Source organism: Myotis nattereri, assembly GCF_964212035.1.
Source record: "Myotis nattereri genome assembly, chromosome: Y".
Lineage (NCBI taxonomy): Eukaryota > Metazoa > Chordata > Mammalia > Chiroptera > Vespertilionidae > Myotis > Myotis nattereri.
Window position 1 is genome coordinate 43,901,611 of NC_138094.1, and position 143,494 is coordinate 44,045,104.

A 143,494-nucleotide genomic window follows, 5' to 3' on the forward strand; every position below is an offset into this window, starting at 1 on the left:
CCCTGGGCATCCGAAGTTCTAACCAGCGAACAACACTGGCCAGGGATATTCCTTACGCTTAGCTGATGAGAACACATGTCACTCTTTCTTCTGGCAGAAGGCAGCCAATCTAGGATGATCACTGATCACTGATCTTTCTCTCTGAAATAGTAGAAATGTATCTTTCTAAAAAAACCAACTGTGGCCCTGGCCAGTGTGCCTTAGTGGGGAGAATGTCAGCCTGCAAATTGAAGGGTCCCTGGTTCGGTTCCAGGGCAGGGCACATGCCGGGGTTTTTGTCTCAATACACAGTGGGGATGGGGGGGATACAGGAGGTAGCGGATCCATGATTCTCTCTCATCATTGATGTTTCCATCTCTTTCCCTCTCCCTTCATCTCTGAAATCAATAAAAATATATTTTTTAAAAACACACTGGGTTTCAACACAAAGGTTTAAGATGAATTTTTTTCTCGTGGTACTACCATGTTCCCATGATAACCTGCATCTGGAGCTGCCATCAACAACAGCCTCCCTGGTACTGACAGCATCAATAATGGCCGCCTACAGGGAAAGGACTGCCTCAGGAATGCCCTACAGAGGCCGCTGAGTCTAGTGGGAATAACACCTTCTCCCGATACCCCTGCACCTCACTGCACAGACTGGCTGCCTCCATAATGGTGTCATCCAAGGCACTGGCTGCCGCAATCACAATGGCCGCGGCTGACTGGCTGCCTCAGGAAAGGAGACCGGTGCGGTACTGGCTGCCTTGTTAACGGCGGCCTCCCCAGGACTGACTGCTCCAATCATGGCAGCCTCTAGGTTACGGACTGAATTAGTGAACGCACAGCTTCCCCATGTCAGTGAAGCAGCCAAGGCTTCCCTTGGCAGGGCTGGGACAGGAAGGGGTGCAAAAGCCAGACCCGTGACCTCAGTCCATCCAGGGAAGGAATAATTGCACCCTGGACAGCCTCGGTGATTTTGTAGGGTTTTCTGTAGGTTTTGTTTTTTGTTTGTTTGTTTGTGGTTTTTTGGGTAGAATTTTTCATCAAATTCACAGGACATTAGCTAACATTTCAGCACCACGGACAGAAGCACAAGGTGTTATTCTTTAAAAGGAAAAATGAGGGGAGCAGAGGTTCGTTTTTGCAAAGGAATTGGCTGACAGCTTCCTTTATTTATTTTATTTATTTATTTATTTATTTATTTATTTATTTATTTAATTTATTGCTTAAAGTATTACAAAGGATATTACATATGTGTCCATTTTATCCCGCCGCCCTAGACAGTCCCCTACCCTCCCCTATCCCCCAATGTCTTATGTCCACTGGTTATGCTTATATGCATGCATACAAGTCCTTTGGTTGATCTCTTACCCCCCTACCTCCTGCCCCCCAACCTTCCCCGGCCTTCCTGATGCAGTTTGACAATCTGTTTGAGGCAGCTCTGCCTCTGTATCTATTATTGTTCAAAATTTTATAATGGTCTCTATTATCCATGAATGAGTGAGATCATGTGGTATTTTTCCTTCATCGACTGGCTTATTTCACTTAGCATAATGCTCTCCAGTTCCATCCATGACGTTGCAAATGGTAAGAGTTCCTTCCTTTTTAGAGCAGCATAGTATTCCTTGGTGTAGATGTACCACAGTTTTCTAATCCATTCATCAACTGATGGACACCTAGGCTGTTTCCAGAACTTAGCTATGGTGAATTGTGCTGCTATGAACATAGGGGTGCATATATCCTTTCTGATTCGTGTTTCTGGTTTCTTGGGATATATTCCTAGAAGTGGGATCACAGGGTCAAATGGGAGTTCCATTTTCAGTTTTTTGAGGAAACTCCATACTGTCTTCCATAGTGGCTGCACCAGTCTGCATTCCCACCAGCAGTGCACAAGTGTTCCTTTTTCTCCACATACTCTCCAGCACTTGTCGTTTGTTAATTTGTTGATCATAGCCAATCTGACAGGTGTGAGGTGGTACCTCATTGCTCTTTTGATTTGCATCTCTCGGATGATTAGTGACTTTGAGCATGTTTTCATATGTCTCTTGGCTTTCTGAATGTCCTCTTTTGAAAGGTGTCTATTTAGGTCCTTTGCCCATTTTTTGATTGGATTGTTTATCTTCCTTTTGTTAAGTTGGATGAGTTCCCTATAGATTTTGGAGATTAGGCCCTTATCAGATATGACATTGGCAAATATGTTTTCCCACACAGTGGGTTTTCTCGTTGTTTTGTTGATGGTTTCTTTTGTTGTGCAGAAGCTTTTTATTTTGATGTAGTCCCATTTGTTCATTTTCTCTTTAGTTTCAAGTGCCCTAGGAGCAGTATCAGTGACAAAATTGCTTCGGCATATGTCTGAGATTTTGTTGCCTTTGGATTCTTCTAGAATTTTTATGGTTTCCTGTCGTACATTCAAGTCCTTTATCCATTTTGAGTTTATTTTTTGTGAATGGTGTAAGTTGGTGGTCTAGTTTCATTTTCTTGCATATATCTGTCGAATTTTCCCAACACCATTTATTGAAGAGACTATCTTGGCTCCATTGTATGTTCTTGCCTCCTTTGTCAAATATTAATTGAGCATATTGTTTCGGGCCGATTTCTGGGCTCTCTATTCTATTCCATTGATCTATATGCCTATTCTTGTGCCAGTACCACACAGTTGTGAGAACAGTGGCTTTGTAATACAACTTGATATCTGGAATTGAGATCCCACCTACTTTGGTCTTTTTCAGGATTGCTGTAGCTATTCGGGTTCTTTTTTTATTCCAGATGAATTTTTGGAGAGTTCGTTCTAGATCTCTGAAGTATGCCGTTGGTATTTTAATGGGAAGTGCGTTGAATTTATAGATTGCTTTGGGTAGTATGGACATTTTAACGATGTTGATTCTACCAATCCATGAACACGGTATGTTCTTCCATCTGTTAATGTCTTCCTCTATATCTTTTTTCAACGTCCTGTACTTTTCTGAGTAGAGGTCTTTTACCACTTTAGTTAAGTTTATTCCTAGGTAGCTTAATTTTTTTGGTGCGATGATAACGGGATTGTTTTTATAATCTCTCTTTCTGAAAGTTCACTATTGGTGTATAGAAATGACTCAGATTTCTTGGGGTTAATTTTGTATCCTGCTACATTGCCAAATTCATGTATTAAGTCTAGTAGCTTTTTGATGGAGTCTCTAGGGTTTTGTATGTATAATATCATGTCGTCTGCAAATAAGGACAGTTTTACTTCCTCTTTTCCAATTTGGATGCCTTTTATTTCTTCTTCTTGCCGAATTGCAATGGCTAACACTTCCAGTACTATGTTGAACAGGAGTGGTGAGAGGGGACATCCCTGCCTTGTTCCTGTTCTTAGGGGAAATGGTGTTAGTTTTTGTCCATTGAGTATGATGTTGGCTGTGGGCCTGTCATATACGGCTTTTATTATGTTGAGGTATGATACTACTACTCCCACCTTGCTGAGAGCTTTTATTAAAAATGGGTGTTGAATTTTGTCAAATGCTTTTTCTGCATCGATTGATATGACCATGTGGTTTTTTTCTTTCAATTTGTTTATGTGATGTATCACGTTTATTGATTTGCGGATATTGTACCATCCTTGCATCCCTGGGATAAATCCTACTTGGTCATGGTGTATGATCTTTCTGATGTACTGCTGGATCCGATTTGCTAAGATTTTGTTGAGGATTTTGGCATCAAGGTTCATGAGGGATATTGGCCTGTAATTCTCTTTCATTGTGTTGTCTTTACCTGGTTTTGGTATTAGGGTGATGCTGGCTTCATAGAATGAGCTTGGAAGTGTTCCTTCCTCTTGAATTTTTTGTAGTAGTCTGAGGAGGATAGGTTTTAGTTCTTCCTTGAATGTTTGGTAAAACTCCCCTGTGAAGCCGTCTGGTGCTGGGCTTTTGTTTGCTGGAAGCCTTTTGATGACTGCTTCAATTTCTTCCATAGTTATTGGCCTGTTGAGATTTTTAGATTCTTCCTGATTGAGTTTTGGAATGTTGTATTTTTCTAGGAATTTGTCCATTTCCTCCAGGCTGTCTAGTTTGTTGGAGTAGAGCTGTCCATAGTATTTTTTTAACAATCATTAGTATTTCTGTGGGGTCTGTGGTTATTTCGCCTCTATCGTTTCTGGTTTTGTTTATTTGGGTCCTCTCTCTTTGCTTCTTGGTGAGTCTGGCTAGAGGTTTGTCAATCTTGTTTATCCTTTCAAAGAACCAGCTCTTGTTTTCATTGATTTTCGGTATTGTTTTTTTGGTCTCTATGTCATTTATTTCTGCTCTAATCTTTATTATCTCCTTCCTTCTGCTCACTCTGGGGTTTTCTTGTTGCTCTCTTTCTAATTCTTTGAGTTGTAGAGTTAGCTGATTTACTACCATTTTTTCTTGTTTTTTTTTGTGATAGGCCTGTAGAGCTATAAACTTCCCTCTCAGGACTGCTTTCATTGTGTCCCATAGGTTTTGGATTGTTGTGTTTTCATTATCATTAGTTTCCAGGATGTTTCGAATTTCTTCTTTGATTTCATTGGTAACCCAATCAATATGTAATGGCATGCTATTCAGTTTCCAGGTGTTTGAGTACTTTGGGTTGTTTTTATTGTAGTTTATTTCTAATATTATGCCATCGTGGTCTGCGAAGACGCTTTTTATGATTTCAATGTTCTTGAATTTGGGGATACTTTGCTTGTGACCCAATATATGGTCTATTTTTGAATATGTCTTATGAGCATTTGAGTAGAATGTATATTCCCTGGCTTTGGTGTGAAGTATTCTGAAGATGTCTATTAAGTCCATCTGATCTAGTGAGTCATTTAGGATTGCTGTATCTTTGCTGATTGTTTGTCTAGAGGGCTTATCCAGTGTTGTCAGTGGTGTATTAAAGTCCCCTACTATGATTGTATTGTTGTGGATCTCTCCTTTGATATCTTCCAGGAGTTTTTTTTATGAATTTGGGTGCTCCTGCATTGGGTGCATATATGTTTACCAGAGTTATATCTTCTTGTTGTATTGATCCCTTTAGTATTAGGAAGTGGCCTTCCTTATCTCTTGTTATGGCCTTCACTTTGAGGTCTATTTTGTCCGATATAAGTATTGCTACCCCAGCTTTCTTTTCCTTTCCATTTGCCTGAAAGATATTTTTCCATCCTTTCACTTTCAGGCTGTGTGAGTCCCTTCTAAGGAGGTGGGTTTCTTGTAGACAGCAGATGTATGGGTCATGTTTTTTTTATCCATTCAGCCACTCGATATCTTTTGTTTGGAGCATTTAGTCCGTTTACATTTAAAGTTATTATTGAAAGGTACTTTTTTGTAGCCATTTCTGTTTTTGTGTGGCTGTTTTCTTTCTGAGCTTTTTATTTCTTATTTTTATACCAGTCCCTTTAGCATTCCTTGCATTGCTGGCTGGGTGGTAATAAACTCCCTTAGCCTTTTTTTGTCTGTGAAGCTTCTTATTTCCCCTTCAAGTTTGAATGATAGCCTTGCTGGATAGAGTATTCTTGGATTCAGTCCTTTGCTTTGCATCACTTTGTAAATTTCTGTCCATTCTTTTCTGGCCTGATGTGTTTCTGTTGAGAAATCATTTGACAATCTAATGGGAGATCCCTTGTATGTAACTTTCCGTCTCTCTTTTGCAGCCTGTAGGATTCTCTCTTTGTCCTGAACATTTGCCATGGTAATTATGATGTGTCTTGGTGTGGGTTTTTTTTTGGTTCACCTTGTTTGGGACTCTCTGGGCTTGCGTGACTTTTTTCTTCCCCACCTCAGGGAAGTTTTCTGATATTATTTCTTCTAATAGGTTTTCTAATCCTTGTTCATCCTTCTGTTGTTCTGGTACCCCTATTATTCGTATGTTGTTTCGTTTCATGTTGTCCCAAAGCACCCTTAGGCTCTCCTCCTGACTTTTCATTTTTTTTCTCCAATTGCAGTTCAGTTTGGGTGTGTTTTGCTTCCTTTTCTTCTAATTCACTAATTCGGTCCTCCGCTTCTCCTAGTCTACTGTTGATACTTTCAATGGAGTTTTTCATTTCAGCTATATCACTCTTCATTTCTTCTTGGGTCTTACTTAAGTTGTTGATTTTTTCATCTGTTTCTTCTAGCTTCTTGCAGAGGTTGTCGATTTTTTCCTCCATCCGGTTTGTGCACTCTAGGACCCTTATTCTGAATTCTTTTTCTGTCATGTTGCCTGCCTCTGTATTACTTAGCTGCTTTTCTGGAGAGTCCTCCTACTCTTTCCTTTGGGGGTTTCTTTGTCTACGCATGTTTGATCTCACTGACATATCTAGACATTGAGTCGTTCAGTGGTTGCTCCCTTGGTGGCAGTGACTCCTTGGTCTGTGGTTGCTCTTCGGGCAGTTGCGGTAGCAGCTGCTCTTCAGTTGGCAGCAGCTCCTCTGGTGGGTGCTGTTCACAGCTGTGGTGGCTCTTCGGGCTGGTGGGGCGAGGTTTCACGTACAGCTGCTGTTCCTCAGCAGAGGGTGTTGTTGCTCAGGAGGTTGCTGTTGCTTGGATCTGCTGCGTTGATTTAAAGGCACAAAATACAACACAACAAGGCACCACGTACCAGGCACTATACACAAATATATTCACGATATTAATAACCCCAAATAAAGGTGACCACCTGAATTAAGAGAATTAGGGGATAAGGAAGAAGGAAGAGAAAAAGATAAAAGAGGAAAAAGAAAAGTAGGGACCAAAAAAAGGAGTGCAAAAATGAAATTGGGAAAAAGGAGGGGGGAAAATTAAAGCGAGAAAAGAAAAGAAAAGAAAAAGAAAGAGCGAAAAGAGAGAATGAAGTGGAAGAGGGGAGGAGACTTATTTTATACGAGGAGAATACTCCTACAGAACAGCCATTAATCCCAACAAATTCCAGCAACAGCTCCCTGGAGATGAATGCAAACTAGAAACAACCAATAATATAACGATGAAAATAGAATGGAGAACACTAATCCCAAAATAAAATAAAGAGAAAATAAAATGGCACTTTAAAAAAAATGGTAAAATGGTAGCAGTAATAATACTGGTTAAAAGTAAGAAGGTAGTAAATAAAAGGGTAAAATCAGGTGATGGAAAAAAGAAGAAAGAAAAAAAAAAGGAAAAAAAGGAGAAAAAAAAACAAAGAAAAAAAAATTTGGTTCCGTAGTTAAAAGGTGAAAAAAGAAAAAAAAAATTGCAGTAGTGAAGGTCCTTCGGTTCTTCTATTCTTCAGTGTGGCTCGCCTTAGACCTGCCAGGAATTCAGTAGAGTGTTGAGTTTCCCTGCGATACACTGTTCCTCTGTGTTGTCAACCACAGTCCTTTTTTTAAAGCAAGCCGCATTTGTTTCCCAGACTGCCTTATTTTGTGTTTAGCAACGAGTCAGTTTGTGGGTCAGCCTCTGGGTGGGAGTGTTCTGGGGTTGGCCTCTGAGGCTATAGGGCCTCTCTGTCCAGTGGAGGTTCACTGCCCAGAGCTGGCTGCGTAATAGTTAGTTACCGGGGCTGTGTTGTTGCTGGGATTGAAAATCCCTCTATAGGCCAGACCCTGTTAACTCCCAGGTACTGATCAGGTTATTTTAATCCTTGATCTCCTACAGGGTGGAATCTGGGTGTGGCTGTGCTCCTTGCCTGGGGGCTAGGGGGAGGAGTCTCACTCTAAAGAGAGAATGTCTGCCCCAGACCTGGGCTCGGGGGTGTCTCAGCACTCAATTCGCTGCCACCTCTCCCGGCCCCCCTTCTCTCCTCAGTCTCTCCCCAGATTCCACTCCTCCGCACACTCTCCCTCTCTTCAGCACAGGTGAGTGTCTGTATCCGAAATGTCCCATGAACAGGATTCAGTAAAACCAAACAAACAAACGCTGGCCGCGGAAACGGGAAAGGCTTGGTTTCTGTAGGCTTCTTCTCTTACCGGGACTGCATGGTCTGGTCAGCTCTTCAGGCTGCCCCCTTTAGGCTCAGTCCTCTGTGATCACAGAACCCAGCTCTCAGTTCCCCTGGCGGTTCTCCTTTCCCCTGTCAGGGGCTGTGCCTGTCCCAAGGGACGCGGCTGTCTGCCACGCGGTCTCCCTCCGACTCTCTGGGTTCAGAGGTCTGGCAAACTTTCCTGCCCAAATCCCTGGGCTTTTACCTTTCCAGGGGAGTTCTGGTCTTCCCGGCTGCAAACCGTCTCACCAGCTGAGCGATTTTGCCAATTTGGGGTGGATGTTACTAGTTTCAGCTGCTCACTTCATTTGCTCCAGGACACGACCTGGGACACGTCTGCCTATACCGCCACCATCTTGCTCTTCCACTCGACAGCTTCCTTTAAGGCAGTGGTTCTCAACCTTCCTAATGCCGCCACCCTTGAATACAGTTCTTCATGTTGTGCTGACCCCCAACCATGAAATTTTTTCGTTGCTACTTCATCACTGTAATGTTACCACTGTTATGAATCGTCATGTAAATATCAGATATGCAGGATGTATTTTCATTGTTACACACTGAACATAATTAAAGCGTAGTGATTCATCACAAAAACAATATATAATTATACATGTGTTTTCCAATGGTCTTAAGCGACCCCTGTGAGAGGGTCGTTTGACCCCCAAAGGGGTCGCGACCCACAGGTTCAGAACCGCTGGTCTAGTGGGAATCCCTGTTTCCCAGAACGCAACTCCCCACCTACCATCTGGTCCTCTCGCTAAGGAAGCCAACAAATGCGCCTGGAAGACAGTCCGGGACCTAAACACCGTCGGGTGGAAGAGAGATTCGGTCAGGCGGCAGGAAGGCCGCCTCAGCCCAACACCTGTCCTGGCTGGGGGCTCCCGGCTCCCCGGGTCCCGCCCATACGCAGCGGGAATCCAAGCCCTGGACACCTCCCAGTGGCTGAAGGCTTCTTGACGGACACTCGCAGGACCCAGGGCAGCCAATCACCATGGGGGGTTGGGAGCGCAGGGCGGGCTCTTTCCACAGGATTCTCTCCTTGACTGGCAGGAAGGCTCCACCTCCATGGCCCGCCCTTTTCGCGTTTCTGACCGCCCATTGGCAGGCCGGGCCCCGTGACCACAGCACTCATTGGCGGCTGGCGCTGACGCTCTGGAGGCAGGAAGCTCCCCCTCAGCCGGCCGCACACCGCCTGAGGGCGGGAGCACGCGGCCAGGAGCGCGGGTTTGAGGGGACCTCGGCCAGGTTCGCAGTGCGGCCTGGAGACAGACAGGAAAACGGGAGCCTTGCGTGGGAACCCCTTTGCCGCTGGCCTTCAAACCCCCAGCCGAAGACCCAGGGTGTCCTCCCGAGAGGCTCCCACTCTGTCAGCCTCCAGGGACCCCAAGTGCGCTAACCCGGAGGACCCCCGGTCTCAGCGCCCAGAGGAACGCTCAATCCCCCAAAGGTCAGACACACCACACCCCGAGCCTGGGCTCCCTAACCACGGCACCCAGGAAGACCAAATCCCCAACTCCGAGACAGAAACCATGGAGGCTGTCCCTGAGACCCCAAATCTCTTCACAGGAGTCCCAAATCCTCTGACCCGAGCACCCAACTTTCCTGGCAAGAAAGACCCGGATTCTGTCCAGCGGGCCCATCTCCTAAGCCGGAGACGTCTCTGCCCCTTGAGGCGCCTCCTCCCGCGTGCATTGCTCCTGAATCGTGGGTGCCATTCCCGAACCCGGTTCCTCTCGGCACAGCCCCCCCGCCCCATTGTAAAGGCGAACCACCTCCACCCCCAAGGGCCCTCAACGCCCCCACCGCGCCCCTCAGACCCCTCTGACCGCGCCCCTCAGATCCCTCTGAGCACGCCAATCAGACCCCCCTGACCGCGCCCCTCAGACCCCCCAGACCGCTCCCCGCAAATCCCCCAGACCGCTCCCCTCAGACCCTCCAGACCCCTCCCCTCAGTCCCACCTGACCGCGCCCCTCAGACCTCCCAGACCGCTCCCCTCAGACCCCCCACCGTGCCCCTCAGACCCCCCAGAACGCGCCCCTCAGTTCCCCCTGACTGCGCCTCTCAGTCCCTGGAACGCGCCCCTCAGACCCCCCTGACCGGGCCCCTCAGTACCCCCTGGGACCCCCCAACCGCGGCGGGAAGGAGGCGCCCCCTAGTGGGTCATAATGGCCGCGGCCCCGGTCTGTCTGGGGGTTGGGGGGGTGGGGGGGGGTTTGCCCTGCAAGGTGGGAGCGGTCCCCTCAGCGCCTCCTCCTCCCACAGGCACCGTGTCCTCGGGAGGGGACTCCGCTGGCGGCACCATGGACCCGGACAGGGACCTGCAGGAGCGCCCCGTGGAGGAGGCGGGGAGAGCGGGGCATAGGCCTAAGGTAAGGGGGTCCGAGGGGGTGGAGGTGGGGACGGGGGTGGGGACGGGGTGGAGGCGGGGCGCCGCCCCTCGGGCCGGGGAGGACGGATGGACGGACGGACGGTCTCTCCCCCAGTCCAGGGCCGCCTGCAGGGACGTGTCCATCTACTTCTCCCGGGAGGAGTGGGCGCAGATGGCCGCCTGGGAGCGAGCGCGGCACCGCAACGTGAAGAGCAACTACGAGGCGCTGCTCAGCATGGGTGAGCGAGGGGGGACGGGGCCGCGGGGTGGGCGGGGCGGGGGTGCTCCGTCCAGGGCCCCGGGCTCTGCCCCCGCCAAGCGCTGGCTCTGCTGTTTGTCCCTCAGCTCTTCGCCTGCAGGACAGACTCTTTCTTTCTCTCCTTCCAGGTCTCAGGGCCCCTCGACCCGCGTTCATGTGTCGCCGCGGGAGGACGGCCAGGCCCCGGGTGGAGGACTCCGAGGACTCCGATGACGAGTGGACCCCGAGGCCACGAGGTGCGGGCGGAGGGCGCGCAGCTGCCTGACCCTGACCTGGTGTAGGTCGGGCGGCCTCTCGGGAGTTACCGGGGAGGAGCAAGAGGCAGAACAGTTACACAGCCAGGGGCTGTTCACATAAACCCCTTTCTATGAATAATTTATTTTACAGAGAGAGAGAGAGACAGAGAGAGACAGAGAGAGAGAGAGAGAAACAGGTGAGAGAGAAACCTCCATGGCTGCCTCCTGCCGGCCCCCCACCTCACGGTTCATAGGTCGTGGCTCAACCACTGGGCCACACTGGCCAGGGTCATAAAACCTCTTTCAATGTGTAACAATAATTATATACAGATTTAGTGTTGACACTATCACAGAGGTCCCCCATTTCTCCCCCTTTTCTCACCTTCACCCAGACCCACCCCCCAAATCTACAATAATGAAACCATAATATGCAAATCCAGGGCGGACCAGCTGAAGGACCCACCAGATGACCAGGCTATGACACCCACTGGCGCCAGGCCAGCCAAGGCCTGTGAAACGCAATTGGTCCGGCCCCCCAATCCCCCATGATGCCCTGCAGAGAGAGGCCCAGGCCACTAGCCACTGGGTCATTAATGGGGGCTCCCCGTCACCCCAAAGAGGGAGGCCCAGGCCACCAATGCAGAGCTGGGGCTACTGAACGGGACCTCCCTCTGCAGGCGATGGATCGCAGGACTTCCAGACTGTCAGAGGCACAGAGGGCACAGGCCGGGCTCAGGAATTCCCCCCGCCCACCACCACCACCGCCATTCCCACGGTGCAGAAATTTATAAATTTCGTGCAATGGTGCTCTAATATATATATATTTTAAGCTGTTCTCTCTCCGGGAGCACACACACCCCTCACCCTTTCCCCTCTCCTCCCCCCAACCCCCACTCGGTGTGCATCTCCTAAACTAAGGGACCCAGGAGACTTGCACCAGGGAGTACGGGCAGGGGCAGCTCATTCAGGCTAACCCCCTGAACCTGGCTCCAAGGCCCCTTTTCTATGACTTTCCAATGAGCCAAAGCCGCCCGCCTAGGCTGAACTCTTTCCTTTAACCTTTCTAGAGCAACACAGCAGCCCAGCCTAAGCTCTCTCCTGCTGCTGCTTCTATCCTTGTTTCACTGTCCCTAGTTTTAATAAACATTCTCTCAAAATAAAAATAATTGAATAGCCATGTCTCGGTGGCTCCGTTGGTTGGAGCATCCTCCCATACACCAAAAAGGTTTCGTGATCCATCCCCAGTCGGGGTGTGTATGGGATACAACTCATCGATGTTTCTCTCTCACATCCATGTTTCCCTCTCTTTCTTCCTCTTCTTCTCTCTCTAAAATCAATAAGCATATATTCTCAGGTGAGGATGAAAAAATAATAATACAGGAGTATAAATGGTGGTGGAAAAAATAAAATAGAATAATAATATAATTGTATACTTATAGAACATTAACAAGTAAGTATACAAAAATATAACAGTGAGTAAAAAATAACTAATTCAGAAGAGTTGTGATCACATAGAAGGAGGAAGTTTTGACAGGTGAGCAGTGCTCTAAGACCTGCATGGGGACATATGGGAAAATTATTACTCATGGTAGTTAGGGGGTTGGGTTGTGGGCCAGGGTAGGAAGTAGTTCATCATTGTATCAGGTTCCATGGCAGCCATGGCATCATCTGCCAGGTTTCATGAAAGTCTGATTGGTAGGGTCTGTAGTTCCATGGGTCTGAGGTTGAAACATAGCTGAAGTCACGACGTTATGTCCAGCTTGCCCGAAACTCTGTTTATGTGGTGACTAGACCTGAGTCTTTGTCCCTAAGACTGTGTGATGCTGATCAGAATCTAGTGATTAGAGAAGGTGGTCACAATCCAAATGTGCAAAGGAGGAAGGATAAGAAAGAAAGGAGCCAAGGTGGTCCTGGTGCCTTGTCCAAGGTGGACTGGACAAGGCCAGTGTGAAGACAGAAGACAGAGAGGAGAAAGCGCTGGGTTACAGAGTAGAGATTCTTTGCAGTTACATGACCTTTATTATACTTGTGTCATGAAAGGCCAATTTTTTATTTTTGCTTTTTAGGGCAATTTTATTTTTTAAATCCTCACCCAAGGATATTCATTGAATTTAGAGAGAGGAAGGGAGGGAGACAGAAAGGGAGACAGAAACATCAATGTGAGAGAGGAACATCCATCAGTTGCCTCCTGTGTAGGCCCCAATAAGGATCAAACCGGAAACCTTTTGGTGTAAAACATGGTACTCCAACCAACTGAGATGCCCAGCCAGGGATAGGCCACTCTACACAAATAAAAGAGAAACATGCAAATTGGTGTCACTCTGCCAGGCCCGCCAGCCAATCAGGATACACATGCAAATTAACCCAACAAAGATGGCAGTTAATTTGCCTAACCAGGGCAGCGGCTGAGAGAAGACTGAAGGCTCTGGCTGGAGTGAAGACTGAAGACGGAAGAGGCTTGGCTTCTCCTCAGTGGCTGGAGCAAAGGCCTGGGACCCCGGTGCCAGAGGAAATCTAGTGCAGGCAGCCAGGGGAAGGAAGGCCTATTGCGTGAATCTTTGTGCAACGGGCTTCTACTTTAAATATATATATTGAACAGAGGATGAAGTACAGATGGGGTTTTGTCTATTTTTTTAAAATATATTTATTGATTTCAGAGAGGAATTCAGAGAGATCAAAACATCAATGATGAGAGAGAGCCATCGATTGGCTGCCTCCTGCACACCTGTGATGAGCCCGCAACCCAGGCATGCACCCTTGGCTGGAATAGAACCCAGGACCATTCCATCCGCAGGTTGACGCTCTATCCACTGAGCCAAGCTGGCTAGGGCTATTTTTTAACATTTTAAGAAAATTAGCTGATGCTCCCAATAAAAGCATAAGCCTAATGAAACCTCAGGAAACATTTTCCAATCATCCTTGGTCTGTCCTGGGATTACTCTATAATTCAGAATTCTGAAAGATAAAAATCTCCAGATTTTGAAACAATTACCAACCAAAACTGATTTCTCACACGGCAGGCGTGGCTCAGAGATTAAGTGTCGACCTATGAACCAGGAGGTCACAGTTCAATTCCCGGTCAGGGCACACGGCCAGTTTGATCCCTGGTGTGGGGTATTCAGGAGGCAGCTAATCCATGATTCTCTATCATCATTGATGTTTCTCTCTCTCTCTCCCTCGCCCTCTCCCTTCCTCTCTGAAATTATATATATTATTGATTTCTCACCATCTTTTAGCTAAACCTTCTTGGGTGGCCCTCAGAGTGGAACAGAATAAACATCAGAAGGTGAGTATTTCCCAAATCCTGTGGAAAAGAAAATCTTCCTCCTGGATGCAAATGCAGGGAAGAGGAGGAAAAATCAGAGTGCCACCTTCCTTTCCTGACCTCTTCAACAAAATGCCCAATATCATCTTAGTCGTTAATAACATCAGCAACAATAGTAGCTACCACGGGTCTTATCTTCACAATGCTTCAGACTCTAAGAATTCTACGTGCATAAACTCACTTAAACCTTACCACAACCCTATGAGGTAGGTACTATAAGTATCACCATTTCTGATGAGGAAACTGAGGTTTCAGACATATACAAGTGTTTGATTGTATGTCTGAAATCACAGTATCGGTGGTCGTGCAATCTAATCCATAGCTTCATCTCTAAACCACTTACAAGCTCATTAAAATTTCCATAGTTTTATGCACTTTCCACTGTCTCATCCATACATGATTACATCTTTCACTGACTGATGATTCCAAACGCAGTTCTGCTCTGCTATGCTCCAGTGAGAAATGCACTAAGACTTCCGACTTGCAGAAGCTCACTGATATATAGGCAGTTTGCACGGTGCATGGTCCCAGATGAAGATGGATATAGCAACCCCAGCATCAGAGCCTCCCAGTCAAATAAAAGAAAGCCTCTCAACTCTGGGGTGCTTCAGGTTTGACGATTCAGAAACAATAAACAATAAATAAAGTGACTTAAGAACTTCATAGAGATGACACACTATTCAATAGAAGCTCATCTGGAACTGGTTTTGAATGCTCATTCCAGTCAGAAGAAGTATGGCTTCTTTCTCTGAGCTCTAATTAGGCCAGTGTTATCTTGTTTGAATCATTGGCTCCGCCTGCCTACCTCTGCATTGTGAGCTCTTTGGTTCACACCAGATTCTTCTCAGAAGTCCCAGGCCCAACTCAGGGTCCCTGAGGGCCCCCTGAATGTTTGCTGAAAGAGTGCTTTCAAATTTACAAATTAAACTAGAGTAGGGTCAAAGAATAATGAAGATAAATTACATGTGATTTCAAATATAGAGATGGCTGAGAGGGACATTGATAGCAGGACTGTAATTTCACATTCATACTGTATCAAAGTGCTCACAGAACACTTTGGTGAACATCATTATATTTCATGTTCATTATAACATTAAGAATTAGCATGTTATAGGTCAGGAAAATGAAGAGAACAGGCTGGTAGCACAACCTTATTCAAACAGAATTGGTGGGAACCAACTAATCTAATTACAACTGTTCTTTCCATGATATAGTAAATTGCACATTTTAGCATAATTTCCTTTATTGTCATGGTAGGTTTCTGCCAGCCATTTCTTTTTAAAAAATATGTTTTTACTGATTTGAGAGAGAGAGGAAGGGAGAGAAGCATCAGTGAGAGAGAAAAACATGGATCAATAACCCGTAACTGGGGCATGTGCCCTGACCGGGAATGGAACCGGCAACCCTTCAGTTCAACCAACTGAGCTACACCAGCCAGGGCTCTGCCAACTATTTCTTTCTTTCTTTTTTTCTTAATCCTCACCCAAGGATATTTTCTCATTGATTTTTAGGGGGAATAGAAAAAAGAGGGAGAGAAAGAGAGAAATATCAATGTGAGAGACACACATAATGACTGGTGGCCTCCTGCATAAGCCCAGACCAAGGTCCAGGCCAGGGAGGAGGGTCCTGCAACCAAGGAACTCGCGCTTGACGAGAATTGAACTCAGGACCCTTCAGTCTGCAGGCCGACACTCTATCAACTGAACTACACTGGTTAGGGCCCAACTATGTCTTATTCTCTTCCCAGTATCCTTCATTCTCAATGTGCTATAAAAGAAAGAGCCTTAAGGCATGGGTTCTAGACTTCGATTCAAAACCCACATTGGCCATTTCTTTTTCCTCTAATTTTCATACTTCCCAGGTATTTCCAAGAGTTGTTGAAGTGTTCATTAAAGTCATGTATATCATAAACCCTACATAATTAAATAAATGTACGTTACATTTATTTCCCTTTGCCTTTCACACTGAAGGCAAAGTCCAGGGCGCCATTAAGTAATGAGTCCAGTTTGAAGGAATTGTCAGGAACAGCAAATTTGTTGACCACAAGTGGCTCAGAGCAGACCCAGAAACCAGTGCCCCCTCCTGGAGAAGCAAGTACCTCCGGACAGCACCCTAGATCAAAATTGGGTAAGTTCAATAATTTGGAGATTTCAGTTCCACTAATTCCTCTAGAAAGGCTGGTCAGTATAGCCTAGGTATGTGGGGTGGACATTCAACACGCCTGGATTTGAAACTGGAGTTAGCACTGAAGCTTTGAGCTAATCTTCCAAACTCTCTGAGCTCCTGAATGCTAATGTATACAGTCAACATAAGGAAACATGGGACACATATAGTTTGAAAGCATTAAATTAAATCTCAAACAATTGACACATGCAAGTTGTCCAATAAATCCATCTGTGATAATAGCACCCATATTCTCTTGGTGTTGTGTGCCCAGATCTTTACTCAGTGCCTAACACATAACGTGCCCTCCATACATACTTTATGAATGACCAAAGCTTGGAAGGTTGAACCTGATAATGGGATCATCTAGAAACTAAAATTGAATCAGCCATCGGTAGTCAGTGTTGCGTACTAGTCTTTTAGTTAATGGAGGAAAATACCAGATACTATAAAGAACAGGTGATCATTTGATGGGAAGACATTGTGTGTTTTCTGACAAGAGAGGGACTCATGTTCCAGACCCCCTTCGTTCACCAGCTCTTCTCTCATGTAGACCTCAGGAGAAAGGAGATCGAAGTGAAGATGTATAGCCTACGAGAGAGAAAGGGCCATGTCTACCAAGAGATCAGCGAGCCCCAGGACGATGACTACCTCTGTAAGCTCACCCTCACAAAGGAGCATGTTATGTCCTTTATGCAATAATTTCACTGGTCTTTGGGTGCCCAAATCATTCCCTTCCTCTCGTGACCGGGAATATAGGATTGAGGCTCACTGATGGGAGCTCTTTCTGAAACTGTTCAAGTGCAGGAACATGCACTGCACCCTGACTAATCCCTGTTGCCCTTGCCTCCAGATTGTGAGAAGTGTCAGAACTTCTTCATTGACAGCTGTGCTGTGCACGGGCCTCCTACGTTTGTAAAAGACAGTGCCGTGGACAAGGGGCATGCCAACCGCTCAGCCCTCACTCTGCCCCCTGGGTTGAGAATCGGACCATCAGGCATCCCTGAGGCTGGGCTTGGAGTGTGGAATGAGGAATGTGATCTGCCGGTGGGCCTGCACTTTGGCCCTTATGAGGGTCAGATCACAGAAGATGAAGCCACAGCCAACAGCGGCTACTCCTGGCTGGTGAGAACTTTACCTCTTCCCTGTCCTCTGGCTTCCCGGCCCTCCTGTGGCTTGGTTGGCCCCACCTTCTACATGCTAGGACATGGATGGGGACCATATGGTTAGTTAGCTCTGTGTACTGGGCGGACTTTGCATGAACATGGAGCTCCTCTCTAAGGATCAGAGGGTAAATGGGAGCAAAGTGGTACAGACTCCTCCCTTGTGGGGCTCCTGCTTAGTGGACAAATTGACTCAGAAGTGTAGATGATGAGTAAGAAAAATATCCTGTGATCACCATTGGCAGTTGAATCACCATGCAGGCTGAAAGAGATTTGATGACACTAGAATAAAGTAATTAATCTATTATATACAAACAAACACACACACACACACACACACAAACACACACACACACACACACACACACACACACACACACACACAGCCTTTAACTTCTTTTCCTGAAATGCAGATCACCAAAGGGAGAAACTGCTATGAGTATGTGGATGGAAAGGATACATCTCAGGCCAACTGGATGAGGTAAGGTCACTAGGCTTCTGGGTGCCGGAGAGGACACTCATGCCTCACAAACCACATGTCTGTCCTTCCCATCATGCCTCCCTAATGGTCTCCCTCAGTACTCTGTTCCCCCTTTTTCTCCATACAGTGATCTTTAACATCTAGAGACATTTAGGAAAAAAAGGAGGTAAAAGTATAGCATATGTCCTCAAAATAGAAGCCTCTAGTTTGGGCACCGGGAAAAACCTTGAGGACCCTGGATTACTCTGTGATTTATCTAACTGACATTAGTTAAACACTTACTATATTCCAGTTTAGAGGAAGGAATTCATTACTTACACAGATCACACAATCCATGTCCCTAGGGAGGACTTACTGCAGACGGACATGAAACATTTTATTTCATAAACATTTAACTCTAATTTTCCTATTTTTCAACAAGTGCCTAGTGCCCACATAGCCTTGAATCAAGGATAGTCTAAAACTGTGAGGGCAGCACATCATCCCAGACTCAGTTCTAACTAGAACTGGATGTTGGAGCCTGCAGAGTCATAGTGCTCATGGCCCTTTCCTGAGGGGCTCTCTTGTGTCAGGGGAGACAGATTATGAATAAACTACTATTGTTCTGTGTTATTTTTCTAAGAAAGAGAGACCTCCACATTACTGTGGAAACCTGGGGGAGGCAACTGAATGATGCCTTCAATAAAGTGTGGGGAGACTCGACAAAGGCCTCTGAAGAGAAGGTAGACTTGGACTGAGTGTTGAATGATGTGAGTCCTAGAGCAAGCCCCGAGTCCTGGGGTGTAACACAGAACCTGACTTACAGCTTAGAGAAGCTAGAGGCCACCGGGTTTGATGGGGAAGTCTGGAATGAGGCTTTGGAAATGGCATTAGGCAGGATGAGCACTGTGAGCAGGACTTAGAGACAGGAATTCACATGACCTTGTGACAGAGGCTTGGACATTGAACAGAAGTTTCCCCAGGAGCATGGGGGTGGGTGCCATCAGTGCTGAGGGCCCTACGCGTCAGTGAGGATCTGGACACGATATGACAGGTAGTGGAAGCTCATCGCCTGTGGTTTTCTTTCCTTTCATCTGCCTCAACGCCAGGTACGTGAACTGCGCCCGGGATGAGGAAGAACAGAACCTGGTGGCCTTTCAATATCACAGGCAGATTTTCTACCGAACCTGCCGGGTCGTGAGGACGGGCTGTGAGCTGCTGGTCTGGTATGGAGAAGAGTATGGCCAAAAGCTGGGCATCAAGTGGGGCAGCAAGTGGAAGACAGAGCTTGTGGCCGGGAGAGGTGGGCACCACTCTTCTTCAACATGGAAAGAAAGAATTCTTAGAAGTTTTCATGCTCCAACTCTCAAGTAGAGTAAAATCCACTCTAGAGTCAGCAAAGCTTCAAATCAGATGCTTCAGAAATTGATGGCTCATCACATAGGTCTTTGATTCTTAAGAATAATTTTAATATTTTTATTTTTGTTCTAATTCTTAAAAATATGCTTTTATTGGTTTTAGAGACAGAGATGAAGGGAGAGGGAGAGAAATATCAATCTGCTGCCTCCTGCATTCTCCTTACTGGGGATCAAGTCCACCACCCTGACATGTGCCCTGACCAGGAATCAAACTGACTACCTCTGGGTGAATGGGACAATGCTCAACCAACTGAGCCACAATGGCCAGGGCCAATTTGTGTTACATTTTTAAAAATACTTCATGCACAAAATGCATGGCATCATATTGTGCTGAAAGGATTAGAGGCAAAAAAAAAAAAAAAAAAAAAAAAAAAAAAAAAAAAAAAAAAAGTTTCAGGCACTTAACCAGCTCTCTCGTCAAGGTGGTTGTTTTGGGGTTGTTGTTTTTTTTTTAACACTTTAGCTGTTTCTTCTTCATTTACTGCATATTTCTAAATGAAATGTGTGTGTTAACATGCATTCATTCATTATTTTGTGACTTGTCATGTGAATTCCTACTCGGTGCCACACAGGGTTCTGGGAGCTGAAAATACAGATTAACACGATGATCAGAATCACTGCTCCTGAGCAGCTGGTTGGTGAAGGAGGGAAGCCCCGGCATACATATGTGCATGTGCTTAATATCACACAGTGGTTAGCGCTTTGGAGAAAACGGGCCCAGGACAAGTGCCTAGGGATCAGTGTGAGGGGAAGGTGGGTGTGTCGGATTGCAAAGGTCAAGGGAAGGCTTTCTCAGGAGACAACATTTACAACAGTTGTGTCACAAGGTCCCAGGCAGAGGGAGTGGCTGGTGCAGGGAAGGAAAGAGGTGGGGTGTTGAGCTGGCTGAGGGCTACTCCCGTCTCAGTCTCAGTACAGAGGGCAAGAACAGAGGTTGGACAGATGCCTAGCAGCCGGGAAATACAGTGCCTATGATCCAAGCTGAGATACTGGGGACTTTCTTGAGTGAGACGGGACAACTGAGCAGTTTTCAGCTGCAGAGTGGCATGTTCTAAAACTATGCTTTGTTAATTTTTTGGGGAAATAAACTTCAGTGGGGAATCCCCTCCGAGATTATTTCAACTCCAAGTGAGAGAGGAAGGCGGACTGGCTGGAGAGAGATGGGAGTCAGGAGTTTAAGAAGCAGGTTGGGGAAATATTTTTGTTGTGGTTGTTAATCCTCACCCAAGGATATTTTTCCACTGATTATTTTTTAAGAGAGAGTAGAAGGGGGAGAGACAGAGGGAGAAACATCAATAGCTTGTCTCCCACAGACACCCCAACCAGGGCTGGGGATTGAGCTAGCAACCAAGGTATGTGCCCTTGACTAGAATCAAATCCAGGACCCTGGAGTCCCCAAGGCGACGCTCTATCTACTGATCCAGACTAGCTAGGGGATGGTTGGAAAGATATTCTGAAACAGGACTTTGTAGTGTATTTGAAGTAGGCTAACACTGAAAGAAACCAAGTAGGAATACTGTGTTAGGAAGGACATATTTCCATTTTGTGATTTGTGGAAAACTGAGAGAGAAGCAATTGCTAGTTGGGGTCTATGGTTTCTCTATTTTTAAATATTTTTAGTGATTTGAGAGAGAGAGGAAGGGAAATGAAGAGAGAGATAGAAATATCAACATGGATCAGCTGCCTTCTGCTGGGATCGAGCACAGAACCTGGGCATGTGCCCTGACCAGGAATCAAACTGGTGACGTCCTGGTTCATGGGTTGATGCTCAACCACTGAGATACCTGGCCAGGCCTGTGGTTTTTCTCTGTAACATGACTTAGAAGATACATGTATATGGAAAGGTCACAATAGTCCAACCCATATAAGGAGTGAAATGCCTTCTGATGGTCCTTGAGCTGTAAGACCTTTTTTTTTTTCAATCCTCATCCGAGGATATTTTTCCATTGATATTCAGAGAGAATGGAAGAGGGAGGAAAGACAAAGAGAAATGTCGATGTGAGAGAAACACATTGACTGGCTGCCTCCTGCACACGCCCAGACCAGGGCCCAGGCTGGGGAGAAGCCTGCAACCAAGGCACATGCTCTTTTTTTTTAATATATTTTATTGATTTTTTACAGAGAGGAAGGGAGAGAGATAGAGAGTTAGAAACATCGATGAGAGAGAATCATCGATCAGCTGCCTCCTGCACATCTCCCACTGGGGATATACCCGCAACCCAGGTACATGCCCTTGACCGGAATCGAACCTGGGACCTCTCAGTCCGCAGGCCGACGCTCTATCCACTGAGCCAAACCGGTTTCGGCAACATGCTCTTGATGGGAATCAAACCCAGGACCTTTCCGTCCACAGGCTGAGGCTCTATCCACTGATCCACACTGGCCAGGGCTGTAGAAAAGACTTTTGATATGGGGTCTCTGGATTTCTGAAGAAGAGTAGTGCAGACAAAGAAAAAGAAAAGTAGACAGTGAAGGAACACTTTGTGGGAGGCAGAGCTTGCACTGTCAACACAGCTAGAATGATTCCGGGGACGGGTCTTACCAGGAGACAGACCGTACGGCACAGGCGGGCTTGCCCACACCTGCCCTGACCAAAACTTTCTTCTCCAGCAGAACCAAAGCCAGAGGTCCACCCATGTCCCTCCTGCTCTGTGGCCTTCTCCAGTCGGACATTCCTCAGCCAACATGTGAAACGCAATCACCCCTCTGAGATTCTGTCAGGAGCATCTGCCGTAAAGCACATCCAGGCGGAGGAAGCTGGCCCAGAGCGTCAGAATCAACAGCAGCAGCAACAGACTGGTCCACATGGCTGGAATGACAAAGCTGAAGGTCAAGAGGTCAAATGGAGGTCCAAACCTTTGCTTAAAAGGATCAGGCACAGGGGAACTTCAAGGGCCTCTTTCAAGCCTCCCAACGGACAAACAGGGAGCTCCAGTGAACCTGAGAGAATAATGGAGGAAGAGCCCAGCACAGGCCAGAATGTTAACGCAAAGAACACAGGCAAATTATTTGTGGAAGTAAGAATGTCAAAAATTGTAACAATCAAGCATGGAGGGTGTGGGCAAGGCTTCAGTGATAAGTCACATATCGACACACACCAGAGGACACACTCAGGGGAGAAGCCATATGTGTGCAGGGAGTGTGGGCGAAGCTTTACAAAGAAGTCACATCTCATCAGACACCAGAGGGCACACTCAGGGGAGAAGCCCCATGTTTGCAGGGAGTGTGGGGGAGGCTTTAGAGATAAGTCAACTCTAATCATACACAAGAGGACACACTCAGGAGAGAAGCCCTATGTGTGTAGTGAGTGTGGGCGAGGCTTTACAGATAAGTCACCTCTCATCAGACACCAGAGGACACACTCAGGGGAGAAGCCCTATGAGTGCAGGGAGTGTGGGCAAGGCTTTACACAGAAGTCACATCTCATCAGACACCAGAGGACACACTCAGGGGAGAAGCCATATGTGTGCAGGGAGTGTGGGCGAGGCTTTACAGTGAAGTCTAATCTCATTAGACACCAGAGGGCACACACAGGGGAGAGGCCATATGTGTGCAGGGAGTGTGGGCGAGGCTTTACACAGAAGTCTGATCTCATCAATCACCAGAGGACACACTCAGGGGAGAAGCCATATGTGTGCAGGGAGTGTGGGCGAGGCTTTACACTTAAGTCCAATCTCATCAAACACCAGAGGACACACTCTGGGGAAAAGCCATATGTTTGCAGGGAGTGTGGGCGAGGCTTTACACTTCAGTACAATCTCATCCGACACCAGAGGACACACTCAGGGAAGAAGCCCGGTGTTTGCATGGAGGATGCATCATGAGCCTTAAATTGCACCTCAGCAGCCACAGGGCAAGTGTAGGCACCACATGCCTCATATCCCAGCTCTGACGGGGTTCAGAGGAAGCCTGCTGGCTCCTTTGCTTCCCCAAGAGTGTACTTAGTACAGAAGAAACTGGTCAAACATCCTCCACTTTCAAGAGGAGAGGCAATAGACAAACAGTTCCTTAAGTGCTATGGGGATGTCAACACCAATGTCCCTCATGGTGTTTTTGGCCTCGTTTCAATAAATTTTGTGTCCAGACAAACCTGAAGCCGACATGCCTCATTCCACTCATCACTGAAAGCAGAGTTCCAGGAGGGCCTCAAAGAATGCTCAGCCACAGACCTGAACCCGGGAAGGTAGGAATCTGGCATCAGTCCAGTGAGGTTCCTGCCAGGGAGAGGGATTAAGACAGACTCACCAGGAACATGAATAGGACCCCAACAACCCCTTGGCTTCTCCTGGCTCCGCCCCTGATTCCTCAGACCTCTGTAGCCTCAGAGGTGAAAGCCAGAGAGGGTGTGTACAGGTGGGTGTGTGTGTGTGCATGTGTGTGTGTGAGTGCCCGTGTGCCTGTGCACACACCTGTGCTGCCTCAGTCTGGGCACTGGTCGCCCTCACCCTTCTTGCTGCCTCAGTAGCATCGGCATCTCACCTGGGGCATAGCATGTGGCCGCCAGGTCTGCCCACAAGGGTTTGAGTCTCAGCTCTGCCCTCACAACTGTGTGTCCTAAGGCAAGACCCCCAAAGTCTCTGTGCCCCTTTCCAAGCTATAAAGCGGGAGGGTGACCCAGGCTTTGGAGTGTCATTCAGAGTGTGGTCAGCACCGGCGCCTCTGGCACAGGTGGCTAAAACGTGCGTCTCTCGGTGAACAGCGTCTGCCCGGCCTTGAGGTGGACAAGGGAGGCAGAGGGCGTGGGGCCCGGGAGCCAGTTTAGAGCTCGCGCAGCCCCACTGTTCTGCGTGGACTCGGCTGCCTGAGCAGGAGGCGTGGGGTCAGGCATGCTCCTCCCGTGGCCACCCCCTCCCACTGAGCCTGGGCTTGCAGCACTGCGAGTTACCAGGACACAGGCCCTCGCCACCCTGCTGAGAGCTGCTAGGTGCACCTCACCTCACAGTGTGTGCGAAGCCCACCTCGCAGCAGCTCCTGGTGCTGGCCTTGTACCTGGGTCCGCGGGTCTAACCCTACCCTGACCCGTCTGAAATCCTTCACTGCACGTTTCTTATGGGGAGTCTGATGGGCCATGGACCCGCGTGAGCAGAGCAGGCAGGCCGTGTCGGTCATTCCTGGCCAACGGTTCACAGGTAATGTCCAGCGAGGCCTGGGGCACTGATGCTCATGGGCCCATGGGTGGGAGTCCAGCGAGGCTCCAGGGAACAGGTAGCCTCTGCTTGGGGAGGCGACGGGGCCACAGCAACCAGAGGCCCCTCTTTTCTTACAACAGAGCAGATGGACATCAATGCAGGGAGCAGGCACACGCGGTGAGGGCCCGTTACCCCTCAGCCTGAGGGACCTAGCACAGCACCTGTTCCTGGAGGAGAGCTCCTGAAGGGGTCACCAAACCCACGAACTGGGACCATGACCTTCCCTCTCCTGCCCGGCTGGTGTGGCTCAGTGCTTGATCATCGACCTATGAACCAGGAGGTCAGGGTTCAATTCCTGGTCAGGGAACATGCTCGGGTTGTGGGCTTGATGCCCAGTGTAGGGCTTGCAAGAGGGAGCGGATCCATGATTCTCTGTCATCATGGATGTTTCTCTCTCTCTCTCTCTCTCTCTCTCTCTCTCTCTCTCTCTCTCTCTCTCTCATCTCCCCCCGCTTCCTCTCCCTTTCTATCTGAAATCAATAAAAAATATATTTTAAAAAATGATGGCATTTCTATGTGAAGAATTGATACCTCATTCCCTACAATGACTGAGGGCTTGGGTGGGTGACCTGAAACTCTCAGAAGCAACCTTTGAGCCACACCTTCATACTTGTGTTTTCCCTCATTAACCCAATCCCGAAACACCTCAGGACCAGGAGAAATCTGCCAGTTGGGAGATTGTTTTCTGTGGGTCTCAGCGGACTGGGGAGGAGCCAGCCCACAGTCATGGAGCTGTTGACACCCAAGCATGGGTCCTGTGCACATTGGAAGGTGGGCTCTCTTGCTCAGGCCAGGAGGGGCAAACCCCCACCCCCAGCATCGCATTGAAACAGCACACATTTCCAAGTGGCTCAGCACCTCTGCTGAGTATCTCTCAGGGGGTGAAGGAAAGCTTTGCACAATCAAGTCCTCATTCACATTAAAAATGTTGGTGTCCCCGTGCCCAAACCTCCACATACAGGAAGGTTCTGGTTTGACTATTCATGCTGTGATTTGTTGAGTACATCATTCCCAGATTGCAATGATTAGCCTTGATCTCCATGCCCAGCTTTTCCTACCATTTGTTTCCATTTCCAGTGTGAGACATCTCACTTCCTTTGGAAGGAAATGGAAAATTCTCCAGGATGCGATGCTCCGCTGTTTGGGTGTAGATGTGCACGCACGTTTGAAACTGAGATGCTCTGAACATTCATGAACTGGAATTCTCACGATGACTAAGGAAGACAAGTGGTGGGTGTTTTCAGTAAAATCTGATACCTTTTGGGAGGAGGATAGGAGCAGATTGGACAGTTTCCAGTTTTATTTTAAATCTGTTGTTCTTGATCTGAGACACAGAGGGACAGGGAGACAAAGAGAAACAATCAGGTGATGGGGGTGCCCTTACCAGGAATCAAGGGGACTTCTTGGTTCATAGGTCAACGCTCAGTCATTGAGCCTCGCTTGCTGGTGTTCTCATGATGCTTGGAGCATCAGGCCTGTTTCCATCATCACAGCAGGTGGGAGCTGTGGCATCAGTACAAGCCTAATTCTACCTTCTGCCTATAGGTTCATAACAGAATGAAGGGAAAACCATGAAGGTTGTCTCAACAAGGGGACCAGTCATTGAGCAAACATTCTGCTTTGGTGACAACACATGACCCCCAACAGTTCCTTGGGCAGCGATACACAGTAATACTTACCAAGTTTCTAAACATTTGCCAAGTAAAACATTCACTCTTACAAAGTTTTTAACATGCTCACTTAATTACACTTAGGAAGGCAACTTTGAATGAGAAATGTCATTTTCTAAACTAAAATGTATGTATGATACAAATGTATAATACATCAAACAGATGACTGCTTGGCTCTGATTTATTTTTCATACATGCAATAACTATATAGAATAAGTTTGAGATCACTTTCCAAACAACTGATGTGTGAATGGTTGTCCAGAGAGGTCTTGGGTCTTGGGCAGAGTCACCATGAAGTAGGTGCTGTCTGTGGAACTGGAATCCAGGGTTCTGGAGTCAAAAACCTCTGAGAAGGTACATCTGGGAGGATAAAAGGAACCAACACAGTGGTCACAGGTTCCCGGATGTCACCTCTCCAGGCCACTGCGGCCTCGATTATCTGTGTGTCCCTCGGTCTCTGTGTCCCTCGGTCTATGTGTCCCTCAGTCTGTGTGTCCCTCAGCCTGTATGTCCCTCGGTCACTGACACCGGGTGAGTCTGCTCCCATCTTCTCAGTGGGGGGGACTCTGGGAGCAGCGACACAACGCAGTAGAGGGGAGCACGTGCAGGACCCTCCTCTGTCCATTCCCCGCCTCCTTCACGCCTCGCTTTCCTCTGCTCCTCCTGGCCTCGCCCCCCGCCGCAGAGCCTCGCCCCAACGTGGTGGCTTGGGAGACCCTGCAAGGACCACGCTAGAATGGCCTCGTCCTGTTGTGTCAGGATCTGGCCAGCTGAGAGACACTCAGACATTTTATTTTTATCTTATAGACACATTCCGTGGAAAAACATCAGCGGAGCCGAATGCTCCGCTCATCATGGTGCCTTTCTTTAGGGGTATGCTGCTTTTTCACAGCCTCCAAATCTTTTCCTTCTTTGTACGTTTTTCTTGTTTATGTTTTGGTTAATTCTTACCAGAGGATATGTTTTTTACAGACAGAGGGAGGGAGGGAGGGTGGGGATAGAGAAGAAACAAAAAAGCAAACATGAATATGCAAGAGACACATGGATCTTTGGCTCCCACAGGAGCCCAGACCGGGGCAGGCAATGAAGCCTGCATCCCAGGTATGTGCTCTGGACCTGGAATCCCACCAGCGACCCTTCCCTGGGCATCCGAAGGTCTAACCAGTGAACAACACTGGCCAGGGCCTATTCCTTCTGCTGAGCAGATGAGAACACATGCCACTCTTTCTTCTGGCAGAAGGCAGCCAATCTAGGATGATCACTCATCATTGATCTTTCTTCTTTTCTGAAATAGTAGAAATGCATATTTCTAAGAAAAAACCACTGTGGCCCTGGCCAGTGTTCCTCAGTGGGGAGAGTGTCAACCTGTGTATTGAAGGGTCCCTGGTTTGATTCCCGGTCAGGGCACATGCCCTCGTTGCAGGCTGGATCCCCAGTGGGGAGGGGGTGATACAGGAGGCAGCTGATCCATGATTCTCTCTCATCATTTGCCGGGGTCCAACCCCAGCAGGTCCAGGGGTTCCCAAAAGCGTCGACAGAGTCGGCGAAGAAGGAAGGACACGGAGACAGTGTTCAGTTGATCAGCAGCCTAGCCAGGATCTCCAGCCAAGTTCTGGTCTGGATCTCCAGAGAGGTTCTGCTCAGGATCTCCAGCAATGTTCTGGTTAGGATCTCCAGCCAGGTTCTGTGTCCATGTTCTCTTGCTAGGTTCTCCGGGTTCTCCAGCAAGGTTCTGTAGCCATGTTACCTCACTAGGTTCTCCAGCCAGGTTCTGTCCAGGTTCTCCAGCCAGGTTCAGTCACCAGGTTCTAGTCAGGTTCTCTTGCCATGTTCTATCCAGGTTGTGTAGCCAGGATTTGTTTCTAGGTTCTTCAGCCAGGTTCTCTCACTAGGTTCTGTCTCTACGTTCTGTGGCCATGTTCTCTCCAGCGAAGTTCTTCTGTCTCTAGGTTCTGTGTAGGTTCTGTGTCTATTGGTTCTGTCTTCTAAGTTATGTCTCTTGTTGTCTTGTTACATCTGTATTTATACAAGTTGATTCCAATCCTATCAATCTCTATTACAAAGGTTAGGGCGTTTCTTATCTCCATTCCAGGGAGTAAAGATTATGTAGCTTAAGCATGATTGTTCGTAGTTAAAGTGACTAATTACCCACCTGGCACTTACTTAAGGGGGTTTATTCCCTCCCTAACTTCAGGGGAAATTCCCTCCCTGGGGAAACAATCTTTCTCAAAGAGGTGACCTTGGTTAAAGCACATAGTGCCAAAAAGGTGAGCAAACATATTAAGAACAGTATGCCATATATGCCAGGTCCCTTGAAACAGCAAGGATGGACCGTCTTCAGGCATATTCCCCCTTTTTTATTTTTTAAAAGCAGGCATTAAAAAGAAAAACCCCAAATGCTCTCTTGTATCCATTTTAAGAGTAGGATCGGCGCTTTCCGCTATTACCTTAGTCCTGATCTATCACCCCAGGGAGAGCTAGCCAATCCTGCACTTTCCTGCGGTGGAAAGACTGCAGTGGGGTTAAGGATAAGGCTCCTTGGGCCTACCTCCTCCCATGCCTTTCCATTTACCTTTCCTTCCTCAGAAAAGCATGGACATACTTCTTGTATAAAACGTTCTGTCTGACTGGGTGTAACCTTAATTCCTCTGCTAGCAAGCATATGTGTTCAAAGATCAATACAGAGTCTTATTTCTTTAGACTCAGTATGGCACATCTTCCTAATCTAAAGATCAATACAGAGTCTTCTTTCTTTGGACTCAGTATGGCACATCTTCTCAATCTAAGAATCAATACAGAGTCTTCTTTCTTTGGTCTCAGTATGGCACATCTTCTCAATCTTAGAATCAATACAGAGTCTTCTTTCTTTGGACTCAGTATGGCACATCTTCTCAATCTAAGTTCTGTACTATCCACCTTCTTACCCTACTTATCCTCTATAGGGGGGTCTGCAGTACCCTGGTGGAGTCTTATGAGTCCTGAATGTGGGGGTTCTCATTGGGGGGGGTCTTACCTAGGGGAATCCTGTTCCAGGGTTTCCCAAAGGTGTGGATGGAGTCGGCGAAGACTATCCACCCTCTTCCTACGGTAGAGTCCTATCCATCCCGAGAGTGGGGCTTACCTAGAGGTCCCGGTTCTGGCACCAGATGCTGGGGTCCAACCCCAGCAGGTCCAGGGGTCCCCAAAGTTGTGGACGGAGTCAGCGAAGAAGGAATGACACAGAGACAGCGTTCAGTTGATCAGCAGCCTAGCCAGGATCTCTAGCCAGGATCTCCAGCCAAGTTCTGTTCAGGATCTCCAGCGAAGTTTTGGTTAGGATATCCAGCCAGGTTCTGTGTTCATGTTCTCTTGCTAGGTTCTCCAGCCAGGTTCAGTCACCAGGTTGTAGTCAGGTGACTAGAAATAGGAAGGTGCGAGTATTCCTTGCCAATTTCTGTACTCAGGTTCAGTCCAGGATCTTTTGCCATATTCTCTCCAGCGAAGTTCTTCTGTCTCTAGGTTCTGTGTAGGTTCTGTGTCTAGGTTCTGTGTAGGTTCTGTATCTAGGTTCTGTGGCCAGTTTCTGTCCAGGATCTTTTGCCATGTTCTCTCACTAGGTTCTGTCTCTAGGTTCTTTGGCCAGTTTCTGTCCAGGATCATTTGACATGTTCTCTCCAGCTAATTTCTTCTGTCCGTAGGTTCTGTGTAGGTTCTGTGTCTAGGTTCTGTGTCTTTTGGTTCTGTCTTCTAAGTTCTGTCTCTTGTTGTCTTGTTACATCTGTATTTATAGCAGTTGATTCCAATCCTATCAATCTCTATTCCAAAGGTTAGGGCTTTTCTTATCTCCATTCCAGGGAGTAAATATTATGTAGCTTAAGCATGATTGTTCGTAGTTAATGTGAATAATTACCCACATGGCACTTAGTTAAGGGGGTTAATTCCCTCCCTAACTTCAGGGGAGAAAACCTACCTGGGGAAACAACCTTTCTCAAAGAGGTGACCTTGGTTAAAGCACATAGGGCCAAGAAGGTGAGCAAACATATTAAGAACAGTATATCATATATGCCAGATCACTTGAAACAGCAGGATGGACCGGCTCCCGGGAAATATTGATGTTTCCATCTCTATCCCTTTCCCATGGTGAACACTCCTTCCTGTGGGGGAAATGTCCGCTGGCTGTAGGAAAACATATTATATGAGAGAGTGTCCCTATTGTTTTAGGAACTCTACTTTCTGTTGCTGAAATGCATGTTCCTGTGTGCGGATCTCTTTTCCTGTGAAAGCGTCCCATTTTTCTGTGGGGGAAATGCACTTTCCTGTTGTGGACCTGTCCTCCTGTGAGGGAATCGCACCTTGCTGTGGGGGAATCATAACTTCCTGTTGGAGAACGCCTCTACCTATAGGGGAAACAAACTTCCTTTGAGGAAACGTTCTTCATGTGGGGGAAATGCACTTTACTGTGTGTGGATGACTCTTCCTGTGAGGGCGTCTCAACTTCCAGTGTGGGAAATGCACTTTCCTGTTTGTGGACCTATCTTGCAGTGAGGGACTCGCACCTTCCTGTGGGGGAATGGAAACTTCCTGTTAGAGAACACCTATTCCTGTGGGGGAAACGAACACCCTGTGAGGAAACCTTCTTCCTGTAGGGGAACTGCAATATCCAGTATGCTTACCGATTATGCTCTGAATGAATGGCTCCTTCACTTGGGGAAACAATACTTCCTCTGAGGGATCCATTCTTCCTCTGGGGGAAATGTCCCTTTCTGTGTCTGAACACTTCACCCTTTGTGGGACATGCACTTTCCTGTTTGCATATGTATCTTCCTTTGAGCGAATCCCACCTTCCTTTGAGGGTATTGCAAATTCTTTGTGAGAATCCTATTTCTAGTGTGGGAACTGCATTCTCTTTTGTGTGAAACTATTTTCATGTGAGGGAGGTGCATATTGGTGTGGTGGAAATGAAACTTCCTGTGGGAGAAGAACTATTCCTGTGGGGGAAATTCACTTGTTCCAAGGAAACCCTTTTTCCCGTGTGTGAAATGCACTTTTCATTATCCAAACCGATTTTCCTGTGTTGGAATCCATCTTCCTGTGGGGATACCAAACTTACGGTGGGGAAGCTTTTGTCCTTTGGTTGAAATTTTCCTTCTGCTTTGGGAAGCCAACGTACTGTGGGGGAAATGCACTTTCCTGTGTGCAGAGCTTTCGACCTGTAATGGAAACGCAACATCCCGTGTGGAAACCAAACTTCTGAATTGTGAACCCTCCTTCCTGTTGGGAAATGTCCCATCCGAAATGAGAACTGATTTTCCTACTGGGGAGTTATCCTTCCATTGTAGGAACCCTTCCTCCTTAAGGGGAAATGCAATTTCCTTTGTGCAGATCTCTCTTCCTGTGAAGAAATGGCCCCTATTTGTGCGAGCATCCTTTCCGTTTTGAGAGCACCTCTTCCTGCGGGGAAACTACCTTCCTTTGAGACATGCTTCCTGCTATGTAGGAAATGCACTTTCCAAAAATGCGGACTTATTATGCTGTGAAGAACATTTCCTCATGTGGGGGAAAAATACTTCCACTGGGGGAACTATTCTTCCTCTGGAGGTAATATCACTTCTGGTGTGTACACACTTCATTCTTTACAGGACATGCAGGATCCTGAGTGCAGAACTATTTCCACTGATGGAAAGCCATCTTCTTGTAGAAACAAAATTTTCCGACTGTGAACCCTCCTTCCTGTGGTGGAAATGACCCTTGTAATGTAGGAACCCATATTCTTGTGGGTGAGTGTACCTTTTGTTTTAGGGACCCTGCTTCCTGTGGGGAAAATGCACTTAACCTTGAGCGGATCTCTTTTCCTGTGATAGCGTCCCATTTTTCTGTGGGGGAAATGCCCTTTCCTGTTGTCGATCTCTCTTCCTGTGGGGGAAATGCAACTTCCTGTGCGGGAATCAAAACTTCCTGTTGGAGAACGCCTATACCTATAGGGAAAACTATTTTCCTTTGAAGAAACCTTATTCTTTTGGGGAAATGCACTCTCCTGTATGCGCACCTATTATGCTGCGAATGAATCACACATTCATGTGTGGAAACAAACTTCCTCTGGGGAACCATTCTTCCTCTCTAGGAAATGTACCTCCGTGTGTAGACAGTTCATTCTTTGTGGGACGTACTCGTTCCTGTGTGCTGACCTATCTTACATATATGAAAAATCAACTTCCTTTTGGAAATAAAACTACCAGACGCAAACACTCCTTCCTGTAGGGGAAGTGTCCCTTCCCGTGTAGGAACACATTTTCCTGTGGGGTAGTGTCTCTTTTGTTTTAGAATCCCTTCTTCCTTTTGTGGACATGCACTTTCCTGTGTGCGGATGACTCTTCCTGTGAGGGTGTGTCAGATTCCTGTGAGGGAAATGCACTTTCCTGTTTGTTGACCTACCTTCCTGTGAGGGAATCACAACTACCTCTGAGGGAATGGAAACTTCCTGTGGGAGAACGCCTCTTCCTGTGGGGGAAACAAACTTCCTGTGAGGAAACATTCTTCCTGTAGGGGAACTGCACTTTCCTGTATGTGGACCACTTATGTTGTGAATGAATTGCTCCTTCATTTGGGAAAACAATACTTCCTCTGAGGGAGCTATTCTTCCTGTGGAGGTAATGTCCCTTCCCGGATGTCAACCTCTACAGGCCACTGCGGCCTCGATTATCTGTCTGTCCCTTGGTCTGTGTGTCCCTTGGTCACCGACACCAGCTGAGTCTGCTCGCATCTTCCCATTGTGGGTGACTCTCGCTGAAGCGACACAAGGCAGGACAGGGGAGCACGTGCAAGACCCTCCTCTGTCCATTCCCCACCTCCTTCACCCCTCGCTTTCCCCTGCTCCTCCCCGCCTCGCCCACCGAGATCCTCGCCCCTAACGTGGTGGCTTGGGAGACCCTGCAAGGACCGCGCTAGAGTGGCCTCCTCGTGTTCTCTCAGGACCTTGCCAGCTGAGGGACAGTCGGACATTTTATTTTTATCTTATAGACACATCGCAAGGAAAAACATCAGCATAGCTGAATGCTCTGCTCATCATGGTGCCTTTCTTTAGGGGTATGCTGCTTTTTCACAGCCTCCAAATCTTTTCCATTTTGTACTTTTTTCTTGTGTACGTTTTTGTTAATTCTTACCACAGGATATGCTTTTTACAGAGAGAGAAGGAGGGAGGGAGGGAGGGAGGGAGGGAGGGAGGGAGGGAGGGAGGGAGGGAGGGAGGGATGGAGGGAGGTAGGGAGGGAGAGAGGGAAGAAGGGAGGGAGGAATGGAAGGAGGGGAAAGAGAAGAAACAAAAAGCAAACATGAATATGCAAGAGACACATGGATCTTTGGCTCCCACAGGAGCCCAGACCGGGGCTGGCCATAAAACCTGCGTCCCAGGTATGTGCTCTAGACCAGGAATCCCACCAGAGACCCATCCCTGGGCATCCGAAGTTCTAACCAGCGAACAACACTGGCCAGGGATATTCCTTACGCTTAGCTGATGAGAACACATGTCACTCTTTCTTCTGGCAGAAGGCAGCCAATCTAGGATGATCACTGATCACTGATCTTTCTCTCTGAAATAGTAGAAATGTATCTTTCTAAAAAAACCAACTGTGGCCCTGGCCAGTGTGCCTTAGTGGGGAGAATGTCAGCCTGCAAATTGAAGGGTCCCTGGTTCGGTTCCAGGGCAGGGCACATGCCGGGGTTTTTGTCTCAATACACAGTGGGGATGGGGGGGATACAGGAGGTAGCGGATCCATGATTCTCTCTCATCATTGATGTTTCCATCTCTTTCCCTCTCCCTTCATCTCTGAAATCAATAAAAATATATTTTTTAAAAACACACTGGGTTTCAACACAAAGGTTTAAGATGAATTTTTTTCTCGTGGTACTACCATGTTCCCATGATAACCTGCATCTGGAGCTGCCATCAACAACAGCCTCCCTGGTACTGACAGCATCAATAATGGCCGCCTACAGGGAAAGGACTGCCTCAGGAATGCCCTACAGAGGCCGCTGAGTCTAGTGGGAATAACACCTTCTCCCGATACCCCTGCACCTCACTGCACAGACTGGCTGCCTCCATAATGGTGTCATCCAAGGCACTGGCTGCCGCAATCACAATGGCCGCGGCTGACTGGCTGCCTCAGGAAAGGAGACCGGTGCGGTACTGGCTGCCTTGTTAACGGCGGCCTCCCCAGGACTGACTGCTCCAATCATGGCAGCCTCTAGGTTACGGACTGAATTAGTGAACGCACAGCTTCCCCATGTCAGTGAAGCAGCCAAGGCTTCCCTTGGCAGGGCTGGGACAGGAAGGGGTGCAAAAGACAGACCCGTGACCTCAGTCCATCCAGGGAAGGAATAATTGCACCCTGGACAGCCTCGGTGATTTTGTAGGGTTTTCTGTAGGTTTTGTTTTTTGTTTGTTTGTTTGTGGTTTTTTGGGTAGAATTTTTCATCAAATTCACAGGACATTAGCTAACATTTCAGCACCACGGACAGAAGCACCAGGTGTTATTCTTTAAAAGGCCACATGAGGGGAGCAGAGGTTCGTTTTTGCAAAGGAATTGGCTGACAGCTTCCTTTATTTATTTTATTTATTTATTTATTTATTTTTTTAATTTATTGCTTAAAGTATTACAAAGGATATTACATATGTGTCCATTTTATCCCCCCGCCCTAGACAGTCCCCTAGCCTCCCCTATCCCCCAATGTCTTATGTCCACTGGTTATGCTTATATGCATGCATACAAGTCCTTTGGTTGATCTCTTACCCCCCTACCTCCTGCCCCCCAACCTTCCCCGGCCTTCCTGATGCAGTTTGACAATCTGTTTGAGGCAGCTCTGCCTCTGTATCTATTATTGTTCAAAATTTTATAATGGTCTCTATTATCCATGAATGAGTGAGATCATGTGGTATTTTTCCTTCATCGACTGGCTTATTTCACTTAGCATAATGCTCTCCAGTTCCATCCATGACGTTGCAAATGGTAAGAGTTCCTTCCTTTTTAGAGCAGCATAGTATTCCTTGGTGTAGATGTACCACAGTTTTCTAATCCATTCATCAACTGATGGACACCTAGGCTGTTTCCAGATCTTAGCTATGGTGAATTGTGCTGCTATGAACATAGGGGTGCATATATCCTTTCTGATTCGTGTTTCTGGTTTCTTGGGATATATTCCTAGAAGTGGGATCACAGGGTCAAATGGGAGTTCCATTTTCAGTTTTTTGAGGAAACTCCATACTGTCTTCCATAGTGGCTGCACCAGTCTGCATTCCCACCAGCAGTGCACAAGTGTTCCTTTTTCTCCACATACTCTCCAGCACTTGTCGTTTGTTAATTTGTTGATCATAGCCAATCTGACAGGTGTGAGGTGGTACCTCATTGCTGTTTTGATTTGCATCTCTCGGATGATTAGTGACATTGACCATGTTTTCATATGTCTCTTGGATTTCTGAATGTCCTCTTTTGAAAGGTGTCTATTTAGGTCCTTTGCCCATTTTTTGATTGGATTGTTTATCTTCCTTTTGTTAAGTTGGATGAGTTCCCTATAGATTTTGGAGATTAGGCCCTTATCAGATATGACATTGGCAAATATGTTTTCCCACACAGTGGGTTTTCTCGTTGTTTTGTTGATGGTTTCTTTTGTTGTGCAGAAGCTTTTTATTTTGATGTAGTCCCATTTGTTCATTTTCTCTTTAGTTTCAAGTGCCCTAGGAGCAGTATCAGTGACGAAATTTCTTCGGCATATGTCTGAGATTTTGTTGCCTTTGGATTCTTCTAGAATTTTTATGGTTTCCTGTCGTACATTCAAGTCCTTTATCCATTTTGAGTTTATTTTTTGTGAATGGTGTAAGTTGGTGGTCTAGTTTCATTTTCTTGCATATATCTGTCGAATTTTCCCAACACCATTTATTGAAGAGACTATCTTGGCTCCATTGTATGTTCTTGCCTCCTTTGTCAAATATTAATTGAGCATATTGTTTCGGGCCGATTTCTGGGCTCTCTATTCTATTCCATTGATCTATATGCCTATTCTTGTGCCAGTACCACACAGTTGTGAGAACAGTGGCTTTGTAATACAACTTGATATCTGGAATTGAGATCCCACCTACTTTGGTCTTTTTCAGGATTGCTGTAGCTATTCGGGTTCTTTTTTTATTCCAGATGAATTTTTGGAGAGTTCGTTCTAGATCTCTGAAGTATGCCGTTGGTATTTTAATGGGAAGTGCGTTGAATTTATAGATTGCTTTGGGTAGTATGGACATTTTAACGATGTTGATTCTACCAATCCATGAACACGGTATGTTCTTCCATCTGTTAATGTCTTCCTCTATATCTTTTTTCAACGTCCTGTAGTTTTCTGAGTAGAGGTCTTTTACCACTTTAGTTAAGTTTATTCCTAGGTAGCTTAATTTTTTTGGTGCGATGGTAAACGGGATTGTTTTTATAATCTCTCTTTCTGAAAGTTCACTATTGGTGTATAGAAATGACTCAGATTTCTTGGGGTTAATTTTGTATCCTGCTACATTGCCAAATTCATGTATTAAGTCTAGTAGCTTTTTGATGGAGTCTCTAGGGTTTTGTATGTATAATATCATGTCGTCTGCAAATAAGGACAGTTTTACTTCCTCTTTTCCAATTTGGATGCCTTTTATTTCTTCTTCTTGCCGAATTGCAATGGCTAACACTTCCAGTACTATGTTGAACAGGAGTGGTGAGAGGGGACATCCCTGCCTTGTTCCTGTTCTTAGGGGAAATGGTGTTAGTTTTTGTCCATTGAGTATGATGTTGGCTGTGGGCCTGTCATATATGGCTTTTATTATGTTGAGGTATGATACTACTACTCCCACCTTGCTGAGAGCTTTTATCAAAAATGGGTGTTGAATTTTGTCAAATGCTTTTTCTGCATCAATTGATATGACCATGTGGTTTTTTTCTTTCAATTTGTTTATGTGATGTATCACGTTTATTGATTTGCGGATATTGTACCATCCTTGCATCCCTGGGATAAATCCTACTTGGTCATGGTGTATGATCTTTCTGATGTACTGCTGGATCCGATTTGCTAAGATTTTGTTGAGGATTTTGGCATCAAGGTTCATGAGGGATATTGGCCTGTAATTCTCTTTCATTGTGTTGTCTTTACCTGGTTTTGGTATTAGGGTGATGCTGGCTTCATAGAATGAGCTTGGAAGTGTTCCTTCCTCTTGAATTTTTTGTAGTAGTCTGAGGAGGATAGGTTTTAGTTCTTCCTTGAATGTTTGGTAAAACTCCCCTGTGAAGCCGTCTGGTGCTGGGCTTTTGTTTGCTGGAAGCCTTTTGATGACTGCTTCAATTTCTTCCATAGTTATTGGCCTGTTGAGATTTTTAGATTCGTCCTGATTGAGTTTTGGAATGTTGTATTTTTCTAGGAATTTGTCCATTTCCTCCAGGCTGTCTAATTTGTTGGAGTAGAGCTGTCCATAGTATTTTTTTTTAACAATCATTAGTATTTCTGTGGGGTCTGTGGTTATTTCGCCTCTATCGTTTCTGGTTTTGTTTATTTGGGTCCTCTCTCTTTGCTTCTTGGTGAGTCTGGCTAGAGGTTTGTCAATCTTGTTTATCCTTTCAAAGAACCAGCTCTTGTTTTCATTGATTTTCGGTATTGTTTTTTTGGTCTCTATGTCATTTATTTCTGCTCTAATCTTTATTATCTCCTTCCTTCTGCTCAATCTGGGGTTTTCTTGTTGCTCTCTTTCTAATTCTTTGAGTTGTAGAGTTAGCTGATTTACTACCATTTTTTCTTGTTTTTTTTGTGATAGGCCTGTAGAGCTATAAACTTCCCTCTCAGGACTGCTTTCATTGTGTCCCATAGGTTTTGGATTGTTGTGTTTTCATTATCATTAGTTTCCAGGATGTTTCGAATTTCTTCTTTGATTTCATTGGTAACCCAATCAATATGTAATAGCATGCTATTCAGCTTCCAGGTGTTTGAGTACTTTGGGTTGTTTTTATTGTAGTTTATTTCTAATATTATGCCATCGTGGTCTGCGAAGACGCATTTTATGATTTCAATCTTCTTGAATTTGGGGATACTTTGCTTGTGACCCAATATATGGTCTATTTTTGAATATGTCTTATGAGCATTTGAGTAGAATGTATATTCCCTGGCTTTGGGGTGAAGTGTTCTGAAGATGTCTATTAAGTCCATCTGATCTAGTGAGTCATTTAGGATTGCTGTATCTTTGCTGATTGTTTGTCTAGAGGGCTTATCCAGTGTTGTCAGTGGTGTATTAAAGTCCCCTACTATGATTGTATTGTTGTGGATCTCTCCTTTGATATCTTCCAGGAGTTTTTTTATGAATTTGGGTGCTCCTGCATTGGGTGCATATATGTTTACCAGAGTTATATCTTCTTGTTGTATTGATCCCTTTAGTATTATGAAGTGGCCTTCCTTATCTCTTGTTATGGCCTTCACTTTGAGGTCTATTTTGTCCGATATAAGTATTGCTACCCCAGCTTTCTTTTCCTTTCCATTTGCCTGAAAGATATTTTTCCATCCTTTCACTTTCAGACTGTGTGAGTCCCTTCTAAGGAGGTGGGTTTCTTGTAGACAGCAGATGTATGGGTCATGTTTTTTTTATCCATTCAGCCACTCGATATCTTTTGTTTGGAGCATTTAGTCCGTTTACGTTTAAAGTTATTATTGAAAGGTACTTGTTTGTAGCCATTTCTGTTTTTGTGTGGCTGTTTTCTTTCTGAGCTTTTTATTTCTTATTTTTATACCAGTCCCTTTAGCATTCCTTGCATTGCTGGCTGGGTGGTAATAAACTCCCTTAGCCTTTTTTTGTCTGTGAAGCTTCTTATTTCCCCTTCAAGTTTGAATGATAGCCTTGCTGGATAGAGTATTCTTGGATTCAGTCCTTTGCTTTGCATCACTTTGTAAATTTCTGTCCATTCTTTTCTGGCCTGATGTGTTTCTGTTGAGAAATCATTTGACAATCTAATGGGAGATCCCTTGTATGTAACTTTCCGTCTCTCTTTTGCAGCCTGTAGGATTCTCTCTTTGTCCTGAACATTTGCCATGGTAATTATGATGTGTCTTGGTGTGGGTTTTTTTTTGGTTCACCTTGTTTGGGACTCTCTGGGCTTGCGTGACTTTTTTCTTCCCCACCTCAGGGAAGTTTTCTGATATTATTTCTTCTAATAGGTTTTCTAATCCTTGTTCATCCTTCTGTTGTTCTGGTACCCCTATTATTCGTATGTTGTTTCGTTTCATGTTGTCCCAAAGCACCCTTAGGCTCTCCTCCTGACTTTTCATTTTTTTTCTCCAATTGCAGTTCAGTTTGGGTGTGTTTTGCTTCCTTTTCTTCTAATTCACTAATTCGGTCCTCCGCTTCTCCTAGTCTACTGTTGATACTTTCAATGGAGTTTTTCATTTCAGCTATATCACTCTTCATTTCTTCTTGGGTCTTACTTAAGTTGTTGATTTTTTCATCTGTTTCTTCTAGCTTCTTGCAGAGGTTGTCGATTTTTTCCTCCATCCGGTTTGTGCACTCTAGGACCCTTATTCTGAATTCTTTTTCTGTCATGTTGCCTGCCTCTGTATTACTTAGCTGCTTTTCTGGAGAGTCCTCCTACTCTTTCCTTTGGGGGTTTCTTTGTCTACGCATGTTTGATCTCACTGACATATCTAGACATTGAGTCGTTCAGTGGTTGCTCCCTTGGTGGCAGTGACTCCTTGGTCTGTGGTTGCTCTTCGGGCAGTTGCGGTAGCAGCTGCTCTTCAGTTGGCAGCAGCTCCTCTGGTGGGTGCTGTTCACAGCTGTGGTGGCTCTTCGGGCTGGTGGGGCGAGGTTTCACGTACAGCTGCTGTTCCTCAGCAGAGGGTGTTGTTGCTCAGGAGGTTGCTGTTGCTTGGATCTGCTGCGTTGATTTAAAGGCACAAAATACAACACAAAAAGGCACCACGTACCAGGCACTATACACAAATATATTCACGATATTAATAACCCCAAATAAAGGTGACCACCTGAATTAAGAGAATTAGGGGATAAGGAAGAAGGAAGAGAAAAAGATAAAAGAGGAAAAAGAAAAGTAGGGACCAAAAAAAGGAGTGCAAAAATGAAATTGGGAAAAAGGAGGGGGGAAAATTAAAGCGAGAAAAGAAAAGAAAAGAAAAAGAAAGAGCGAAAAGAGAGAATGAAGTGGAAGAGGGGAGGAGACTTATTTTATACGAGGAGAATACTCCTACAGAACAGCCATTAATCCCAACAAATTCCAGCAACAGCTCCCTGGAGATGAATGCAAACTAGAAACAACCAATAATATAACGATGAAAATAGAATGGAGAACACTAATCCCAAAATAAAATAAAGAGAAAATAAAATGGCACTTTAAAAAAAATGGTAAAATGGTAGCAGTAATAATACTGGTTAAAAGTAAGAAGGTAGTAAATAAAAGGGTAAAATCAGGTGATGGAAAAAAGAAGAAAGAAAAAAAAAAGGAAAAAAAAGGAGAAAAAAAAACAAAGAAAAAAAATTTGGTTCCGTAGTTAAAAGGTGAAAAAAGAAAAAAAAAATTGCAGTAGTGAAGGTCCTTCGGTTCTTCTATTCTTCAGTGTGGCTCGCCTTAGACCTGCCAGGTATTCAGGAGAGTGTTGAGTTTCCCTGCGATACACTGTTCCTCTGTGTTGTCAACCACAGTCCTTTTTTTAAAGCAAGCCGCATTTGTTTCCCAGACTGCCTTATTTTGTGTTTAGCAACGAGTCAGTTTGTGGGTCAGCCTCTGGGTGGGAGTGTTCTGGGGTTGGCCTCTGAGGCTATAGGGCCTCTCTGTCCAGTGGAGGTTCACTGCCCAGAGCTGGCTGCGTAATAGTTAGTTACCGGGGCTGTGTTGTTGCTGGGATTGAAAATCCCTCTATAGGCCAGACCCTGTTAACTCCCAGGTACTGATCAGGTTATTTTAATCCTTGATCTCCTACAGGGTGGAATCTGGGTGTGGCTGTGCTCCTTGCCTGGGGGCTGGGGGGAGGAGTCTCACTCTCCAGAGAGAATGTCTGCCCCGGACCTGGGCTCGGGGGTGTCTCAGCACTCAATTCGCTGCCACCTCTCCCGGCCCCCCTTCTCTCCTCAGTCTCTCCCCAGATTCCACTCCTCCGCACACTCTCCCTCTCTTCAGCACAGGTGAGTGTCTGTATCCGAAATGTCCCATGAACAGGATTCAGTAAAACCAAACAAACAAACGCTGGCCGCAGAAACGGGAAAGGCTTGGTTTCTGTAGGCTTCTTCTCTTACCGGGACTGCATGGTCTGGTCAGCTCTTCAGGCTGCCCCCTTTAGGCTCAGTCCTCTGTGATCACAGAACCCAGCTCTCAGTTCCCCTGGCGGTTCTCCTTTCCCCTGTCAGGGGCTGTGCCTGTCCCAAGGGACGCGGCTGTCTGCCACGCGGTCTCCCTCCGACTCTCTGGGTTCAGAGGTCTGGCAAACTTTCCTGCCCAAATCCCTGGGCTTTTACCTTTCCAGGGGAGTTCTGGTCTTCCCGGCTGCAAACCGTCTCACCAGCTGAGCGATTTTGCCAATTTGGGGTGGATGTTACTAGTTTCAGCTGCTCACTTCATTTGCTCCAGGTCACGACCTGGGACACGTCTGCCTATACCGCCACCATCTTGCTCTTCCACTCGACAGCTTCCTTTAAGGCAGTGGTTCTCAACCTTCCTAATGCCGCCACCCTTGAATACAGTTCTTCATGTTGTGCTGACCCCCAACCATGAAATTTTTTCGTTGCTACTTCATCACTGTAATGTTACCACTGTTATGAATCGTCATGTAAATATCAGATATGCAGGATGTATTTTCATTGTTACACACTGAACATAATTAAAGCGTAGTGATTCATCACAAAAACAATATATAATTATACATGTGTTTTCCAATGGTCTTAAGCGACCCCTGTGAGAGGGTCGTTTGACCCCCAAAGGGGTCGCGACCCACAGGTTCAGAACCGCTGGTCTAGTGGGAATCCCTGTTTCCCAGAACGCAACTCCCCACCTACCATCTGGTCCTCTCGCTAAGGAAGCCAACAAATGCGCCTGGAAGACAGTCCGGGACCTAAACACCGTCGGGTGGAAGAGAGATTCGGTCAGGCGGCAGGAAGGCCGCCTCAGCCCAACACCTGTCCTGGCTGGGGGCTCCCGGCTCCCCGGGTCCCGCCCATACGCAGCGGGAATCCAAGCCCTGGACACCTCCCAGTGGCTGAAGGCTTCTTGACGGACACTCGCAGGACCCAGGGCAGCCAATCACCATGGGGGGTTGGGAGCGCAGGGCGGGCTCTTTCCACAGGATTCTCTCCTTGACTGGCAGGAAGGCTCCACCTCCATGGCCCGCCCTTTTCGCGTTTCTGACCGCCCATTGGCAGGCCGGGCCCCGTGACCACAGCACTCATTGGCGGCTGGCGCTGACGCTCTGGAGGCAGGAAGCTCCCCCTCAGCCGGCCGCACACCGCCTGAGGGCGGGAGCACGCGGCCAGGAGCGCGGGTTTGAGGGGACCTCGGCCAGGTTCGCAGTGCGGCCTGGAGACAGACAGGAAAACGGGAGCCTTGCGTGGGAACCCCTTTGCCGCTGGCCTTCAAACCCCCAGCCGAAGACCCAGGGTGTCCTCCCGAGAGGCTCCCACTCTGTCAGCCTCCAGGGACCCCAAGTGCGCTATCCCGGAGGACCCCCGGTCTCAGCGCCCAGAGGAACGCTCAATCCCCCAAAGGTCAGACACAGCACACCCCGAGCCTGGGCTCCCTAACCACGGCACCCAGGAAGACCAAATCCCCAACTCCGAGACAGAAACCATGGAGGCTGTCCCTGAGACCCCAAATCTCTTCACAGGAGTCCCAAATCCTCTGACCCGAGCACCCAACTTTCCTGGCAAGAAAGACCCGGATTCTGTCCAGCGGGCCCATCTCCTAAGCCGGAGACGTCTCTGCCCCTTGAGGCGCCTCCTCCCGCGTGCATTGCTCCTGAATCGTGGGTGCCATTCCCGAACCCGGTTCCTCTCGGCACAGCCCCCCCCCCCATTGTAAAGGCGAACCACCTCCACCCCCAAGGGCCCTCAACGCCCCCACCGCGCCCCTCAGACCCCTCTGACCGCGCCCCTCAGATCCCTCTGAGCACGCCAATCAGACCCCCCTGACCGCGCCCCTCAGACCCCCCAGACCGCTCCCCGCAAATCCCCCAGACCGCTCCCCTCAGACCCTCCAGACCCCTCCCCTCAGTCCCACCTGACCGCGCCCCTCAGACCTCCCAGACCGCTCCCCTCAGACCCCCCACCGTGCCCCTCAGACCCCCCAGAACGCGCCCCTCAGTTCCCCCTGACTGCGCCTCTCAGTCCCTGGAACGCGCCCCTCAGACCCCCCTGACCGGGCCCCTCAGTACCCCCTGGGACCCCCCAACCGCGGCGGGAAGGAGGCGCCCCCTAGTGGGTCATAATGGCCGCGGCCCCGGTCTGTCTGGGGGTTGGGGGGGTGGGGGGGGGTTTGCCCTGCAAGGTGGGAGCGGTCCCCTCAGCGCCTCCTCCTCCCACAGGCACCGTGTCCTCGGGAGGGGACTCCGCTGGCGGCACCATGGACCCGGACAGGGACCTGCAGGAGCGCCCCGTGGAGGAGGCGGGGTGAGCAGGGCATAGGCCTAAGGTAAGGGGGTCCGAGGGGGTGGAGGTGGGGACGGGGGTGGGGACGGGGTGGAGGCGGGGCGCCGCCCCTCGGGCCGGGGAGGACGGATGGACGGACGGACGGTCTCTCCCCCAGTCCAGGGCCGCCTGCAGGGACGTGTCCATCTACTTCTCCCGGGAGGAGTGGGCGCAGATGGGCGCCTGGGAGCGAGCGCGGCACCGCAACGTGAAGAGCAACTACGAGGCGCTGCTCAGCATGGGTGAGCGAGGGGGGACGGGGCCGCGGGGTTGGCGGGGCTGGGGTGCTCCGTCCAGGGCCCCGGGCTCTGCCCCCGCCAAGCGCTGGCTCTGCTGTTTGTCCCTCAGCTCTTCGCCTGCAGGACAGACTCTTTCTTTCTCTCCTTCCAGGTCTCAGGGCCCCTCGACCCGCGTTCATGTGTCGCCGCGGGAGGACGGCCAGGCCCCGGGTGGAGGACTCCGAGGACTCGGATGACGAGTGGACCCCGAGGCCACGAGGTGCGGGCGGAGGGCGCGCAGCTGCCTGACCCTGACCTGGTGTAGGTCGGGCGGCCTCTCGGGAGTTACCGGGGAGGAGCAAGAGGCAGAGCAGTTACACAGCCAGGGGCTGTTCACATAAACCCCTTTCTATGAATCATTTATTTTACAGAGAGAGAGAGAGACAGAGAGAGACAGAGAGAGAGAGAGAGAAACAGGTGAGAGAGAAACCTCCATGGCTGCCTCCTGCCGGCCCCCCACCTCACGGTTCATAGGTCGTGGCTCAACCACTGGGCCACACTGGCCAGGGTCATAAAACCTCTTTCAATGTGTAACAATAATTATATACAGATTTAGTGTTGACACTATCACAGAGGTCCCCCATTTCTCCCCCTTTTCTCACCTTCACCCAGACCCACCCCCCAAATCTACAATAATGAAACCATAATATGCAAATCCAGGGCGGACCAGCTGAAGGACCCACCAGATGACCAGGCTATGACACCCACTGGCGCCAGGCCAGCCAAGGCCTGTGAAACGCAATTGGTCCGGCCCCCCAATCCCCCATGATGCCCTGCAGAGAGAGGCCCAGGCCACTAGCCACTGGGTCATCAATGGGGGCTCCCCGTCACCCCAAAGAGGGAGGCCCAGGCCACCAATGCAGAGCTGGGGCTACTGAACGGGACCTCCCTCTGCAAGCGATGGATCGCAGGACTTCCAGACTGTCAGAGCCACAGAGGGCACAGGCCGGGCTCAGGAATTCCCCCCCCCCCCCACAACCACCGCCATTCCCACGGTGCAGAAATTTATAAATTTCGTGCAATGGTGCTCTAATATATATATTTTTTAAGCTGTTCTCTCTCCGGGAGCACACAGACCCCTCACCCTTTCCCCTCTCCTCCCCCCAACCCCCACTCGGTGTGCATCTCCTAAACTAAGGGACCCAGGAGACTTGCACCAGGGAGTACGGGCAGGGGCAGCTCATTCAGGCTAACCCCCTGAACCTGGCTCCAAGGCCCCTTTTCTATGACTTTCCAATGAGCCAAAGCCGCCCGCCTAGGCTGAACTCTTTCCTTTAACCTTTCTAGAGCAACACAGCAGCCCAGCCTAAGCTCTCTCCTGCTGCTGCTTCTATCCTTGTTTCACTGTCCCTAGTTTTAATAAACATTCTCTCAAAATAAAAATAATTGAATAGCCATGTCTCGGTGGCTCCGTTGGTTGGAGCATCCTCCCATACACCAAAAAGGTTTCGTGATCCATCCCCAGTCGGGGTGTGTATGGGATACAACTCATCGATGTTTCTCTCTCACATCCATGTTTCCCTCTCTTTCTTCCTCTTCTTCTCTCTCTAAAATCAATAAGCATATATTCTCAGGTGAGGATGAAAAAATAATAATACAGGAGTATAAATGGTGGTGGAAAAAATAAAATAGAATAATAATATAATTGTATACTTATAGAACATTAACAAGTAAGTATACAAAAATATAACAGTGAGTAAAAAATAACTAATTCAGAAGAGTTGTGATCACATAGAAGGAGGAAGTTTTGACAGGTGAGCAGTGCTCTAAGACCTGCATGGGGACATATGGGAAAATTATTACTCATGGTAGTTAGGGGGTTGGGTTGTGGGCCAGGGTAGGAAGTAGTTCATCATTGTATCAGGTTCCATGGCAGCCATGGCATCATCTGCCAGGTTTCATGAAAGTCTGATTGGTAGGGTCTGTAGTTCCATGGGTCTGAGGTTGAAACATAGCTGAAGTCACGACGTTATGTCCAGCTTGCCCGAAACTCTGTTTATGTGGTGACTAGACCTGAGTCTTTGTCCCTAAGACTGTGTGATGCTGATCAGAATCTAGTGATTAGAGAAGGTGGTCACAATCCAAATGTGCAAAGGAGGAAGGATAAGAAAGAAAGGAGCCAAGGTGGTCCTGGTGCCTTGTCCAAGGTGGACTGGACAAGGCCAGTGTGAAGACAGAAGACAGAGAGGAGAAAGCGCTGGGTTACAGAGTAGAGATTCTTTGCAGTTACATGACCTTTATTATACTTGTGTCATGAAAGGCCAATTTTTTATTTTTGCTTTTTAGGGCAATTTTATTTTTTAAATCCTCACCCAAGGATATTCATTGAATTTAGAGAGAGGAAGGGAGGGAGACAGAAAGGGAGACAGAAACATCAATGTGAGAGAGGAACATCCATCAGTTGCCTCCTGTGTAGGCCCCAATAAGGATCAAACCGGAAACCTTTTGGTGTAAAACATGGTACTCCAACCAACTGAGATGCCCAGCCAGGGATAGGCCACTCTACACAAATAAAAGAGAAACATGCAAATTGGTGTCACTCTGCCAGGCCCGCCAGCCAATCAGGATACACATGCAAATTAACCCAACAAAGATGGCAGTTAATTTGCCTAACCAGGGCAGCGGCTGAGAGAAGACTGAAGGCTCTGGCTGGAGTGAAGACTGAAGACGGAAGAGGCTTGGCTTCTCCTCAGTGGCTGGAGCAAAGGCCTGGGACCCCGGTGCCAGAGGAAATCTAGTGCAGGCAGCCAGGGGAAGGAAGGCCTATTGCGTGAATCTTTGTGCAACGGGCTTCTACTTTAAATATATATATATTGAACAGAGGATGAAGTACAGATGGGGTTTTGTCTATTTTTTTAAAATATATTTATTGATTTCAGAGAGGAATTCAGAGAGATCAAAACATCAATGATGAGAGAGAGCCATCGATTGGCTGCCTCCTGCACACCTGTGATGAGCCCGCAACCCAGGCATGCACCCTTGGCTGGAATAGAACCCAGGACCATTCCATCCGCAGGTTGACGCTCTATCCACTGAGCCAAGCTGGCTAGGGCTATTTTTTAACATTTTAAGAAAATTAGCTGATGCTCCCAATAAAAGCATAAGCGTAATGAAACCTCAGGAAACATTTTCCAATCATCCTTGGTCTGTCCTGGGATTACTCTATAATTCAGAATTCTGAAAGATAAAAATCTCCAGATTTTGAAACAATTACCAACCAAAACTGATTTCTCACACGGCAGGCGTGGCTCAGAGATTAAGTGTCGACCTATGAACCAGGAGGTCACAGTTCAATTCCCGGTCAGGGCACACGGCCAGTTTGATCCCTGGTGTGGGGTATTCAGGAGGCAGCTAATCCATGATTCTCTATCATCATTGATGTTTCTCTCTCTCTCTCCCTCGCCCTCTCCCTTCCTCTCTGAAATTATATATATTATTGATTTCTCACCATCTTTTAGCTAAACCTTCTTGGGTGGCCCTCAGAGTGGAACAGAATAAACATCAGAAGGTGAGTATTTCCCAAATCCTGTGGAAAAGAAAATCTTCCTCCTGGATGCAAATGCAGGGAAGAGGAGGAAAAATCAGAGTGCCACCTTCCTTTCCTGACCTCTTCAACAAAATGCCCAATATCATCTTAGTCGTTAATAACATCAGCAACAATAGTAGCTACCACGGGTCTTATCTTCACAATGCTTCAGACTCTAAGAATTCTACGTGCATAAACTCACTTAAACCTTACCACAACCCTATGAGGTAGGTACTATAAGTATCACCATTTCTGATGAGGAAACTGAGGTTTCAGACATATACAAGTGTTTGATTGTATGTCTGAAATCACAGTATCGGTGGTCGTGCAATCTAATCCATAGCTTCATCTCTAAACCACTTACAAGCTCATTAAAATTTCCATAGTTTTATGCACTTTCCACTGTCTCATCCATACATGATTACATCTTTCACTGACTGATGATTCCAAACGCAGTTCTGCTCTGCTATGCTCCAGTGAGAAATGCACTAAGACTTCCGACTTGCAGAAGCTCACTGATATATAGGCAGTTTGCATGGTGCATGGTCCCAGATGAAGATGGATATAGCAACCCCAGCATCAGAGCCTCCCAGTCAAATAAAAGAAAGCCTCTCAACTCTGGGGTGCTTCAGGTTTGACGATTCAGAAACAATAAACAATAAATAAAGTGACTTAAGAACTTCATAGAGATGACACACTATTCAATAGAAGCTCATCTGGAACTGGTTTTGAATGCTCATTCCAGTCAGAAGAAGTATGGCTTCTTTCTCTGAGCTCTAATTAGGCCAGTGTCATCTTGTTTGAATCATTGGCTCCGCCTGCCTACCTCTGCATTGTGAGCTCTTTGGTTCACACCAGATTCTTCTCAGAAGTCCCAGGCCCAGCTCAGGGTCCCTGAGGGCCTCCTGAAAGAGTGCTTTCAAATTTACAAATTAAACTAGAGTAGGGTCAAAGAATAATGAAGATAAATTACACGTGATTTCAAATATAGAGATGGCTGAGAGGGACATTGATAGCAGGACTGTAATCTCACATTCATACTGTATCAAAGTGCTCACAGAACACTTTGGTGAACATCATTATATTTCATGTTCATTATAACATTAAGAATTAGCATGTTATAGGTCAGGAAAATGAAGAGAACAGGCTAGTAGCACAACCTTATTCAAACAGAATTGGTGGGAACCAACTAATCTAATTACAACTATTCTTTCCATGATATAGTAAATTGCACATTTTAGCATAATTTCCTTTATTGTCATGGTAGGTTTCTGCCAGCCATTTCTTTTTAAAAAAATATGTTTTTACTGATTTGAGAGAGAGAGGAAGGGAGAGAAGCATCAGTGAGAGAGAAAAACATGGATCAATAACCCGTAACTGGGGCATGTGCCCTGACTGGGAATGGAACCGGCAACCCTTCAGTTCAACCAACTGAGCTACACCAGCCAGGGCTCTGCCAACTATTTCTTTCTTTCTTTTTTTCTTAATCCTCACCCAAGGATATTTTCTCATTGATTTTTAGGGGGAATAGAAAAAAGAGGGAGAGAAAGAGAGAAATATCAATGTGAGAGACACACATAATGACTGGTGGCCTCCTGCATAAGCCCAGACCAAGGTCCAGGCCAGGGAGGAGGGTCCTGCAACCAAGGAACTCGCGCTTGACGAGAATTGAACTCAGGACCCTTCAGTCTGCAGGCCGACTCTCTATCAACTGAACTACACTGGTTAGGGCCCAACTATGTCTTATTCTCTTCCCAGTATCCTTCATTCTCAATGTGCTATAAAAGAAAGAGCCTTAAGGCATGGGTTCTAGTCTTCGATTCAAAACCCACATTGGTCATTTCTTTTTCCTCTAATTTTCATACTTCCCAGGTATTTCCAAGAGTTGTTGAAGTGTTCATTAAAGTCATGTATATCATAAACCCTACATAATTAAATAAATGTACGTTACATTTATTTCCCTTTGCCTTTCACACTGAAGGCAAAGTCCAGGGCGCCATTAAGTAATGAGTCCAGTTTGAAGGAATTGTCAGGAACAGCAAATTTGTTGACCACAAGTGGCTCAGAGCAGACCCAGAAACCAGTGCCCCCTCCTGGAGAAGCAAGTACCTCTGGAAAGCACCCTAGATCAAAATTGGGTAAGTTCAACAATTTGGAGATTTCAGTTCCACTAATTCCTCTAGAAAGGCTGGTCAGTATAGCCTAGGTATGTGGGGTGGACTTTCAACAGGCCTGGATTTGAAACTGGAGTTAGCACTGAAGCTTTGAGCTAATCTTCCAAACTCTCTGAGCTCCTGAATGCTAATGTATACAGTGAACATAAGGAAACATGGGACACATATAGTTTGAAAGCATTAAATTAAATCTCAAACAATTGGCACATGCAAGTTGTCCAATAAATCCATCTGTGATAATAGCACCCATATTCTCTTGGTGTTGTGTGCCCAGATCTTTACTCAGTGCCTAACACATAACGTGCCCTCAATACATACTTTATGAATGACCAAAGCTTGGAAGGTTGAACCTGATAATGGGATCATCTAGAAACTAAAATTGAATCAGCCATCGGTAGTCAGTGTTGCGTACTAGTCTTTTAGTTAATGGAGGAAAATACCAGATACTATAAAGAACAGGTGATCATTTGATGGGAAGACATTGTGTGCTTTCTGACAAGTCAGGGACTCATGTTCCAGACCCACTTCGTTCACCAGCTCTTCTCTCATGTAGACCTCAGGAGAAAGGAGATCGAAGTGAAGATGTATAGCCTACGAGAGAGAAAGGGCCATGTCTACCAAGAGATCAGCGAGCCCCAGGACGATGACTACCTGTGTAAGCTCACCCTAACCAAGGAGCATGTTATGTCCTTGATGCAATAATTTCACTGGTCTTTGGGTGCCCAAATCATTCCCTTCCTCTCGTGACCGGGAATATAGGATTGAGGCTCACTGATGGGAGCTCTTTCTGAAACTCTTCAAGTGCAGGGACATGCACTGCACCCTGACTAATCCCTGTTGCTCTTGCCTCCAGATTGTGAGAAGTGTCAGAACTTCTTCATTGACAGCTGTGCTGTGCACGGGCCTCCTACGTTTGTAAAAGACAGTGCCGTGGACAAGGGGCATGCCAACCGCTCAGCCCTCACTCTGCCCCCTGGGTTGAGAATCGGACCATCAGGCATCCCTGAGGCTGGGCTTGGAGTGTGGAATGAGGAATGTGATCTGCCGGTGGGCCTGCACTTTGGCCCTTATGAGGGTCAGATCACAGAAGATGAAGCCACAGCCAACAGCGGCTACTCCTGGCTGGTGAGAACTTTACCTCTTCCCTGTCCTCTGGCTTCCCGGCCCTCCTGTGGCTTGGATTGCCCCACCTTCTACATGCTAGGACATGGATGGGGACCATATGGTTAGTTAGCTCTGTGTACTGGGCGGACTTTGCATGAACATGGAGCTCCTCTCTAAGGATCAGAGGGTAAATGGGAGCAAAGTGGTACAGACTCCTCCCTTGTGGGGCTCCTGCTTAGTGGACAAATTGACTAAGAAGTGTAGATGATGAGTAAGAAAAATGTCCTGTGATCACCATTGGCAGTTGAATCACCATGCAGGCTGAAAGAGATTTGATGACACTAGAATAAAGTAATTATTCTATTATATACACACAAACTCACACACACACACACACACACACACACACACACACACACACACAGCCTTTAACTTCTTTTCCTGAAATGCAGATCACCAAAGGGAGAAACTGCTATGAGTATGTGGATGGAAAGGATACATCTCAGGCCAACTGGATGAGGTAAGGTCACTAGGCTTCTGGGTGCCGGAGAGGACACTCATGCCTCACAAACCACATGTCTGTCCTTCCCATCATGCCTCCTTAATGGTCTCCCTCAGTACTCTGTTTCCCCTTTTTCTCCATACAGTGATCTTTAACATCTAGAGACATTTACGAAAAAAAGGAGGTAAAAGTATAGCATATGTCCTCAAAATAGAAGTCTCTACTTTGGGCACTGGGAAAAACCTTGAGGACCCTGGATTACTCTGTGATTTATCTAACTGACATTAGTTAAACACTTACTATATTCCAGTTTAGAGGAAGGAATTCATTACTTACACAGATCACACAATCCATGTCCCTAGGGAGGACTTACTGCAGACGGACATGAAACATTTTATTTCATAAACATTTAACTCTAATTTTCCTATTTTTCAACAAGTGCCTAGTGCCCACATAGCCTTGAACCAAGGATAATCTAAACCTGTGAGGGCAGCACATCATCCCAGACTCAGTTCTAACTAGAACTGGATGTTGGAGCCTGCAGAGTCATAGTGCTCATGGCCCTTTCCTGAGAGGCTCTCTTGTGTCAGGGGAGACAGATTATGAATAAACTACTATTGTTCTGTGTTATTTTTCTAAGAAAGAGAGACCTCGACATTTCTGTGGGAACCTGGGGGAGGCAACTGAATGATGCCTTCAATAAAGTGTGGGGAGACTCGACAAAGGCCTCTGAAGAGAAGGGAGACTTGGACTGAATGTTGAATGGTGTGAGTCCTAGAGCAAGCCCCGAGTCCTGGGGTGTAACACAGAACCTGACTTACAGCTTAGAGAAGCTAGAGGCCACCGGGTTTGATGGGGAAGTCTGGAATGAGGCTTTGGAAATGGCATTAGGCAGGATGAGCACTGTGAGCAGGACATAGAGACAGGAATTCACATGACCTTGTGACAGAGGCTTGGACATTGAACAGAAGTTTCCCCAGGAGCATGGGGGTGGGTGCCATCAGTGCTGAGGGCCTTACGCGTCAGTGAGGATCTGGACACGATATGACAGGTAGTGGAAGCTCATCGCCTGTGGTTTTTTTTCCTTTCATCTGCCTCAACGCCAGGTACGTGAACTGCGCCCGGGATGAGGAAGAACAGAACCTGGTGGCCTTTCAATATCACAGGCAGATTTTCTACCAAACCTGCCGGGTCGTGAGGACGGGCTGTGAGCTGCTGGTCTGGTATGGAGAAGAGTATGGCCAAAAGCTGGGCATCAAGTGGGGCAGCAAGTGGAAGACAGAGCTTGTGGCCGGGAGAGGTGGGCACCACTCTTCTTCAACATGGAAAGAAAGAATTCTTAGAAGTTTTCATGCTCCAACTCTCAAGTAGAGTAAAATCCACTCTAGAGTCAGCAAAGCTTCAAATCAGATGCTTCAGAAATTGATGGCTCATCACATAGGACTTTGATTCTTAAGAATAATTTTAATATTTTTATTTTTGTTCTAATTCTTAAAAATATGCTTTTATTGGTTTTAGAGACAGAGATGAAGGGAGAGGGAGAGAAATATCAATCTGCTGCCTCCTGCATTCTCCTTACTGGGGATCAAGTCCACCACCCTGACATGTGCCCTGACCAGGAATCAAACTGGCTACCTCTGGGTGAATGGGACAATGCTCAACCAACTGAGCCACAATGGCCTGGGCCAATTTGTGTTACATTTTTAAAAATACTTCATGCACAAAATGCACGGCATCATATAGTGCTGAAAAAATCAGAGCCAAAAAAAAAAAAAAATGTTTCAGGTACTTAACCAGCTCTCTCATCAAGGTGGTTGTTTTTGGGTTGTTGTTTTTTTTAACACTTTAGCTGTTTCTTCTTCATTTACTGCATATTTCTAAATGAAATGTGTGTGTTAACATGCATTCATTCATTATTTTGTGACTTGTCATGTAAATTCCTACTCGGTGCCACACAGGGTTCTGGGAGCTGGAAATACCAATTAACACGATGATCAGAATCACTGCTCCTGAGCAGCTGGTTGGTGAAGGATGGAAGCCCCGGCAGACATATATGCATGTGCTTAATATCACACAGTTGTTAGCGCTTTGGAGAAAACGGGCCCAGGACAAGTGCCTAGGGATCAGTGTGAGGGGAAGGTGGGTGTGCCGGATTGCAAAGGTCAAGGGAAGGCTTTCTCAGGAGACAACATTTACAACAGTTGTGTCACAAGGTCCCAGGCAGAGGGAGTGGCTGGTGCAGGGAAGGAAAGAGGTGGGGTGTTGAGCTGGCTGAGGGCTACTCCCGTCTCAGTCTCAGTACAGAGGGCAAGAACAGAGGTTGGACAGATGCCTAGCAGCCGGGAAATACAGTGCCTATGATCCAAGCTGAGATACTGGGGACTTTCTTGAGTGAGACGGGACAACTGAGCAGTTTTCCGCTGCAGAGTGGCATGTTCTAAAACTATGCTTTGTTAATTTTTTGGGGAAATAAACTTCAGTGGGGAATCCCCTCTGAGATTATTTCAACTCCCAGTGAGAGAGGAAGGCGGACTGGCTGGAGAGAGATGGGAGTCAGGAGTTTAAGAAGCAGGTTGGGGAAATATTTTTGTTGTTGTTGTTAATCCTCACCCAGGGATATTGTTCCACTGATTATTTTTTGAGAGAGAGTAGAAGGGGAAAGACAGAGAGAGAAACATCAATAGCTTGTCTCCCACAGACACCCCAACCAGGGCTGGGGATTGAGCTTGCAACCCAGGTATGTGCCCTTGACTAGAATCAAACCCAGGACCCTGGAGTCCCCAAGGCGACGCTCTATCTACTGATCCAAACTGGCTAGGGGATGGTTGGAAAGATATTCTGAAACAGGACTTTGTAGTGTATTTGAAGTAGGCTAACACTGAAAGAAATCAAGTAGGAATACTGTGTGAGGAAGGACATATTTCCATTTTGTGATTTGTGGAAAACTGAGAGAGAAGCAATTGCTAGTTGGGGCCTATGGTTTCTCTATTTTTAAATATTTTTAGTGATTTGAGAGAGAGAGGAAGGGAAATGAAGAGAGGGATAGAAATATCAACATGGATCAGCTGCCTCCTGCTGGGATCGAGCACAGAACCTGGGCATGTGCCCTGACCAGGAATCAAACTGGTGACGTCCTGGTTCATGGGGTGATGCTCAACCACTGAGCTACCTGGCCAGGCCTGTGGTTTTTCTCTTTAACATGACTTAGAAGATACATGTATATGGAAAGGTCACAATAGTCCAACCCATATAAGGAGTGAAATGCCTTCTGATGGTCCTTGATCTGTAAGACCTTTTTTCTTTTCAATCCTCATCCCAGGATATTTTTCCATTGATTTTTAGAGAGAGTGGAAGAGGGAGGGAAAGACAAAGAGAAATGTCGATGTGAGAGAAACACATTGACTGGCTGCCTCCTGCACACGCCCAGACCAGGGCCCAGGCTGGGGAGAAGCCTGCAACAAAGGCACATGCTCTTGATGGGAATCAAACCCAGGACCTTTCTGTCCACAGGCTGAGGCTCTATCCACTGATCCACACTGGCCAGGGATGTAGAAAAGACTTTTGATATGGGGTCTCTGGATTTCTGAAGAAGAGTAGTGCAGACAAAGAAAAAGAAAAGTAGACAGTGAAGGAACACTTTGTGGGAGGCAGAGCTTGCACTGTCAACACAGCTAGAATGATTCCGGGGACGGGTCTTACCAGGAGACAGAGCGTACGGCACAGGCAGGCTTGCCCACACCTGCCCTGACCAAAACTTTCTTCTCCAGCAGAACCAAAGCCAGAGGTCCACCCATGTCCCTCCTGCTCTGTGGCCTTCTCCAGTCGGACATTCCTCAGCCAACATGTGAAACGCAATCACCCCTCTGAGATTCTGTCAGGAGCATCTGCAGGAAAGCACAGCCAGTCGGAGGAAGCTGGCCCAGAGCGTCAGAATCAACAGCAGCAGCAACAGACTGGTCCACATGGCTTGAATGACAAAGTTGAAGGTCAAGAGGTCAAATGGAGGTCCAAACCTTTGCTTAAAAGGATCAGGCACAGGGGAACTTCAAGGGCCTCTTTCAAGCCTCCCAACGGACAAACAGGGAGCTCCAGTGAACCTGAGAGAATAATGGAGGAAGAGCCCAGCACAGGCCAGAATGTTAACGCAAAGAACACAGGCAAATTATTTGTGGAAGTAAGAATGTCAAAAATTGTAACAATCAAGCATGGAGGGTGTGGGCAAGGCTTCAGTGATAAGTCACATATCGACACACACCAGAGGACACACTCAGGGGAGAAGCCATATGTGTGCAGGGAGTGTGGGCGAGGCTTTACAAAGAAGTCACATCTCATCAGACACCAGAGGGCACACTCAGGGGAGAAGCCCCATGTTTGCAGGGAGTGTGGGGGAGGCTTTAGAGATAAGTCAAATCTAATCATACACAAGAGGACACACTCAGGAGAGAAGCCCTATGTGTGTAGTGAGTGTGGGCGAGGCTTTACAGATAAGTCACCTCTCATCAGACACCAGAGGACACACTCAGGGGAGAAGCCCTATGTTTGCAGGGAGTGTGGGCAAGGCTTTACACAGAAGTCACATCTCATCAGACACCAGAGGGCACACTCAGGGGAGAAGCCATTTGTGTGCAGGGAGTGCGGGCGAGGCTTTACAGTGAAGTATAATCTCATTAGACACCAGAGGGCACACACAGGGGAGAGGCCATATGTGTGCAGGGAGTGTGGGCGAGGCTTTACACAGAAGTCTGATCTCATCAATCACCAGAGGACACACTCAGGGGAGAAGCCATATGTGTGCAGGGAGTGTGGGCGAGGCTTTACACTTAAGTCCAATTTCATCAAACACCAGAGGACACACTCTGGGGAAAAGCCATATGTTTGCAGGGAGTGTGGGCGAGGCTTTACACTTCAGTACAATCTCATCCGACACCAGAGGACACACTCAGGGAAGAAGCCCGGTGTTTGCATGGAGGATGCATCATGAGCCCTAAATTGCACCTCAGCAGCCACAGGGCAAGTGTAGGCACCACATACCTCATTTCCCAGCTCTGACGGGGCTTCAGAGGAAGCCTGCTGGCTCCTTTGCTTCCCCAAGAGTGTACTTAGTACAGAAGAAACTGGTCAAACATCCTCCACTTTCAAGAGGAGAGGCAATAGACAAACAGTTCCTTAAGTGCTATGGGGATGTCAACACCAATGTCCCTCATGGTGTTTTTGGCCTCGTTTTAATAAAGTTTGTGTCCAGACAAACCTGAAGCCGACATGCCTCATTCCCCTCATCACTGAAAGCAGAGTTCCAGGAGGGCCTCAAAGAATGCTCAGCCACAGACCTGAACCCGGGAAGGTAGGAATCTGGCATCAGTCCAGTGAGGTTCCTGCCAGGGAGAGGGATTGAGACAGACTCACCAGGAACATGAATAGGACCCCAACAACCCCTTGGCTTCTCCTGGCTCCGCCCCTGATTCCTCAGACCTCTGTAGCCTCAGAGGTGAAAGCCAGAGAGGGTGTGTACAGGTGGGTGTGTGTGTGTGCATGTGTGTGTGTGAGTGTCCGTGTGCCTGTGAACACACCTGTGCTGCCTCAGTCTGGGCACTGGTCGCCCTCACCCTTCTTGCTGCCTCAGTAGCATCGGCATCTCACCTGGGGCACAGCATGAGGGCGCCAGGTCTGCCCACAAGGGTTTGAGTCTCAGCTCTGCCCTCACAACTGTGTGTCCTAAGGCAAGACCCCCAAAGTCTCTGTGCCCCTTTCCAAGCTATAAAGCGGGAGGGTGACCCAGGCTTTGGAGTGTCATTCAGAGTGGGGTCAGCACCGGCGCCTCTGGCTCAGGTGGCTAAAACGTGCGTCTCTCGGTGAACAGCGTCTGCCCGGCCTTGAGGTGGACAAGGGAGGCAGAGGGCGTGGGGCCCGGGAGCCAGTTTAGAGCTCGCGCAGCCCCACTGTTCTGCGTGGACTCGGCTGCCTGAGCAGGAGGCGTGGGGTCAGGCATGCTCCTCCCCGTGGCCACCCCCTCCCACTGAGCCTGGACAGGCGGCACTGCGAGTTACCAGGACACAGGCCCTCGCCACCCTGCTGAGAGCTGCTAGGTGCACCTCACCTCACAGTGTGTGCGAAGCCCTCCTCGCAGCAGCTCCTGGTGCTGGCCTTGTACCTGGGTCCGCGTGTCTAACCCTCCCCTGACCCGTCTGAAATCCTTCACTGCACGTTTCTTATGGGGAGTCTGATGGGGCATGGACCCGCGTGAGCAGAGCAGGCAGGCCGTGTCGGTCATTCCTGGCCACTGGTTCACAGGTAATGTCCAGCGAGGCCTGGGGCACTGATGCTCATGGGCCCATGGGTGGGAGTCCAGCGAGGCTCCAGGGAACAGGTAGCCTCTGCTTGGGGAGGCGACGGGGCCACAGCAACCAGAGGCCCCTCTTTTCTTACAACAGAGCAGACGGACATCAATGCAGGGAGCAGGCACACGCGGTGAGGGCCCGTTACCCCTCAGCCTGAGGGACCTAGCACAGCACCTGTTCCTGGAGGAGAGCTCCTGAAGGGGTCACCAAACCCACGAACTGGGACCATGACCTTCCCTCTCCTGCCCGGCTGGTGTGGCTCAGTGCTTGATCATCGACCTATGAACCAGGAGGTCAGGGTTCAATTCCTGGTCAGGGAACATGCTCGGGTTGTGGGCTTGATGCCCAGTGTAGGGCTTGCAAGAGGGAGCGGATCCATGATTCTCTGTCATCATGGATGTTTCTCTCTCTCTCTCTCTCTCTCTCTCTCTCTCTCTCTCTCTCTCTCTCTCTCATCTCCCCCCGCTTCCTCTCCCTTTCTATCTGAAATCAATAAAAAATATATTTTAAAAAATGATGGCATTTCTATGTGAAGAATTGATACCTCATTCCCTACAATGACTGAGGGCTTGGGTGGGTGACCTGAAACTCTCAGAAGCAACCTTTGAGCCACACCTTCATACTTGTGTTTTCCCTCATTAACCCAATCCCGAAACACCTCAGGACCAGGAGAAATCTGCCAGTTGGGAGATTGTTTTCTGTGGGTCTCAGCGGACTGGGGAGGAGCCAGCCCACAGTCATGGAGCTGTTGACACCCAAGCATGGGTCCTGTGCACATTGGAAGGTGGGCTCTCTTGCTCAGGCCAGGAGGGGCAAACCCCCACCCCCAGCATCGCATTGAAACAGCACACATTTCCAAGTGGCTCAGCACCTCTGCTGAGTATCTCTCAGGGGGTGAAGGAAAGCTTTGCACAATCAAGTCCTCATTCACATTAAAAATGTTGGTGTCCCCGTGCCCAAACCTCCACATACAGGAAGGTTCTGGTTTGACTATTCATGCTGTGATTTGTTGAGTACATCATTCCCAGGTTGCAATGATTAGCCTTGATCTCCATGCCCAGCTTTTCCTACCATTTGTTTCCATTTCCAGTGTGAGACATCTCACTTCCTTTGGAAGGAAATGGAAAATTCTCCAGGATGCGATGCTCCGCTGTTTGGGTGTAGATGTGCACGCACGTTTGAAACTGAGATGCTCTGAACATTCATGAACTGGAATTCTCACGATGACTAAGGAAGACAAGTGGTGGGTGTTTTCAGTAAAATCTGATACCTTTTGGGAGGAGGATAGGAGCAGATTGGACAGTTTCCAGTTTTATTTTAAATCTGTTGTTCTTGATCTGAGACACAGAGGGACAGGGAGACAAAGAGAAACAATCAGGTGATGGGGGTGCCCTTACCAGGAATCAAGGGGACTTCTTGGTTCATAGGTCAACGCTCAGTCATTGAGCCTCGCTTGCTGGTGTTCTCATGATGCTTGGAGCATCAGGCCTGTTTCCATCATCACAGCAGGTGGGAGCTGTGGCATCAGTACAAGCCTAATTCTACCTTCTGCCTATAGGTTCATAACAGAATGAAGGGAAAACCATGAAGGTTGTCTCAACAAGGGGACCAGTCATTGAGCAAACATTCTGCTTTGGTGACAACACATGACCCCCAACAGTTCCTTGGGCAGCGATACACAGTAATACTTACCAAGTTTCTAAACATTTGCCAAGTAAAACATTCACTCTTACAAAGTTTTTAACATGCTCACTTAATTACACTTAGGAAGGCAACTTTGAATGAGAAATGTCATTTTCTAAACTAAAATGTATGTATGATACAAATGTATAATACATCAAACAGATGACTGCTTGGCTCTGATTTATTTTTCATACATGCAATAACTATATAGAATAAGTTTGAGATCACTTTCCAAACAACTGATGTGTGAATGGTTGTCCAGAGAGGTCTTGGGTCTTGGGCAGAGTCACCATGAAGTAGGTGCTGTCTGTGGAACTGGAATCCAGGGTTCTGGAGTCAAAAACCTCTGAGAAGGTACATCTGGGAGGATAAAAGGAACCAACACAGCGGTCACAGGTTCCCGGATGTCACCTCTCCAGGCCACTGCGGCCTCGATTATCTGTGTGTCCCTCGGTCTCTGTGTCCCTCGGTCTATGTGTCCCTCAGTCTGTGTGTCCCTCAGCCTGTATGTCCCTCGGTCACTGACACCGGGTGAGTCTGCTCCCATCTTCTCAGTGGGGGGGACTCTGGGAGCAGCGACACAACGCAGTAGAGGGGAGCACGTGCAGGACCCTCCTCTGTCCATTCCCCGCCTCCTTCACGCCTCGCTTTCCTCTGCTCCTCCTGGCCTCGCCCCCCGCCGCAGAGCCTCGCCCCAACGTGGTGGCTTGGGAGACCCTGCAAGGACCACGCTAGAATGGCCTCGTCCTGTTGTGTCAGGATCTGGCCAGCTGAGAGACACTCAGACATTTTATTTTTATCTTATAGACACATTCCGTGGAAAAACATCAGCGGAGCCGAATGCTCCGCTCATCATGGTGCCTTTCTTTAGGGGTATGCTGCTTTTTCACAGCCTCCAAATCTTTTCCTTCTTTGTACGTTTTTCTTGTTTATGTTTTGGTTAATTCTTACCAGAGGATATGTTTTTTACAGACAGAGGGAGGGAGGGAGGGTGGGGATAGAGAAGAAACAAAAAAGCAAACATGAATATGCAAGAGACACATGGATCTTTGGCTCCCACAGGAGCCCAGACCGGGGCAGGCAATGAAGCCTGCATCCCAGGTATGTGCTCTGGACCTGGAATCCCACCAGCGACCCTTCCCTGGGCATCCGAAGGTCTAACCAGTGAACAACACTGGCCAGGGCCTATTCCTTCTGCTGAGCAGATGAGAACACATGCCACTCTTTCTTCTGGCAGAAGGCAGCCAATCTAGGATGATCACTCATCATTGATCTTTCTTCTTTTCTGAAATAGTAGAAATGCATATTTCTAAGAAAAAACCACTGTGGCCCTGGCCAGTGTTCCTCAGTGGGGAGAGTGTCAACCTGTGTATTGAAGGGTCCCTGGTTTGATTCCCGGTCAGGGCACATGCCCTCGTTGCAGGCTGGATCCCCAGTGGGGAGGGGGTGATACAGGAGGCAGCTGATCCATGATTCTCTCTCATCATTTGCCGGGGTCCAACCCCAGCAGGTCCAGGGGTTCCCAAAAGCGTCGACAGAGTCGGCGAAGAAGGAAGGACACGGAGACAGTGTTCAGTTGATCAGCAGCCTAGCCAGGATCTCCAGCCAAGTTCTGGTCTGGATCTCCAGAGAGTTTCTGCTCAGGATCTCCAGCGATGTTCTGGTTAGGATATCCAGCCAGGTTCTGTGTCCATGTTCTCTTGCTAGGTTCTCCGGGTTCTCCAGCAAGGTTCTGTAGCCATGTTACCTCACTAGGTTCTCCAGCCAGGTTCTGTCCAGGTTCTCCAGCCAGGTTCAGTCACCAGGTTCTAGTCAGGTTCTCTTGCCATGTTCTATCCAGGTTGTGTAGCCAGGATTTGTTTCTAGGTTCTTCAGCCAGGTTCTCTCACTAGGTTCTGTCTCTACGTTCTGTGGCCATGTTCTCTCCAGCGAAGTTCTTCTGTCTCTAGGTTCTGTGTAGGTTCTGTGTCTATTGGTTCTGTCTTCTAAGTTATGTCTCTTGTTGTCTTGTTACATCTGTATTTATACAAGTTGATTCCAATCCTATCAATCTCTATTACAAAGGTTAGGGCGTTTCTTATCTCCATTCCAGGGAGTAAAGATTATGTAGCTTAAGCATGATTGTTCGTAGTTAAAGTGACTAATTACCCACCTGGCACTTACTTAAGGGGGTTTATTCCCTCCCTAACTTCAGGGGAAATTCCCTCCCTGGGGAAACAACCTTTCTCAAAGAGGTGACCTTGGTTAAAGCACATAGTGCCAAAAAGGTGAGCAAACATATTAAGAACAGTATGCCATATATGCCAGGTCCCTTGAAACAGCAAGGATGGACCGTCTTCAGGCATATTCCCCCTTTTTTATTTTTTAAAAGCAGGCATTAAAAAGAAAAACCCCAAAATGCTCTCTTGTATCCATTTTAAGAGTAGGATCGGCGCTTTCCGCTATTACCTTATTCCTGATCTATCACCCCAGGGAGAGCTAGCCAATCCTGCACTTTCCTGCGGTGGAAAGACTGCAGTGGGGTTAAGGATAAGGCTCCTTGGGCCTACCTCCTCCCATGCCTTTCCATTTACCTTTCCATCCTCAGAAAAGCATGGACATACTTCTTGTATAAAACGTTCTGTCTGACTGGGTGTAACCTTAATTCCTCTGCTAGCAAGCATATGTGTTCAAAGATCAATACAGAGCCTTATTTCTTTAGACTCAGTATGGCACATCTTCCTAATCTAAAGATCAATACAGAGTCTTCTTTCTTTGGACTCAGTATGGCACATCTTCTCAATCTAAAGATCAATACAGAGTCTTCTTTCTTTGGTCTCAGTATGGCACATCTTCTCAATCTTAGAATCAATACAGAGTCTTCTTTCTTTGGACTCAGTATGGCACATCTTCTCAATCTAAGTTCTGTACTATCCACCTTCTTACCCTACTTATCCTCTATAGGGGGGTCTGCAGTACCCTGGTGGAGTCTTATGAGTCCTGAATGTGGGGGTTCTCATTGGGGGGGGTCTTACCTAGGGGAATCCTGTTCCAGGGTTTCCCAAAGGTGTGGATGGAGTCGGCGAAGACTATCCACCCTCTTCCTACGGTAGAGTCCTATCCATCCCGAGAGTGGGGCTTACCTAGAGGTCCCGGTTCTGGCACCAGATGCTGGGGTCCAACCCCAGCAGGTCCAGGGGTCCCCAAAGTTGTGGACGGAGTCAGCGAAGAAGGAATGACACAGAGACAGCGTTCAGTTGATCAGCAGCCTAGCCAGGATCTCTAGCCAGGATCTCCAGCCAAGTTCTGTTCAGGATCTCCAGAGAAGTTTTGGTTAGGATATCCAGCCAGGTTCTGTGTTCATGTTCTCTTGCTAGGTTCTCCAGCCAGGTTCAGTCACCAGGTTGTAGTCAGGTGACTAGAAATAGGAAGGTGCGAGTATTCCTTGCCAATTTCTGTACTCAGGTTCAGTCCAGGATCTTTTGCCATATTCTCTCCAGCGAAGTTCTTCTGTCTCTAGGTTCTGTGTAGGTTCTGTGTCTAGGTTCTGTGTAGGTTCTGTATCTAGGTTCTGTGGCCAGTTTCTGTCCAGGATCTTTTGCCATGTTCTCTCACTAGGTTCTGTCTCTAGGTTCTTTGGCCAGTTTCTGTCCAGGATCATTTGACATGTTCTCTCCAGCTAATTTCTTCTGTCCGTAGGTTCTGTGTAGGTTCTGTGTCTAGGTTCTGTGTCTTTTGGTTCTGTCTTCTAAGTTCTGTCTCTTGCTGTCTTGTTACATCTGTATTTATACCAGTTGATTCCCATCCTATCAATCTCTATTCCAAAGGTTAGGGCGTTTCTTATCTCCATTCCAGGGAGTAAATATTATGTAGCTTAAGCATGATTGTTCGTAGTTAATGTGAATAATTACCCACATGGCACTTAGTTAAGGGGGTTAATTCCCTCCCTAACTTCAGGGGAAAAAACCTACCTGGGGAAACCACCTTTCTCAAAGAGGTGACCTTGGTTAAAGCACATAGGGCCAAGAAGGTGAGCAAACATATTAAGAACAGTATATCATATATGCCAGATCACTTGAAACAGCAGGATGGACCGGCTCCCGGGAAATATTGATGTTTCCATCTCTATCCCTTTCCCATGGTGAACACTCCTTCCTGTCGGGGAAATGTCCGCTGGCTGTAGGAAAACATATTATATGAGAGAGTGTCCCAATTGTTTAAGGAACCCTACTTTCTGTTGCTGAAATGCATGTTCCTGTGTGCGGATCTCTTTTCCTGTGAAAGCGTCCCATTTTTCTGTGGGGGAAATGCACTTTCCTGTTGTGGACCTGTCCTCCTGTGAGGGAATCGCACCTTGCTGTGGGGGAATCATAACTTCCTGTTGGAGAACGCCTCTACCTATAGGGGAAACAAACTTCCTTTGAGGAAACGTTCTTCATGTGGGGGAAATGCACTTTACTGTGTGTGGATGACTCTTCCTGTGAGGGCGTCTCAACTTCCAGTGTGGGAAATGCACTTTCCTGTTTGTGGACCTATCTTGCAGTGAGGGACTCGCACCTTCCTGTGGGGGAATGGAAACTTCCTGTTAGAGAACACCTATTCCTGTGGGGGAAACGAACACCATGTGAGGAAACCTTCTTCCTGTAGGGGAACTGCAATATCCAGTATGCTTACCGATTATGCTCTGAATGAATGGCTCCTTCACTTGGGGAAACAATACTTCCTCTGAGGGATCCATTCTTCCTCTGGGGGAAATGTCCTTTTCTGTGTCTGAACACTTCACCCTTTGTGGGACATGCACTTTCCTGTTTGCATATGTATCTTCCTTTGAGCGAATCCCACCTTCCTTTGAGGGTATTGCAAATTCTTTGTGAGAATCCTATTTCTAGTGTGGGAACTGCATTCTCTTTTGTGTGAAACTATTTTCATGTGAGGGAGGTGCATATTGGTGTGGTGGAAATGAAACTTCCTGTGGGAGAAGAACTATTCCTGTGGGGGAAATTCACTTGTTCCAAGGAAACCCTTTTTCCCGTGTGTGAAATGCACTTTTCATTATCCAAACCGATTTTCCTGTGTTGGAATCCATCTTCCTGTGGGGATACCAAACTTACGGTGGGGAAGCTTTTGTCCTTTGGTTGAAATTTTCCTTCTGCTTTGGGAAGCCAACGTACTGTGGGGGAAATGCACTTTCCTGTGTGCAGAGCTTTCGACCTGTAATGGAAACGCAACATCCCGTGTGGAAACCAAACTTCTGAATTGTGAACCCTCCTTCCTGTTGGGAAATGTCCCATCCGAAATGAGAACTGATTTTCCTACTGGGGAGTTATCCTTCCATTGTAGGAACCCTTCCTCCTTAAGGGGAAATACAATTTCCTTTGTGCAGATCTCTCTTCCTGTGAAGAAATGGCCCCTATTTGTGCGAGCATCCTTTCCGTTTTGAGAGCACCTCTTCCTGCGGGGAAACTACCTTCCTTTGAGACATGCTTCCTGCTATGTAGGAAATGCACTTTCCAAAAATGCGGACTTATTATGCTGTGAAGAACATTTCCTCATGTGGGGGAAAAATACTTCCACTGGGGGAACTATTCTTCCTCTGGAGGTAATATCACTTCTGGTGTGTACACACTTCATTCTTTACAGGACATGCAGGATCCTGAGTGCAGAACTATTTCCACTGATGGAAAGCCATCTTCTTGTAGAAACAAAATTTTCCGACTGTGAACCCTCCTTCCTGTGGTGGAAATGACCCTTGTAATGTAGGAACCCATATTCTTGTGGGTGAGTGTACCTTTTGTTTTAGGGACCCTGCTTCCTGTGGGGAAAATGCACTTAACCTTGAGCGGATATCTTTTCCTGTGATAGCGTCCCATTTTTCTGTGGGGGAAATGCCCTTTCCTGTTGTCGATCTCTCTTCCTGTGGGGGAAATGCAACTTCCTGTGCGGGAATCAAAACTTCCTGTTGGAGAACGCCTATACCTATAGGGAAAACTATTTTCCTTTGAAGAAACCTTATTCTTTTGGGGGAAATGCACTCTCCTGTATGCACACCTATTATGCTGCGAATGAATCACACATTCATGTGTGGAAACAAACTTCCTCTGGGGAACCATTCTTCCTCTCTAGGAAATGTACCTCCGTGTGTAGACAGGTCATTCTTTGTGGGACGTACTCGTTCCTGTGTGCTGACCTATCTTACATATATGAAAAATCAACTTCCTTTTGGAAATAAAACTACCAGACGCAAACACTCCTTCCTGTAGGGGAAGTGTCCCTTCCCGTGTAGGAACACATTTTCCTGTGGGGTAGTGTCTCTTTTGTTTTAGAATCCCTTCTTCCTTTTGTGGACATGCACTTTCCTGTGTGCGGATGACTCTTCCTGTGAGGGTGTGTCAGATTCCTGTGAGGGAAATGCACTTTCCTGTTTGTTGACCTATCTTCCTGTGAGGGAATCACAACTACCTCTGAGGGAATGGAAACTTCCTGTGGGAGAACGCCTCTTCCTGTGGGGGAAACAAACTTCCTGTGAGGAAACGTTCTTCCTGTAGGGGAACTGCACTTTCCTGTATGTGGACCACTTATGTTGTGAATGAATTGCTCCTTCATTTGGGAAAACAATACTTCCTCTGAGGGAGCTATTCTTCCTGTGGAGGTAATGTCCCTTCCCGGATGTCAACCTCTACAGGCCACTGCGGCCTCGATTATCTGTCTGTCCCTTGGTCTGTGTGTCCCTTGGTCACCGACACCAGCTGAGTCTGCTCGCATCTTCCCATTGTGGGTGACTCTCGCAGAAGCGACACAAGGCAGGACAGGGGAGCACGTGCAAGACCCTCCTCTGTCCATTCCCCACCTCCTTCACCCCTCGCTTTCCCCTGCTCCTCCCCGCCTCGCCCACCGAGATCCTCGCCCCTAACGTGGTGGCTTGGGAGACCCTGCAAGGACCGCGCTAGAGTGGCCTCCTCGTGTTCTGTCAGGACCTTGCCAGCTGAGGGACAGTCGGACATTTTATTTTTATCTTATAGACACATCGCAAGGAAAAACATCAGCATAGCTGAATGCTCTGCTCATCATGGTGCCTTTCTTTAGGGGTATGCTGCTTTTTCACAGCCTCCAAATCTTTTCCATTTTGTACTTTTTTCTTGTGTACTTTTTTGTTAATTCTTACCACAGGATATGCTTTTTACAGAGAGAGAAGGAGGGAGGGAGGGAGGGAGGGAGGGAGGGAGGGAGGGAGGGAGGGATGGAGGGAGGTAGGGAGGGAGAGAGGGAAGAAGGGAGGGAGGAATGGAAGGAGGGGAAAGAGAAGAAACAAAAAGCAAACATGAATATGCAAGAGACACATGGATCTTTGGCTCCCACAGGAGCCCAGACCGGGGCTGGCCATAAAACCTGCGTCCCAGGTATGTGCTCTAGACCAGGAATCCCACCAGAGACCCATCCCTGGGCATCCGAAGTTCTAACCAGCGAACAACACTGGCCAGGGATATTCCTTACGCTTAGCTGATGAGAACACATGTCACTCTTTCTTCTGGCAGAAGGCAGCCAATCTAGGATGATCACTGATCACTGATCTTTCTCTCTGAAATAGTAGAAATGTATCTTTCTAAAAAAACCAACTGTGGCCCTGGCCAGTGTGCCTTAGTGGGGAGAATGTCAGCCTGCAAATTGAAGGGTCCCTGGTTCGGTTCCAGGGCAGGGCACATGCCGGGGTTTTTGTCTCAATACACAGTGGGGATGGGGGGGATACAGGAGGTAGCGGATCCATGATTCTCTCTCATCATTGATGTTTCCATCTCTTTCCCTCTCCCTTCATCTCTGAAATCAATAAAAATATATTTTTTAAAAACACACTGGGTTTCAACACAAAGGTTTAAGATGAATTTTTTTCTCGTGGTACTACCATGTTCCCATGATAACCTGCATCTGGAGCTGCCATCAACAACAGCCTCCCTGGTACTGACAGCATCAATAATGGCCGCCTACAGGGAAAGGACTGCCTCAGGAATGCCCTACAGAGGCCGCTGAGTCTAGTGGGAATAACACCTTCTCCCGATACCCCTGCACCTCACTGCACAGACTGGCTGCCTCCATAATGGTGTCATCCAAGGCACTGGCTGCCGCAATCACAATGGCCGCGGCTGACTGGCTGCCTCAGGAAAGGAGACCGGTGCGGTACTGGCTGCCTTGTTAACGGCGGCCTCCCCAGGACTGACTGCTCCAATCATGGCAGCCTCTAGGTTACGGACTGAATTAGTGAACGCACAGCTTCCCCATGTCAGTGAAGCAGCCAAGGCTTCCCTTGGCAGGGCTGGGACAGGAAGGGGTGCAAAAGCCAGACCCGTGACCTCAGTCCATCCAGGGAAGGAATAATTGCACCCTGGACAGCCTCGGTGATTTTGTAGGGTTTTCTGTAGGTTTTGTTTTTTGTTTGTTTGTTTGTGGTTTTTTGGGTAGAATTTTTCATCAAATTCACAGGACATTAGCTAACATTTCAGCACCACGGACAGAAGCACAAGGTGTTATTCTTTAAAAGGCCACATGAGGGGAGCAGAGGTTCGTTTTTGCAAAGGAATTGGCTGACAGCTTCCTTTATTTATTTTATTTATTTATTTATTTATTTATTTATTTAATTTATTGCTTAAAGTATTACAAAGGATATTACATATGTGTCCATTTTATCCCGCCGCCCTAGACAGTCCCCTACCCTCCCCTATCCCCCAATGTCTTATGTCCACTGGTTATGCTTATATGCATGCATACAAGTCCTTTGGTTGATCTCTTACCCCCCTACCTCCTGCCCCCCAACCTTCCCCGGCCTTCCTGATGCAGTTTGACAATCTGTTTGAGGCAGCTTTGCCTCTGTATCTATTATTGTTCAAAATTTTATAATGGTCTCTATTATCCATGAATGAGTGAGATCATGTGGTATTTTTCCTTCATCGACTGGCTTATTTCACTTAGCATAATGCTCTCCAGTTCCATCCATGACGTTGCAAATGGTAAGAGTTCCTTCCTTTTTAGAGCAGCATAGTATTCCTTGGTGTAGATGTACCACAGTTTTCTAATCCATTCATCAACTGATGGACACCTAGGCTGTTTCCAGATCTTAGCTATGGTGAATTGTGCTGCTATGAACATAGGGGTGCATATATCCTTTCTGATTCGTGTTTCTGGTTTCTTGGGATATATTCCTAGAAGTGGGATCACAGGGTCAAATGGGAGTTCCATTTTCAGTTTTTTGAGGAAACTCCATACTGTCTTCCATAGTGGCTGCACCAGTCTGCATTCCCACCAGCAGTGCACAAGTGTTCCTTTTTCTCCACATACTCTCCAGCACTTGTCGTTTGTTAATTTGTTGATCATAGCCAATCTGACAGGTGTGAGGTGGTACCTCATTGCTCTTTTGATTTGCATCTCTCGGATGATTAGTGACTTTGAGCATGTTTTCATATGTCTCTTGGCTTTCTGAATGTCCTCTTTTGAAAGGTGTCTATTTAGGTCCTTTGCCCATTTTTTGATTGGATTGTTTATCTTCCTTTTGTTAAGTTGGATGAGTTCCCTATAGATTTTGGAGATTAGGCCCTTATCAGATATGACATTGGCAAATATGTTTTCCCACACAGTGGGTTTTCTCGTTGTTTTGTTGATGGTTTCTTTTGTTGTGCAGAAGCTTTTTATTTTGATGTAGTCCCATTTGTTCATTTTCTCTTTAGTTTCAAGTGCCCTAGGAGCAGTATCAGTGACGAAATTGCTTCGGCATATGTCTGAGATTTTGTTGCCTTTGGATTCTTCTAGAATTTTTATGGTTTCCTGTCGTACATTCAAGTCCTTTATCCATTTTGAGTTTATTTTTTGTGAATGGTGTAAGTTGGTGGTCTAGTTTCATTTTCTTGCATATATCTGTCCAATTTTCCCAACACCATTTATTGAAGAGACTATCTTGGCTCCATTGTATGTTCTTGCCTCCTTTGTCAAATATTAATTGAGCATATTGTTTCGGGCCGATTTCTGGGCTCTCTATTCTATTCCATTGATCTATATGCCTATTCTTGTGCCAGTACCACACAGTTGTGAGAACAGTGGCTTTGTAATACAACTTGATATCTGGAATTGAGATCCCACCTACTTTGGTCTTTTTCAGGATTGCTGTAGCTATTCGGGTTCTTTTTTTATTCCAGATGAATTTTTGGAGAGTTCGTTCTAGATCTCTGAAGTATGCCGTTGGTATTTTAATGGGAAGTGCGTTGAATTTATAGATTGCTTTGGGTAGTATGGACATTTTAACGATGTTGATTCTACCAATCCATGAACACGGTATGTTCTTCCATCTGTTAATGTCTTCCTCTATATCTTTTTTCAACGTCCTGTAGTTTTCTGAGTAGAGGTCTTTTACCACTTTAGTTAAGTTTATTCCTAGGTAGCTTAATTTTTTTGGTGCGATGGTAAACGGGATTGTTTTTATAATCTCTCTTTCTGAAAGTTCACTATTGGTGTATAGAAATGACTCAGATTTCTTGGGGGTTAATTTTGTATCCTGCTACATTGCCAAATTCATGTATTAAGTCTAGTAGCTTTTTGATGGAGTCTCTAGGGTTTTGTATGTATAATATCATGTCGTCTGCAAATAAGGACAGTTTTACTTCCTCTTTTCCAATTTGGATGCCTTTTATTTCTTCTTCTTGCCGAATTGCAATGGCTAACACTTCCAGTACTATGTTGAACAGGAGTGGTGAGAGGGGACATCCCTGCCTTGTTCCTGTTCTTAGGGGAAATGGTGTTAGTTTTTGTCCATTGAGTATGATGTTGGCTGTGGGCCTGTCATATATGGCTTTTATTATGTTGAGGTATGATACTACTACTCCCACCTTGCTGAGAGCTTTTATTAAAAATGGGTGTTGAATTTTGTCAAATGCTTTTTCTGCATCGATTGATATGACCATGTGGTTTTTTTCTTTCAATTTGTTTATGTGATGTATCACGTTTATTGATTTGCGGATATTGTACCATCCTTGCATCCCTGGGATAAATCCTACTTGGTCATGGTGTATGATCTTTCTGATGTACTGCTGGATCCGATTTGCTAAGATTTTGTTGAGGATTTTGGCATCAAGGTTCATGAGGGATATTGGCCTGTAATTCTCTTTCATTGTGTTGTCTTTACCTGGTTTTGGTATTAGGGTGATGCTGGCTTCATAGAATGAGCTTGGAAGTGTTCCTTCCTCTTGAATTTTTTGTAGTAGTCTGAGGAGGATAGGTTTTAGTTCTTCCTTGAATGTTTGGTAAAACTCCCCTGTGAAGCCGTCTGGTGCTGGGCTTTTGTTTGCTGGAAGCCTTTTGATGACTGCTTCAATTTCTTCCATAGTTATTGGCCTGTTGAGATTTTTAGATTCTTCCTGATTGAGTTTTGGAATGTTGTATTTTTCTAGGAATTTGTCCATTTCCTCCAGGCTGTCTAGTTTGTTGGAGTAGAGCTGTCCATAGTATTTTTTTAACAATCATTAGTATTTCTGTGGGGTCTGTGGTTATTTCGCCTCTATCGTTTCTGGTTTTGTTTATTTGGGTCCTCTCTCTTTGCTTCTTGGTGAGTCTGGCTAGAGGTTTGTCAATCTTGTTTATCCTTTCAAAGAACCAGCTCTTGTTTTCATTGATTTTCGGTATTGTTTTTTTGGTCTCTATGTCATTTATTTCTGCTCTAATCTTTATTATCTCCTTCCTTCTGCTCACTCTGGGGTTTTCTTGTTGCTCTCTTTCTAATTCTTTGAGTTGTAGAGTTAGCTGATTTACTACCATTTTTTCTTGTTTTTTTTTTTTGTGATAGGCCTGTAGAGCTATAAACTTCCCTCTCAGGACTGCTTTCATTGTGTCCCATAGGTTTTGGATTGTTGTGTTTTCATTATCATTAGTTTCCAGGATGTTTCGAATTTCTTCTTTGATTTCATTGGTAACCCAATCAATATGTAATGGCATGCTATTCAGCTTCCAGGTGTTTGAGTACTTTGGGTTGTTTTTATTGTAGTTTATTTCTAATATTATGCCATCGTGGTCTGCGAAGACGCTTTTTATGATTTCAATCTTCTTGAATTTGGGGATACTTTGCTTGTGACCCAATATATGGTCTATTTTTGAATATGTCTTATGAGCATTTGAGTAGAATGTATATTCCCTGGCTTTGGGGTGAAGTGTTCTGAAGATGTCTATTAAGTCCATCTGATCTAGTGAGTCATTTAGGATTGCTGTATCTTTGCTGATTGTTTGTCTAGAGGGCTTATCCAGTGTTGTCAGTGGTGTATTAAAGTCCCCTACTATGATTGTATTGTTGTGGATCTCTCCTTTGATATCTTCCAGGAGTTTTTTTTATGAATTTGGGTGCTCCTGCATTGGGTGCATATATGTTTACCAGAGTTATATCTTCTTGTTGTATTGATCCCTTTAGTATTAGGAAGTGGCCTTCCTTATCTCTTGTTATGGCCTTCACTTTGAGGTCTATTTTGTCCGATATAAGTATTGCTACCCCAGCTTTCTTTTCCTTTCCATTTGCCTGAAAGATATTTTTCCATCCTTTCACTTTCAGGCTGTGTGAGTCCCTTCTAAGGAGGTGGGTTTCTTGTAGACAGCAGATGTATGGGTCATGTTTTTTTTATCCATTCAGCCACTCGATATCTTTTGTTTGGAGCATTTAGTCCGTTTACATTTAAAGTTATTATTGAAAGGTACTTGTTTGTAGCCATTTCTGTTTTTGTGTGGCTGTTTTCTTTCTGAGCTTTTTATTTCTTATTTTTATACCAGTCCCTTTAGCATTCCTTGCATTGCTGGCTGGGTGGTAATAAACTCCCTTAGCCTTTTTTTGTCTGTGAAGCTTCTTATTTCCCCTTCAAGTTTGAATGATAGCCTTGCTGGATAGAGTATTCTTGGATTCAGTCCTTTGCTTTGCATCACTTTGTAAATTTCTGTCCATTCTTTTCTGGCCTGATGTGTTTCTGTTGAGAAATCATTTGACAATCTAATGGGAGATCCCTTGTATGTAACTTTCCGTCTCTCTTTTGCAGCCTGTAGGATTCTCTCTTTGTCCTGAACATTTGCCATGGTAATTATGATGTGTCTTGGTGTGGGTTTTTTTTTGGTTCACCTTGTTTGGGACTCTCTGGGCTTGCGTGACTTTTTTCTTCCCCACCTCAGGGAAGTTTTCTGATATTATTTCTTCTAATAGGTTTTCTAATCCTTGTTCATCCTTCTGTTGTTCTGGTACCCCTATTATTCGTATGTTGTTTCGTTTCATGTTGTCCCAAAGCACCCTTAGGCTCTCCTCCTGACTTTTCATTTTTTTTCTCCAATTGCAGTTCAGTTTGGGTGTGTTTTGCTTCCTTTTCTTCTAATTCACTAATTCGGTCCTCCGCTTCTCCTAGTCTACTGTTGATACTTTCAATGGAGTTTTTCATTTCAGCTATATCACTCTTCATTTCTTCTTGGGTCTTACTTAAGTTGTTGATTTTTTCATCTGTTTCTTCTAGCTTCTTGCAGAGGTTGTCGATTTTTTCCTCCATCCGGTTTGTGCACTCTAGGACCCTTATTCTGAATTCTTTTTCTGTCATGTTGCCTGCCTCTGTATTACTTAGCTGCTTTTCTGGAGAGTCCTCCTACTCTTTCCTTTGGGGGTTTCTTTGTCTACGCATGTTTGATCTCACTGACATATCTAGACATTGAGTCGTTCAGTGGTTGCTCCCTTGGTGGCAGTGACTCCTTGGTCTGTGGTTGCTCTTCGGGCAGTTGCGGTAGCAGCTGCTCTTCAGTTGGCAGCAGCTCCTCTGGTGGGTGCTGTTCACAGCTGTGGTGGCTCTTCGGGCTGGTGGGGCGAGGTTTCACGTACAGCTGCTGTTCCTCAGCAGAGGGTGTTGTTGCTCAGGAGGTTGCTGTTGCTTGGATCTGCTGCGTTGATTTAAAGGCACAAAATACAACACAACAAGGCACCACGTACCAGGCACTATACACAAATATATTCACGATATTAATAACCCCAAATAAAGGTGACCACCTGAATTAAGAGAATTAGGGGATAAGGAAGAAGGAAGAGAAAAAGATAAAAGAGGAAAAAGAAAAGTAGGGACCAAAAAAAGGAGTGCAAAAATGAAATTGGGAAAAAGGAGGGGGGAAAATTAAAGCGAGAAAAGAAAAGAAAAGAAAAAGAAAGAGCGAAAAGAGAGAATGAAGTGGAAGAGGGGAGGAGACTTATTTTATACGAGGAGAATACTCCTACAGAACAGCCATTAATCCCAACAAATTCCAGCAACAGCTCCCTGGAGATGAATGCAAACTAGAAACAACCAATAATATAACGATGAAAATAGAATGGAGAACACTAATCCCAAAATAAAATAAAGAGAAAATAAAATGGCACTTTAAAAAAAATGGTAAAATGGTAGCAGTAATAATACTGGTTAAAAGTAAGAAGGTAGTAAATAAAAGGGTAAAATCAGGTGATGGAAAAAAGAAGAAAGAAAAAAAAAAGGAAAAAAAGGAGAAAAAAAAACAAAGAAAAAAAATTTGGTTCCGTAGTTAAAAGGTGAAAAAAGAAAAAAAAAATTGCAGTAGTGAAGGTCCTTCGGTTCTTCTATTCTTCAGTGTGGCTCGCCTTAGACCTGCCAGGAATTCAGTAGAGTGTTGAGTTTCCCTGCGATACACTGTTCCTCTGTGTTGTCAACCACAGTCCTTTTTTTAAAGCAAGCCGCATTTGTTTCCCAGACTGCCTTATTTTGTGTTTAGCAACGAGTCAGTTTGTGGGTCAGCCTCTGGGTGGGAGTGTTCTGGGGTTGGCCTCTGAGGCTATAGGGCCTCTCTGTCCAGTGGAGGTTCACTGCCCAGAGCTGGCTGCGTAATAGTTAGTTACCGGGGCTGTGTTGTTGCTGGGATTGAAAATCCCTCTATAGGCCAGACCCTGTTAACTCCCAGGGACTGATCAGGTTATTTTAATCCTTGATCTCCTACAGGGTGGAATCTGGGTGTGGCTGTGCTCCTTGCCTGGGGGCTGGGGGGAGGAGTCTCACTCTCCAGAGAGAATGTCTGCCCCGGACCTGGGCTCGGGGGTGTCTCAGAACTCAATTCGCTGCCACCTCTCCCGGCCCCCCTTCTCTCCTCAGTCTCTCCCCAGATTCCACTCCTCCGCACACTCTCCCTCTCTTCAGCACAGGTGAGTGTCTGTATCCGAAATGTCCCATGAACAGGATTCAGTAAAACCAAACAAACAAACGCTGGCCGCGGAAACGGGAAAGGCTTGGTTTCTGTAGGCTTCTTCTCTTACCGGGACTGCATGGTCTGGTCAGCTCTTCAGGCTGCCCCCTTTAGGCTCAGTCCTCTGTGATCACAGAACCCAGCTCTCAGTTCCCCTGGCGGTTCTCCTTTCCCCTGTCAGGGGCTGTGCCTGTCCCAAGGGACGCGGCTGTCTGCCACGCGGTCTCCCTCCGACTCTCTGGGTTCAGAGGTCTGGCAAACTTTCCTGCCCAAATCCCTGGGCTTTTACCTTTCCAGGGGAGTTCTGGTCTTCCCGGCTGCAAACCGTCTCACCAGCTGAGCGATTTTGCCAATTTGGGGTGGATGTTACTAGTTTCAGCTGCTCACTTCATTTGCTCCAGGACACGACCTGGGACACGTCTGCCTATACCGCCACCATCTTGCTCTTCCACTCGACAGCTTCCTTTAAGGCAGTGGTTCTCAACCTTCCTAATGCCGCCACCCTTGAATACAGTTCTTCATGTTGTGCTGACCCCCAACCATGAAATTTTTTCGTTGCTACTTCATCACTGTAATGTTACCACTGTTATGAATCGTCATGTAAATATCAGATATGCAGGATGTATTTTCATTGTTACACACTGAACATAATTAAAGCGTAGTGATTCATCACAAAAACAATATATAATTATACATGTGTTTTCCAATGGTCTTAAGCGACCCCTGTGAGAGGGTCGTTTGACCCCCAAAGGGGTCGCGACCCACAGGTTCAGAACCGCTGGTCTAGTGGGAATCCCTGTTTCCCAGAACGCAACTCCCCACCTACCATCTGGTCCTCTCGCTAAGGAAGCCAACAAATGCGCCTGGAAGACAGTCCGGGACCTAAACACCGTCGGGTGGAAGAGAGACTCGGTCAGGCGGCAGGAAGGCCGCCTCAGCCCAACACCTGTCCTGGCTGGGGGCTCCCGGCTCCCGGGGTCCCGCCCATACGCAGCGGGAATCCAAGCCCTGGACACCTCCCAGTGGCTGAAGGCTTCTTGACGGACACTCGCAGGACCCAGGGCAGCCAATCACCATGGGGGGTTGGGAGCGCAGGGCGGGCTCTTTCCACAGGATTCTCTCCTTGACTGGCAGGAAGGCTCCACCTCCATGGCCCGCCCTTTTCGCGTTTCTGACCGCCCATTGGCAGGCCGGGCCCCGTGACCACAGCACTCATTGGCGGCTGGCGCTGACGCTCTGGAGGCAGGAAGCTCCCCCTCAGCCGGCCGCACACCGCCTGAGGGCGGGAGCACGCGGCCAGGAGCGCGGGTTTGAGGGGACCTCGGCCAGGTTCGCAGTGCGGCCTGGAGACAGACAGGAAAACGGGAGCCTTGCGTGGGAACCCCTTTGCCGCTGGCCTTCAAACCCCCAGCCGAAGACCCAGGGTGTCCTCCCGAGAGGCTCCCACTCTGTCAGCCTCCAGGGACCCCAAGTGCGCTAACCCGGAGGACCCCCGGTCTCAGCGCCCAGAGGAACGCTCAATCCCCCAAAGGTCAGACACACCACACCCCGAGCCTGGGCTCCCTAACCACGGCACCCAGGAAGACCAAATCCCCAACTCCGAGACAGAAACCATGGAGGCTGTCCCTGAGACCCCAAATCTCTTCACAGGAGTCCCAAATCCTCTGACCCGAGCACCCAACTTTCCTGGCAAGAAAGACCCGGATTCTGTCCAGCGGGCCCATCTCCTAAGCCGGAGACGTCTCTGCCCCTTGAGGCGCCTCCTCCCGCGTGCATTGCTCCTGAATCGTGGGTGCCATTCCCGAACCCGGTTCCTCTCGGCACAGCCCCCCCCCCCATTGTAAAGGCGAACCACCTCCACCCCCAAGGGCCCTCAACGCCCCCACCGCGCCCCTCAGACCCCTCTGACCGCGCCCCTCAGATCCCTCTGAGCACGCCAATCAGACCCCCCTGACCACGCCCCTCAGACCCCCCAGACCGCTCCCCGCAAATCCCCCAGACCGCTCCCCTTAGACCCTCCAGACCCCTCCCCTCAGTCCCACCTGACCGCGCCCCTCAGACCTCCCAGACCGCTCCCCTCAGACCCCCCACCGTGCCCCTCAGACCCCCCAGAACACGCCCCTCAGTTCCCCCTGACTGCGCCTCTCAGTCCCTGGAACGCGCCCCTCAGACCCCCCTGACCGGGCCCCTCAGTACCCCCTGGGACCCCCCAACCGCGGCGGGAAGGAGGCGCCCCCTAGTGGGTCATAATGGCCGCGGCCCCGGTCTGTCTGGGGGTTGGGGGGGTGGGGGGGGGGGTTTGCCCTGCAAGGTGGGAGCGGTCCCCTCAGCGCCTCCTCCTCCCACAGGCACCGTGTCCTCGGGAGGGGACTCCGCTGGCGGCACCATGGACCCGGACAGGGACCTGCAGGAGCGCCCCGTGGAGGAGGCGGGGAGAGCGGGGCATAGGCCTAAGGTAAGGGGGTCCGAGGGGGTGGAGGTGGGGACGGGGGTGGGGACGGGGTGGAGGCGGGGCGCCGCCCCTCGGGCCGGGGAGGACGGATGGACGGACGGACGGTCTCTCCCCCAGTCCAGGGCCGCCTGCAGGGACGTGTCCATCTACTTCTCCCGGGAGGAGTGGGCGCAGATGGGCGCCTGGGAGCGAGCGCGGCACCGCAACGTGAAGAGCAACTACGAGGCGCTGCTCAGCATGGGTGAGCGAGGGGGGACGGGGCCGCGGGGTGGGCGGGGCGGGGGTGCTCCGTCCAGGGCCCCGGGCTCTGCCCCCGCCAAGCGCTGGCTCTGCTGTTTGTCCCTCAGCTCTTCGCCTGCAGGACAGACTCTTTCTTTCTCTCCTTCCAGGTCTCAGGGCCCCTCGACCCGCGTTCATGTGTCGCCGCGGGAGGACGGCCAGGCCCCGGGTGGAGGACTCCGAGGACTCGGATGACGAGTGGACCCCGAGGCCACGAGGTGCGGGCGGAGGGCGCGCAGCTGCCTGACCCTGACCTGGTGTAGGTCGGGCGGCCTCTCGGGAGTTACCGGGGAGGAGCAAGAGGCAGAGCAGTTACACAGCCAGGGGCTGTTCACATAAACCCCTTTCTATGAATAATTTATTTTACAGAGAGAGAGAGAGACAGAGAGAGACAGAGAGAGAGAGAGAGAAACAGGTGAGAGAGAAACCTCCATGGCTGCCTCCTGCCGGCCCCCCACCTCACGGTTCATAGGTCGTGGCTCAACCACTGGGCCACACTGGCCAGGGTCATAAAACCTCTTTCAATGTGTAACAATAATTATATACAGATTTAGTGTTGACACTATCACAGAGGTCCCCCATTTCTCCCCCTTTTCTCACCTTCACCCAGACCCACCCCCCAAATCTACAATAATGAAACCATAATATGCAAATCCAGGGCGGACCAGCTGAAGGACCCACCAGATGACCAGGCTATGACACCCACTGGCGCCAGGCCAGCCAAGGCCTGTGAAACGCAATTGGTCCGGCCCCCCAATCCCCCATGATGCCCTGCAGAGAGAGGCCCAGGCCACTAGCCACTGGGTCATCAATGGGGGCTCCCCGTCACCCCAAAGAGGGAGGCCCAGGCCACCAATGCAGAGCTGGGGCTACTGAACGGGACCTCCCTCTGCAGGCGATGGATCGCAGGACTTCCAGACTGTCAGAGGCACAGAGGGCACAGGCCGGGCTCAGGAATTCCCCCCGCCCACCACCACCACCGCCATTACCACGGTGCAGAAATTTATAAATTTCGTGCAATGGTGCTCTAATATATATATATTTTAAGCTGTTCTCTCTCCGGGAGCACACACACCCCACACCCTGTCCCCTCTCCTCCCCCCAACCCCCACTCGGTGTGCATCTCCTAAACTAAGGGACCCAGGAGACTTGCACCAGGGAGTCCGGGCAGGGGCAGCTCATTCAGGCTAACCCCCTGAACCTGGCTCCAAGGCCCCTTTTCTATGACTTTCCAATGAGCCAAAGCCGCCCGCCTAGGCTGAACTCTTTCCTTTAACCTTTCTAGAGCAACACAGCAGCCCAGCCTAAGCTCTCTCCTGCTGCTGCTTCTATCCTTGTTTCACTGTCCCTAGTTTTAATAAACATTCTCTCAAAATAAAAATAATTGAATAGCCATGTCTCGGTGGCTCCGTTGGTTGGAGCATCCTCCCATACACCAAAAAGGTTTCGTGATCCATCCCCAGTCGGGGTGTGTATGGGATACAACTCATCGATGTTTCTCTCTCACATCCATGTTTCCCTCTCTTTCTTCCTCTTCTTCTCTCTCTAAAATCAATAAGCATATATTCTCAGGTGAGGATGAAAAAATAATAATACAGGAGTATAAATGGTGGTGGAAAAAATAAAATAGAATAATAATATAATTGTATACTTATAGAACATTAACAAGTAAGTCAACAAAAATATAACAGTGAGTAAAAAATAACTAATTCAGAAGAGTTGTGATCACATAGAAGGAGGAAGTTTTGACAGGTGAGCAGTGCTCTAAGACCTGCATGGGGACATATGGGAAAATTATTACTCATGGTAGTTAGGGGGTTGGGTTGTGGGCCAGGGTAGGAAGTAGTTCATCATTGTACCAGGTTCTATGGCAGCCATGGCATCATCTGCCAGGTTTCATGAAAGTCTGATTGGTAGGGTCTGTAGTTCCATGGGTCTGAGGTTGAAACATAGCTGAAGTCACGACGTTATGTCCAGCTTGCCCGAATCTCTGTTTATGTGGTGACTAGACCTGAGTCTTTGTCCCTAAGACTGTGTGATGCTGATCAGAATCTAGTGATTAGAGAAGGTGGTCACAATCCAAATGTGCAAAGGAGGAAGGATAAGAAAGAAAGGAGCCAAGGTGGTCCTGGTGCCTTGTCCAAGGTGGACTGGACAAGGCCAGTGTGAAGACAGAAGACAGAGAGGAGAAAGCGCTGGGTTACAGAGTAGAGATTCTTTGCAGTTACATGACCTTTATTATACTTGTGTCATGAAAGGCCAATTTTTTATTTTTGCTTTTTAGGGCAATTTTATTTTTTAAATCCTCACCCAAGGATATTCATTGAATTTAGAGAGAGGAAGGGAGGGAGACAGAAAGGGAGACAGAAACATCAATGTGAGAGAGGAACATCCATCAGTTGCCTCCTGTGTAGGCCCCAATATGGATCAAACCGGAAACCTTTTGGTTTAAAACATGGTACTCCAACCAACTGAGATGGCCAGCCAGGGATAGGCCACTCTACACAAATAAAAGAGAAACATGCAAATTGGTGACACTCTGCCAGGCCCGCCAGCCAATCAGGATACACATGCAAATTAACCCAACAAAGATGGCAGTTAATTTGCCTAACCAGGGCAGCGGCTGAGAGAAGACTGAAGGCTCTGGCTGGAGTGAAGACTGAAGACGGAAGAGGCTTGGCTTCTCCTCAGTGGCTGGAGCAAAGGCCTGGGACCCCGGTGCTAGAGGAAATCTAGTGCAGGCAGCCAGGGGAAGGAAGGCCTATTGCGTGAATCTTTGTGCAATGGGCTTCTACTTTAAATATATATATTGAACAGAGGATGAAGTACAGATGGGGTTTTGTCTATTTTTTTAAAATATATTTATTGATTTCAGAGAGGAATTCAGAGAGATCAAAACATCAATGATGAGAGAGAGCCATCGATTGGCTGCCTCCTGCACACCTGTGATGAGCCCGCAACCCAGGCATGCACCCTTGGCTGGAATAGAACCCAGGACCATTCCATCCGCAGGTTGATGCTCTATCCACTGAGCCAAGCTGGCTAGGGCTATTTTTTAACATTTTAAGAAAATTAGCTGATGCTCCCAATAAAAGCATAAGCGTAATGAAACCTCAGGAAACATTTTCCAATCATCCTTGGTCTGTCCTGGGATTACTCTATAATTCAGAATTCTGAAAGATAAAAATCTCCAGATTTTGAAACAATTACCAACCAAAACTGATTTCTCACACGGCAGGCGTGGCTCAGAGATTAAGTGTCGACCTATGAACCAGGAGGTCACAGTTCAATTCCCGGTCAGGGCACACGGCCAGTTTGATCCCTGGTGTGGGGTATTCAGGAGGCAGCTAATCCATGATTCTCTATCATCATTGATGTTTCTCTCTCTCTCTCCCTCGCCCTCTCCCTTCCTCTCTGAAATTATATATATTATTGATTTCTCACCATCTTTTAGCTAAACCTTCTTGGGTGGCCCTCAGAGTGGAACAGAATAAACATCAGAAGGTGAGTATTTCCCAAATCCTGTGGAAAAGAAAATCTTCCTCCTGGATGCAAATGCAGGGAAGAGGAGGAAAAATCAGAGTGCACCCTAGGAACTGCCACCTTCCTTTCCTGACCTCTTCAACAAAATGCCCAATATCATCTTAGTCGTTAATAACATCAGCAACAATAGTAGCTACCACGGGTCTTATCTTCACAATGCTTCAGACTCTAAGAATTCTACGTGCATAAACTCACTTAAACCTTACCACAACCCTATGAGGTAGGTACTATAAGTATCACCATTTCTGATGAGGAAACTGAGGTTTCAGACATATACAAGTGTTTGATTGTATGTCTGAAATCACAGTATCGGTGGTCGTGCAATCTAATCCATAGCTTCATCTCTAAACCACTTACAAGCTCATTAAAATTTCCATAGTTTTATGCACTTTCCACTGTCTCATCCATACATGATTACATCTTTCACTGACTGATGATTCCAAACGCAGTTCTGCTCTGCTATGCTTCAGTGAGAAATGCACTAAGACTTCCGACTTGCAGAAGCTCACTGATATATAGGCAGTTTGCACGGTGTATGGTCCCAGATGAAGATGGATATAGCAACCCCATCATCAGAGCCTCCCAGTCAAATAAAAGAAAGCCTCTCAACTCTGGGGAGCTTCAGGTTTGACGATTCAGAAACAATAAACAATAAATAAAGTGACTTAAGAACTTCATAGAGATGACACACTATTCAATAGAAGCTCATCTGGAACTGGTTTTGAATGCTCATTCCAGTCAGAAGAAGTATGGCTTCTTTCTCTGAGCTCTAATTAGGCCAGTGTTATCTTGTTTGAATCATTGGCTCCGCCTGCCTACCTCTGCATTGTGAGCTCTTTGGTTCACACCAGATTCTTCTCAGAAGTCCCAGGCCCAACTCAGGGTCCCTGAGGGCCCCCTGAATGTTTGCTGAAAGAGTGCTTTCAAATTTACAAATTAAACTAGAGTAGGGTCAAAGAATAATGAAGATAAATTACATGTGATTTCAAATATAGAGATGGCTGAGAGGGACATTGATAGCAGGACTGTAATTTCACATTCATACTGTATCAAAGTGCTCACAGAACACTTTGGTGAACATCATTATATTTCATGTTCATTATAACATTAAGAATTAGCATGTTATAGGTCAGGAAAATGAAGAGAACAGGCTGGTAGCACAACCTTATTCAAACAGAATTGGTGGGAACCAACTAATCTAATTACAACTGTTCTTTCCATGATATAGTAAATTGCACATTTTAGCATAATTTCCTTTATTGTCATGGTAGGTTTCTGCCAGCCATTTCTTTTTAAAAAATATGTTTTTACTGATTTGAGAGAGAGAGGAAGGGAGAGAAGCATCAGTGAGAGAGAAAAACATGGATCAATAACCCGTAACTGGGGCATGTGCCCTGACCGGGAATGGAACCGGCAACCCTTCAGTTCAACCAACTGAGCTACACCAGCCAGGGCTCTGCCAACTATTTCTTTCTTTCTTTTTTTCTTAATCCTCACCCAAGGATATTTTCTCATTGATTTTTAGGGGGAATAGAAAAAAGAGGGAGAGAAAGAGAGAAATATCAATGTGAGAGACACACATAATGACTGGTGGCCTCCTGCATAAGCCCAGACCAAGGTCCAGGCCAGGGAGGAGGGTCCTGCAACCAAGGAACTCGCGCTTGACGAGAATTGAACTCAGGACCCTTCAGTCTGCAGGCCGACACTCTATCAACTGAACTACACTGGTTAGGGCCCAACTATGTCTTATTCTCTTCCCAGTATCCTTCATTCTCAATGTGCTATAAAAGAAAGAGCCTTAAGGCATGGGTTCTAGACTTCGATTCAAAACCCACATTGGCCATTTCTTTTTCCTCTAATTTTCATACTTCCCAGGTATTTCCAAGAGTTGTTGAAGTGTTCATTAAAGTCATGTATATCATAAACCCTACATAATTAAATAAATGTACGTTACATTTATTTCCCTTTGCCTTTCACACTGAAGGCAAAGTCCAGGGCGCCATTAAGTAATGAGTCCAGTTTGAAGGAATTGTCAGGAACAGCAAATTTGTTGACCACAAGTGGCTCAGAGCAGACCCAGAAACCAGTGCCCCCTCCTGGAGAAGCAAGTACCTCCGGACAGCACCCTAGATCAAAATTGGGTAAGTTCAATAATTTGGAGATTTCAGTTCCACTAATTCCTCTAGAAAGGCTGGTCAGTATAGCCTAGGTATGTGGGGTGGACATTCAACACGCCTGGATTTGAAACTGGAGTTAGCACTGAAGCTTTGAGCTAATCTTCCAAACTCTCTGAGCTCCTGAATGCTAATGTATACAGTGAACATAAGGAAACATGGGACACATATAGTTTGAAAGCATTAAATTAAATCTCAAACAATTGACACATGCAAGTTGTCCAATAAATCCATCTGTGATAATAGCACCCATATTCTCTTGGTGTTGTGTGCCCAGATCTTTACTCAGTGCCTAACACATAACGTGCCCTCAATACATACTTTATGAATGACCAAAGCTTGGAAGGTTGAACCTGATAATGGGATCATCTAGAAACTAAAATTGAATCAGCCATCGGTAGTCAGTGTTGCGTACTAGTCTTTTAGTTAATGGAGGAAAATACCAGATACTATAAAGAACAGGTGATCATTTGATGGGAAGACATTGTGTGTTTTCTGACAAGTCAGGGACTCATGTTCCAGACCCCCTTCGTTCACCAGCTCTTCTCTCATGTAGACCTCAGGAGAAAGGAGATCGAAGTGAAGATGTATAGCCTACGAGAGAGAAAGGGCCATGTCTACCAAGAGATCAGCGAGCCCCAGGACGATGACTACCTCTGTAAGCTCACCCTCACAAAGGAGCATGTTATGTCCTTTATGCAATAATTTCACTGGTCTTTGGGTGCCCAAATCATTCCCTTCCTCTCGTGACCGGGAATATAGGATTGAGGCTCACTGATGGGAGCTCTTTCTGAAACTGTTCAAGTGCAGGAACATGCACTGCACCCTGACTAATCCCTGTTGCCCTTGCCTCCAGATTGTGAGAAGTGTCAGAACTTCTTCATTGACAGCTGTGCTGTGCACGGGCCTCCTACGTTTGTAAAAGACAGTGCCGTGGACAAGGGGCATGCCAACCGCTCAGCCCTCACTCTGCCCCCTGGGTTGAGAATCGGACCATCAGGCATCCCTGAGGCTGGGCTTGGAGTGTGGAATGAGGAATGTGATCTGCCGGTGGGCCTGCACTTTGGCCCTTATGAGGGTCAGATCACAGAAGATGAAGCCACAGCCAACAGCGGCTACTCCTGGCTGGTGAGAACTTTACCTCTTCCCTGTCCTCTGGCTTCCCGGCCCTCCTGTGGCTTGGATTGCCCCACCTTCTACATGCTAGGACATGGATGGGGACCATATGGTTAGTTAGCTCTGTGTACTGGGCGGACTTTGCATGAACATGGAGCTCCTCTCTAAGGATCAGAGGGTAAATGGGAGCAAAGTGGTACAGACTCCTCCCTTGTGGGGCTCCTGCTTAGTGGACAAATTGACTCAGAAGTGTAGATGATGAGTAAGAAAAATATCCTGTGATCACCATTGGCAGTTGAATCACTATGCAGGCTGAAAGAGATTTGATGACACTAGAATAAAGTAATTAATCTATTATATACAAACAAACACACACACACACACACACACACACACACACACACACAGCCTTTAACTTCTTTTCCTGAAATGCAGATCACCAAAGGGAGAAACTGCTATGAGTATGTGGATGGAAAGGATACATCTCAGGCCAACTGGATGAGGTAAGATCACTAGGCTTCTGGGTGCCGGAGAGGACACTCATGCCTCACAAACCACATGTCTGTCCTTCCCATCATGCCTCCCTAATGGTCTCCCTCAGTACTCTGTTCCCCCTTTTTCTCCATACAGTGATCTTTAACATCTAGAGACATTTAGGAAAAAAAGGAGGTAAAAGTATAGCATATGTCCTCAAAATAGAAGCCTCTAGTTTGGGCACCGGGAAAAACCTTGAGGACCCTGGATTACTCTGTGATTTATCTAACTGACATTAGTTAAACACTTACTATATTCCAGTTTAGAGGAAGGAATTCATTACTTACACAGATCACACAATCCATGTCCCTAGGGAGGACTTACTGCAGACGGACATGAAACATTTTATTTCATAAACATTTAACTCTAATTTTCCTATTTTTCAACAAGTGCCTAGTGCCCACATAGCCTTGAATCAAGGATAGTCTAAAACTGTGAGGGCAGCACATCATCCCAGACTCAGTTCTAACTAGAACTGGATGTTGGAGCCTGCAGAGTCATAGTGCTCATGGCCCTTTCCTGAGGAGCTCTCTTGTGTCAGGGGAGATAGATTATGAATAAACTACTATTGTTCTGTGTTATTTTTCTAAGAAAGAGAGACCTCCACATTACTGTGGAAACCTGGGGGAGGCAACTGAATGATGCCTTCAATAAAGTGTGGGGAGACTCGACAAAGGCCTCTGAAGAGAAGGTAGACTTGGACTGAGTGTTGAATGATGTGAGTCCTAGAGCAAGCCCCGAGTCCTGGGGTGTAACACAGAACCTGACTTACAGCTTAGAGAAGCTAGAGGCCACCGGGTTTGATGGGGAAGTCTGGAATGAGGCTTTGGAAATGGCATTAGGCAGGATGAGCACTGTGAGCAGGACTTAGAGACAGGAATTCACATGACCTTGTGACAGAGGCTTGGACATTGAACAGAAGTTTCCCCAGGAGCATGGGGGTGGGTGCCATCAGTGCTGAGGGCCCTACGCGTCAGTGAGGATCTGGACACGATATGACAGGTAGTGGAAGCTCATCGCCTGTGGTTTTCTTTCCTTTCATCTGCCTCAACGCCAGGTACGTGAACTGCGCCCGGGATGAGGAAGAACAGAACCTGGTGGCCTTTCAATATCACAGGCAGATTTTCTACCGAACCTGCCGGGTCGTGAGGACGGGCTGTGAGCTGCTGGTCTGGTATGGAGAAGAGTATGGCCAAAAGCTGGGCATCAAGTGGGGCAGCAAGTGGAAGACAGAGCTTGTGGCCGGGAGAGGTGGGCACCACTCTTCTTCAACATGGAAAGAAAGAATTCTTAGACGTTTTCATGCTCCAACTCTCAAGTAGAGTAAAATCCACTCTAGAGTCAGCAAAGCTTCAAATCAGATGCTTCAGAAATTGATGGCTCATCACATAGGTCTTTGATTCTTAAGAATAATTTTAATATTTTTATTTTTGTTCTAATTCTTAAAAATATGCTTTTATTGGTTTTAGAGACAGAGATGAAGGGAGAGGGAGAGAAATATCAATCTGCTGCCTCCTGCATTCTCCTTACTGGGGATCAAGTCCACCACCCTGACATGTGCCCTGACCAGGAATCAAACTGGCTACCTCTGGGTGAATGGGACAATGCTCAACCAACTGAGCCACAATGGCCAGGGCCAATTTGTGTTACATTTTTAAAAATACTTCATGCACAAAATGCATGGCATCATATAGTGCTGAAAGGATTAGAGGCAAAAAAAAAAAAAAAAAAAAAAAAAGGTTTCAGGCACTTAACCAGCTCTCTCGTCAAGGTGGTTGTTTTGGGGTTGTTGTTTTTTTTTAACACTTTAGCTGTTTCTTCTTCATTTACTGCATATTTCTAAATGAAATGTGTGTGTTAACATGCATTCATTCATTATTTTGTGACTTGTCATGTGAATTCCTACTCGGTGCCACACAGGGTTCTGGGAGCTGAAAATACAGATTAACACGATGATCAGAATCACTGCTCCTGAGCAGCTGGTTGGTGAAGGAGGGAAGCCCCGGCAGACATATGTGCATGTGCTTAATATCACACAGTGGTTAGCGCTTTGGAGAAAACGGGCCCAGGACAAGTGCCTAGGGATCAGTGTGAGGGGAAGGTGGGTGTGTCGGATTGCAAAGGTCAAGGGAAGGCTTTCTCAGGAGACAACATTTACAACAGTTGTGTCACAAGGTCCCAGGCAGAGGGAGTGGCTGGTGCAGGGAAGGAAAGAGGTGGGGTGTTGAGCTGGCTGAGGGCTACTCCCGTCTCAGTCTCAGTACAGAGGGCAAGAACAGAGGTTGGACAGATGCCTAGCAGCCGGGAAATACAGTGCCTATGATCCAAGCTGAGATACTGGGGACTTTCTTGAGTGAGACGGGACAACTGAGCAGTTTTCAGCTGCAGAGTGGCATGTTCTAAAACTATGCTTTGTTAATTTTTTGGGGAAATAAACTTCAGTGGGGAATCCCCTCCGAGATTATTTCAACTCCAAGTGAGAGAGGAAGGCGGACTGGCTGGAGAGAGATGGGAGTCAGGAGTTTAAGAAGCAGGTTGGGGAAATATTTTTGTTGTGGTTGTTAATCCTCACCCAAGGATATTTTTCCACTGATTATTTTTTAAGAGAGAGTAGAAGGGGGAGAGACAGAGGGAGAAACATCAATAGCTTGTCTCCCACAGACATCCCAACCAGGGCTGGGGATTGAGCTAGCAACCAATGTATGTGCCCTTGACTAGAATCAAATCCAGGACCCTGGAGTCTCCAAGGCGACGCTCTATCTACTGATCCAAACTAGCTAGGGGATGGTTGGAAAGATATTCTGAAACAGGACTTTGTAGTGTATATGAAGTAGGCTAACACTGAAAGAAACCAAGTAGGAATACTGTGTTAGGAAGGACATATTTCCATTTTGTGATTTGTGGAAAACTGAGAGAGAAGCAATTGCTAGTTGGGGTCTATGGTTTCTCTATTTTTAAATATTTTTAGTGATTTGAGAGAGAGAGGAAGGGAAATGAAGAGAGAGATAGAAATATCAACATGGATCAGCTGCCTTCTGCTGGGATCGAGCACAGAACCTGGGCATGTGCCCTGACCAGGAATCAAACTGGTGACGTCCTGGTTCATGGGTTGATGCTCAACCACTGAGATACCTGGCCAGGCCTGTGGTTTTTCTCTGTAACATGACTTAGAAGATACATGTATATGGAAAGGTCACAATAGTCCAACCCATATAAGGAGTGAAATGCCTTCTGATGGTCCTTGAGCTGTAAGACCTTTTTTTTTTTTCAATCCTCATCCGAGGATATTTTTCCATTGATATTCAGAGAGAATGGAAGAGGGAGGAAAGACAAAGAGAAATGTCGATGTGAGAGAAACACATTGACTGGCTGCCTCCTGCACACGCCCAGACCAGGGCCCAGGCTGGGGAGAAGCCTGCAACCAAGGCACATGCTCTTGATGGGAATCAAACCCAGGACCTTTCTCTCCACAGGCTGAGGCTCTATCCACTGATCCACACTGGCCAGGGCTGTAGAAAAGACTTTTGATATGGGGTCTCTGGATTTCTGAAGAAGAGTAGTGCAGACAAAGAAAAAGAAAAGTAGACAGTGAAGGAACACTTTGTGGGAGGCAGAGCTTGCACTGTCAACACAGCTAGAATGATTCCGGGGACGGGTCTTACCAGGAGACAGAGCGTACGGCACAGGCAGGCTTGCCCACACCTGCACTGACCAAAACTTTCTTCTCCAGCAGAACCAAAGCCAGAGGTCCACCCATGTCCCTCCTGCTCTGTGGCCTTCTCCAGTCGGACATTCCTCAGCCAACATGTGAAACGCAATCACCCCTCTGAGATTCTGTCAGGAGCATCTGCAATAAAGCACATCCAGGCGGAGGAAGCTGGCCCAGAGCGTCAGAATCAACAGCAGCAGCAACAGACTGGTCCACATGGCTTGAATGACAAAGTTGAAGGTCAAGAGGTCAAATGGAGGTCCAAACCTTTGCTTAAAAGGATCAGGCACAGGGGAACTTCAAGGGCCTCTTTCAAGCCTCCCAACGGACAAACAGGGAGCTCCAGTGAACCTGAGAGAATAATGGAGGAAGAGCCCAGCACAGGCCAGAATGTTAACGCAAAGAACACAGGCAAATTATTTGTGGAAGTAAGAATGTCAAAAATTGTAACAATCAAGCATGGAGGGTGTGGGCAAGGCTTCAATGATAAGTCACATATCGACACACACCAGAGGACACACTCAGGGGAGAAGCCATATGTGTGCAGGGAGTGTGGGCGAGGCTTTACAAAGAAGTCACATCTCATCAGACACCAGAGGGCACACTCAGGGGAGAAGCCCCATGTTTGCAGGGAGTGTGGGGGAGGCTTTAGAGATAAGTCAACTCTAATCATACACAAGAGGACACACTCAGGAGAGAAGCCCTATGTGTGTAGTGAGTGTGGGCGAGGCTTTACAGATAAGTCACCTCTCATCAGACACCAGAGGACACACTCAGGGGAGAAGCCCTATGTTTGCAGGGAGTGTGGGCAAGGCTTTACACAGAAGTCACATCTCATCAGACACCAGAGGGCACACTCAGGGGAGAAGCCATTTGTGTGCAGGGAGTGCGGGCGAGGCTTTACAGTGAAGTCTAATCTCATTAGACACCAGAGGGCACACACAGGGGAGAGGCCATATGTGTGCAGGGAGTGTGGGCGAGGCTTTACACAGAAGTCTGATCTCATCAATCACCAGAGGACACACTCAGGGGAGAAGCCATATGTGTGCAGGGAGTGTGGGCGAGGCTTTACACTTAAGTCCAATCTCATCAAACACCAGAGGACACACTCTGGGGAAAAGCCATATGTTTGCAGGGAGTGTGGGCGAGGCTTTACACTTCAGTACAATCTCATCCGACACCAGAGGACACACTCAGGGAAGAAGCCCGGTGTTTGCATGGAGGATGCATCATGAGCCCTAAATTGCACCTCAGCAGCCACAGGGCAAGTGTAGGCACCACATACCTCATTTCCCAGCTCTGACGGGGCTTCAGAGGAAGCCTGCTGGCTCCTTTGCTTCCCCAAGAGTGTACTTAGTACAGAAGAAACTGGTCAAACATCCTCCACTTTCAAGAGGAGAGGCAATAGACAAACAGTTCCTTAAGTGCTATGGGGATGTCAACACCAATGTCCCTCATGGTGTTTTTGGCCTCGTTTTAATAAAGTTTGTGTCCAGACAAACCTGAAGCCGACATGCCTCATTCCCCTCATCACTGAAAGCAGAGTTCCAGGAGGGCCTCAAAGAATGCTCAGCCACAGACCTGAACCCGGGAAGGTAGGAATCTGGCATCAGTCCAGTGAGGTTCCTGCCAGGGAGAGGGATTGAGACAGACTCACCAGGAACATGAATAGGACCCCAACAACCCCTTGGCTTCTCCTGGCTCCGCCCCTGATTCCTCAGACCTCTGTAGCCTCAGAGGTGAAAGCCAGAGAGGGTGTGTACAGGTGGGTGTGTGTGTGTGCATGTGTGTGTGTGAGTGCCCGTGTGCCTGTGAACACACCTGTGCTGCCTCAGTCTGGGCACTGGTCGCCCTCACCCTTCTTGCTGCCTCAGTAGCATCGGCATCTCACCTGGGGCACAGCATGAGGGCGCCAGGTCTGCCCACAAGGGTTTGAGTCTCAGCTCTGCCCTCACAACTGTGTGTCCTAAGGCAAGACCCCCAAAGTCTCTGTGCCCCTTTCCAAGCTATAAAGCGGGAGGGTGACCCAGGCTTTGGAGTGTCATTCAGAGTGGGGTCAGCACCGGCGCCACTGGCTCAGGTGGCTAAAACGTGCGTCTCTCGGTGAACAGCGTCTGCCCGGCCTTGAGGTGGACAAGGGAGGCAGAGGGCGTGGGGCCCGGGAGCCAGTTTAGAGCTCGCGCAGCCCCACTGTTCTGCGTGGACTCGGCTGCCTGAGCAGGAGGCGTGGGGTCAGGCATGCTCCTCCCCGTGGCCACCCCCTCCCACTGAGCCTGGGCAGGCGGCACTGCGAGTGACCAGGACACAGGCCCTCGCCACCCTGCTGAGAGCTGCTAGGTGCACCTCACCTCACAGTGTGTGCGAAGCCCACCTCGCAGCAGCTCCTGGTGCTGGCCTTGTACCTGGGTCCGCGTGTCTAACCCTACCCTGACCCGTCTGAAATCCTTCACTGCACGTTTCTTATGGGGAGTCTGATGGGGCATGGACCCGCGTGAGCAGAGCAGGCAGGCCGTGTCGGTCATTCCTGGCCACCGGTTCACAGGTAATGTCCAGCGAGGCCTGGGGCACTGATGCTCATGGGCCCATGGGTGGGAGTCCAGCGAGGCTCCAGGGAACAGGTAGCCTCTGCTTGGGGAGGCGAGGGGGCCACAGCAACCAGAGGCCCCTCTTTTCTTACAACAGAGCAGACGGACATCAATGCAGGGAGCAGGCCCACGCGGTGAGGGCCCGTCACCCCTCAGCCTGAGGGACATAGCACTGCACCTGTTCCTGGAGGAGAGCTCCTGAAGGGGTCACCAAACCCACGAACTGGGACCATGACCTTCCCTCTCCTGCCCGGCTGGTGTGGCTCAGTGCTTGATCATCGACCTATGAACCAGGAGGTCAGGGTTCAATTCCTGGTCAGGGCACATGCTCGGGTTGTGGGCTTGATGCCCAGTGTGGGGCCTGCAAGAGGCAGCGGATCCATGATTCTCTGTCACCATGGATGTTCCTCAACTCCCTCTCTCTCTCTCTCTCTCTCTCTCTCTCTCTCTCTCTCTCTCTCTCTCTCTCTCGTCTCCCGCCGCTTCCTCTCCCTTTCTATCTGAGCTCAATAAAAAATATATTTTAAAAAATGATGGCATTTCTATGTGAAGAATTGAAACCTCATTCCCTCCAATGACTGAGGGCTTGGGTGGGTGACCTGAAACTCTCAGAAGCAACCTTTGAGCCACACCTTCATACTTGTGTTTTCCCTCATTAACCCAATCCTGAAACACCTCAGGACCAGGAGAAATCTGCCAGTTGGGATATTGTTTTCTGTGGGTCTCAGCGGACTCGGGAGGAGCCAGCCCACAGTCATGGAGCTGTTGACACCCAAGCAGGGGCCCTGTGCACATTGGAAGGTGGGCTCTCTCGCTCAGGCCAGGAGGGGCAAACCCCCACCCCCAGCATCGCATTGAAACAGCACACATTTCCAAGTGGCTCAGCACCTCTGCTGAGTATCTCTCAGGGGGTGAAGGAAAGCTTTGCACAATCAAGTGCTCATTCACATTAAAAATGTTGGTGTCCCCGTGCCCAAACCTCCACGTACAGGAATGTTCTGGTTTGACTATTCATGCTGTGATTTGTTGAGTACATCATTCCCAGGTTGCAATGATTAGCCTTGATCTCCATGCCCAGCTTTTCCTACCATTTGTTTCCATTTCCAGTGTGAGACATCTCACTTCCTTTGGAAGGAAATGGAAAATTCTCCAGGATGCGAAGCTCCGCTGTTTGGGTGTAGATGTGCACGCACGTTTGAAACTGAGATGCTCTGAACATTCATGAACTGGAATTCTCACGATGACTAAGGAAGACAAGTGGTGGGTGTTTTCAGTAAAATCTGATACCTTTTGGGAGGAGGATAGGAGCAGATTGGACAGTTTCCAGTTTTATTTTAAATCTGTTGTTCTTGATCTGAGACACAGAGGGACAGGGAGACAAAGAGAAACAATCAGGTGATGGGGGTGCCCTTACCAGGAATCAAGGGGACTTCTTGGTTCATAGGTCAACGCTCAGTCATTGAGCCTCGCTTGCTGGTGTTCTCATGATGCTTGGAGCATCAGGCCTGTTTCCATCATCACAGCAGGTGGGAGCTGTGGCATCAGTACAAGCCTAATTCTACCTTCTGCCTATAGGTTCATAACAGAATGAAGGGAAAACCATGAAGGTTGTCTCAACAAGGAGACCAGTCATTGAGCAAACATTCTGCTTTGGTGACAACACATGACCCCCAACAGTTCCTTGGGCAGCGATACACAGTAATACTTACCAAGTTTCTAAACATTTGCCAAGTAAAACATTCACTCTTACAAAGTTTTTAACATGCTCACTTAATTACACTTAGGAAGGCAACTTTGAATGAGAAATGTCATTTTCTAAACTAAAATGTATGTATGATACAAATGTATAATACATCAAACAGATGACTGCTTGGCTCTGATTTATTTTTCATACATGCAATAACTATATAGAATAAGTTTGAGATCACTTTCCAAACAACTGATGTGTGAATGGTTGTCCAGAGAGGTCTTGGGTCTTGGGCAGAGTCACCATGAAGTAGGTGCTGTCTGTGGAACTGGAATCCAGGGTTCTGGAGTCAAAAACCTCTGAGAAGGTACATCTGGGAGGATAAAAGGAACCAACACAGTGGTCACAGGTTCCCGGATGTCACCTCTCCAGGCCACTGCGGCCTCGATTATCTGTGTGTCCCTCGGTCTCTGTGTCCCTCGGTCTATGTGTCCCTCAGTCTGTGTGTCCCTCAGCCTGTATGTCCCTCGGTCACTGACACCGGATGAGTCTGCTCCCATCTTCTCAGTGGGGGGGACTCTGGGAGCAGCGACACAACGCAGTAGAGGGGAGCACGTGCAGGACCCTCCTCTGTCCATTCCCCGCCTCCTTCACGCCTCGCTTTCCTCTGCTCCTCCTGGCCTCGCCCCCCGCCGCAGAGCCTCGCCCCAACGTGGTGGCTTGGGAGACCCTGCAAGGACCACGCTAGAATGGCCTCGTCCTGTTGTGTCAGGATCTGGCCAGCTGAGAGACACTCAGACATTTTATTTTTATCTTATAGACACATTCCGTGGAAAAACATCAGCGGAGCCGAATGCTCCGCTCATCATGGTGCCTTTCTTTAGGGGTATGCTGCTTTTTCACAGCCTCCAAATCTTTTCCTTCTTTGTACGTTTTTCTTGTTTATGTTTTGGTTAATTCTTACCAGAGGATATGTTTTTTACAGACAGAGGGAGGGAGGGAGGGTGGGGATAGAGAAGAAACAAAAAAGCAAACATGAATATGCAAGAGACACATGGATCTTTGGCTCCCACAGGAGCCCAGACCGGGGCAGGCAATGAAGCCTGCATCCCAGGTATGTGCTCTGGACCTGGAATCCCACCAGCGACCCTTCCCTGGGCATCCGAAGGTCTAACCAGTGAACAACACTGGCCAGGGCCTATTCCTTCTGCTGAGCAGATGAGAACACATGCCACTCTTTCTTCTGGCAGAAGGCAGCCAATCTAGGATGATCACTCATCATTGATCTTTCTTCTTTTCTGAAATAGTAGAAATGCATATTTCTAAGAAAAAACCACTGTGGCCCTGGCCAGTGTTCCTCAGTGGGGAGAGTGTCAACCTGTGTATTGAAGGGTCCCTGGTTTGATTCCCGGTCAGGGCACATGCCCTCGTTGCAGGCTGGATCCCCAGTGGGGAGGGGGTGATACAGGAGGCAGCTGATCCATGATTCTCTCTCATCATTTGCCGGGGTCCAACCCCAGCAGGTCCAGGGGTTCCCAAAAGCGTCGACAGAGTCGGCGAAGAAGGAAGGACACGGAGACAGTGTTCAGTTGATCAGCAGCCTAGCCAGGATCTCCAGCCAAGTTCTGGTCTGGATCTCCAGAGAGGTTCTGCTCAGGATCTCCAGCGATGTTCTGGTTAGGATATCCAGCCAGGTTCTGTGTCCATGTTCTCTTGCTAGGTTCTCCGGGTTCTCCAGCAAGGTTCTGTAGCCATGTTACCTCACTAGGTTCTCCAGCCAGGTTCTGTCCAGGTTCTCCAGCCAGGTTCAGTCACCAGGTTCTAGTCAGGTTCTCTTGCCATGTTCTATCCAGGTTGTGTAGCCAGGATTTGTTTCTAGGTTCTTCAGCCAGGTTCTCTCACTAGGTTCTGTCTCTACGTTCTGTGGCCATGTTCTCTCCAGCGAAGTTCTTCTGTCTCTAGGTTCTGTGTAGGTTCTGTGTCTATTGGTTCTGTCTTCTAAGTTATGTCTCTTGTTGTCTTGTTACATCTGTATTTATACAAGTTGATTCCAATCCTATCAATCTCTATTACAAAGGTTAGGGCGTTTCTTATCTCCATTCCAGGGAGTAAAGATTATGTAGCTTAAGCATGATTGTTCGTAGTTAAAGTGACTAATTACCCACCTGGCACTTACTTAAGGGGGTTTATTCCCTCCCTAACTTCAGGGGAAATTCCCTCCCTGGGGAAACAACCTTTCTCAAAGAGGTGACCTTGGTTAAAGCACATAGTGCCAAAAAGGTGAGCAAACATATTAAAAACAGTATGCCATATATGCCAGGTCCCTTGAAACAGCAAGGATGGACCGGCTTCAGGCATATTCCCCCTTTTTTATTTTTTAAAAGCAGGCATTAAAAAGAAAAACCCCAAAATGCTCTCTTGTATCCATTTTAAGAGTAGGATCGGCGCTTTCCGCTATTACCTTATTCCTGATCTATCACCCCAGGGAGAGCTAGCCAATCCTGCACTTTCCTGCGGTGGAAAGACTGCAGTGGGGTTAAGGATAAGGCTCCTTGGGCCTACCTCCTCCCATGCCTTTCCATTTACCTTTCCTTCCTCAGAAAAGCATGGACATACTTCTTGTATAAAACGTTCTGTCTGACTGGGTGTAACCTTAATTCCTCTGCTAGCAAGCATATGTGTTCAAAGATCAATACAGAGTCTTATTTCTTTAGACTCAGTATGGCACATCTTCCTAATCTAAAGATCAATACAGAGTCTTCTTTCTTTGGACTCAGTATGGCACATCTTCTCAATCTAAAGATCAATACAGAGTCTTCTTTCTTTGGTCTCAGTATGGCACATCTTCTCAATCTTAGAATCAATACAGAGTCTTCTTTCTTTGGACTCAGTATGGCACATCTTCTCAATCTAAGTTCTGTACTATCCACCTTCTTACCCTACTTATCCTCTATAGGGGGGTCTGCAGTACCCTGGTGGAGTCTTATGAGTCCTGAATGTGGGGGTTCTCATTGGGGGGGGGTCTTACCTAGGGGAATCCTGTTCCAGGGTTTCCCAAAGGTGTGGATGGAGTCGGCGAAGACTATCCACCCTCTTCCTACGGTAGAGTCCTATCCATCCCGAGAGTGGGGCTTACCTAGAGGTCCCGGTTCTGGCACCAGATGCTGGGGTCCAACCCCAGCAGGTCCAGGGGTCCCCAAAGTTGTGGACGGAGTCAGCGAAGAAGGAATGACACAGAGACAGCGTTCAGTTGATCAGCAGCCTAGCCAGGATCTCTAGCCAGGATCTCCAGCCAAGTTCTGTTCAGGATCTCCAGCGAAGTTTTGGTTAGGATATCCAGCCAGGTTCTGTGTTCATGTTCTCTTGCTAGGTTCTCCAGCCAGGTTCAGTCACCAGGTTGTAGTCAGGTGACTAGAAATAGGAAGGTGCGAGGATTCCTTGCCAATTTCTGTACTCAGGTTCAGTCCAGGATCTTTTGCCATATTCTCTCCAGCGAAGTTCTTCTGTCTCTAGGTTCTGTGTAGGTTCTGTGTCTAGGTTCTGTGTAGGTTCTGTATCTAGGTTCTGTGGCCAGTTTCTGTCCAGGATCTTTTGCCATGTTCTCTCACTAGGTTCTGTCTCTAGGTTCTTTGGCCAGTTTCTGTCCAGGATCATTTGACATGTTCTCTCCAGCTAATTTCTTCTGTCCGTAGGTTCTGTGTAGGTTCTGTGTCTAGGTTCTGTGTCTTTTGGTTCTGTCTTCTAAGTTCTGTCTCTTGCTGTCTTGTTACATCTGTATTTATACCAGTTGATTCCCATCCTATCAATCTCTATTCCAAAGGTTAGGGCGTTTCTTATCTCCATTCCAGGGAGTAAATATTATGTAGCTTAAGCATGATTGTTCGTAGTTAATGTGAATAATTACCCACATGGCACTTAGTTAAGGGGGTTAATTCCCTCCCTAACTTCAGGGGAAAAAACCTACCTGGGGAAACAACCTTTCTCAAAGAGGTGACCTTGGTTAAAGCACATAGGGCCAAGAAGGTGAGCAAACATATTAAGAACAGTATATCATATATGCCAGATCACTTGAAACAGCAGGATGGACCGGCTCCCGGGAAATATTGATGTTTCCATCTCTATCCCTTTCCCATGGTGAATACTCCTTCCTGTCGGGGAAATGTCCGCTGGCTGTAGGAAAACATATTATATGAGTGAGTGTCCCAATTGTTTAAGGAACCCTACTTTCTGTTGCTGAAATGCATGTTCCTGTGTGCGGATCTCTTTTCCTGTGAAAGCGTCCCATTTTTCTGTGGGGGAAATGCACTTTCCTGTTGTGGACCTGTCCTCCTGTGAGGGAATCGCACCTTGCTGTGGGGGAATCATAACTTCCTGTTGGAGAACGCCTCTACCTATAGGGGAAACAAACTTCCTTTGAGGAAACGTTCTTCATGTGGGGGAAATGCACTTTACTGTGTGTGGATGACTCTTCCTGTGAGGGCGTCTCAACTTCCAGTGTGGGAAAGGCACTTTCCTGTTTGTGGACCTATCTTGCAGTGAGGGACTCGCACCTTCCTGTGGGGGAATGGAAACTTCCTGTTAGAGAACACCTATTCCTGTGGGGGAAACGAACACCCTGTGAGGAAACCTTCTTCCTGTAGGGGAACTGCAATATCCAGTATGCTTACCGATTATGCTCTGAATGAATGGCTCCTTCACTTGGGGAAACAATACTTCCTCTGAGGGATCCATTCTTCCTCTGGGGGAAATGTCCCTTTCTGTGTGTGAACACTTCACCCTTTGTGGGACATGCACTTTCCTGTTTGCATATGTATCTTCCTTTGAGCGAATCCCACCTTCCTTTGAGGGTATTGCAAATTCTTTGTGAGAATCCTATTTCTAGTGTGGGAACTGCATTCTCTTTTGTGTGAAACTATTTTCATGTGAGGGAGGTGCATATTGGTGTGGTGGAAATGAAACTTCCTGTGGGAGAAGAACTATTCCTGTGGGGGAAATTCACTTGTTCCAAGGAAACCCTTTTTCCCGTGTGTGAAATGCACTTTTCATTATCCAAACCGATTTTCCTGTGTTGGAATCCATCTTCCTGTGGGGATACCAAACTTACGGTGGGGAAGCTTTTGTCCTTTGGTTGAAATTTTCCTTCTGCTTTGGGAAGCCAACGTACTGTGGGGGAAATGCACTTTCCTGTGTGCAGAGCTTTCGACCTGTAATGGAAACGCAACATCCCGTGTGGAAACCAAACTTCTGAATTGTGAACCCTCCTTCCTGTTGGGAAATGTCCCATCCGAAATGAGAACTGATTTTCCTACTGGGGAGTTATCCTTCCATTGTAGGAACCCTTCCTCCTTAAGGGGAAATGCAATTTCCTTTGTGCAGATCTCTCTTCCTGTGAAGAAATGGCCCCTATTTGTGCGAGCATCCTTTCCGTTTTGAGAGCACCTCTTCCTGCGGGGAAACTACCTTCCTTTGAGACATGCTTCCTGCTATGTAGGAAATGCACTTTCCAAAAATGCGGACTTATTATGCTGTGAAGAACATTTCCTCATGTGGGGGAAAAATACTTCCACTGGGGGAACTATTCTTCCTCTGGAGGTAATATCACTTCTGGTGTGTACACACTTCATTCTTTACAGGACATGCAGGATCCTGAGTGCAGAACTATTTCCACTGATGGAAAGCCATCTTCTTGTAGAAACAAAATTTTCCGACTGTGAACCCTCCTTCCTGTGGTGGAAATGACCCTTGTAATGTAGGAACCCATATTCTTGTGGGTGAGTGTACCTTTTGTTTTAGGGACCCTGCTTCCTGTGGGGAAAATGCACTTAACCTTGAGCGGATCTCTTTTCCTGTGATAGCGTCCCATTTTTCTGTGGGGGAAATGCCCTTTCCTGTTGTCGATCTCTCTTCCTGTGGGGGAAATGCAACTTTCTGTGCGGGAATCCTAACTTCCTGTTGGAGAACGCCTATACCTATAGGGAAAACTATTTTCCTTTGAAGAAACCTTATTCTTTTGGGGGAAATGCACTCTCCTGTATGCGCACCTATTATGCTGCGAATGAATCACACATGCATGTGTGGAAACAAACTTCCTCTGGGGAACCATTCTTCCTCTCTAGGAAATGTACCTCCGTGTGTAGACAGGTCATTCTTTGTGGGACGTACTCGTTCCTGTGTGCTGACCTATCTTACATATATGAAAAATCAACTTCCTTTTGGAAATAAAACTACCAGACGCAAACACTCCTTCCTGTAGGGGAAGTGTCCCTTCCCGTGTAGGAACACATTTTCCTGTGGGGTAGTGTCTCTTTTGTTTTAGAATCCCTTCTTCCTTTTGTGGACATGCACTTTCCTGTGTGCGGATGACTCTTCCTGTGAGGGTGTGTCAGATTCCTGTGAGGGAAATGCACTTTCCTGTTTGTTGACCTATCTTCCTGTGAGGGAATCACAACTACCTCTGAGGGAATGGAAACTTCCTGTGGGAGAACGCCTCTTCCTGTGGGGGAAACAAACTTCCTGTGAGGAAACGTTCTTCCTGTAGGGGAACTGCACTTTCCTGTATGTGGACCACTTATGTTGTGAATGAATTGCTCCTTCATTTGGGAAAACAATACTTCCTCTGAGGGAGCTATTCTTCCTGTGGAGGTAATGTCCCTTCCCGGATGTCAACCTCTACAGGCCACTGCGGCCTCGATTATCTGTCTGTCCCTTGGTCTGTGTGTCCCTTGGTCACCGACACCAGCTGAGTCTGCTCGCATCTTCCCATTGTGGGTGACTCTCGCAGAAGCGACACAAGGCAGGACAGGGGAGCACGTGCAAGACCCTCCTCTGTCCATTCCCCACCTCCTTCACCCCTCGCTTTCCCCTGCTCCTCCCCGCCTCGCCCACCGAGATCCTCGCCCCTAACGTGGTGGCTTGGGAGACCCTGCAAGGACCGCGCTAGAGTGGCCTCCTCGTGTTCTCTCAGGACCTTGCCAGCTGAGGGACAGTCGGACATTTTATTTTTATCTTATAGACACATCGCAAGGAAAAACATCAGCATAGCTGAATGCTCTGCTCATCATGGTGCCTTTCTTTAGGGGTATGCTGCTTTTTCACAGCCTCCAAATCTTTTCCATTTTGTACTTTTTTCTTGTGTACGTTTTTGTTAATTCTTACCACAGGATATGCTTTTTACAGAGAGAGAAGGAGGGAGGGAGGAAGGGAGGGAGGGAGGGAGGGATGGAGGGAGGTAGGGAGGGAGAGAGGGAAGAAGGGAGGGAGGAATGGAAGGAGGGGAAAGAGAAGAAACAAAAAGCAAACATGAATATGCAAGAGACACATGGATCTTTGGCTCCCACAGGAGCCCAGACCGGGGCTGGCCATAAAACCTGCGTCCCAGGTATGTGCTCTAGACCAGGAATCCCACCAGAGACCCATCCCTGGGCATCCGAAGTTCTAACCAGCGAACAACACTGGCCAGGGATATTCCTTACGCTTAGCTGATGAGAACACATGTCACTCTTTCTTCTGGCAGAAGGCAGCCAATCTAGGATGATCACTGATCACTGATCTTTCTCTCTGAAATAGTAGAAATGTATCTTTCTAAAAAAACCAACTGTGGCCCTGGCCAGTGTGCCTTAGTGGGGAGAATGTCAGCCTGCAAATTGAAGGGTCCCTGGTTCGGTTCCAGGGCAGGGCACATGCCGGGGTTTTTGTCTCAATACACAGTGGGGATGGGGGGGATACAGGAGGTAGCGGATCCATGATTCTCTCTCATCATTGATGTTTCCATCTCTTTCCCTCTCCCTTCATCTCTGAAATCAATAAAAATATATTTTTTAAAAACACACTGGGTTTCAACACAAAGGTTTAAGATGAATTTTTTTCTCGTGGTACTACCATGTTCCCATGATAACCTGCATCTGGAGCTGCCATCAACAACAGCCTCCCTGGTACTGACAGCATCAATAATGGCCGCCTACAGGGAAAGGACTGCCTCAGGAATGCCCTACAGAGGCCGCTGAGTCTAGTGGGAATAACACCTTCTCCCGATACCCCTGCACCTCACTGCACAGACTGGCTGCCTCCATAATGGTGTCATCCAAGGCACTGGCTGCCGCAATCACAATGGCCGCGGCTGACTGGCTGCCTCAGGAAAGGAGACCGGTGCGGTACTGGCTGCCTTGTTAACGGCGGCCTCCCCAGGACTGACTGCTCCAATCATGGCAGCCTCTAGGTTACGGACTGAATTAGTGAACGCACAGCTTCCCCATGTCAGTGAAGCAGCCAAGGCTTCCCTTGGCAGGGCTGGGACAGGAAGGGGTGCAAAAGCCAGACCCGTGACCTCAGTCCATCCAGGGAAGGAATAATTGCACCCTGGACAGCCTCGGTGATTTTGTAGGGTTTTCTGTAGGTTTTGTTTTTTGTTTGTTTGTTTGTGGTTTTTTGGGTAGAATTTTTCATCAAATTCACAGGACATTAGCTAACATTTCAGCACCACGGACAGAAGCACAAGGTGTTATTCTTTAAAAGGCCACATGAGGGGAGCAGAGGTTCGTTTTTGCAAAGGAATTGGCTGACAGCTTCCTTTATTTATTTTATTTATTTATTTATTTTTTTTTTTAATTTATTGCTTAAAGTATTACAAAGGATATTACATATGTGTCCATTTTATCCCCCCGCCCTAGACAGTCCCCTAGCCTCCCCTATCCCCCAATGTCTTATGTCCACTGGTTATGCTTATATGCATGCATACAAGTCCTTTGGTTGATCTCTTACCCCCCTACCTCCTGCCCCCCAACCTTCCCCGGCCTTCCTGATGCAGTTTGACAATCTGTTTGAGGCAGCTCTGCCTCTGTATCTATTATTGTTCAAAATTTTATAATGGTCTCTATTATCCATGAATGAGTGAGATCATGTGGTATTTTTCCTTCATCGACTGGCTTATTTCACTTAGCATAATGCTCTCCAGTTCCATCCATGACGTTGCAAATGGTAAGAGTTCCTTCCTTTTTAGAGCAGCATAGTATTCCTTGGTGTAGATGTACCACAGTTTTCTAATCCATTCATCAACTGATGGACACCTAGGCTGTTTCCAGATCTTAGCTATGGTGAATTGTGCTGCTATGAACATAGGGGTGCATATATCCTTTCTGATTCGTGTTTCTGGTTTCTTGGGATATATTCCTAGAAGTGGGATCACAGGGTCAAATGGGAGTTCCATTTTCAGTTTTTTGAGGAAACTCCATACTGTCTTCCATAGTGGCTGCACCAGTCTGCATTCCCACCAGCAGTGCACAAGTGTTCCTTTTTCTCCACATACTCTCCAGCACTTGTCGTTTGTTAATTTGTTGATCATAGCCAATCTGACAGGTGTGAGGTGGTACCTCATTGCTCTTTTGATTTGCATCTCTCGGATGATTAGTGACTTTGAGCATGTTTTCATATGTCTCTTGGCTTTCTGAATGTCCTCTTTTGAAAGGTGTCTATTTAGGTCCTTTGCCCATTTTTTGATTGGATTGTTTATCTTCCTTTTGTTAAGTTGGATGAGTTCCCTATAGATTTTGGAGATTAGGCCCTTATCAGATATGACATTGGCAAATATGTTTTCCCACACAGTGGGTTTTCTCGTTGTTTTGTTGATGGTTTCTTTTGTTGTGCAGAAGCTTTTTATTTTGATGTAGTCCCATTTGTTCATTTTCTCTTTAGTTTCAAGTGCCCTAGGAGCAGTATCAGTGACGAAATTGCTTCGGCATATGTCTGAGATTTTGTTGCCTTTGGATTCTTCTAGAATTTTTATGGTTTCCTGTCGTACATTCAAGTCCTTTATCCATTTTGAGTTTATTTTTTGTGAATGGTGTAAGTTGGTGGTCTAGTTTCATTTTCTTGCATATATCTGTCCAATTTTCCCAACACCATTTATTGAAGAGACTATCTTGGCTCCATTGTATGTTCTTGCCTCCTTTGTCAAATATTAATTGAGCATATTGTTTCGGGCCGATTTCTGGGCTCTCTATTCTATTCCATTGATCTATATGCCTATTCTTGTGCCAGTACCACACAGTTGTGAGAACAGTGGCTTTGTAATACAACTTGATATCTGGAATTGAGATCCCACCTACTTTGGTCTTTTTCAGGATTGCTGTAGCTATTCGGGTTCTTTTTTTATTCCAGATGAATTTTTGGAGAGTTCGTTCTAGATCTCTGAAGTATGCCGTTGGTATTTTAATGGGAAGTGCGTTGAATTTATAGATTGCTTTGGGTAGTATGGACATTTTAACGATGTTGATTCTACCAATCCATGAACACGGTATGTTCTTCCATCTGTTAATGTCTTCCTCTATATCTTTTTTCAACGTCCTGTAGTTTTCTGAGTAGAGGTCTTTTACCACTTTAGTTAAGTTTATTCCTAGGTAGCTTAATTTTTTTGGTGCGATGGTAAACGGGATTGTTTTTATAATCTCTCTTTCTGAAAGTTCACTATTGGTGTATAGAAATGACTCAGATTTCTTGGGGGTTAATTTTGTATCCTGCTACATTGCCAAATTCATGTATTAAGTCTAGTAGCTTTTTGATGGAGTCTCTAGGGTTTTGTATGTATAATATCATGTCGTCTGCAAATAAGGACAGTTTTACTTCCTCTTTTCCAATTTGGATGCCTTTTATTTCTTCTTCTTGCCGAATTGCAATGGCTAACACTTCCAGTACTATGTTGAACAGGAGTGGTGAGAGGGGACATCCCTGCCTTGTTCCTGTTCTTAGGGGAAATGGTGTTAGTTTTTGTCCATTGAGTATGATGTTGGCTGTGGGCCTGTCATATATGGCTTTTATTATGTTGAGGTATGATACTACTACTCCCACCTTGCTGAGAGCTTTTATTAAAAATGGGTGTTGAATTTTGTCAAATGCTTTTTCTGCATCGATTGATATGACCATGTGGTTTTTTTCTTTCAATTTGTTTATGTGATGTATCACGTTTATTGATTTGCGGATATTGTACCATCCTTGCATCCCTGGGATAAATCCTACTTGGTCATGGTGTATGATCTTTCTGATGTACTGCTGGATCCGATTTGCTAAGATTTTGTTGAGGATTTTGGCATCAAGGTTCATGAGGGATATTGGCCTGTAATTCTCTTTCATTGTGTTGTCTTTACCTGGTTTTGGTATTAGGGTGATGCTGGCTTCATAGAATGAGCTTGGAAGTGTTCCTTCCTCTTGAATTTTTTGTAGTAGTCTGAGGAGGATAGGTTTTAGTTCTTCCTTGAATGTTTGGTAAAACTCCCCTGTGAAGCCGTCTGGTGCTGGGCTTTTGTTTGCTGGAAGCCTTTTGATGACTGCTTCAATTTCTTCCATAGTTATTGGCCTGTTGAGATTTTTAGATTCTTCCTGATTGAGTTTTGGAATGTTGTATTTTTCTAGGAATTTGTCCATTTCCTCCAGGCTGTCTAGTTTGTTGGAGTAGAGCTGTCCATAGTATTTTTTTAACAATCATTAGTATTTCTGTGGGGTCTGTGGTTATTTCGCCTCTATCGTTTCTGGTTTTGTTTATTTGGGTCCTCTCTCTTTGCTTCTTGGTGAGTCTGGCTAGAGGTTTGTCAATCTTGTTTATCCTTTCAAAGAACCAGCTCTTGTTTTCATTGATTTTCTGTATTGTTTTTTTGGTCTCTATGTCATTTATTTCTGCTCTAATCTTTATTATCTCCTTCCTTCTGCTCACTCTGGGGTTTTCTTGTTGCTCTCTTTCTAATTCTTTGAGTTGTAGAGTTAGCTGATTTACTACCATTTTTTCTTGTTTTTTGTGATAGGCCTGTAGAGCTATAAACTTCCCTCTCAGGACTGCTTTCATTGTGTCCCATAGGTTTTGGATTGTTGTGTTTTCATTATCATTAGTTTCCAGGATATTTCGAATTTCTTCTTTGATTTCATTGGTAACCCAATCAATATGTAATGGCATGCTATTCAGCTTCCAGGTGTTTGAGTACTTTGGGTTGTTTTTATTGTAGTTTATTTCTAATATTATGCCATCGTGGTCTGCGAAGACGCTTTTTATGATTTCAATCTTCTTGAATTTGGGGATACTTTGCTTGTGACCCAATATATGGTCTATTTTTGAATATGTCTTATGAGCATTTGAGTAGAATGTATATTCCCTGGCTTTGGGGTGAAGTGTTCTGAAGATGTCTATTAAGTCCATCTGATCTAGTGAGTCATTTAGGATTGCTGTATCTTTGCTGATTGTTTGTCTAGAGGGCTTATCCAGTGTTGTCAGTGGTGTATTAAAGTCCCCTACTATGATTGTATTGTTGTGGATCTCTCCTTTGATATATTCCAGGAGTTTTTTTATGAATTTGGGTGCTCCTGCATTGGGTGCATATATGTTTACCAGAGTTATATCTTCTTGTTGTATTGATCCCTTTAGTATTATGAAGTGGCCTTCCTTATCTCTTGTTATGGCCTTCACTTTGAGGTCTATTTTGTCCGATATAAGTATTGCTACCCCAGCTTTCTTTTCCTTTCCATTTGCCTGAAAGATATTTTTCCATCCTTTCACTTTCAGGCTGTGTGAGTCCCTTCTAAGGAGGTGGGTTTCTTGTAGACAGCAGATGTATGGGTCATGTTTTTTTTATCCATTCAGCCACTCGATATCTTTTGTTTGGAGCATTTAGTCCGTTTACGTTTAAAGTTATTATTGAAAGGTACTTGTTTGTAGCCATTTCTGTTTTTGTGTGGCTGTTTTCTTTCTGAGCTTTTTATTTCTTATTTTTATACCAGTCCCTTTAGCATTCCTTGCATTGCTGGCTGGGTGGTAATAAACTCCCTTAGCCTTTTTTTGTCTGTGAAGCTTCTTATTTCCCCTTCAAGTTTGAATGATAGCCTTGCTGGATAGAGTATTCTTGGATTCAGTCCTTTGCTTTGCATCACTTTGTAAATTTCTGTCCATTCTTTTCTGGCCTGATGTGTTTCTGTTGAGAAATCATTTGACAATCTAATGGGAGATCCCTTGTATGTAACTTTCCGTCTCTCTTTTGCAGCCTGTAGGATTCTCTCTTTGTCCTGAACATTTGCCATGGTAATTATGATGTGTCTTGGTGTGGGTTTTTTTTTGGTTCACCTTGTTTGGGACTCTCTGGGCTTGCGTGACTTTTTTCTTCCCCACCTCAGGGAAGTTTTCTGATATTATTTCTTCTAATAGGTTTTCTAATCCTTGTTCATCCTTCTGTTGTTCTGGTACCCCTATTATTCGTATGTTGTTTCGTTTCATGTTGTCCCAAAGCACCCTTAGGCTCTCCTCCTGACTTTTCATTTTTTTTCTCCAATTGCAGTTCAGTTTGGGTGTGTTTTGCTTCCTTTTTTCTAATTCACTAATTCGGTCCTCCGCTTCTCCTAGTCTACTGTTGATACTTTCAATGGAGTTTTTCATTTCAGCTATATCACTCTTCATTTCTTCTTGGGTCTTACTTAAGTTGTTGATTTTTTCATCTGTTTCTTCTAGCTTCTTGCAGAGGTTGTCGATTTTTTCCTCCATCCGGTTTGTGCACTCTAGGACCCTTATTCTGAATTCTTTTTCTGTCATGTTGCCTGCCTCTGTATTACTTAGCTGCTTTTCTGGAGAGTCCTCCTACTCTTTCCTTTGGGGGTTTCTTTGTCTACGCATGTTTGATCTCACTGACATATCTAGACATTGAGTCGTTCAGTGGTTGCTCCCTTGGTGGCAGTGACTCCTTGGTCTGTGGTTGCTCTTCGGGCAGTTGCGGTAGCAGCTGCTCTTCAGTTGGCAGCAGCTCCTCTGGTGGGTGCTGTTCACAGCTGTGGTGGCTCTTCGGGCTGGTGGGGCGAGGTTTCACGTACAGCTGCTGTTCCTCAGCAGAGGGTGTTGTTGCTCAGGAGGTTGCTGTTGCTTGGATCTGCTGCGTTGATTTAAAGGCACAAAATACAACACAACAAGGCACCACGTACCAGGCACTATACACAATATGTTCACGATATTAATAGCCCCAAATAAAGGTGACCACCTGAATTAAGAGAATTAGGGGATAAGGAAGAAGGAAGAGAAAAAGATAAAAGAGGAAAAAGAAAAGTAGGGACCAAAAAAAGGAGTGCAAAAATGAAATTGGGAAAAAGGAGGGGGGAAAATTAAAGCGAGAAAAGAAAAGAAAAGAAAAAGAAAGAGCGAAAAGAGAGAATGAAGTGGAAGAGGGGAGGAGACTTATTTTATACGAGGAGAATACTCCTACAGAACAGCCATTAATCCCAACAAATTCCAGCAACAGCTCCCTGGAGATGAATGCAAACTAGAAACAACCAATAATATAACGATGAAAATAGAATGGAGAACACTAATCCCAAAATAAAATAAAGAGAAAATAAAATGGCACTTTAAAAAAAATGGTAAAATGGTAGCAGTAATAATACTGGTTAAAAGTAAGAAGGTAGTAAATAAAAGGGTAAAATCAGGTGATGGAAAAAAGAAGAAAGAAAAAAAAAAGGAAAAAAAGGAGAAAAAAAAAACAAAGAAAAAAAATTTGGTTCCGTAGTTAAAAGGTGAAAAAAGAAAAAAAAAATTGCAGTAGTGAAGGTCCTTCGGTTCTTCTATTCTTCAGTGTGGCTCGCCTTAGACCTGCCAGGTATTCAGGAGAGTGTTGAGTTTCCCTGCGATACACTGTTCCTCTGTGTTGTCAACCACAGTCCTTTTTTTAAAGCAAGCCGCATTTGTTTCCCAGACTGCCTTATTTTGTGTTTAGCAACGAGTCAGTTTGTGGGTCAGCCTCTGGGTGGGAGTGTTCTGGGGTTGGCCTCTGAGGCTATAGGGCCTCTCTGTCCAGTGGAGGTTCACTGCCCAGAGCTGGCTGCGTAATAGTTAGTTACCGGGGCTGTGTTGTTGCTGGGATTGAAAATCCCTCTATAGGCCAGACCCTGTTAACTCCCAGGTACTGATCAGGTTATTTTAATCCTTGATCTCCTACAGGGTGGAATCTGGGTGTGGCTGTGCTCCTTGCCTGGGGGCTAGGGGGAGGAGTCTCACTCTAAAGAGAGAATGTCTGCCCCAGACCTGGGCTCGGGGGTGTCTCAGCACTCAATTCGCTGCCACCTCTCCCGGCCCCCCTTCTCTCCTCAGTCTCTCCCCAGATTCCACTCCTCCGCACACTCTCCCTCTCTTCAGCACAGGTGAGTGTCTGTATCCGAAATGTCCCATGAACAGGATTCAGTAAAACCAAACAAACAAACGCTGGCCGCGGAAACGGGAAAGGCTTGGTTTCTGTAGGCTTCTTCTCTTACCGGGACTGCATGGTCTGGTCAGCTCTTCAGGCTGCCCCCTTTAGGCTCAGTCCTCTGTGATCACAGAACCCAGCTCTCAGTTCCCCTGGCGGTTCTCCTTTCCCCTGTCAGGGGCTGTGCCTGTCCCAAGGGACGCGGCTGTCTGCCACGCGGTCTCCCTCCGACTCTCTGGGTTCAGAGGTCTGGCAAACTTTCCTGCCCAAATCCCTGGGCTTTTACCTTTCCAGGGGAGTTCTGGTCTTCCCGGCTGCAAACCGTCTCACCAGCTGAGCGATTTTGCCAATTTGGGGTGGATGTTACTAGTTTCAGCTGCTCACTTCATTTGCTCCAGGACACGACCTGGGACACGTCTGCCTATACCGCCACCATCTTGCTCTTCCACTCGACAGCTTCCTTTAAGGCAGTGGTTCTCAACCTTCCTAATGCCGCCACCCTTGAATACAGTTCTTCATGTTGTGCTGACCCCCAACCATGAAATTTTTTCGTTGCTACTTCATCACTGTAATGTTACCACTGTTATGAATCGTCATGTAAATATCAGATATGCAGGATGTATTTTCATTGTTACACACTGAACATAATTAAAGCGTAGTGATTCATCACAAAAACAATATATAATTATACATGTGTTTTCCAATGGTCTTAAGCGACCCCTGTGAGAGGGTCGTTTGACCCCCAAAGGGGTCGCGACCCACAGGTTCAGAACCGCTGGTCTAGTGGGAATCCCTGTTTCCCAGAACGCAACTCCCCACCTACCATCTGGTCCTCTCGCTAAGGAAGCCAACAAATGCGCCTGGAAGACAGTCCGGGACCTAAACACCGTCGGGTGGAAGAGAGACTCGGTCAGGCGGCAGGAAGGCCGCCTCAGCCCAACACCTGTCCTGGCTGGGGGCTCCCGGCTCCCGGGGTCCCGCCCATACGCAGCGGGAATCCAAGCCCTGGACACCTCCCAGTGGCTGAAGGCTTCTTGACGGACACTCGCAGGACCCAGGGCAGCCAATCACCATGGGGGGTTGGGAGCGCAGGGCGGGCTCTTTCCACAGGATTCTCTCCTTGACTGGCAGGAAGGCTCCACCTCCATGGCCCGCCCTTTTCGCGTTTCTGACCGCCCATTGGCAGGCCGGGCCCCGTGACCACAGCACTCATTGGCGGCTGGCGCTGACGCTCTGGAGGCAGGAAGCTCCCCCTCAGCCGGCCGCACACCGCCTGAGGGCGGGAGCACGCGGCCAGGAGCGCGGGTTTGAGGGGACCTCGGCCAGGTTCGCAGTGCGGCCTGGAGACAGACAGGAAAACGGGAGCCTTGCGTGGGAACCCCTTTGCCGCTGGCCTTCAAACCCCCAGCCGAAGACCCAGGGTGTCCTCCCGAGAGGCTCCCACTCTGTCAGCCTCCAGGGACCCCAAGTGCGCTAACCCGGAGGACCCCCGGTCTCAGCGCCCAGAGGAACGCTCAATCCCCCAAAGGTCAGACACACCACACCCCGAGCCTGGGCTCCCTAACCACGGCACCCAGGAAGACCAAATCCCCAACTCCGAGACAGAAACCATGGAGGCTGTCCCTGAGACCCCAAATCTCTTCACAGGAGTCCCAAATCCTCTGACCCGAGCACCCAACTTTCCTGGCAAGAAAGACCCGGATTCTGTCCAGCGGGCCCATCTCCTAAGCCGGAGACGTCTCTGCCCCTTGAGGCGCCTCCTCCCGCGTGCATTGCTCCTGAATCGTGGGTGCCATTCCCGAACCCGGTTCCTCTCGGCACAGCCCCCCCCCCCATTGTAAAGGCGAACCACCTCCACCCCCAAGGGCCCTCAACGCCCCCACCGCGCCCCTCAGACCCCTCTGACCGCGCCCCTCAGATCCCTCTGAGCACGCCAATCAGACCCCCCTGACCGCGCCCCTCAGACCCCCCAGACCGCTCCCCGCAAATCCCCCAGACCGCTCCCCTCAGACCCTCCAGACCCCTCCCCTCAGTCCCACCTGACCGCGCCCCTCAGACCTCCCAGACCGCTCCCCTCAGACCCCCCACCGTGCCCCTCAGACCCCCCAGAACGCGCCCCTCAGTTCCCCCTGACTGCGCCTCTCAGTCCCTGGAACGCGCCCCTCAGACCCCCCTGACCGGGCCCCTCAGTACCCCCTGGGACCCCCCAACTGCGGCGGGAAGGAGGCGCCCCCTAGTGGGTCATAATGGCCGAGGCCCCGTTCTGTCCGGGGGTTGGGGGGGTGGGGGCGGGGTTTGCCCTGCAAGGTGGGAGCGGTCCCCTCAGCGCCTCCTCCTCCCACAGGCACCGTGTCCTCGGGAGGGGACTCCGCTGGCGGCACCATGGACCCGGACAGGGACCTGCAGGAGCGCCCCGTGGAGGAGGCGGGGAGAGCGGGGCATAGGCCTAAGGTAAGGGGGTCCGAGGGGGTGGAGGTGGGGACGGGGGTGGGGACGGGGTGGAGGCGGGGCGCCGCCCCTCGGGCCGGGGAGGACGGATGGACGGACGGACGGTCTCTCCCCCAGTCCAGGGCCGCCTGCAGGGACGTGTCCATCTACTTCTCCCGGGAGGAGTGGGCGCAGATGGGCGCCTGGGAGCGAGCGCGGCACCGCAACGTGAAGAGCAACTACGAGGCGCTGCTCAGCATGGGTGAGCGAGGGGGGACGGGGCCGCGGGGTGGGCGGGGCGGGGGTGCTCCGTCCAGGGCCCCGGGCTCTGCCCCCGCCAAGCGCTGGCTCTGCTGTTTGTCCCTCAGCTCTTCGCCTGCAGGACAGACTCTTTCTTTCTCTCCTTCCAGGTCTCAGGGCCCCTCGACCCGCGTTCATGTGTCGCCGCGGGAGGACGGCCAGGCCCCGGGTGGAGGACTCCGAGGACTCGGATGACGAGTGGACCCCGAGGCCACGAGGTGCGGGCGGAGGGCGCGCAGCTGCCTGACCCTGACCTGGTGTAGGTCGGGCGGCCTCTCGGGAGTTACCGGGGAGGAGCAAGAGGCAGAGCAGTTACACAGCCAGGGGCTGTTCACATAAACCCCTTTCTATGAATCATTTATTTTACAGAGAGAGAGAGAGACAGAGAGAGACAGAGAGAGAGAGAGAGAAACAGGTGAGAGAGAAACCTCCATGGCTGCCTCCTGCCGGCCCCCCACCTCACGGTTCATAGGTCGTGGCTCAACCACTGGGCCACACTGGCCAGGGTCATAAAACCTCTTTCAATGTGTAACAATAATTATATACAGATTTAGTGTTGACACTATCACAGAGGTCCCCCATTTCTCCCCCTTTTCTCACCTTCACCCAGACCCACCCCCCAAATCTACAATAATGAAACCATAATATGCAAATCCAGGGCGGACCAGCTGAAGGACCCACCAGATGACCAGGCTATGACACCCACTGGCGCCAGGCCAGCCAAGGCCTGTGAAACGCAATTGGTCCGGCCCCCCAATCCCCCATGATGCCCTGCAGAGAGAGGCCCAGGCCACTAGCCACTGGGTCATCAATGGGGGCTCCCCGTCACCCCAAAGAGGGAGGCCCAGGCCACCAATGCAGAGCTGGGGCTACTGAACGGGACCTCCCTCTGCAGGCGATGGATCGCAGGACTTCCAGACTGTCAGAGCCACAGAGGGCACAGGCCGGGCTCAGGAATTCCCCCCCCCCCCCCACAACCACCGCCATTCCCACGGTGCAGAAATTTATAAATTTCGTGCAATGGTGCTCTAATATATATATTTTTTAAGCTGTTCTCTCTCCGGGAGCACACAGACCCCTCACCCTTTCCCCTCTCCTCCCCCCAACCCCCACTCGGTGTGCATCTCCTAAACTAAGGGACCCAGGAGACTTGCACCAGGGAGTACGGGCAGGGGCAGCTCATTCAGGCTAACCCCCTGAACCTGGCTCCAAGGCCCCTTTTCTATGACTTTCCAATGAGCCAAAGCCGCCCGCCTAGGCTGAACTCTTTCCTTTAACCTTTCTAGAGCAACACAGCAGCCCAGCCTAAGCTCTCTCCTGCTGCTGCTTCTATCCTTGTTTCACTGTCCCTAGTTTTAATAAACATTCTCTCAAAATAAAAATAATTGAATAGCCATGTCTCGGTGGCTCCGTTGGTTGGAGCATCCTCCCATACACCAAAAAGGTTTCGTGATCCATCCCCAGTCGGGGTGTGTATGGGATACAACTCATCGATGTTTCTCTCTCACATCCATGTTTCCCTCTCTTTCTTCCTCTTCTTCTCTCTCTAAAATCAATAAGCATATATTCTCAGGTGAGGATGAAAAAATAATAATACAGGAGTATAAATGGTGGTGGAAAAAATAAAATAGAATAATAATATAATTGTATACTTATAGAACATTAACAAGTAAGTATACAAAAATATAACAGTGAGTAAAAAATAACTAATTCAGAAGAGTTGTGATCACATAGAAGGAGGAAGTTTTGACAGGTGAGCAGTGCTCTAAGACCTGCATGGGGACATATGGGAAAATTATTACTCATGGTAGTTAGGGGGTTGGGTTGTGGGCCAGGGTAGGAAGTAGTTCATCATTGTATCAGGTTCCATGGCAGCCATGGCATCATCTGCCAGGTTTCATGAAAGTCTGATTGGTAGGGTCTGTAGTTCCATGGGTCTGAGGTTGAAACATAGCTGAAGTCACGACGTTATGTCCAGCTTGCCCGAAACTCTGTTTATGTGGTGACTAGACCTGAGTCTTTGTCCCTAAGACTGTGTGATGCTGATCAGAATCTAGTGATTAGAGAAGGTGGTCACAATCCAAATGTGCAAAGGAGGAAGGATAAGAAAGAAAGGAGCCAAGGTGGTCCTGGTGCCTTGTCCAAGGTGGACTGGACAAGGCCAGTGTGAAGACAGAAGACAGAGAGGAGAAAGCGCTGGGTTACAGAGTAGAGATTCTTTGCAGTTACATGACCTTTATTATACTTGTGTCATGAAAGGCCAATTTTTTATTTTTGCTTTTTAGGGCAATTTTATTTTTTAAATCCTCACCCAAGGATATTCATTGAATTTAGAGAGAGGAAGGGAGGGAGACAGAAAGGGAGACAGAAACATCAATGTGAGAGAGGAACATCCATCAGTTGCCTCCTGTGTAGGCCCCAATAAGGATCAAACCGGAAACCTTTTGGTGTAAAACATGGTACTCCAACCAACTGAGATGCCCAGCCAGGGATAGGCCACTCTACACAAATAAAAGAGAAACATGCAAATTGGTGTCACTCTGCCAGGCCCGCCAGCCAATCAGGATACACATGCAAATTAACCCAACAAAGATGGCAGTTAATTTGCCTAACCAGGGCAGCGGCTGAGAGAAGACTGAAGGCTCTGGCTGGAGTGAAGACTGAAGACGGAAGAGGCTTGGCTTCTCCTCAGTGGCTGGAGCAAAGGCCTGGGACCCTGGTGCCAGAGGAAATCTAGTGCAGGCAGCCAGGGGAAGGAAGGCCTATTGCGTGAATCTTTGTGCAACGGGCTTCTACTTTAAATATATATATTGAACAGAGGATGAAGTACAGATGGGGTTTTGTCTATTTTTTTAAAATATATTTATTGATTTCAGAGAGGAATTCAGAGAGATCAAAACATCAATGATGAGAGAGAGCCATCGATTGGCTGCCTCCTGCACACCTGTGATGAGCCCGCAACCCAGGCATGCACCCTTGGCTGGAATAGAACCCAGGACCATTCCATCCGCAGGTTGACGCTCTATCCACTGAGCCAAGCTGGCTAGGGCTATTTTTTAACATTTTAAGAAAATTAGCTGATGCTCCCAATAAAAGCATAAGCCTAATGAAACCTCAGGAAACATTTTCCAATCATCCTTGGTCTGTCCTGGGATTACTCTATAATTCAGAATTCTGAAAGATAAAAATCTCCAGATTTTGAAACAATTACCAACCAAAACTGATTTCTCACACGGCAGGCGTGGCTCAGAGATTAAGTGTCGACCTATGAACCAGGAGGTCACAGTTCAATTCCCGGTCAGGGCACACGGCCAGTTTGATCCCTGGTGTGGGGTATTCAGGAGGCAGCTAATCCATGATTCTCTATCATCATTGATGTTTCTCTCTCTCTCTCCCTCGCCCTCTCCCTTCCTCTCTGAAATTATATATATTATTGATTTCTCACCATCTTTTAGCTAAACCTTCTTGGGTGGCCCTCAGAGTGGAACAGAATAAACATCAGAAGGTGAGTATTTCCCAAATCCTGTGGAAAAGAAAATCTTCCTCCTGGATGCAAATGCAGGGAAGAGGAGGAAAAATCAGAGTGCCACCTTCCTTTCCTGACCTCTTCAACAAAATGCCCAATATCATCTTAGTCGTTAATAACATCAGCAACAATAGTAGCTACCACGGGTCTTATCTTCACAATGCTTCAGACTCTAAGAATTCTACGTGCATAAACTCACTTAAACCTTACCACAACCCTATGAGGTAGGTACTATAAGTATCACCATTTCTGATGAGGAAACTGAGGTTTCAGACATATACAAGTGTTTGATTGTATGTCTGAAATCACAGTATCGGTGGTCGTGCAATCTAATCCATAGCTTCATCTCTAAACCACTTACAAGCTCATTAAAATTTCCATAGTTTTATGCACTTTCCACTGTCTCATCCATACATGATTACATCTTTCACTGACTGATGATTCCAAACGCAGTTCTGCTCTGCTATGCTCCAGTGAGAAATGCACTAAGACTTCCGACTTGCAGAAGCTCACTGATATATAGGCAGTTTGCATGGTGCATGGTCCCAGATGAAGATGGATATAGCAACCCCAGCATCAGAGCCTCCCAGTCAAATAAAAGAAAGCCTCTCAACTCTGGGGTGCTTCAGGTTTGACGATTCAGAAACAATAAACAATAAATAAAGTGACTTAAGAACTTCATAGAGATGACACACTATTCAATAGAAGCTCATCTGGAACTGGTTTTGAATGCTCATTCCAGTCAGAAGAAGTATGGCTTCTTTCTCTGAGCTCTAATTAGGCCAGTGTCATCTTGTTTGAATCATTGGCTCCGCCTGCCTACCTCTGCATTGTGAGCTCTTTGGTTCACACCAGATTCTTCTCAGAAGTCCCAGGCCCAGCTCAGGGTCCCTGAGGGCCTCCTGAAAGAGTGCTTTCAAATTTACAAATTAAACTAGAGTAGGGTCAAAGAATAATGAAGATAAATTACACGTGATTTCAAATATAGAGATGGCTGAGAGGGACATTGATAGCAGGACTGTAATCTCACATTCATACTGTATCAAAGTGCTCACAGAACACTTTGGTGAACATCATTATATTTCATGTTCATTATAACATTAAGAATTAGCATGTTATAGGTCAGGAAAATGAAGAGAACAGGCTAGTAGCACAACCTTATTCAAACAGAATTGGTGGGAACCAACTAATCTAATTACAACTATTCTTTCCATGATATAGTAAATTGCACATTTTAGCATAATTTCCTTTATTGTCATGGTAGGTTTCTGCCAGCCATTTCTTTTTAAAAAATATGTTTTTACTGATTTGAGAGAGAGAGGAAGGGAGAGAAGCATCAGTGAGAGAGAAAAACATGGATCAATAACCCGTAACTGGGGCATGTGCCCTGACTGGGAATGGAACCGGCAACCCTTCAGTTCAACCAACTGAGCTACACCAGCCAGGGCTCTGCCAACTATTTCTTTCTTTCTTTTTTTCTTAATCCTCACCCAAGGATATTTTCTCATTGATTTTTAGGGGGAATAGAAAAAAGAGGGAGAGAAAGAGAGAAATATCAATGTGAGAGACACACATAATGACTGGTGGCCTCCTGCATAAGCCCAGACCAAGGTCCAGGCCAGGGAGGAGGGTCCTGCAACCAAGGAACTCGCGCTTGACGAGAATTGAACTCAGGACCCTTCAGTCTGCAGGCCGACACTCTATCAACTGAACTACACTGGTTAGGGCCCAACTATGTCTTATTCTCTTCCCAGTATCCTTCATTCTCAATGTGCTATAAAAGAAAGAGCCTTAAGGCATGGGTTCTAGTCTTCGATTCAAAACCCACATTGGTCATTTCTTTTTCCTCTAATTTTCATACTTCCCAGGTATTTCCAAGAGTTGTTGAAGTGTTCATTAAAGTCATGTATATCATAAACCCTACATAATTAAATAAATGTACGTTACATTTATTTCCCTTTGCCTTTCACACTGAAGGCAAAGTCCAGGGCGCCATTAAGTAATGAGTCCAGTTTGAAGGAATTGTCAGGAACAGCAAATTTGTTGACCACAAGTGGCTCAGAGCAGACCCAGAAACCAGTGCCCCCTCCTGGAGAAGCAAGTACCTCTGGAAAGCACCCTAGATCAAAATTGGGTAAGTTCAACAATTTGGAGATTTCAGTTCCACTCATTCCTCTAGAAAGGCTGGTCAGTATAGCCTAGGTATGTGGGGTGGACTTTCAACAGGCCTGGATTTGAAACTGGAGTTAGCACTGAAGCTTTGAGCTAATCTTCCAAACTCTCTGAGCTCCTGAATGCTAATGTATACAGTGAACATAAGGAAACATGGGACACATATAGTTTGAAAGCATTAAATTAAATCTCAAACAATTGGCACATGCAAGTTGTCCAATAAATCCATCTGTGATAATAGCACCCATATTCTCTTGGTGTTGTGTGCCCAGATCTTTACTCAGTGCCTAACACATAACGTGCCCTCAATACATACTTTATGAATGACCAAAGCTTGGAAGGTTGAACCTGATAATGGGATCATCTAGAAACTAAAATTGAATCAGCCATCGGTAGTCAGTGTTGCGTACTAGTCTTTTAGTTAATGGAGGAAAATACCAGATACTATAAAGAACAGGTGATCATTTGATGGGAAGACATTGTGTGCTTTCTGACAAGTCAGGGACTCATGTTCCAGACCCACTTAGTTCACCAGCTCTTCTCTCATGTAGACCTCAGGAGAAAGGAGATCGAAGTGAAGATGTATAGCCTACGAGAGAGAAAGGGCCATGTCTACCAAGAGATCAGCGAGCCCCAGGACGATGACTACCTGTGTAAGCTCACCCTAACCAAGGAGCATGTTATGTCCTTGATGCAATAATTTCACTGGTCTTTGGGTGCCCAAATCATTCCCTTCCTCTCGTGACCGGGAATATAGGATTGAGGCTCACTGATGGGAGCTCTTTCTGAAACTCTTCAAGTGCAGGGACATGCACTGCACCCTGACTAATCCCTGTTGCTCTTGCCTCCAGATTGTGAGAAGTGTCAGAACTTCTTCATTGACAGCTGTGCTGTGCACGGGCCTCCTACGTTTGTAAAAGACAGTGCCGTGGACAAGGGGCATGCCAACCGCTCAGCCCTCACTCTGCCCCCTGGGTTGAGAATCGGACCATCAGGCATCCCTGAGGCTGGGCTTGGAGTGTGGAATGAGGAATGTGATCTGCCGGTGGGCCTGCACTTTGGCCCTTATGAGGGTCAGATCACAGAAGATGAAGCCACAGCCAACAGCGGCTACTCCTGGCTGGTGAGAACTTTACCTCTTCCCTGTCCTCTGGCTTCCCGGCCCTCCTGTGGCTTGGATTGCCCCACCTTCTACATGCTAGGACATGGATGGGGACCATATGGTTAGTTAGCTCTGTGTACTGGGCGGACTTTGCATGAACATGGAGCTCCTCTCTAAGGATCAGAGGGTAAATGGGAGCAAAGTGGTACAGACTCCTCCCTTGTGGGGCTCCTGCTTAGTGGACAAATTGACTAAGAAGTGTAGATGATGAGTAAGAAAAATGTCCTGTGATCACCATTGGCAGTTGAATCACCATGCAGGCTGAAAGAGATTTGATGACACTAGAATAAAGTAATTATTCTATTATATACACACAAACTCACACACACACACACACACACACACACACACACACACACACACACAGCCTTTAACTTCTTTTCCTGAAATGCAGATCACCAAAGGGAGAAACTGCTATGAGTATGTGGATGGAAAGGATACATCTCAGGCCAACTGGATGAGGTAAGGTCACTAGGCTTCTGGGTGCCGGAGAGGACACTCATGCCTCACAAACCACATGTCTGTCCTTCCCATCATGCATCCTTAATGGTCTCCCTCAGTACTCTGTTCCCCCTTTTTCTCCATACAGTGATCTTTAACATCTAGTGACATTTACGAAAAAAAGGAGGTAAAAGTATAGCATATGTCCTCAAAATAGAAGTCTCTACTTTGGGCACTGGGAAAAACCTTGAGGACCCTGGATTACTCTGTGATTTATCTAACTGACATTAGTTAAACACTTACTATATTCCAGTTTAGAGGAAGGAATTCATTACTTACACAGATCACACAATCCATGTCCCTAGGGAGGACTTACTGCAGACGGACATGAAACATTTTATTTCATAAACATTTAACTCTAATTTTCCTATTTTTCAACAAGTGCCTAGTGCCCACAGAGCCTTGAACCAAGGATAATCTAAACCTGTGAGGGCAGCACATCATCCCAGACTCAGTTCTAACTAGAACTGGATGTTGGAGCCTGCAGAGTCATAGTGCTCATGGCCCTTTCCTGAGAGGCTCTCTTGTGTCAGGGGAGACAGATTATGAATAAACTACTATTGTTCTGTGTTATTTTTCTAAGAAAGAGAGACCTCGACATTTCTGTGGGAACCTGGGGGAGGCAACTGAATGATGCCTTCAATAAAGTGTGGGGAGACTCGACAAAGGCCTCTGAAGAGAAGGGAGACTTGGACTGAATGTTGAATGGTGTGAGTCCTAGAGCAAGCCCCGAGTCCTGGGGTGTAACACAGAACCTGACTTACAGCTTAGAGAAGCTAGAGGCCACCGGGTTTGATGGGGAAGTCTGGAATGAGGCTTTGGAAATGGCATTAGGCAGGATGAGCACTGTGAGCAGGACATAGAGACAGGAATTCACATGACCTTGTGACAGAGGCTTGGACATTGAACAGAAGTTTCCCCAGGAGCATGGGGGTGGGTGCCATCAGTGCTGAGGGCCTTACGCGTCAGTGAGGATCTGGACACGATATGACAGGTAGTGGAAGCTCATCGCCTGTGGTTTTCTTTCCTTTCATCTGCCTCAACGCCAGGTACGTGAACTGCGCCCGGGATGAGGAAGAACAGAACCTGGTGGCCTTTCAATATCACAGGCAGATTTTCTACCGAACCTGCCGGGTCGTGAGGACGGGCTGTGAGCTGCTGGTCTGGTATGGAGAAGAGTATGGCCAAAAGCTGGGCATCAAGTGGGGCAGCAAGTGGAAGACAGAGCTTGTGGCCGGGAGAGGTGGGCACCACTCTTCTTCAACATGGAAAGAAAGAATTCTTAGAAGTTTTCATGCTCCAACTCTCAAGTAGAGTAAAATCCACTCTAGAGTCAGCAAAGCTTCAAATCAGATGCTTCAGAAATTGATGGCTCATCACATAGGACTTTGATTCTTAAGAATAATTTTAATATTTTTATTTTTGTTCTAATTCTTAAAAATATGCTTTTATTGGTTTTAGAGACAGAGATGAAGGGAGAGGGAGAGAAATATCAATCTGCTGCCTCCTGCATTCTCCTTACTGGGGATCAAGTCCACCACCCTGACATGTGCCCTGACCAGGAATCAAACTGGCTACCTCTGGGTGAATGTGACAATGCTCAACCAACTGAGCCACAATGGCCTGGGCCAATTTGTGTTACATTTTTAAAAATACTTCATGCACAAAATGCACGGCATCATATAGTGCTGAAAAAATCAGAGCCAAAAAAAAAAAAAAATGTTTCAGGTACTTAACCAGCTCTCTCATCAAGGTGGTTGTTTTTGGGTTGTTGTTTTTTTTAACACTTTAGCTGTTTCTTCTTCATTTACTGCATATTTCTAAATGAAATGTGTGTGTTAACATGCATTCATTCATTATTTTGTGACTTGTCATGTAAATTCCTACTCGGTGCCACACAGGGTTCTGGGAGCTGGAAATACCAATTAACACGATGATCAGAATCACTGCTCCTGAGCAGCTGGTTGGTGAAGGATGGAAGCCCCGGCAGACATATATGCATGTGCTTAATATCACACAGTTGTTAGCGCTTTGGAGAAAACGGGCCCAGGACAAGTGCCTAGGGATCAGTGTGAGGGGAAGGTGGGTGTGCCGGATTGCAAAGGTCAAGGGAAGGCTTTCTCAGGAGACAACATTTACAACAGTTGTGTCACAAGGTCCCAGGCAGAGGGAGTGGCTGGTGCAGGGAAGGAAAGAGGTGGGGTGTTGAGCTGGCTGAGGGCTACTCCCGTCTCAGTCTCAGTACAGAGGGCAAGAACAGAGGTTGGACAGATGCCTAGCAGCCGGGAAATACAGTGCCTATGATCCAAGCTGAGATACTGGGGACTTTCTTGAGTGAGACGGGACAACTGAGCAGTTTTCCGCTGCAGAGTGGCATGTTCTAAAACTATGCTTTGTTAATTTTTTGGGGAAATAAACTTCAGTGGGGAATCCCCTCTGAGATTATTTCAACTCCCAGTGAGAGAGGAAGGCGGACTGGCTGGAGAGAGATGGGAGTCAGGAGTTTAAGAAGCAGGTTGGGGAAATATTTTTGTTGTTGTTGTTAATCCTCACCCAGGGATATTGTTCCACTGATTATTTTTTGAGAGAGAGTAGAAGGGGGAGAGACAGAGAGAGAAACATCAATAGCTTGTCTCCCACAGACACCCCAACCAGGGCTGGGGATTGAGCTTGCAACCCAGGTATGTGCCCTTGACTAGAATCAAACCCAGGACCCTGGAGTCCCCAAGGCGACGCTCTATCTACTGATCCAAACTGGCTAGGGGATGGTTGGAAAGATATTCTGAAACAGGACTTTGTAGTGTATTTGAAGTAGGCTAACACTGAAAGAAATCAAGTAGGAATACTGTGTGAGGAAGGACATATTTCCATTTTGTGATTTGTGGAAAACTGAGAGAGAAGCAATTGCTAGTTGGGGCCTATGGTTTCTCTATTTTTAAATATTTTTAGTGATTTGAGAGAGAGAGGAAGGGAAATGAAGAGAGGGATAGAAATATCAACATGGATCAGCTGCCTCCTGCTGGGATCGAGCACAGAACCTGGGCATGTGCCCTGACCAGGAATCAAACTGGTGACGTCCTGGTTCATGGGTTGATGCTCAACCACTGAGCTACCTGGCCAGGCCTGTGGTTTTTCTCTTTAACATGACTTAGAAGATACATGTATATGGAAAGGTCACAATAGTCCAACCCATATAAGGAGTGAAATGCATTCTGATGGTCCTTGATCTGTAAGACCTTTTTTCTTTTCAATCCTCATCCCAGGATATTTTTCCATTGATTTTTAGAGAGAGTGGAAGAGGGAGGGAAAGACAAAGAGAAATGTCGATGTGAGAGAAACACATTGACTGGCTGCCTCCTGCACACGCCCAGACCAGGGCCCAGGCTGGGGAGAAGCCTGCAACCAAGGCACATGCTCTTGATGGGAATCAAACCCAGGACCTTTCTGTCCACAGGCTGAGGCTCTATCCACTGATCCACACTGGCCAGGGCTGTAGAAAAGACTTTTGATATGGGGTCTCTGGATTTCTGAAGAAGAGTAGTGCAGACAAAGAAAAAGAAAAGTAGACAGTGAAGGAACACTTTGTGGGAGGCAGAGCTTGCACTGTCAACACAGCTAGAATGATTCCGGGGACGGGTCTTACCAGGAGACAGACCGTACGGCACAGGCAGGCTTGCCCACACCTGCACTGACCAAAACTTTCTTCTCCAGCAGAACCAAAGCCAGAGGTCCACCCATGTCCCTCCTGCTCTGTGGCCTTCTCCAGTCGGACATTCCTCAGCCAACATGTGAAACGCAATCACCCCTCTGAGATTCTGTCAGGAGCATCTGCAATAAAGCACATCCAGGCGGAGGAAGCTGGCCCAGAGCGTCAGAATCAACAGCAGCAGCAACAGACTGGTCCACATGGCTTGAATGACAAAGTTGAAGGTCAAGAGGTCAAATGGAGGTCCAAACCTTTGCTTAAAAGGATCAGGCACAGGGGAACTTCAAGGGCCTCTTTCAAGCCTCCCAACGGACAAACAGGGAGCTCCAGTGAACCTGAGAGAATAATGGAGGAAGAGCCCAGCACAGGCCAGAATGTTAACGCAAAGAACACAGGCAAATTATTTGTGGAAGTAAGAATGTCAAAAATTGTAACAATCAAGCATGGAGGGTGTGGGCAAGGCTTCAATGATAAGTCACATATCGACACACACCAGAGGACACACTCAGGGGAGAAGCCATATGTGTGCAGGGAGTGTGGGCGAGGCTTTACAAAGAAGTCACATCTCATCAGACACCAGAGGGCACACTCAGGGGAGAAGCCCCATGTTTGCAGGGAGTGTGGGGGAGGCTTTAGAGATAAGTCAACTCTAATCATACACAAGAGGACACACTCAGGAGAGAAGCCCTATGTGTGTAGTGAGTGTGGGCGAGGCTTTACAGATAAGTCACCTCTCATCAGACACCAGAGGACACACTCAGGGGAGAAGCCCTATGTTTGCAGGGAGTGTGGGCAAGGCTTTACACAGAAGTCACATCTCATCAGACACCAGAGGGCACACTCAGGGGAGAAGCCATTTGTGTGCAGGGAGTGCGGGCGAGGCTTTACAGTGAAGTCTAATCTCATTAGACACCAGAGGGCACACACAGGGGAGAGGCCATATGTGTGCAGGGAGTGTGGGCGAGGCTTTACACAGAAGTCTGATCTCATCAATCACCAGAGGACACACTCAGGGGAGAAGCCATATGTGTGCAGGGAGTGTGGGCGAGGCTTTACACTTAAGTCCAATCTCATCAAACACCAGAGGACACACTCTGGGGAAAAGCCATATGTTTGCAGGGAGTGTGGGCGAGGCTTTACACTTCAGTACAATCTCATCCGACACCAGAGGACACACTCAGGGAAGAAGCCCGGTGTTTGCATGGAGGATGCATCATGAGCCCTAAATTGCACCTCAGCAGCCACAGGGCAAGTGTAGGCACCACATACCTCATTTCCCAGCTCTGACGGGGCTTCAGAGGAAGCCTGCTGGCTCCTTTGCTTCCCCAAGAGTGTACTTAGTACAGAAGAAACTGGTCAAACATCCTCCACTTTCAAGAGGAGAGGCAATAGACAAACAGTTCCTTAAGTGCTATGGGGATGTCAACACCAATGTCCCTCATGGTGTTTTTGGCCTCGTTTTAATAAAGTTTGTGTCCAGACAAACCTGAAGCCGACATGCCTCATTCCCCTCATCACTGAAAGCAGAGTTCCAGGAGGGCCTCAAAGAATGCTCAGCCACAGACCTGAACCCGGGAAGGTAGGAATCTGGCATCAGTCCAGTGAGGTTCCTGCCAGGGAGAGGGATTGAGACAGACTCACCAGGAACATGAATAGGACCCCAACAACCCCTTGGCTTCTCCTGGCTCCGCCCCTGATTCCTCAGACCTCTGTAGCCTCAGAGGTGAAAGCCAGAGAGGGTGTGTACAGGTGGGTGTGTGTGTGTGCATGTGTGTGTGTGAGTGCCCGTGTGCCTGTGAACACACCTGTGCTGCCTCAGTCTGGGCACTGGTCGCCCTCACCCTTCTTGCTGCCTCAGTAGCATCGGCATCTCACCTGGGGCACAGCATGAGGGCGCCAGGTCTGCCCACAAGGGTTTGAGTCTCAGCTCTGCCCTCACAACTGTGTGTCCTAAGGCAAGACCCCCAAAGTCTCTGTGCCCCTTTCCAAGCTATAAAGCGGGAGGGTGACCCAGGCTTTGGAGTGTCATTCAGAGTGGGGTCAGCACCGGCGCCACTGGCTCAGGTGGCTAAAACGTGCGTCTCTCGGTGAACAGCGTCTGCCCGGCCTTGAGGTGGACAAGGGAGGCAGAGGGCGTGGGGCCCGGGAGCCAGTTTAGAGCTCGCGCAGCCCCACTGTTCTGCGTGGACTCGGCTGCCTGAGCAGGAGGCGTGGGGTCAGGCATGCTCCTCCCCGTGGCCACCCCCTCCCACTGAGCCTGGGCAGGCGGCACTGCGAGTGACCAGGACACAGGCCCTCGCCACCCTGCTGAGAGCTGCTAGGTGCACCTCACCTCACAGTGTGTGCGAAGCCCACCTCGCAGCAGCTCCTGGTGCTGGCCTTGTACCTGGGTCCGCGTGTCTAACCCTACCCTGACCCGTCTGAAATCCTTCACTGCACGTTTCTTATGGGGAGTCTGATGGGGCATGGACCCGCGTGAGCAGAGCAGGCAGGCCGTGTCGGTCATTCCTGGCCACCGGTTCACAGGTAATGTCCAGCGAGGCCTGGGGCACTGATGCTCATGGGCCCATGGGTGGGAGTCCAGCGAGGCTCCAGGGAACAGGTAGCCTCTGCTTGGGGAGGCGAGGGGGCCACAGCAACCAGAGGCCCCTCTTTTCTTACAACAGAGCAGACGGACATCAATGCAGGGAGCAGGCCCACGCGGTGAGGGCCCGTCACCCCTCAGCCTGAGGGACATAGCACTGCACCTGTTCCTGGAGGAGAGCTCCTGAAGGGGTCACCAAACCCACGAACTGGGACCATGACCTTCCCTCTCCTGCCCGGCTGGTGTGGCTCAGTGCTTGATCATCGACCTATGAACCAGGAGGTCAGGGTTCAATTCCTGGTCAGGGCACATGCTCGGGTTGTGGGCTTGATGCCCAGTGTGGGGCCTGCAAGAGGCAGCGGATCCATGATTCTCTGTCACCATGGATGTTCCTCAACTCTCTCTCTCTCTCTCTCTCTCTCTCTCTCTCTCTCTCTCTCTCTCTCTCGTCTCCCGCCGCTTCCTCTCCCTTTCTATCTGAGCTCAATAAAAAATATATTTTAAAAAATGATGGCATTTCTATGTGAAGAATTGAAACCTCATTCCCTCCAATGACTGAGGGCTTGGGTGGGTGACCTGAAACTCTCAGAAGCAACCTTTGAGCCACACCTTCATACTTGTGTTTTCCCTCATTAACCCAATCCTGAAACACCTCAGGACCAGGAGAAATCTGCCAGTTGGGATATTGTTTTCTGTGGGTCTCAGCGGACTCGGGAGGAGCCAGCCCACAGTCATGGAGCTGTTGACACCCAAGCAGGGGCCCTGTGCACATTGGAAGGTGGGCTCTCTCGCTCAGGCCAGGAGGGGCAAACCCCCACCCCCAGCATCGCATTGAAACAGCACACATTTCCAAGTGGCTCAGCACCTCTGCTGAGTATCTCTCAGGGGGTGAAGGAAAGCTTTGCACAATCAAGTGCTCATTCACATTAAAAATGTTGGTGTCCCCGTGCCCAAACCTCCACGTACAGGAATGTTCTGGTTTGACTATTCATGCTGTGATTTGTTGAGTACATCATTCCCAGGTTGCAATGATTAGCCTTGATCTCCATGCCCAGCTTTTCCTACCATTTGTTTCCATTTCCAGTGTGAGACATCTCACTTCCTTTGGAAGGAAATGGAAAATTCTCCAGGATGCGAAGCTCCGCTGTTTGGGTGTAGATGTGCACGCACGTTTGAAACTGAGATGCTCTGAACATTCATGAACTGGAATTCTCACGATGACTAAGGAAGACAAGTGGTGGGTGTTTTCAGTAAAATCTGATACCTTTTGGGAGGAGGATAGGAGCAGATTGGACAGTTTCCAGTTTTATTTTAAATCTGTTGTTCTTGATCTGAGACACAGAGGGACAGGGAGACAAAGAGAAACAATCAGGTGATGGGGGTGCCCTTACCAGGAATCAAGGGGACTTCTTGGTTCATAGGTCAACGCTCAGTCATTGAGCCTCGCTTGCTGGTGTTCTCATGATGCTTGGAGCATCAGGCCTGTTTCCATCATCACAGCAGGTGGGAGCTGTGGCATCAGTACAAGCCTAATTCTACCTTCTGCCTATAGGTTCATAACAGAATGAAGGGAAAACCATGAAGGTTGTCTCAACAAGGAGACCAGTCATTGAGCAAACATTCTGCTTTGGTGACAACACATGACCCCCAACAGTTCCTTGGGCAGCGATACACAGTAATACTTACCAAGTTTCTAAACATTTGCCAAGTAAAACATTCACTCTTACAAAGTTTTTAACATGCTCACTTAATTACACTTAGGAAGGCAACTTTGAATGAGAAATGTCATTTTCTAAACTAAAATGTATGTATGATACAAATGTATAATACATCAAACAGATGACTGCTTGGCTCTGATTTATTTTTCATACATGCAATAACTATATAGAATAAGTTTGAGATCACTTTCCAAACAACTGATGTGTGAATGGTTGTCCAGAGAGGTCTTGGGTCTTGGGCAGAGTCACCATGAAGTAGGTGCTGTCTGTGGAACTGGAATCCAGGGTTCTGGAGTCAAAAACCTCTGAGAAGGTACATCTGGGAGGATAAAAGGAACCAACACAGTGGTCACAGGTTCCCGGATGTCACCTCTCCAGGCCACTGCGGCCTCGATTATCTGTGTGTCCCTCGGTCTCTGTGTCCCTCGGTCTATGTGTCCCTCAGTCTGTGTGTCCCTCAGCCTGTATGTCCCTCGGTCACTGACACCGGGTGAGTCTGCTCCCATCTTCTCAGTGGGGGGGACTCTGGGAGCAGCGACACAACGCAGTAGAGGGGAGCACGTGCAGGACCCTCCTCTGTCCATTCCCCGCCTCCTTCACGCCTCGCTTTCCTCTGCTCCTCCTGGCCTCGCCCCCCGCCGCAGAGCCTCGCCCCAACGTGGTGGCTTGGGAGACCCTGCAAGGACCACGCTAGAATGGCCTCGTCCTGTTGTGTCAGGATCTGGCCAGCTGAGAGACACTCAGACATTTTATTTTTATCTTATAGACACATTCCGTGGAAAAACATCAGCGGAGCCGAATGCTCCGCTCATCATGGTGCCTTTCTTTAGGGGTATGCTGCTTTTTCACAGCCTCCAAATCTTTTCCTTCTTTGTACGTTTTTCTTGTTTATGTTTTGGTTAATTCTTACCAGAGGATATGTTTTTTACAGACAGAGGGAGGGAGGGAGGGTGGGGATAGAGAAGAAACAAAAAAGCAAACATGAATATGCAAGAGACACATGGATCTTTGGCTCCCACAGGAGCCCAGACCGGGGCAGGCAATGAAGCCTGCATCCCAGGTATGTGCTCTGGACCTGGAATCCCACCAGCGACCCTTCCCTGGGCATCCGAAGGTCTAACCAGTGAACAACACTGGCCAGGGCCTATTCCTTCTGCTGAGCAGATGAGAACACATGCCACTCTTTCTTCTGGCAGAAGGCAGCCAATCTAGGATGATCACTCATCATTGATCTTTCTTCTTTTCTGAAATAGTAGAAATGCATATTTCTAAGAAAAAACCACTGTGGCCCTGGCCAGTGTTCCTCAGTGGGGAGAGTGTCAACCTGTGTATTGAAGGGTCCCTGGTTTGATTCCCGGTCAGGGCACATGCCCTCGTTGCAGGCTGGATCCCCAGTGGGGAGGGGGTGATACAGGAGGCAGCTGATCCATGATTCTCTCTCATCATTTGCCGGGGTCCAACCCCAGCAGGTCCAGGGGTTCCCAAAAGCGTCGACAGAGTCGGCGAAGAAGGAAGGACACGGAGACAGTGTTCAGTTGATCAGCAGCCTAGCCAGGATCTCCAGCCAAGTTCTGGTCTGGATCTCCAGAGAGGTTCTGCTCAGGATCTCCAGCGATGTTCTGGTTAGGATATCCAGCCAGGTTCTGTGTCCATGTTCTCTTGCTAGGTTCTCCGGGTTCTCCAGCAAGGTTCTGTAGCCATGTTACCTCACTAGGTTCTCCAGCCAGGTTCTGTCCAGGTTCTCCAGCCAGGTTCAGTCACCAGGTTCTAGTCAGGTTCTCTTGCCATGTTCTATCCAGGTTGTGTAGCCAGGATTTGTTTCTAGGTTCTTCAGCCAGGTTCTCTCACTAGGTTCTGTCTCTACGTTCTGTGGCCATGTTCTCTCCAGCGAAGTTCTTCTGTCTCTAGGTTCTGTGTAGGTTCTGTGTCTATTGGTTCTGTCTTCTAAGTTATGTCTCTTGTTGTCTTGTTACATCTGTATTTATACAAGTTGATTCCAATCCTATCAATCTCTATTACAAAGGTTAGGGCGTTTCTTATCTCCATTCCAGGGAGTAAAGATTATGTAGCTTAAGCATGATTGTTCGTAGTTAAAGTGACTAATTACCCACCTGGCACTTACTTAAGGGGGTTTATTCCCTCCCTAACTTCAGGGGAAATTCCCTCCCTGGGGAAACAACCTTTCTCAAAGAGGTGACCTTGGTTAAAGCACATAGTGCCAAAAAGGTGAGCAAACATATTAAAAACAGTATGCCATATATGCCAGGTCCCTTGAAACAGCAAGGATGGACCGGCTTCAGGCATATTCCCCCTTTTTTATTTTTTAAAAGCAGGCATTAAAAAGAAAAACCCCAAAATGCTCTCTTGTATCCATTTTAAGAGTAGGATCGGCGCTTTCCGCTATTACCTTATTCCTGATCTATCACCCCAGGGAGAGCTAGCCAATCCTGCACTTTCCTGCGGTGGAAAGACTGCAGTGGGGTTAAGGATAAGGCTCCTTGGGCCTACCTCCTCCCATGCCTTTCCATTTACCTTTCCTTCCTCAGAAAAGCATGGACATACTTCTTGTATAAAACGTTCTGTCTGACTGGGTGTAACCTTAATTCCTCTGCTAGCAAGCATATGTGTTCAAAGATCAATACAGAGTCTTATTTCTTTAGACTCAGTATGGCACATCTTCCTAATCTAAAGATCAATACAGAGTCTTCTTTCTTTGGACTCAGTATGGCACATCTTCTCAATCTAAAGATCAATACAGAGTCTTCTTTCTTTGGTCTCAGTATGGCACATCTTCTCAATCTTAGAATCAATACAGAGTCTTCTTTCTTTGGACTCAGTATGGCACATCTTCTCAATCTAAGTTCTGTACTATCCACCTTCTTACCCTACTTATCCTCTATAGGGGGGTCTGCAGTACCCTGGTGGAGTCTTATGAGTCCTGAATGTGGGGGTTCTCATTGGGGGGGGGTCTTACCTAGGGGAATCCTGTTCCAGGGTTTCCCAAAGGTGTGGATGGAGTCGGCGAAGACTATCCACCCTCTTCCTACGGTAGAGTCCTATCCATCCCGAGAGTGGGGCTTACCTAGAGGTCCCGGTTCTGGCACCAGATGCTGGGGTCCAACCCCAGCAGGTCCAGGGGTCCCCAAAGTTGTGGACGGAGTCAGCGAAGAAGGAATGACACAGAGACAGCGTTCAGTTGATCAGCAGCCTAGCCAGGATCTCTAGCCAGGATCTCCAGCCAAGTTCTGTTCAGGATCTCCAGCGAAGTTTTGGTTAGGATATCCAGCCAGGTTCTGTGTTCATGTTCTCTTGCTAGGTTCTCCAGCCAGGTTCAGTCACCAGGTTGTAGTCAGGTGACTAGAAATAGGAAGGTGCGAGGATTCCTTGCCAATTTCTGTACTCAGGTTCAGTCCAGGATCTTTTGCCATATTCTCTCCAGCGAAGTTCTTCTGTCTCTAGGTTCTGTGTAGGTTCTGTGTCTAGGTTCTGTGTAGGTTCTGTATCTAGGTTCTGTGGCCAGTTTCTGTCCAGGATCTTTTGCCATGTTCTCTCACTAGGTTCTGTCTCTAGGTTCTTTGGCCAGTTTCTGTCCAGGATCATTTGACATGTTCTCTCCAGCTAATTTCTTCTGTCCGTAGGTTCTGTGTAGGTTCTGTGTCTAGGTTCTGTGTCTTTTGGTTCTGTCTTCTAAGTTCTGTCTCTTGCTGTCTTGTTACATCTGTATTTATACCAGTTGATTCCCATCCTATCAATCTCTATTCCAAAGGTTAGGGCGTTTCTTATCTCCATTCCAGGGAGTAAATATTATGTAGCTTAAGCATGATTGTTCGTAGTTAATGTGAATAATTACCCACATGGCACTTAGTTAAGGGGGTTAATTCCCTCCCTAACTTCAGGGGAAAAAACCTACCTGGGGAAACAACCTTTCTCAAAGAGGTGACCTTGGTTAAAGCACATAGGGCCAAGAAGGTGAGCAAACATATTAAGAACAGTATATCATATATGCCAGATCACTTGAAACAGCAGGATGGACCGGCTCCCGGGAAATATTGATGTTTCCATCTCTATCCCTTTCCCATGGTGAACACTCCTTCCTGTCGGGGAAATGTCCGCTGGCTGTAGGAAAACATATTATATGAGAGAGTGTCCCAATTGTTTAAGGAACCCTACTTTCTGTTGCTGAAATGCATGTTCCTGTGTGCGGATCTCTTTTCCTGTGAAAGCGTCCCATTTTTCTGTGGGGGAAATGCACTTTCCTGTTGTGGACCTGTCCTCCTGTGAGGGAATCGCACCTTGCTGTGGGGGAATCATAACTTCCTGTTGGAGAACGCCTCTACCTATAGGGGAAACAAACTTCCTTTGAGGAAACGTTCTTCATGTGGGGGAAATGCACTTTACTGTGTGTGGATGACTCTTCCTGTGAGGGCGTCTCAACTTCCAGTGTGGGAAAGGCACTTTCCTGTTTGTGGACCTATCTTGCAGTGAGGGACTCGCACCTTCCTGTGGGGGAATGGAAACTTCCTGTTAGAGAACACCTATTCCTGTGGGGGAAACGAACACCCTGTGAGGAAACCTTCTTCCTGTAGGGGAACTGCAATATCCAGTATGCTTACCGATTATGCTCTGAATGAATGGCTCCTTCACTTGGGGAAACAATACTTCCTCTGAGGGATCCATTCTTCCTCTGGGGGAAATGTCCCTTTCTGTGTGTGAACACTTCACCCTTTGTGGGACATGCACTTTCCTGTTTGCATATGTATCTTCCTTTGAGCGAATCCCACCTTCCTTTGAGGGTATTGCAAATTCTTTGTGAGAATCCTATTTCTAGTGTGGGAACTGCATTCTCTTTTGTGTGAAACTATTTTCATGTGAGGGAGGTGCATATTGGTGTGGTGGAAATGAAACTTCCTGTGGGAGAAGAACTATTCCTGTGGGGGAAATTCACTTGTTCCAAGGAAACCCTTTTTCCCGTGTGTGAAATGCACTTTTCATTATCCAAACCGATTTTCCTGTGTTGGAATCCATCTTCCTGTGGGGATACCAAACTTACGGTGGGGAAGCTTTTGTCCTTTGGTTGAAATTTTCCTTCTGCTTTGGGAAGCCAACGTACTGTGGGGGAAATGCACTTTCCTGTGTGCAGAGCTTTCGACCTGTAATGGAAACGCAACATCCCGTGTGGAAACCAAACTTCTGAATTGTGAACCCTCCTTCCTGTTGGGAAATGTCCCATCCGAAATGAGAACTGATTTTCCTACTGGGGAGTTATCCTTCCATTGTAGGAACCCTTCCTCCTTAAGGGGAAATGCAATTTCCTTTGTGCAGATCTCTCTTCCTGTGAAGAAATGGCCCCTATTTGTGCGAGCATCCTTTCCGTTTTGAGAGCACCTCTTCCTGCGGGGAAACTACCTTCCTTTGAGACATGCTTCCTGCTATGTAGGAAATGCACTTTCCAAAAATGCGGACTTATTATGCTGTGAAGAACATTTCCTCATGTGGGGGAAAAATACTTCCACTGGGGGAACTATTCTTCCTCTGGAGGTAATATCACTTCTGGTGTGTACACACTTCATTCTTTACAGGACATGCAGGATCCTGAGTGCAGAACTATTTCCACTGATGGAAAGCCATCTTCTTGTAGAAACAAAATTTTCCGACTGTGAACCCTCCTTCCTGTGGTGGAAATGACCCTTGTAATGTAGGAACCCATATTCTTGTGGGTGAGTGTACCTTTTGTTTTAGGGACCCTGCTTCCTGTGGGGAAAATGCACTTAACCTTGAGCGGATCTCTTTTCCTGTGATAGCGTCCCATTTTTCTGTGGGGGAAATGCCCTTTCCTGTTGTCGATCTCTCTTCCTGTGGGGGAAATGCAACTTTCTGTGCGGGAATCCTAACTTCCTGTTGGAGAACGCCTATACCTATAGGGAAAACTATTTTCCTTTGAAGAAACCTTATTCTTTTGGGGGAAATGCACTCTCCTGTATGCGCACCTATTATGCTGCGAATGAATCACACATGCATGTGTGGAAACAAACTTCCTCTGGGGAACCATTCTTCCTCTCTAGGAAATGTACCTCCGTGTGTAGACAGGTCATTCTTTGTGTGACGTACTCGTTCCTGTGTGCTGACCTATCTTACATATATGAAAAATCAACTTCCTTTTGGAAATAAAACTACCAGACGCAAACACTCCTTCCTGTAGGGGAAGTGTCCCTTCCCGTGTAGGAACACATTTTCCTGTGGGGTAGTGTCTCTTTTGTTTTAGAATCCCTTCTTCCTTTTGTGGACATGCACTTTCCTGTGTGCGGATGACTCTTCCTGTGAGGGTGTGTCAGATTCCTGTGAGGGAAATGCACTTTCCTGTTTGTTGACCTATCTTCCTGTGAGGGAATCACAACTACCTCTGAGGGAATGGAAACTTCCTGTGGGAGAACGCCTCTTCCTGTGGGGGAAACAAACTTCCTGTGAGGAAACGTTCTTCCTGTAGGGGAACTGCACTTTCCTGTATGTGGACCACTTATGTTGTGAATGAATTGCTCCTTCATTTGGGAAAACAATACTTCCTCTGAGGGAGCTATTCTTCCTGTGGAGGTAATGTCCCTTCCCGGATGTCAACCTCTACAGGCCACTGCGGCCTCGATTATCTGTCTGTCCCTTGGTCTGTGTGTCCCTTGGTCACCGACACCAGCTGAGTCTGCTCGCATCTTCCCATTGTGGGTGACTCTCGCAGAAGCGACACAAGGCAGGACAGGGGAGCACGTGCAAGACCCTCCTCTGTCCATTCCCCACCTCCTTCACCCCTCGCTTTCCCCTGCTCCTCCCCGCCTCGCCCACCGAGATCCTCGCCCCTAACGTGGTGGCTTGGGAGACCCTGCAAGGACCGCGCTAGAGTGGCCTCCTCGTGTTCTCTCAGGACCTTGCCAGCTGAGGGACAGTCGGACATTTTATTTTTATCTTATAGACACATCGCAAGGAAAAACATCAGCATAGCTGAATGCTCTGCTCATCATGGTGCCTTTCTTTAGGGGTATGCTGCTTTTTCACAGCCTCCAAATCTTTTCCATTTTGTACTTTTTTCTTGTGTACTTTTTTGTTAATTCTTACCACAGGATATGCTTTTTACAGAGAGAGAAGGAGGGAGGGAGGAAGGGAGGGAGGGAGGGAGGGATGGAGGGAGGTAGGGAGGGAGAGAGGGAAGAAGGGAGGGAGGAATGGAAGGAGGGGAAAGAGAAGAAACAAAAAGCAAACATGAATATGCAAGAGACACATGGATCTTTGGCTCCCACAGGAGCCCAGACCGGGGCTGGCCATAAAACCTGCGTCCCAGGTATGTGCTCTAGACCAGGAATCCCACCAGAGACCCATCCCTGGGCATCCGAAGTTCTAACCAGCGAACAACACTGGCCAGGGATATTCCTTACGCTTAGCTGATGAGAACACATGTCACTCTTTCTTCTGGCAGAAGGCAGCCAATCTAGGATGATCACTGATCACTGATCTTTCTCTCTGAAATAGTAGAAATGTATCTTTCTAAAAAAACCAACTGTGGCCCTGGCCAGTGTGCCTTAGTGGGGAGAATGTCAGCCTGCAAATTGAAGGGTCCCTGGTTCGGTTCCAGGGCAGGGCACATGCCGGGGTTTTTGTCTCAATACACAGTGGGGATGGGGGGGATACAGGAGGTAGCGGATCCATGATTCTCTCTCATCATTGATGTTTCCATCTCTTTCCCTCTCCCTTCATCTCTGAAATCAATAAAAATATATTTTTTAAAAACACACTGGGTTTCAACACAAAGGTTTAAGATGAATTTTTTTCTCGTGGTACTACCATGTTCCCATGATAACCTGCATCTGGAGCTGCCATCAACAACAGCCTCCCTGGTACTGACAGCATCAATAATGGCCGCCTACAGGGAAAGGACTGCCTCAGGAATGCCCTACAGAGGCCGCTGAGTCTAGTGGGAATAACACCTTCTCCCGATACCCCTGCACCTCACTGCACAGACTGGCTGCCTCCATAATGGTGTCATCCAAGGCACTGGCTGCCGCAATCACAATGGCCGCGGCTGACTGGCTGCCTCAGGAAAGGAGACCGGTGCGGTACTGGCTGCCTTGTTAACGGCGGCCTCCCCAGGACTGACTGCTCCAATCATGGCAGCCTCTAGGTTACGGACTGAATTAGTGAACGCACAGCTTCCCCATGTCAGTGAAGCAGCCAAGGCTTCCCTTGGCAGGGCTGGGACAGGAACGGGTGCAAAAGCCAGACCCGTGACCTCAGTCCATCCAGGGAAGGAATAATTGCACCCTGGACAGCCTCGGTGATTTTGTAGGGTTTTCTGTAGGTTTTGTTTTTTGTTTGTTTGTTTGTGGTTTTTTGGGTAGAATTTTTCATCAAATTCACAGGACATTAGCTAACATTTCAGCACCACGGACAGAAGCACAAGGTGTTATTCTTTAAAAGGCCACATGAGGGGAGCAGAGGTTCGTTTTTGCAAAGGAATTGGCTGACAGCTTCCTTTATTTATTTTATTTATTTATTTATTTATTTTTTTAATTTATTGCTTAAAGTATTACAAAGGATATTACATATGTGTCCATTTTATCCCCCCGCCCTAGACAGTCCCCTAGCCTCCCCTATCCCCCAATGTCTTATGTCCACTGGTTATGCTTATATGCATGCATACAAGTCCTTTGGTTGATCTCTTACCCCCCTACCTCCTGCCCCCCAACCTTCCCCGGCCTTCCTGATGCAGTTTGACAATCTGTTTGAGGCAGCTCTGCCTCTGTATCTATTATTGTTCAAAATTTTATAATGGTCTCTATTATCCATGAATGAGTGAGATCATGTGGTATTTTTCCTTCATCGACTGGCTTATTTCACTTAGCATAATGCTCTCCAGTTCCATCCATGACGTTGCAAATGGTAAGAGTTCCTTCCTTTTTAGAGCAGCATAGTATTCCTTGGTGTAGATGTACCACAGTTTTCTAATCCATTCATCAACTGATGGACACCTAGGCTGTTTCCAGATCTTAGCTATGGTGAATTGTGCTGCTATGAACATAGGGGTGCATATATCCTTTCTGATTCGTGTTTCTGGTTTCTTGGGATATATTCCTAGAAGTGGGATCACAGGGTCAAATGGGAGTTCCATTTTCAGTTTTTTGAGGAAACTCCATACTGTCTTCCATAGTGGCTGCACCAGTCTGCATTCCCACCAGCAGTGCACAAGTGTTCCTTTTTCTCCACATACTCTCCAGCACTTGTCGTTTGTTAATTTGTTGATCATAGCCAATCTGACAGGTGTGAGGTGGTACCTCATTGCTCTTTTGATTTGCATCTCTCGGATGATTAGTGACTTTGAGCATGTTTTCATATGTCTCTTGGCTTTCTGAATGTCCTCTTTTGAAAGGTGTCTATTTAGGTCCTTTGCCCATTTTTTGATTGGATTGTTTATCTTCCTTTTGTTAAGTTGGATGAGTTCCCTATAGATTTTGGAGATTAGGCCCTTATCAGATATGACATTGGCAAATATGTTTTCCCACACAGTGGGTTTTCTCGTTGTTTTGTTGATGGTTTCTTTTGTTGTGCAGAAGCTTTTTATTTTGATGTAGTCCCATTTGTTCATTTTCTCTTTAGTTTCAAGTGCCCTAGGAGCAGTATCAGTGACGAAATTGCTTCGGCATATGTCTGAGATTTTGTTGCCTTTGGATTCTTCTAGAATTTTTATGGTTTCCTGTCGTACATTCAAGTCCTTTATCCATTTTGAGTTTATTTTTTGTGAATGGTGTAAGTTGGTGGTCTAGTTTCATTTTCTTGCATATATCTGTCCAATTTTCCCAACACCATTTATTGAAGAGACTATCTTGGCTCCATTGTATGTTCTTGCCTCCTTTGTCAAATATTAATTGAGCATATTGTTTCGGGCCGATTTCTGGGCTCTCTATTCTATTCCATTGATCTATATGCCTATTCTTGTGCCAGTACCACACAGTTGTGAGAACAGTGGCTTTGTAATACAACTTGATATCTGGAATTGAGATCCCACCTAATTTGGTCTTTTTCAGGATTGCTGTAGCTATTCGGGTTCTTTTTTTATTCCAGATGAATTTTTGGAGAGTTCGTTCTAGATCTCTGAAGTATGCCGTTGGTATTTTAATGGGAAGTGCGTTGAATTTATAGATTGCTTTGGGTAGTATGGACATTTTAACGATGTTGATTCTACCAATCCATGAACACGGTATGTTCTTCCATCTGTTAATGTCTTCCTCTATATCTTTTTTCAACGTCCTGTAGTTTTCTGAGTAGAGGTCTTTTACCACTTTAGTTAAGTTTATTCCTAGGTAGCTTAATTTTTTTGGTGCGATGGTAAACGGGATTGTTTTTATAATCTCTCTTTCTGAAAGTTCACTATTGGTGTATAGAAATGACTCAGATTTCTTGGGGGTTAATTTTGTATCCTGCTACATTGCCAAATTCATGTATTAAGTCTAGTAGCTTTTTGATGGAGTCTCTAGGGTTTTGTATGTATAATATCATGTCGTCTGCAAATAAGGACAGTTTTACTTCCTCTTTTCCAATTTGGATGCCTTTTATTTCTTCTTCTTGCCGAATTGCAATGGCTAACACTTCCAGTACTATGTTGAACAGGAGTGGTGAGAGGGGACATCCCTGCCTTGTTCCTGTTCTTAGGGGAAATGGTGTTAGTTTTTGTCCATTGAGTATGATGTTGGCTGTGGGCCTGTCATATATGGCTTTTATTATGTTGAGGTATGATACTACTACTCCCACCTTGCTGAGAGCTTTTATTAAAAATGGGTGTTGAATTTTGTCAAATGCTTTTTCTGCATCGATTGATATGACCATGTGGTTTTTTTCTTTCAATTTGTTTATGTGATGTATCACGTTTATTGATTTGCGGATATTGTACCATCCTTGCATCCCTGGGATAAATCCTACTTGGTCATGGTGTATGATCTTTCTGATGTACTGCTGGATCCGATTTGCTAAGATTTTGTTGAGGATTTTGGCATCAAGGTTCATGAGGGATATTGGCCTGTAATTCTCTTTCATTGTGTTGTCTTTACCTGGTTTTGGTATTAGGGTGATGCTGGCTTCATAGAATGAGCTTGGAAGTGTTCCTTCCTCTTGAATTTTTTGTAGTAGTCTGAGGAGGATAGGTTTTAGTTCTTCCTTGAATGTTTGGTAAAACTCCCCTGTGAAGCCGTCTGGTGCTGGGCTTTTGTTTGCTGGAAGCCTTTTGATGACTGCTTCAATTTCTTCCATAGTTATTGGCCTGTTGAGATTTTTAGATTCTTCCTGATTGAGTTTTGGAATGTTGTATTTTTCTAGGAATTTGTCCATTTCCTCCAGGCTGTCTAGTTTGTTGGAGTAGAGCTGTCCATAGTATTTTTTTAACAATCATTAGTATTTCTGTGGGGTCTGTGGTTATTTCGCCTCTATCGTTTCTGGTTTTGTTTATTTGGGTCCTCTCTCTTTGCTTCTTGGTGAGTCTGGCTAGAGGTTTGTCAATCTTGTTTATCCTTTCAAAGAACCAGCTCTTGTTTTCATTGATTTTCTGTATTGTTTTTTTGGTCTCTATGTCATTTATTTCTGCTCTAATCTTTATTATCTCCTTCCTTCTGCTCACTCTGGGGTTTTCTTGTTGCTCTCTTTCTAATTCTTTGAGTTGTAGAGTTAGCTGATTTACTACCATTTTTTCTTGTTTTTTGTGATAGGCCTGTAGAGCTATAAACTTCCCTCTCAGGACTGCTTTCATTGTGTCCCATAGGTTTTGGATTGTTGTGTTTTCATTATCATTAGTTTCCAGGATATTTCGAATTTCTTCTTTGATTTCATTGGTAACCCAATCAATATGTAATGGCATGCTATTCAGCTTCCAGGTGTTTGAGTACTTTGGGTTGTTTTTATTGTAGTTTATTTCTAATATTATGCCATCGTGGTCTGCGAAGACGCTTTTTATGATTTCAATCTTCTTGAATTTGGGGATACTTTGCTTGTGACCCAATATATGGTCTATTTTTGAATATGTCTTATGAGCATTTGAGTAGAATGTATATTCCCTGGCTTTGGGGTGAAGTGTTCTGAAGATGTCTATTAAGTCCATCTGATCTAGTGAGTCATTTAGGATTGCTGTATCTTTGCTGATTGTTTGTCTAGAGGGCTTATCCAGTGTTGTCAGTGGTGTATTAAAGTCCCCTACTATGATTGTATTGTTGTGGATCTCTCCTTTGATATATTCCAGGAGTTTTTTTATGAATTTGGGTGCTCCTGCATTGGGTGCATATATGTTTACCAGAGTTATATCTTCTTGTTGTATTGATCCCTTTAGTATTATGAAGTGGCCTTCCTTATCTCTTGTTATGGCCTTCACTTTGAGGTCTATTTTGTCCGATATAAGTATTGCTACCCCAGCTTTCTTTTCCTTTCCATTTGCCTGAAAGATATTTTTCCATCCTTTCACTTTCAGGCTGTGTGAGTCCCTTCTAAGGAGGTGGGTTTCTTGTAGACAGCAGATGTATGGGTCATGTTTTTTTTATCCATTCAGCCACTCGATATCTTTTGTTTGGAGCATTTAGTCCGTTTACGTTTAAAGTTATTATTGAAAGGTACTTGTTTGTAGCCATTTCTGTTTTTGTGTGGCTGTTTTCTTTCTGAGCTTTTTATTTCTTATTTTTATACCAGTCCCTTTAGCATTCCTTGCATTGCTGGCTGGGTGGTAATAAACTCCCTTAGCCTTTTTTTGTCTGTGAAGCTTCTTATTTCCCCTTCAAGTTTGAATGATAGCCTTGCTGGATAGAGTATTCTTGGATTCAGTCCTTTGCTTTGCATCACTTTGTAAATTTCTGTCCATTCTTTTCTGGCCTGATGTGTTTCTGTTGAGAAATCATTTGACAATCTAATGGGAGATCCCTTGTATGTAACTTTCCGTCTCTCTTTTGCAGCCTGTAGGATTCTCTCTTTGTCCTGAACATTTGCCATGGTAATTATGATGTGTCTTGGTGTGGGTTTTTTTTTGGTTCACCTTGTTTGGGACTCTCTGGGCTTGCGTGACTTTTTTCTTCCCCACCTCAGGGAAGTTTTCTGATATTATTTCTTCTAATAGGTTTTCTAATCCTTGTTCATCCTTCTGTTGTTCTGGTACCCCTATTATTCGTATGTTGTTTCGTTTCATGTTGTCCCAAAGCACCCTTAGGCTCTCCTCCTGACTTTTCATTTTTTTTCTCCAATTGCAGTTCAGTTTGGGTGTGTTTTGCTTCCTTTTTTCTAATTCACTAATTCGGTCCTCCGCTTCTCCTAGTCTACTGTTGATACTTTCAATGGAGTTTTTCATTTCAGCTATATCACTCTTCATTTCTTCTTGGGTCTTACTTAAGTTGTTGATTTTTTCATCTGTTTCTTCTAGCTTCTTGCAGAGGTTGTCGATTTTTTCCTCCATCCGGTTTGTGCACTCTAGGACCCTTATTCTGAATTCTTTTTCTGTCATGTTGCCTGCCTCTGTATTACTTAGCTGCTTTTCTGGAGAGTCCTCCTACTCTTTCCTTTGGGGGTTTCTTTGTCTACGCATGTTTGATCTCACTGACATATCTAGACATTGAGTCGTTCAGTGGTTGCTCCCTTGGTGGCAGTGACTCCTTGGTCTGTGGTTGCTCTTCGGGCAGTTGCGGTAGCAGCTGCTCTTCAGTTGGCAGCAGCTCCTCTGGTGGGTGCTGTTCACAGCTGTGGTGGCTCTTCGGGCTGGTGGGGCGAGGTTTCACGTACAGCTGCTGTTCCTCAGCAGAGGGTGTTGTTGCTCAGGAGGTTGCTGTTGCTTGGATCTGCTGCGTTGATTTAAAGGCACAAAATACAACACAACAAGGCACCACGTACCAGGCACTATACACAATATGTTCACGATATTAATAGCCCCAAATAAAGGTGACCACCTGAATTAAGAGAATTAGGGGATAAGGAAGAAGGAAGAGAAAAAGATAAAAGAGGAAAAAGAAAAGTAGGGACCAAAAAAAGGAGTGCAAAAATGAAATTGGGAAAAAGGAGGGGGGAAAATTAAAGCGAGAAAAGAAAAGAAAAGAAAAAGAAAGAGCGAAAAGAGAGAATGAAGTGGAAGAGGGGAGGAGACTTATTTTATACGAGGAGAATACTCCTACAGAACAGCCATTAATCCCAACAAATTCCAGCAACAGCTCCCTGGAGATGAATGCAAACTAGAAACAACCAATAATATAACGATGAAAATAGAATGGAGAACACTAATCCCAAAATAAAATAAAGAGAAAATAAAATGGCACTTTAAAAAAAATGGTAAAATGGTAGCAGTAATAATACTGGTTAAAAGTAAGAAGGTAGTAAATAAAAGGGTAAAATCAGGTGATGGAAAAAAGAAGAAAGAAAAAAAAAAGGAAAAAAAGGAGAAAAAAAAAACAAAGAAAAAAAATTTGGTTCCGTAGTTAAAAGGTGAAAAAAGAAAAAAAAAATTGCAGTAGTGAAGGTCCTTCGGTTCTTCTATTCTTCAGTGTGGCTCGCCTTAGACCTGCCAGGTATTCAGGAGAGTGTTGAGTTTCCCTGCGATACACTGTTCCTCTGTGTTGTCAACCACAGTCCTTTTTTTAAAGCAAGCCGCATTTGTTTCCCAGACTGCCTTATTTTGTGTTTAGCAACGAGTCAGTTTGTGGGTCAGCCTCTGGGTGGGAGTGTTCTGGGGTTGGCCTCTGAGGCTATAGGGCCTCTCTGTCCAGTGGAGGTTCACTGCCCAGAGCTGGCTGCGTAATAGTTAGTTACCGGGGCTGTGTTGTTGCTGGGATTGAAAATCCCTCTATAGGCCAGACCCTGTTAACTCCCAGGTACTGATCAGGTTATTTTAATCCTTGATCTCCTACAGGGTGGAATCTGGGTGTGGCTGTGCTCCTTGCCTGGGGGCTAGGGGGAGGAGTCTCACTCTAAAGAGAGAATGTCTGCCCCAGACCTGGGCTCGGGGGTGTCTCAGCACTCAATTCGCTGCCACCTCTCCCGGCCCCCCTTCTCTCCTCAGTCTCTCCCCAGATTCCACTCCTCCGCACACTCTCCCTCTCTTCAGCACAGGTGAGTGTCTGTATCCGAAATGTCCCATGAACAGGATTCAGTAAAACCAAACAAACAAACGCTGGCCGCGGAAACGGGAAAGGCTTGGTTTCTGTAGGCTTCTTCTCTTACCGGGACTGCATGGTCTGGTCAGCTCTTCAGGCTGCCCCCTTTAGGCTCAGTCCTCTGTGATCACAGAACCCAGCTCTCAGTTCCCCTGGCGGTTCTCCTTTCCCCTGTCAGGGGCTGTGCCTGTCCCAAGGGACGCGGCTGTCTGCCACGCGGTCTCCCTCCGACTCTCTGGGTTCAGAGGTCTGGCAAACTTTCCTGCCCAAATCCCTGGGCTTTTACCTTTCCAGGGGAGTTCTGGTCTTCCCGGCTGCAAACCGTCTCACCAGCTGAGCGATTTTGCCAATTTGGGGTGGATGTTACTAGTTTCAGCTGCTCACTTCATTTGCTCCAGGACACGACCTGGGACACGTCTGCCTATACCGCCACCATCTTGCTCTTCCACTCGACAGCTTCCTTTAAGGCAGTGGTTCTCAACCTTCCTAATGCCGCCACCCTTGAATACAGTTCTTCATGTTGTGCTGACCCCCAACCATGAAATTTTTTCGTTGCTACTTCATCACTGTAATGTTACCACTGTTATGAATCGTCATGTAAATATCAGATATGCAGGATGTATTTTCATTGTTACACACTGAACATAATTAAAGCGTAGTGATTCATCACAAAAACAATATATAATTATACATGTGTTTTCCAATGGTCTTAAGCGACCCCTGTGAGAGGGTCGTTTGACCCCCAAAGGGGTCGCGACCCACAGGTTCAGAACCGCTGGTCTAGTGGGAATCCCTGTTTCCCAGAACGCAACTCCCCACCTACCATCTGGTCCTCTCGCTAAGGAAGCCAACAAATGCGCCTGGAAGACAGTCCGGGACCTAAACACCGTCGGGTGGAAGAGAGACTCGGTCAGGCGGCAGGAAGGCCGCCTCAGCCCAACACCTGTCCTGGCTGGGGGCTCCCGGCTCCCGGGGTCCCGCCCATACGCAGCGGGAATCCAAGCCCTGGACACCTCCCAGTGGCTGAAGGCTTCTTGACGGACACTCGCAGGACCCAGGGCAGCCAATCACCATGGGGGGTTGGGAGCGCAGGGCGGGCTCTTTCCACAGGATTCTCTCCTTGACTGGCAGGAAGGCTCCACCTCCATGGCCCGCCCTTTTCGCGTTTCTGACCGCCCATTGGCAGGCCGGGCCCCGTGACCACAGCACTCATTGGCGGCTGGCGCTGACGCTCTGGAGGCAGGAAGCTCCCCCTCAGCCGGCCGCACACCGCCTGAGGGCGGGAGCACGCGGCCAGGAGCGCGGGTTTGAGGGGACCTCGGCCAGGTTCGCAGTGCGGCCTGGAGACAGACAGGAAAACGGGAGCCTTGCGTGGGAACCCCTTTGCCGCTGGCCTTCAAACCCCCAGCCGAAGACCCAGGGTGTCCTCCCGAGAGGCTCCCACTCTGTCAGCCTCCAGGGACCCCAAGTGCGCTAACCCGGAGGACCCCCGGTCTCAGCGCCCAGAGGAACGCTCAATCCCCCAAAGGTCAGACACACCACACCCCGAGCCTGGGCTCCCTAACCACGGCACCCAGGAAGACCAAATCCCCAACTCCGAGACAGAAACCATGGAGGCTGTCCCTGAGACCCCAAATCTCTTCACAGGAGTCCCAAATCCTCTGACCCGAGCACCCAACTTTCCTGGCAAGAAAGACCCGGATTCTGTCCAGCGGGCCCATCTCCTAAGCCGGAGACGTCTCTGCCCCTTGAGGCGCCTCCTCCCGCGTGCATTGCTCCTGAATCGTGGGTGCCATTCCCGAACCCGGTTCCTCTCGGCACAGCCCCCCCCCCCCATTGTAAAGGCGAACCACCTCCACCCCCAAGGGCCCTCAACGCCCCCACCGCGCCCCTCAGACCCCTCTGACCGCGCCCCTCAGATCCCTCTGAGCACGCCAATCAGACCCCCCTGACCGCGCCCCTCAGACCCCCCAGACCGCTCCCCGCAAATCCCCCAGACCGCTCCCCTCAGACCCTCCAGACCCCTCCCCTCAGTCCCACCTGACCGCGCCCCTCAGACATCCCAGACCGCTCCCCTCAGACCCCCCACCGTGCCCCTCAGACCCCCCAGAACGCGCCCCTCAGTTCCCCCTGACTGCGCCTCTCAGTCCCTGGAACGCGCCCCTCAGACCCCCCTGACCGGGCCCCTCAGTACCCCCTGGGACCCCCCAACTGCGGCGGGAAGGAGGCGCCCCCTAGTGGGTCATAATGGCCGAGGCCCCGTTCTGTCCGGGGGTTGGGGGGGTGGGGGCGGGGTTTGCCCTGCAAGGTGGGAGCGGTCCCCTCAGCGCCTCCTCCTCCCACAGGCACCGTGTCCTCGGGAGGGGACTCCGCTGGCGGCACCATGGACCCGGACAGGGACCTGCAGGAGCGCCCCG

General features: G+C 47.3%; 4 pseudogenes across 4 annotated transcripts in view; all 4 read left to right on the forward strand.

The window, feature by feature from the left end:
• The first annotated feature begins 24,333 nt into the window (after window positions 1-24,333).
• Window positions 24,334-55,206, forward strand: LOC308512518 (histone-lysine N-methyltransferase PRDM7-like; annotated as a pseudogene). Its single transcript has 12 exons — window positions 24,334-24,394; window positions 43,496-43,564; window positions 43,672-43,756; window positions 43,910-44,016; window positions 44,165-44,272; window positions 48,035-48,054; window positions 49,560-49,716; window positions 50,306-50,407; window positions 50,606-50,877; window positions 51,309-51,376; window positions 52,465-52,658; window positions 55,129-55,206. The product of its transcript is annotated as a histone-lysine N-methyltransferase PRDM7-like (transcript).
• A 2,379-nt stretch (window positions 55,207-57,585) lies between these two features.
• Window positions 57,586-88,483, forward strand: LOC308512519 (histone-lysine N-methyltransferase PRDM7-like; annotated as a pseudogene). The gene is made up of 12 exons: window positions 57,586-57,646; window positions 76,745-76,813; window positions 76,923-77,029; window positions 77,144-77,267; window positions 77,416-77,523; window positions 78,201-78,226; window positions 82,833-82,989; window positions 83,579-83,680; window positions 83,879-84,150; window positions 84,574-84,641; window positions 85,730-85,923; window positions 88,406-88,483. The product of its transcript is annotated as a histone-lysine N-methyltransferase PRDM7-like (transcript).
• Window positions 88,484-110,226: 21,743 nt separating this feature from the next.
• On the forward strand, window positions 110,227-121,724 carry LOC308512520 (histone-lysine N-methyltransferase PRDM7-like; annotated as a pseudogene). The gene is made up of 10 exons: window positions 110,227-110,295; window positions 110,410-110,533; window positions 110,682-110,789; window positions 111,467-111,492; window positions 116,075-116,231; window positions 116,821-116,922; window positions 117,121-117,392; window positions 117,826-117,893; window positions 118,982-119,175; window positions 121,647-121,724. The product of its transcript is annotated as a histone-lysine N-methyltransferase PRDM7-like (transcript).
• Window positions 121,725-143,460: 21,736 nt separating this feature from the next.
• The window catches only part of LOC308512521 (histone-lysine N-methyltransferase PRDM7-like), an 11,505-nt pseudogene continuing 11,471 nt past the window's right edge, over window positions 143,461-143,494 (forward strand). Inside the window, exon 1 of the transcript in view lies at window positions 143,461-143,494. This exon is cut by the window's right edge and continues 35 nt beyond it. The product of the transcript in view is annotated as a histone-lysine N-methyltransferase PRDM7-like (transcript).